The sequence below is a fragment of the Engystomops pustulosus genome, chromosome 4 (genome assembly GCF_040894005.1).
Source record: "Engystomops pustulosus chromosome 4, aEngPut4.maternal, whole genome shotgun sequence".
Classification (NCBI taxonomy): domain Eukaryota; kingdom Metazoa; phylum Chordata; class Amphibia; order Anura; family Leptodactylidae; genus Engystomops; species Engystomops pustulosus.
In genome coordinates, this window is record NC_092414.1 from 25,502,988 (window position 1) to 25,624,994 (window position 122,007).

Here is a 122,007-nt window from a genome sequence, read left to right on the forward strand (position 1 = left end):
TGTCATCTTGCTTTACAGGCTGTTACACTGTCTGTCTGCCCCTCATGCTTCCTCAGCACTTGTATAGTGACCACTTCCTGCAGGGGGGAGGGTGAAACCGTGTAACAGCATGCAAAGCTGGCTTGGGTATCCCCTCAGACTTAATTAGCTTAATTTTAAAAGTTGTATTAAGTCCCCTCACACATGAGCAAGTGTGATGCGTCTATCTATAATGTCCCACTGGTCTCCTGGTCAGCTGCATGAATTGTGTCCAGCTTCCCCATCTTTAGGCATCTTTAATTCTGGAGTTCCCTTGATAGCTATCCTTTGCTCCCACCTGCAATACCAAATTCCTATCACTGGAGGGTTAACATGTAATGTTTTTCATATGTTGAAACATTTTTAATCTTTTCTGCAGAATACATGCTGGTGATTCGTTGCTTCCCTAGAAATCCCCACAACAGTGAGTTTACAAATTCTCTCTGTGTCTGTTTTTCTTAGGTCTTTCTCTGGGCCCCTACCTGGAGACAGGACTGAGTCAGTTTGCCTCTCTGTCTGCTAATACCACAGAGACTGCCACCTTGGTGCCCAAGCAGCAGTGCCAATCTGGCTCCCAACCACTAGTCTAAGGATAATGACATCAACTAAATTCTGGATCCACCGTCAACCAATACACTGCCTTGTGTGTGCCTACAGAGAAGGACCATTACAGCCTGTTACCTGCTGCTTTGGACTGTGTGCCATTAAAGAGACTGTGAGCTATTGTTCAAAATTTCTGTCTTCAAGTGTGATCCCTGGCCTAACACCATGGGCCTCTCCTGCACCATCTGCCCAGGATCTATTATCACACACATGCCTTCACTATACTGTGGCCTCACCCTCTTCTTGCACCTCCCCGCTGGCCCAGATGGGCGTAGACGAGGGCTGTTTGCCTTGACCAAGCCGCTGTGACATATTGTTGCGCTTGGCTGCAACTACTAGCCAGCCACTCCGGTCCATAAGAATCCAGCTGCACCCACACTGTGGCCAGGTCCTGGTGGGGTAAATTGCAGCATTTGATTGCTGGAACGTCTGGCCCAAATGGTGACAAATGGATCTGAACTGACAAGCTAAGTTCAGTTCTGGTTGCTCAGAAAGGAAGGTGGGAAGTATACGGAAAAGAAGGCTGGATGTTGGTGGGCTACAGAAAGGGAGGCATAAGGTGGGGGGCTACTGAAAAGAAGGCTGGATGTTGGTGGGCTACAGAAAGGGAGGCACAAGGTGGGGGGCTACTGAAAAGAAGGCAGCATGTTGGTGGGCTACAGAAAGGGAGGCATAAGGTAGGAGGCTACAGAGAAGAAGGCAGCATGTTGGTGGGCTACAGAAAGGGAGGCATAAGGTGGGAGGCTACAGAGAAGAAGGCAGCATGTTGGTGGGCTACAGAAAGGGAGGCACAAGGTGGGAGGCTACAGAGAAGAAGGCAGCATGTTGGTGGGCTACAGAAAGGGAGGCATAAGGTGGGGGGCTACAGAGAAGAAGGCAGCATGTTGGTGGGCTACAGAAAGGGAGGCATAAGGTGGGAGGCTACAGAGAAGAAGGCAGCATGTTAATGGGCTACAGGAAGGGAGGCATAAGTTGGGGGGCTAATGAAAAGGCAGCATGTTGGTGGGCTACAGAAAGGGAGGCATAAGGTGGGGATCTATAGAAATGGAGGCATAAGGTGAGGGGCTACTGAAAAGGAGGCTACGAATAAAGGAGGACATTATTACAGCCAAAAGAATGGTGGTATTACACATGTGGGGGGGCACTATCAGATACATTGGGGGATATTTACTAAGGGCCTGAACCGCGTTTTCCGTTGTGTTTCCTGAACATTACCGTTTTGCGCAGAATTCCCCCGGGTTTTTGGCGCACGCGATTGGATTGTGGTACATCGGCGCCGGCATGCACGCAACGGACGTATTCGGAAAAACCGCCATATTTTAAAAAAAAAAAAGTGTGGCTTGACACGCACTTACCTGCACCCAGGCTAGCTTGGTGAACTTTAGTGAACTCTCACGGACTTCAGCACAGCAGCGACACCTGGTGGACATCGGGCGCATTACCTTAGTGAATCACCGGAAGACACAAATCAGCGTCGGAGAAACCTCCGCTGGATCGCGAATGGACCAGGTAAGTAAATGTGCCCCACTGTAATTTGTGGGCATACTATAGGGTGGGCATAGGGCACAAAATACATTTTGATAAAGGAGTCATTGCATGTACTGTTGGCCAGTTACTTCGCACACCCCAACGTACAGTTACTGGGAAGAGGAACCAAAAAGTTTGCTATCCTAAAATGTGTATGAACTTGCTAGGACACAGACACAATGTACAAGAGTATGTAGGAAGGATTATACTCTGATATGTGATACCTGAACCTTATCTACTGTCTCTTATCTACCACTGGGGCGATATATTTCCTCGTGCACTTAAAGCCACACAAAGAAATAAAGAAAAGTAAAAAAGAACAAAAACGCAGTGCACTTTACCTTGATGTAATATGGGTGATAAGACTGGCCGCAGCCCCCCATTACTGTGCCATTAATGACCCCTGAACACATTGTGTCATTAGCAAAGGTTGCAGCTAATCCCTGCGCTCCCTACAGGGCACTAGAAATCTGATAATGATGTATCTGCCGTGGTGCATTAAGGGTGCTATTTAAATGGGTTTTTACAGAGTCATTTTCTCTAAAATCTTGCTGAGGGGCACTAATGTGTAACAGTCTCCAGAGATACGTCTTGGCTTGTGCGAGTGGAGGCTTTGCCCGGTGTGGCTGCCTTTCCCATTTCATCGAGCTCTGCCTCTCCGCTGAAAAGATGCATTGTCCTCGCACTGATTTATATTGTAATTTGGGAGATGAGAAGAAGGGATCCCTGTGATAGGGCCTGAAGTAACAGACGGGGAGCGGGCAGACGCGGGAAGATGAGATGGGGGAGTGACACGAGGTCTGAAAACAAGTTAAACTTCACGCTGGCGCTTTCAAAGGTTACACGACGCATCCAATTAAAGTATCACAAAGACGCGGTAAACAATGAAAAGTTATACCCTCGGTTAAATAATCTGTCGTTATTGAATATTTTATAAATTCAATTAAATTGTTTTATAAGTAGTTACTGCTTTGGGGAAAGTTGTTTGACCCCGAATAATAATGGCCGCCAACTATCTTTCCACATGGTGGAACTGATTCCCAAATTATTTGTGATGGAGAAAGATGCTGATCTGAGCCCTAGCATAGCACCCACAACTTATAATACCCACCTTAGTGGCCCATCTACAGTAGTGGATCATAATATATAAAGTTTGGGCAGTAGTCTGGGGTCCAAGCCTGGGGTCCTAGGGGGCCATGGCCACCCAAACCACCCACCAAATTGTATACTGAGAAGGACCATCACCCATGAATTGCTCATACATCTGTTCCTGCTCTCATTACAGATGTACACAAGAGACATTTCAGGAAACTGCAGGACAAAAGGGACGTATCCTCCATTCCCCAAGAAGCTGATTTTACTCACATGCAACACCCCTGCCAACATATAGGTAAGTTGGTAGTTGCGAATAGCGCCCTCTCCATGTCAGGATCTATATGGTGAGCCTGCGCAACTCACCCAGAAGATAATGTTAGAAGATTTTAATGTAAATTGCAGCTGTAGATTCTGCCTGGAAAGACAACTGTTAAATTGGTGTAAGTAATTATCCAATGATGTGGCTTTATTGTTAGCTGGAGTGTGATTGGAGAGGTGCTACCACCTGGCCAGGGGGAGTGTAAAACCCCTGTGCAGGGGGAGCACATGGTCTGTCTCAGGGTTCAGTCTGAGTGAAGAGAGAGACCTTCAGTGCTTCCACAGACACCAATCCCAGGAACTGAGTCAAGAGACTCTAACCCAGAGCTGCAGCTTCCACAGTTTGGACACAGCTCCACCTCAATTATCCCAGCCTGCATCTACTACCAGGCTGGTGCCTTATCCTGTGGACCACTCTCCAGTACCAGAATCCAATGTTAATTGTGTTTGGCCGTTGCCTTCTGTTTGAGGTGCAATAAAGAACTGTAAGTTGATTTACACAATGTTGCCTCTCCCTCCATATTTCCATATTTCTTGCACACACCACCTGCCAGAGACCTGCCAGGCTGTAGCTCAACCCTCCGGTATTCTGGGCCCCAACTGCCTCCAGGCCACAAGAAAAGGCTTGGAGTGGCTCCCATCCTATGGCAAGCCCCCATATGTTGACCGCATATGTAACCCACAAACATATAATGCTCCTTCTTCTTATATGGGAGGCATAAGGTGGGGGGGGGGCTACACTTATATATAATGTCCCCCCACCCTTCATTTTAGCCACCTCTTATTGCACCCCCCATTCTATTGGATTCTCACTAGAATTGAGCGGACTTAAAGTTTCCGTTCAGGTTTGGGGTTCAGCTGCCAATTCACACCCCTAGGACATCCATGGTTAGTAGCTAGGAGAGTCAATTCACCAAATTGGCAATTTGGATTTGGTAATCACGCAATATGTGCTGGTCATGCAGGACAACCCCAATCCCAAACCCAGATCCCGAACAGAAACTTTGGGTCCACTCCTCTCCACCTCTCACATATCAATCCTCCTCCTATAGTGAGTCCTTTCATGCATCCCTGCATCCCTGAACTTGGGTGCATGGGCTTAGTGTATCATGGCAGACCCGAATCCACGTCGGACAACGCACCGCGGCATCGCGACAGGACCGGGTAAGTAAATGTGCCCCATCTGTATAGTATAGACTCTCACTCCATTGGCGTCAAAAATAGTCAAAAATATCTTCTTCTGGTGGGACTCTTACCCAATAAAGGGGCGCAGCAGATTTGTCTTATTTTAATTTGACTCTACATATATTGTATGTTATTATGTATCTCTTCTCTCGAAGACATTTCAGTACACGCCTTCCTGACTTATTCTTGGGAAAAGGTTCTGATATAATACGTATTTGATCCCCAGCAATTAAAGATCCCATTTGGTGGCATTCCTAGTACAGCTAATTTAATTTTCTGTTGTTTTGTCACTAATCCCTTAATGAGAGTATCAGAGTTTACAGTACAGTGATGAGTCTCTACAGAGAAAGTGATCGGATCATCTCAGGAATCATAACTCACAAAGTGGCCCTTCCTTCTCATGTGTAATTGGACAGCGCTACATTGTACACAATTATATAGCACTTAGAGGGGTGTAACAGGTAACCGGGAGGCCCCATAGCATAACTTGTAATGTACACCAATAATACACTGCATCCAGTCAGGGAATTCAGAGATAATACACACAGTGATGTCACAGTATAGGCATAATACACACAGTGATGTCACAGTACAGGGATAATACACACAGTGCTGTCACAGTACAGGGATAATACACACAGTGATGTCACAGTACAGAGATAATACACACAGTGATGTCACAGTACAGGGATAATACACACAGTGATGTCACAGTACAGGGATAATACACACAGTGATGTCACAGTACAGGGATAATACACACAGTGATGTCACAGTACAGGGATAATACACACAGTGATGTCACAGTACAGAGATAATACACACAGTGATGTCACAGTACAGAGATAATACACACAGTGATGTCACAGTACAGGGATAATACACACAGTGATGTCAAAGTACAGGGATAATACACACAGTGATGTCACAGTACAGGGATAAAACACACAGTGATGTCACAGTACAGGGATAATACACACAGTGATGTCACAGTACAGAGATAATACACCCAGTGGTGTCACAGTACAGGGATAATACACACAGTGATGTCACAGTACAGGGATAATACACACAGTGATGTCACAGTACAGGGATAATACACACAGTGATGTCACAGTACAGGGATAATACACACAGTGATGTCATAGTACAGGGATAATACACACAGTGATGTCACAGTACAGGGATAATACACACAGTGATGTCACAGTACAGGGATCACTTATATGTACTGTTTATATTATTATGAAAATAACTGTACACCCTCAGGTTTAGCTGATGCAAACTTAGCACATTATAAAATTATATATTAGTAGACTGAGTTTTTTAATATAAATGAGTGTTTAATATAAATCCCGGCACTAAGCTAATAAAAATGATGACCCTTATTTCCCTTATAGTGAGAAAGTAGTAGTCACCATAGTCACCCCATAACTATAGTAACCATAGGGTTACTATATATATATCTAAAAAGAAACAAGCAGCACACAATATCATCACCCAGGTGCCAACCCAGGACCAAGACACAAGTCCATGAATTGAAAGAGCACAAAAGAAGATGGCACTCCAGCATTTAAAGTGAAAACATTGAGCTTGCATTTTTCTCCATAAGTCGCAACGTTTCGGCCTCTAGTGGCCACAGCCTTCCTCAAGCTCCAGCCACTAGGGACCAAAATATTGCTACTTATGGTGAAGTACTATAGGTAAATGATATATAGATAACACAGGATCACACTTTTCACTATAGGTAATGATATATAGAAAACACATGATCATCCACTATAGGTAATGATATATAGATAACACAGGATCATCCACTATAGGTAATGATATATAGATAACACAGGATCACACTTTCCACTATAGGTAATGATGTATAGAAAACACAGGATCATCCACTATAGGTAATGATATAATGATATATAGATAATACAGGATCATCCACTATAGGTAATGGTATATAGATAACATAGGATCATCCACTACAGGTAATGATATATAGATAACACAGGATCATCCACTATAGGTAAGGATATATAGAAAACACATGATCATCCACTATAGGTAATGATATATAGATAACACAGGATCATCCACTATAGGTAATGATATATAGATAACACAGGATCACACTTTCCACTATAGGTAATGATGTATAGAAAACACAGGATCATCCACTATAGGTAATGATATAATGATATATAGATAATACAGGATCATCCACTATAGGTAATGGTATATAGATAACATAGGATCATCCACTACAGGTAATGATATATAGATAACACAGGATCATCCACTATAGGTAATGATATATAGATAACACATGATCATCCGCTATAGGTAATAATAGATAACACAGGATCACACTTTCCACTATAGGTAATGATGTATAGAAAATACAGGATCATCCACTATAGGTAATGGTATAATGATATATAGATAACACAGGATTATCCACCATAGGTAATGATGATAGATAGATAACACAGGATCATTCTTTCCACTATAGGTAATGATGTATAGATAACACAGGATCATCCACTATAGGTGATGGTCACAACTTATCTGCTCTCCCTCCCGGCACAGTGACCTCTCCCCCTCTCACTTTAGATGTCACTTGTAATTACTTTTGTATAAGTTCCGGAACTAAACATCCTCTGTTGGACCATCTCCATGCACCACTTGTTCTCTGGTATCATGCTGATGGGGAACATGTAGCTAAATACACAGGAGATCTTACACAACTCTGGCAGGCAAGCCGGATCTTATAAGAACAGTCTGGCTTCTATCCCAAGAGATTTGGTGAGAAAATCACTTGAAACAGGTACTCCATAAATGTATGGATATTCTGTTCTCATCTGTTAAGTTCTGATGGATGTAGGAATACAAGTGGCCTCTAAATCTGGAGCCTCCTTGTGTAATAAAGTGTCCTGCAACAAATGTATAATTCGTACACTACATTTTCCAGACTATGACAAAGATAGAGAAATAGATAGACATTGGGGGGTCCACTGCAAAAATTACATGGGAGCGGTGTCCATAAATACAGGATAAGTGCAGGAGTAGCAGAACTGTACTGTGCCCATTTATATGTGATGAGAGTAATAGTACTGTGCCCATTTATATGTGATGAGAGTAATAGTACTGTGCCCATTTATATGTGATGAGAGTAATAGTACTGTGCCCATTTATATGTGATGAGAGTAATAGTACTGTGCCCATTTATATGAGATAACAGTAGTGTTACTGCGCTGTGCCCATTTATACTAGATAAGAGTAGTAGTACTGAGCTGTGCCCATACATACAGGATAGGAGTAGTAGTACTGTGCTGTGCCCATATATACAGGCTAGGAGTAGTAGTACTGTGTTGTGCCCATATATACAGGATAGGAGTAGTAGTACTGTGCTGTGCCCATTTATAATAGATAAGAGTAATAGTACTGTGCTGTGCCCATATATACAGGATAGGAGTAGTAGTACTGTGCTGTGCCCATATATACAGGATAGGAGTAGTAGTACTGTGCTGTGCCCATATATACAGGATAGGAGTAGTAGTACAGTGCTGTGCCCATTTATACTAGATAAGAGTAGTAGTACTGTGCTGTGCCCATACATACAGGATAGGAGTAGTAGTAATGTGCTGTGCCCATATATACAGGATAGGAGTAGTAGTACTGTGATGTGCCCATTTATACTAGATAAGAGTCGTAGTACTGTGCTGTGCACATTTATACTAGATAAGAGTCGTAGTACTGTGCTGTGCCCATTTAGATCGATAGATATATAGCACCCATCCTCCTTACTACTGTGTATGGTAAGATCCAGTATGTTGATTATTGGTGAAGTGATTAGACACAAATATTTCAGGATTAGTGTGAGGCTTGTGTGCATACTTCAGTCTCTGCAAATAAAGAAATAACTCCACAAATATTCACCCCGGGGACAAGTGGCTCTAATTACATTTTATTTTTATTCATCCCCTTCCATGATCTTATACAAGTTCTGACAGCGGAGGAGCGCAGCTTGGAAGTGTGTTTCCTGCCTTAGGTAAATAACACTTTGTTGTATCATCTCAGCCAATTCTAAAAAATCCTGGTTCATTTACTGTCAGTGGATCCACACTTGATTCCCACTTAAAGGGATTGTCCAGGATTAGAAGTCGGGGCATAATGCACCTCCATGCCATATTATATAAACAGTACTGTACCAGTTGCACAGAGAGTCCACATGTAGGCACATAACTTGCCGATCCTGATCCACCATGCGCCATTCAGACGAGTGATCTATGGTTTACATGTAAGTGCTACTTCTGTACAGTGAAAGTGATTTCCGGAGGACGCCCATAAGTAACTTGGCCACACTATTTACATACAGTGCTGGGCCAGAAATACAAATTTGGTGAAGAAAAGCACTCCATCTTTTACCTAGGTTCAATATCGTAGACTTGCAGTTGTTATCTCTGGTTGGGTTCAATCCAGGACCCCATTACAATACTATCTGCATTGGAACCAGTAGTACCCTAAAATCTTATGTTGCTTCCAAGGTGGGAGGAATGCCACTTTGGACACATTTTGCCACCTGTTTGTTTTGATTTAGGGGTAGTCCCAAATGCATTGAATGGCCCTGTTGATTTTCACTCTGTAACAAAATAATCCTATTCCTAATACCTATACAGGCAGAAGCTAACCCGGCTGGAATATAATATGCAAGAGAGACAAACGAAGAGAAGTCAGAAACAGGCCAAGGTCAGAGCAGGTGGAAATCAAGCACAGTCTGTGTACAGGCATAGATCAAGGCAGGGCGAACCTCAGGCAGAGTCTGAATACAGGACAAGGGTCGGGGCAGGAAGCAAAGATTCAGAGTCAGATCAAGTTGGGGTTTAAAACCAAGAGTCAGCAGATCAGGCCAAGCTCAGGGCAGGTGGCAAAAAAGTAGATTCTGAGCACAGGCCAAGGTTAGGGAAAAAAGAAATCAACTAGAATCTAAGCACAGGCCATGGTTAGGGAAGGCTTAAATCATGCAGAGTCTGGGTACAGACCTAGATCAGGGATGGCGGATATCAAGTAGAGTCTCAATACAGGCCAAGGGTCAGGGCAGGCAAAAAAGATTCAGAGTCAGGTCAAGCTGGGGTTATTATTATTATTTATTATTATTTAAAACCAAAAGAGAGCAGATGAGGCAAAGGTCAGGGAAGGCCAACATGAAGCAGAGTCTTGGCACAAGCCAAGTTTAGGGTAGTTGGAAATCAAGCAGAGTCTGGGTACAGGCCTAGGTCAGGGATGGCAGATATCAAACAGAGCCTAAATACCAATCAAGGGTCAGGGCAGGCAGAAAGGATTCAAAGTCAGGTCAAGCTGTGGTCTTAAACCAAAAGTCAAGTCAAGCACAAGTCAAGGTTAGGTGTAAATCAAGCACAATCTGGGCACAGGTGATGGTCAGGGTAGGCGAACATCCAACAGAGCTTAGGTACAGGACGAGCAGCAAGGACTCAGAGTCAGGTCAAGCTGGCAATTAAAACCAAGAGTCATCAGATCAGTGGCGCGGATCAAAGTCCTTCAACAAGTCCATGGTCAAGAACATAGACCTCAGATCGTAGAGTAGATACGTTCTCTAATACCTAGAGGACTATTGGCTATAACACTCAAACACCTTCCTGCTTAGGACGGCTCCTTCCATCCGCAGTAATGTACTGGGATAGACCGGGAACAGATTAGGTAATTTCTTGGCTGGCTCGTGCCCAGGGATCAGTGGTGGGCGTACGATGGGGGTTAAATGTTATTGTTTGATTCATCTTTCAATACAATAAGTAGCCAACAAATTTGGGTTGCTATTGTATCATACGGATGCTTTCATACTGTGCTGTCAGTGCTACCGCTAGCAAAGCTGGTGTATGTATGGAGTAATTCATGGGATGTGAACCATCCCCTTCTTTGTGCGGCATTGTGCCTTTAGTCGGCAGCTCTTCAGTCATCATAGGCTGCGGCTCAGGACGTGACAGTGACATGTTATGCCAGGTCTGTATTAGCGAATCCTGATACCGTTTTCAGCACTCTTTATTCCCGCACACAGGAAAATTTTCCTTTCAAGCCTTCACTGAAAGCTTCTACAAAGAGACAATCAACACTATATATACAGAGATTTATAAACGATGGAACAAAAACCCACATGGCTCTTATTATATGTGACATTTCTGATATGCCAAATGTTACCTCAATAAAAATATAAATAACACATTATAATTTAATTTACTCCAATGAAATCTCCACAGTTGCCTCATAGTAGCAGACATTGTTATGATAGTGTATCAAAATGTTACTAGCCTGAGAGAAAGGGGCAACATTGATGTGTAATGCCGAGTGCAAGTGTTATGTTACCAGGGTCGGCTCTAGGTTTCAGTAGGCCACTGGGCGGCAGAGCCTCAGTGGGCCCCTTTGCAGTGAACTCACGTGGCGGCAGTAAGAATTCAGAGATTAAATAGTCTCCTGATCCCTAAAATATTCCCTAGTCCAAATGCTCAGGTGCATTTCTGGGGGGGAAGGTGCCCAAAATAAAGAGATTGTGATAATAATTAGATGTGGACAATGTTAGGAATATCCACTGACCTATTGGACAAAATATATAGGCCTCCTTGAACCGCTTACTCTTAATCTACCCAATTTCCCCACCATCTCCAATTACCCCCGAAGAAATGGCCACTTACAACTGCGTGACAATGGAAAAAGGCCACAGCAGCCTGTTTATTTAACAAACATATAAACATATAAAACATTATAAATTAACTTTATTAACAATTACAAATAAAGTGTAATTAACAGACCGAATTGACAAAGCCTAAGAGGGGTGATTAGCAATGCTACTACTAACTATTACCTACTTACCCCCACCGCACCGCGCCGGCTCGGGAGCTGACAGATATGTCACAGGTAACCATATCACCTGTACCCACCTCCGGGTGGGCCAGCTAGAAGAACCATCAACCTCCATTTCCCCTTTTGGTTATACGCACAGCGCCACCTTTTACGAAATTCCCAGCCAAAATCCCCCTCAAAGGCCTTATCCCGCGGCCGAGGTTCTCCTTAAACAAGGGCGGGCACCTTCTTCTTCAGCGCCGGGGTCAAAGAGGAAGTCCCCTGGTGAGCCCCAGCCTTTTTCTTTCCCCACGCACCACCCCCGCTTACCTCACTTCCTTTTGCCAACCCCCCCCCCCCCCATAGACACTATGGGGCATATTTATCAGGACCTCTGCGCACCGCCAGTGGCGCAGAGGCCCTGAAATAATCGCAAATGCTAGCTTATTGCTAGCTTTTGCGATTATTTTTCACTATCCGCCACCTTCACGCCAGTGGGGCGTGAAGGGGCGTGAAGGGGGGGCGCAGCTGGCCGAGCGGGGGGCGCGGTCGGACTGGAGTGGGCCGGCGCGGGGCGTTACTGTCCTCGCGCCTGCGCACTCGCTGCTGCCGGCGACTTTTCATACGTGAAAAGTCGCCGGATGCGTTTTTTTCTAGGAAAAACGCTGCGCAGCTGGCAGCCCGATATATGAAGAGGCAGAAGCCTCATCATGAATCAGGCTGCGAATTTGCAGCGGCGGGGCTATCATACGCTGGCGCATGAGCGCCAGCGTATGATAAATATCCCCCTATCTATCTATCTTGATCCGGCCCATTTTACCTCAGGTCAAGGCGGGCCTCCAGTTATTGGCTCCGCCTGAACCTTCCGGCCCTTTACTGTCTCTTCAAATATCAACAAATCCGAAAGAGGGAGAGAGAGTCATGCGATGGAGGCATTGAGTAATAAGAAGAGAGCACCCGATCCTTGGTAAGGTCCATCACACCATACGTAGGACTATAGTTTTATGTACATTCCCAAATCAAGCAAGGACTCACTTACGCAGAATTTGACTCTCTGGATTACTCTATACAAAGTGTGAAGTAAGGTTCTCACACCTTGTCTCCATATATAATACTCCTATATAATTCCTGAATAATTAAGTAGTGAATAGTAGGTAAGGTCTACTTGTCTCACTCTCAGGTGGCTTCTGAGAATAAAACCCTGGGTGGCAACCCCTATAGAGTAGGCTGAAGCTGTGGCAAACATTTTCATAAGATTCAATTCAGGTCCCAATGGTTGTTGATTTAATTTTCCTGGCAATGTATATATTTTTTTATAAATGAAAAGTAATTTCCCTTTTTGTTTGCAGACACTCAAAGTGCCAGACTTTTGCTTGCACCCAAAAAAGTTGCAAATTAGAGACAAATTTAATAAATGTGCAAAAAAATTGTGCAAAAAAACAACAAAAACAGTGAAAAAAACTATGATCAATGTCCCTCTTAGGGGAAATCCACATGCATGTCTGCAGGGATGTATATAGACGGCAATGGGGGCCCGGCAGCGGAACGGTGCTACACATGTATGGCACCATTGTACACCATACACGGGGAAAAGATGTAGTGTGCTCTGTTTTTCCCCATGTATGCGGCCGTGCTGTGCTGTTTTCTATGGAGAGGGGACGGGTCACCCCAGGGTCCTTCTCTCCAGCACGCCGCCGGGCCTGCATACATGCATGTGAATGCACCCTTAAGATGTGTGAAAAAAAAACAAAAATTCTTGCTCAAATGAGTCTTATAATGTACTGGAAATGGAGTCTAATAACATTTTCAGATCTGCACATAAAGATTGACAATAATACCACGTAGAGAGAAGATCCTAAAGAAAATGATGAAATTGAGAAATTTTACATTTTAAAACTGCGCTGAAGTATTTTTTCATGTTGCGTAGAGTTAATTTTTCATTTGGGAAGCGAAAACCTTTGTTTTCAGTAATGAAAAGGGAGCTTTTTTTCAAGTGCAGCTACTCAGAGCAAGTGCATTTTTTTAACTTTCTTGCCACTTTTTACTCGCAAAATAGTGATAGATGTGGTGCAAACATCTGCAGAACAAAAAAGTCACAAATTTGAGACAAATTTTATAACTGCACCAAAAAATTGCAAAAAACCCCCAGCAAAAACAGTCTAAGGCTACATTCACACGGCCGTATATACATCCCCCATAGACGGCAATGGGCGTATGGCACCGTACTGGAGCAGTACACGTGCGGCACCATACCGTTCAGTAGTCAGGAGAAAGATAGGACATGTCCTATCTTTCCCCGTAATACGGCATCGGCCGCCATACAACACTGTGGAGAGGTGGGGGGTGAGTCGTGCTGCCTATCCCGGGCGCTGACGTTTGCCCGTTGTGCTACGGTACGGCGGGCACACTGTCATGTGAATGTCGCCTAAAAAACTATGATCAATGTCCCCCATAGATTCATACATGTACATAGATTCATTAACAAAAAAGACACGTTGATGAAAGAGAACTGTTCTAGTTGCCCATGGCAACCAATCAGAGCTCAGCTTTCATTTTCCCACAGCAGTTTATAAAATGAAAGCTGATCTCTGATTGGTTTCCATGGGCAACAAGAATAATTTTACCTCAGAAACTTCGGATAAATCTCCCCCAATGAATTTATCTTTACAATTCATTAACAAGCTGTATTGTTTTTTGTAGCTCCTGGACCATACATGGTGGAACTAATGATCTGTCCTATAATGATGACCCCCTCCTCTGGTCGTATACTTGTATCTACTCTAAATAATAGGGCTTTTATGGCCTCCTGTAAACGCTCCGTCACGCTCCTTCGACCAAATTCCCCTGTAAACAAGAAAAAACAAGTAAATTGTGTATAATCCGCCAGGAGATTACAGAGGTTGTAATTAATCTAATTTCATACATTCTCGAGGTGGACAACAAGAGACCGAGTAATAATGTACCCATGGTGCATTGCGTCATCCATCACCGGGTCACACCAACTGTCACCGTCTACCGTGCCGTCCCCACAGGACATCAGCGCTCTGATTGGCTAGAGGTGATTTCACTCTACTGCCCTGCCAAAACTTCCCGTGTGGACTGCCAATACATGAGTTAACATCTTCCCTACCACAGAGCTCCACAAAGCCGTACACGATGATCCCTCATAGTCATAAAGTAGAATAATACCTCATACATTGGCGCTAGCAAATTAGAGCGTAAGCTCTTCTGATCAAGAGCTAAATGGTCCCATTGTGTACACTGTATGTAATTGCTACGTGTTTTGGCTTTTAGGTCGTGGTGGGGGATATAGGGAGCACAATGGAAGGAATGTCGGGTGTTTGGGGTTAGGGTGCTTACAGCTTAATTATAAATCGGTTACTATGTTGAAAGAGATGACAATGGAAGATGAAGCGCTGATTTGCTGACGCCATTAAAAGATTTCTCTTGTTCAACATACAAACGCCGGCTCATTTCAGGATTAAAGTTTTCTCTGCGTCTTAGGAACTGGAGGAAACCACATACGATTCTAAGAAACTCATGTAATTATGGAGTATTTCTATATAAATGTAAAAAAAATACAGTAAAAAATGAGTTTTTGATTTGTTGGAAGGAGAAATAGTGCCACACATCTCCATAGGCTGTGATTGGTATGGCAGCAATAAAGTAAATAGGGCTGAGTTGCAATACCAGACACAGCCTCTGGACAAGAGGGGCGCTGTTCCTTGGGAAAAACAAAAATACCACTTTTTTAAAGCGAACTTGTCATGGAATTGGGACACTAAACCAGCCGTTGGTCTTTGTGGACTGTAGCTTGGAGTATTAAATACAGTATTTTTCGGACTATAAGGCGCACCGGAGTATAAGGCGCACCATCAATAAATGCCTGCTAAAACGTCTAGTTTCATATATAAGGCGCACCGGATTATAAGGCGCACCTGATTATAAGGATGAATGACCAGCAGGTGGCAGACCTGTGCACAGTTCAAGGCACCTGTTGTCTGTAAGTCAGTTCATATATAAGGCGCACTGGACTATACTGGATTTTTTGTGCGCCTTATAATCTGAAAAATACGGTATACCTATTCTAATGGTCTCCATGGCCTCAATGAAAAAAATACCTTCATACTTACGTAGAGTCGTAGGCTCATAGGACTCATCTTAGGTGCTCCCAGAACCTGCGCAGTACCTCAATACAGCTGGGATAGTGCACATTTGCCTCACTGCGCATGCGCTAGACTTCAGGCGCATGCACAGTGGAGCTAAAGTGCACTGCTATGGCTTCAGTAAAGAACTGAGCAGATGCCAGTGCAACATAGCCAACCTAGGCCTAACAATATGTGGGGGCAGAGGTTACTCTCAGGAGACAAGTGTATGGCTGATGGTAATGGTAGCTCTCTCTTGGTCTTGGGCCTGGTCCACATCTGTCAGGGCCAATAGGAGCATGCAAGAAGACAAGGTTCCCCCTGGGGCAGTTCCAGTATGTATGGTGAATCCCAGCTGATGTTAGGAGCATAGGAGATCTCTTAAAGGTGTAGGCGATGGGAGACCCAGCTTTAAAGAAGCTAAGAGCTTAAAGGTGGAATAGGAGAGCTGGTCAAGCCTTATCTAGCTAACCACTAGCTAAATTTGGTGAGTAATTAAGTAAAAACCCCACCTGGGGGGTCATTACACAAGAAGTGTCAAAGATGAGTTCAAAAATATTGTGCAGTTCATCAATAAAGTTGGAGTAGCACACATTGACATACCTGCGCATGCGCTAGATCTCAGGCACATGCACATGAAGCTAAAGTGTACTTTTCTGTCTTCAGGAAAGAACTGAGAAGGTTCCAGGAGCACCAGAGATGAATCCTGTAAAGTTCTTCTCTGGAGCTGGAGTAGTATACCGTGGCTTCTTGCGCATGCGCTAGACCTCAAGCACATGGAGGGTTCTCTTGCCTTTGTGAAGAAGTCATTAGGTGCCAGGAGCACTAGAGATGTGTCCAATGAGCCAGTGCAGTTCTTCGCTACAGCTGGAGTAGGACACGTGGGTTTCACTGGACGTGCACTAGACCTGAGAGTGATATGTCCATTGAACAAGCTCTTAGGTAATAGCAATGGAAGACGCCCCTCAAGATCTGGCAAATGTTCATGTCACCATAGCAGTCTGCCAGCCACCTAGGTACAATGGTAGTTTTCTGTGATTGGAGACCAGATGCTGCCCCTGTGTCCAAACACACACATGTGGTGGAGCTAAGTATGGGGGGCGTGGCCTGCAAAAGGGTTGCAGTCAGCTATAAATGGGCGTGTTTATGTAAACAAAAAAATTGGTGCTACCTCTGCCAAAAAGGGTAAAAAGGGCTAAGAGTTCCAGTCATACAAATGTGCAACATACTCCCATACCTTATTTAAAGTATACTATCTAATGGGTGTCATGGCGGTAGCGGTGGGTAAGGGACCACCACTAGAGATGAGGGGACCTGGATCAGTATCTCCACCCAATCAGTTGCTTGATGGGCTACAGAGCAGCCAATCAGGCAGCTTTCCGCTCCTAGCAACTAGGCATGGCTGTGATTGGCCTGATTGGCTGTCGAACGGAGGGCGCCGAACCTAAAGTTTGGGTCCACTCATGTCTAATCATCCTTGACAAAGCATCTTACATGGAACATGTGTCGGGGATGAGTTTCTATGGTCTGTATACAGTTATTTATATGAATATTTTTTTGGATTTTGTATTGTTTTTTTGCTTTTTTCCCTCTGTATTTATGCCAGGTATATGTTCGCCGGTAAGTAGTTGGGATTTACTCTGTTCTAGGTGTCAGCATTGTGGCAGATGTTATTCTCCACATACGTTCATTTAGTATTCACCATGCGCTGTTAGTAGCCCTGCTCATTTGTGTGTTTTCCTCATTTTAGTGTCAGTTTTATATCCTAATTTTTATTGATTTTTTGATCACATGAGATATTAAAGGAAATCTACCACTCCAGAAAAGTAAAAAACATATACACTCACCTGTCCTCCTCTTCATCCCAATCCTGGTGCTTGTCTTCTCTAATGTTGACAAGTCACGATCATCTGAAAAAAAGACTTATGATTAGCAGGCCAGAGCTAGGGGACAAGATGGCCTGTGCTCCGGGCTGCTAATTATTCACACCTCTTGCACCTGGTGACGTGGTGACATCACGCAAGAGGCATAAATTCATGTCTTGTGCGTGATAGATACCTCGCTCTCCCTTGATGGAGAGGGAGGTGTGGTCGCGCAGTGGGTGTGAACAATTAGCAGCCCGGAGCATCGGATATCCCGTCCCTGTGCTCCGGGCTGCTTTTTATTCTTTTATCTTTTTTTTTTCAGATGATCCAGATTAGAGAAGGCAACCTCCGGGATCGGGATGAAGAGGAGGACAGGATGGAGGATGAACCAGATTAGATCCAGATTAGATCCAGATTAGATCCAGATTAGAGAATGCAACCTCCGGGATAGGGATGAAGAGGAGGACAGTAGGAGGATGTGTCGTTTTTTTTTTACTTTTCGGGAGTGGTAGATTTCCTTAAATATCTGATTGCGGCAAACGATTTCTGAGACAATTCTGTTCTTTGATCTTCTACACGACCACCTTCGCATTGTAAAACTTGTCCTTGATCCAATATGGCGTCTTTCAAAATGGCCGTCATGTTCTGAACATAGCCTAAACGATAGGTCCCTTACTCATTACTTGCTGGGGTATCAGATATGTTATTTTTCTTTTGTTTCTGAAACAATAAGGAGACCAGGAACTTTTGACTCACTCTGTATAGTAGTCACAGAGGTGCCTTATATAACATGCACCTATCATTGTATAACTGGGGTTCTGTTTTCACACCCTGGACTCAGGGATGTAACTTGAAGGTCTTCATTAGGACCCAGGAGCTGTATGGATTTCCAAGCAGATCTTATCTATCCCTTTAAGGTTGGAATAAATGAAGTATTACAGCAGAATACAGTGAAGGTTAGTCATGTAGATCCCAGCAGAGCGGCCATATGTGTGGTGAGATCACCTCTCCAGCCCGACTGCTATGAAAGAGGGCAAGTCCAAATGTGCTGGGCCTCCAGTACAGAGCCACATGTCGGCACAGTCATCCCGTCTGTCCATATGGCCTCGTCACATTGAGCTCCATTAGGATTCTCTGCCAGACGATGACGAAATGTAAATCAAGGGGAAAATGGTGAAGGATCTCCAGAGAGACGGCGGAAGTCGGATAATACCAGGATGAGGTAACCAGGAAGACCAAGAGCAAAGACCAAAGTACATAAAATAATTCTGTCCGAACTCACATACATATAATCATATCATTCTGGGGGGTCACCGAGACCCTACTGAGGACCATTACATAGGGGACATCATGGCATCAGCTGCAGATCAACTCCAATCCTAGGGTGATGGATCTGTTATAAGGGTCAGAATTTATGAGAATCCTAGTGTCTATATATATATATAAATGTTTATTTTCTGAATTTTATTATTGTTTTTTTATTCAAACTTACAGATAGAGAAGAGGAAACATTTATGAGACAGATCTGTGAAAGGAATTGAAAAGGAAAAAGTATCTCTTTACAATGTGTATTATCCCTTTACTGTGACATCACTGTGTGTATTATCCCTTTACTGTGACATCACTGTGTGTATTATCCCTTTACTGTGACATCACTGTGTGTTATCCCTGTACTGTGACATCACTGTGTGTATTATCCCTTTACTGTGACATCACTGTGTGTATTATCCCTTTACTGTGACATCACTGTGTGTTATCCCTGTACTGTGACATCACTGTGTGTATTATCCCTGTACTGTGACATCACTGTGTGTATTATCCCTGTACTGTGACATCACTGTGTGTAATATCCCCGTACTGTGACATCACTGTGTGTATTATCCCTGTACTGTGACATCACTGTGTGTAATATCCCCGTACTGTGACATCACTGTGTGTATTATCTATGTACTGTGACATCACTGTGTGTATTATCTCTGTACTGTGACATCACTGTGTGTATTATCCCTGTACTGTGACATCACTGTGTGTATTATCCCTGTACTGTGACATCGCTGTGTGTATTATCCCTGTACTGTGACATCACTGTGTGTATTATCCCTGTACTGTGACATCACTGTGTGTATTATCCCTATACTATGACATCGCTGTGTGTATTATCCCTGTACTGTGACATCACTGTGTGTATTATTCCTGTACTATGACATCACTGTGTGTATTACCCCTGTACTGTGACATCACTGTGTGTATTTTCCCTGTACTGTGACATCACTGTGAGTATTATCCCTGTACTGTGATATCACTATGTGTATTATCCCTGTACTGTGACATCACTGTGTGTATTATCTCTGTACTGTGACATCACTGTGTGTATTATCCCTGTACTGTGACATCACTGTGTGTATTATCTCTGTACTGTGACATCACTGTGTGTATTATCTCTGTACTGTGACATCACTGTGTGTATTATCCCCTGTACTGTGACATCACTGTGTGTATTATCCCTGTACTGTGACATCATTGTGTGTATTATCCCTGTACTGTGACATCACTATGTGTATTATCCCTGCACTGTGACATCACTGTGTGTATTATCCCTGTGCTGTGACATCACTGTGTGTATTATCCCTGTACTGTGACATCACTGTGTATTATCCCTGTGCTGTGACATCACTGTGGTTATTATCCCTGTACTGTGATATCACGGTGTGTATTTTCCCTGTACTGTGATATCACTGTGTGTATTATCCCTGTACTGTGACATCACTGTGTGTAATATCCCCGTACTGTGACATCACTGTGTGTATTATCCCTGTACTGTGACATCACTGTGTGTATTATCTCTGTACTGTGACATCACTGTGTGTATTATCTCTGTACTGTGACATCACTGTGTGTATTATCCCTGTACTGTGACATCACTGTGTGTATTATCCCTGTACTGTGACATCGCTGTGTGTATTATCCCTGTACTGTGACATCACTGTGTGTATTATCCCTGTACTGTGACATCACTGTGTGTATTATCCCTATACTATGACATCGCTGTGTGTATTATCCCTGTACTGTGACATCACTGTGTGTATTATTCCTGTACTATGACATCACTGTGTGTATTACCCCTGTACTGTGACATCACTGTGTGTATTTTCCCTGTACTGTGACATCACTGTGAGTATTATCCCTGTACTGTGATATCACTATGTGTATTATCCCTGTACTGTGACATCACTGTGTGTATTATCTCTGTACTGTGACATCACTGTGTATATTATCTCTGTACTGTGACATCACTGTGTGTATTATCCCTGTACTGTGACATCACTGTGTGTATTATCCCTGTACTGTGACATCACTGTGTGTATTATCCCTGTACTGTGACCTCGCTGTGTGTATTACCCCTGTACTGTGACATCACTGTGTGTATTATCCCTGTACTGTGACATCACTGTGTGTATTATCCCTATACTGTGACATCACTGTGTGAATTATCTCTGTACTGTGACATCACTGTGTGAATTATCTCTGTACTGTGACATCACTGTGTGTATTATCCCTGTACTGTGACATCACTGTGTGTATTATCTCTGTACTGTGACATCACTGTGTGTATTATCTCTGTACTGTGACATCACTGTGTGTATTATCCCCTGTACTGTGACATCACTGTGTGTATTATCCCTGTACTGTGACATCATTGTGTGTATTATCCCTGTACTGTGACATCACTATGTGTATTATCCCTGCACTGTGACATCACTGTGTGTATTATCCCTGTGCTGTGACATCACTGTGTGTATTATCCCTGTACTGTGACATCACTGTGTATTATCCCTGTGCTGTGACATCACTGTGTGTATTATCCCTGTACTGTGATATCACGGTGTGTATTTTCCCTGTACTGTGATATCACTGTGTGTATTATCCCTGTACTGTGACATTACTGTGTGTATTCTCTCTGTACTGTGACATCACTGTGTGTATTATCCCTGTACTGTGACATCACTGTGTATTATTCCTGTACTGTGACATCACTGTGTGTATTATCCCTGTACTGTGACATTACTGTGTGTATTCTCTCTGTACTGTGACATCACTGTGTGTATTATCTCTGTACTGTGACATCACTGTGTGTATTATCCCTGTACTGTGATATCACTGTGTGCATGATCCCTGTACTGTGACATCACTGTGTGTATTATCCCTGTACTGTGACATCACTGTGTGTATTATCCCTATACTGTGACATCACTGTGTGAATTATCTCTGTACTGTGACATCACTGTGTGAATTATCTCTGTACTGTGACATCACTGTGTGTATTATCCCTGTACTGTGACATCACTGTGTTTATTATCTCTGTACTGTGACATCACTGTGTGTATTATCTCTGTACTGTGACATCACTGTGTGTATTATCCCCTGTACTGTGACATCACTGTGTGTATTATCCCTGTACTGTGACATCATTGTGTGTATTATCCCTGTACTGTGACATCACTATGTGTATTATCCCTGCACTGTGACATCACTGTGTGTATTATCCCTGTGCTGTGACATCACTGTGTGTATTATCCCTGTACTGTGACATCACTGTGTATTATCCCTGTGCTGTGACATCACTGTGTGTATTATCCCTGTACTGTGATATCACGGTGTGTATTTTCCCTGTACTGTGATATCACTGTGTGTATTATCCCTGTACTGTGACATTACTGTGTGTATTCTCTCTGTACTGTGACATCACTGTGTGTATTATCCCTCTACTGTGACATCACTGTGTATTGTCCCTGTACTGTGATATCACTGTGTGTATTATCCCTGTACTGTGACATTACTGTGTGTATTCTCTCTGTACTGTGACATCACTGTGTGTATTATCTCTGTACTGTGACATCACTGTGTGTATTATCCCTGTACTGTGATATCACTGTGTGCATGATCCCTGTACTGTGACATCACTGTGTGTATTATCCCTGTACTGTGACATCACTGTGTGTATTATCCCTGTACTGTGACATCACTGTGTGTATTATCCCTGTACTGTGATATCACTGTGTGTATTATCCTTATACTGTGACATCACTGTGTGTATTATCCCTGTACTGTGACATCACTGTGTGCATTATCCCTGTACTGTGACATCACTGTGTGTATTATCTCTGTACTGTGACATCACTTAGTGCATTATCCCTGTACTGTGACATCACTGTGTGTATTATCCCTGTACTGTGATATCACTGTGTGTATTATCCCTGTGCTGTGACATCACTATGTGTATTATCCCCTGTACTGTGACATCACTGTGTGTATTATCCCCTGTACTGTGACATCACTGTGTGTATTATCCCTGTACTGTGACATCACTGTGTTTATTATCCCTGTACTGTGACATCACTGTGTGTATTATCCCTGTACTGTGACACCACTGTGTGTATTATCCCTGTACTGTGACATCTCTGTGTGTATTATCCCTGTGCTGTGACATCACTGTGTGTATTATCCCTGTATTGTGACATCACTGTGTGTATTATCCTTATACTGTGACATCACTGTGTGTATTATCCCTGTACTGTGACATCACTGTGTGTATTATCCATGTACTGTGGCATCACTGTGTGTATTATCTCTGTACTGTGACATCACTGTGTGTATTATCCTTATACTGTGACATCACTGTGTGTATTATCCCCTGTACTGTGACATCACTGTGTGTATTATCCCCTGTACTGTGACATCACTGTGTGTATTATTGTATATTATTATTAGAGGTGCTACATTTCCTTGGATACTGCATGTCACATTCTCTGTAGTATGACCTCTGGCTATAAGGTGAAAGGTATGTGGCTGTATAATTGCCTGAGCTTAAGACATCACCCCGGGGTCTGATTAAGGTCTGAGATGTCCTCCGGGCAAAAAAGTTTCTTCCCTTTTTGTGCATGTACAGAAAAAGAAAAAGTAATGTAAAAAATATTTGGAAAATATTCGGAAAAATGCCACTTTGTCTACTAATACATTTCAGTGCACATTGCTGGTTCTTTGGCTGAGATCTTTGGATGTGCAGATTGCGATCAGTTCCGCTGCAGGTCATGCAGGTCGGGGGTCACATACATCTCTTCTATAGATATTCCATGTTCCTTACATGTTTTCAGATCAGCTTCAAAGCGTCAGGATATTGCTGTATGGGGGCTAGTGAGGCCAAGGCTTTGAGTCACATACCATTGCAGCGGACACCTTTGGGGAAAGGTGTTTACGACCCCTGGAAAATCCTGCCTGGACAGGTCCATTGTCCTCCAGCCTTAGTGCATGCCACCAGCTCCCCGAGCCCTGTATATCCTCTCCTAAAGCTTCATTTCCCAAGCCCTGGAGCTCCGCTTCATGAACACAGACATTCAGACACCACTCGCCGCTATCTCCAGACCAATCAGCGATCTGTGAACGTTTTATTACCCATGTTCTAGTAAAGTTTTCATTTGTGTGGAGGCAAAGAAAGCAAAAAAAACTGAGAAGCACAATGGCTCCTGGACCATGTCCAACCTAAGCTTCAGCCGGCCAAAGATATAACAATTATAAAGACCATTGTGTATTTCATGCGCTTAGGATCATACAGACAGGATTTGGTTTGGGTCTCACCTCTAGGACTCTACTCCTCGGCACCTCTACTGACCACCTTCTCATGGCCAGGCCACGCACACGTGGCCACGCTACATTCAGGTCTTTGGGAGTGCTGGAAATAGCCAAGTCCATTCACTCGTCCATCTTTGTCACTCTTATAGTTTCTGCACAGGCCCGATAAACACTGCATTTGGTGGAACCGGTGGACCTCCATTCTCAAAAGTGGGAGCTACATCATGCTAGAGATGAGAATATCCCTTTAAACCTGCAAGGCCTCAATGCTAAATCAATGATGCACCTCCCCCCAACTACAATGAAGTGTCTATAACAAGGTTGCACAACATGCTGGTGCAGGTTGTGCTCCCGCTAATTCTTGCTTTGCCCTAGTTTTTGACACTGGGTATAAGTGCCGATGTTAGGACCCAGGCATAGTGAGAGGAGACCTAAGGAGAGAGGACATGTGTACTCACCACCTGGGTCCCCTCCTGCTCCACATGTTGCAATGCACTGGGTCCTAACGCTGGCACATGCAACCAGGGCAGAGCAGCAGGAAGGAGAAGAGGGGCTGCTTTTTTGGCTGATTTGGAGGTCTCCAGTATTAGTGCCTGCTCTAGGGGTCTCCAATAGTAGTCTGTTCTGGGGGTCTCCAGTATAAGTTCCTGCTCTGGGAAGGTCTTGTGTATTAGTGCCTGCTCTGGGGGTCTCCAGTAGTATAGGTCTGTTCTGGGGTGTCTCCATTATTATTATTATATGCTCTTGGAGGTCTCCAGTATAAGTGCTGGCTCTGGGGGGTTCTCGTGTATTACTGTCTGCTCTGGGGGTCTCCAGTAGTATAGGTCTGTTCTGCGGTGTCTCCATTATTATTATTATATGCTCTTGGAGGTCTGCAGTATAAGTGCCTGCTCTGGGGGTCTCCAGTAGTAGTCTGTTCTGGGGTCTCAAGTATAAATTTCTGCTCTTGGGGGGGGTCTCGTATATTACTGTCTGCTCCAGTAGTATAGGTCTGTTCTGCGGTGTCTCCAGTATTATAGATCTCTCCTGGTGGGTCTCCAGTATCTCCTCTGGGATGTCTCCAGAATTTTATGTCTGCTCTGGGGTCTAAAGCATTATATATCTTCTCCAGGTGTCTCCTGTATTATATATCTGCTGTAGGGAAGGGGAGGGGTCTTCAGTATTATAATCATCTAGTTTGAGACTGTATACGTAGTTTGTGGTCTTTATTAGTTATTGTATATAATAGATTGCTACCTGCTTTTTTTTGTCGCCTGACCTAGAAATATGCAATTGGATTAAAACCGGCTTGCATAGGCGCCTACATGTATATTAGGCAGTAAATTGTGAATCATATAAGTAAAAATTACATAGTATGAGGCACGTTTATGTGCTAAGTGCTCCAGATAAGGGCAGTAGGTTAGGCGTAGCATTAACCGTATGCCCGCTTTGACCTGCGGTAAAATCAAGCATAGGGTTAATGTGGGGTTGGGCTAGTAAAGGAGGAAGAGGAGGAGTACAGCTAGCCACTAAACTTTAAATTGCAGGTCACGTCGGATCTACTTCCTCTCTGAACCAGCGTGTCCAAAAGAAGTTGCCTGCCCGCCCTTTGGTTAGGGTGAAAGAGATTGTCACGCAGCCGCAGGATAAGGCCTTTGAGGGGAAGCTAAAGGGGAGTAATTTGGAAGAGTCAAAATGTATGTTATGGAGTATCGGAGGTTACAATTAATATGCCCACCCGGCGGTGGACATGGGATATTTGGTACATGCAACATATTTGTCAGCCTCCAGGACTGGCACGGTGCAGCGGGAGGAATGCACATACTTGGTTTTATAGTTACCCTCTGAGGCCTTGTCATTGCACTTGTTTTGCACTTTGTATTTAAATTTGTTATTTAAAATTGGGCTGCTGTGGTCTTACTATTTCCAACATCCCGCAGTGTCTTGTGTCAATTTCGGGGGAGGTATGGTTAGAGTACTTTGGCGCATGGAGCAGGAAGGTCTTTTATCCAGTGGGTCAGTGTATGATGATGCCCCTGACCCCCCACCAGATCTATCAGGAGGCTCCGGCAGAGCACTGCTACGCCAGGTCTGTCCAGAAGTAGAATTGTGCCGTAGCCTGCGCCCATTTAGGAAGGCCTCACACTGGCTCACTGGGGGAAATATAGACAGAAATGACGCCCATTTCCAGAGATTGAAACCCTGAAAAATTTACTGAAGACATAATAGTTCTGGAGTATCAGATGAAGACACTGATTTATAGTTGAACAAATGTTTAACATAGATGACATTAACCAGCTAATTCAGTCATTTCTATCCAGGAAAGATGTACTGACCAGCAGTAGGACCCAAATGGATGGATCCTACAAAAAAACCGAGTTTCTCCAGCACTTCAAAAATTAAAACCTTGGCTTTTATTGTGACATATTAAAAACTTTTATGCACATCAAACAAAGAAAAACAGACAGATCTACCTGGTCACATGACACGCAGCCACGCCCCCCTGACTCGCTCTATAGATCCCTAGATACCAGGCAAGTATAACTCATTTCATGGGGTTGTGAGGAAACCAATTTTTAGCTAAAAGAAGGTGTCAGATAGTTACTGGGGCTCTATAGGAACCTGCCACAAGCTGTATTTGTGGTGACAGGTTCCCTTTAAAGTTAAAAAAAATTCAACTATTTTTCTTGCAGATGAAAAAATATGCGTGCATACTAATAGGTCTCGCCTATTCACCTAATCTATAGTGCTGTGTGCAGTAAGCGAGGTGTTAATTGGTTCAGCTTTTTAGTGTGAATCATACAATGTATCACCATGAAAATAAGTTTGCATGTTTCCATCTCTGATGAACATATGATATAGATTTGGACAAGGGGAAAGAAGACACTGGCCTGAAACATACAAGCTGGTATAGTCCAACGTTTCATCTAGATGCTAAGACATAGGTTGGCCTTAACACTTCATTAATGTTGGCCAAACCCAACAAATATAGAAGGACAAGGCAAGGACAACCCTTGACAAGTCTGATCTTAGTATGGGAAGCTAAAGTTTCTGACAGTAGATAAGTTTCTTCTCCCAAGTCAGGACACAAGCATGCTTGGCAAGTCAATGAGGGCCCAAAAAATCTGAGAAGGTGTATAAGACACTTTCAAAGATGAAGACAAGTGTATGATGAGGAATTACTATTTCACTCTAAAACTCAACGTCTTTGGTAGAGGGACCAAACCAAAACTATATGACAATAACCATAGATGACTATGAATGAAGAAGCTTCTCCACGATGCATGATTAGGTAGAAGGAACAAACCAAAAAAATAAAACCAAACTTCACAAAAACTCCAAATAAAGACAAAATGGGAAACCAAAGATGAGAGAACTTGTGTATGCTCTTCAAAATCATGTACCGTAATGATGGGCTCGAAGAGCTGGCTCTTTCGTGTGAACGCGGGAGTTGGCTCCCTTCAGTAAACCGATAGCTCACTTAACCACACCCCCTTCAACCGATAAAATTGGGTTCAAAGAGGAGTGGAGTGTGGTGATTGGCTGGACTGAGGCTTTCTACCATATATTTTGTAAGAAGTCCTTCGGGAGCCAGAAGAGCCGACCCTTCTTAGTGAGTGGAGTCTAATGATCCAGCTCACAAAGAGCCAAACTTCCCATCACCAATGTACAGTATGGCCATCTCTACGCTTCCATTTGAAGACCCCAGCGACAAGACAAGATTAATCACGTAGGATCTTTTCCATCATCGGGCAGTTCTTTAGTAAGAACAACATGCAATATAAAGGCACGGATATGAACTCGCTGTGTCAGTGGTGGCGAACCTATGGCACGGGTGCCAGAGGCGGCACTCAGAGCATTTCTGTGGGCACCCGGGCCATCACCCCAGCACACCAGACAGGACTCAAAGAAGCTTCCTGCTGTTCAAGCAACTTAGAAAATGCTGCTTTCAGTCATATTTTCATACTTACTTCACTACTTGGGACTGTAGGAAGAGGGAGAATGAGTAGACAGGGCCGAATTATCTTTGGAGGACCTCCTGCTCGCCCCACGATTTTCTGTGTACAGAGGAACACTGGAAAGAAGCTAAAATTTTCCCTCCTTTCTACTGCGTTGCTGTCCTCAGGAGGCCAATATGATTGAAACTTGTTGAAGAACAGGGAGCAATAAGTTACTGCTTTAATTTTTGGTTGGCACCTCGCGATAAATTAGGGGGGGTTTGGGTTGCTTTTTGGGCACTCGGCCGCTAAAAGGTTCGCCATCACTGCTCTATGCTGTTGCTTATCAGAGGCGTATGAAGAAGCCCACAGGCTAGGACCATGAACATGCACATCCATATGCACATGCAAAGCCATAATTACTCCATGTTCAATTATACCCAATGGCATTGAGCCAAATTCAAAGTTGCCTCACATTTTGATAATATTGGGATTTAAGAGAAATTACAATGTGTCTCTATACAAGAATAACTGCATGGAAAGTGCCATACAAGCCTAAGACAGTATCGAAGAGACACTAGTATGGTGGTTCTGAGTGGATTTACCAATACCATTAATTGCCTGTTACAATATGTGGATACTTTTTTTTAGAAGCTGTCAACATGTAAGGAACTTAAAGTTCACAAGTGGTTAGCAAGTCCATGGTCCAACACAAATGTTCTTCTGTCACCTTAATTTTATTTACTACTGACATATAATTCAGAATTTAGGTGTGGTACCATAATCAGACATGATAATAATACCATGTCTTCAGATGTTTTGGACACAAACATAGTTGTGGATAACTGGATCTTACAGACTTGGTCATAGAGGAGGACTAAGGAATGTTTATCTTCTCCAATACGATTTCATGTGGTCAATGGGTCAAATCCGGTGACCACCTAATTTTTTGTTGAGTTTGTGGTGGGATATTGTTTCCACCTCCTGTGGCCAATGCTACATTGCTCTGTGCATATGATAAAATTAGCGCAATCTGATACCCATATACTGTACAGTCGTGTAATGTAACATCTGTAGTGTTGCATGATGTAGTCACCATCCAGGACAAGGTGATGTTCACACTGCACTGGCTGCTGCTTATAATAAGATTTTCATTAGAAAAGTTTTTTTTTTGTCTTTTTGCACGGTTTGTAACAATGCCTCACGCTTCCCCCCCAAACTGTAATTGCTGCAGTGAATATAACTATCTGCATACAGATCTAGGATTTGGCTCTGTCACAATCCCTCACCTTGGGGGAGAGCAGCTCTCCCTCCTCCTCCTCCTCTACCCTAGCCTGTCTGACAGGAGCTAGGCTCGCAGGACACACCTCTCCTGCTGCAAGCCTTGTGCTTCTACCTGTTCGGCTTCCACTGTAGGACATTCTTACTACTGTACTAGACGTAACTCCATTCACTAGGGACATGGAGCAGAGGACTTTCCTGCATCTAAGGGGAGTCGGACACCCCCAATCCGGGACTGCCAAGGCCTAAGCGACCCTCAAAAGAGTTCATCCCCTTCAAGGTAAGTGACAAAATATCTTTGTATTTGCAGAAAGTAACCTTGCTGATAGAAGGCGCTTGGCTAGGAAAGAGTTAGCTCTAGTGCACATGGAAAAAAAAGACACAAAAGCATTAAAACAGGAACTTAGGTAAAAAAAAAGTAAAAAGAGTATCCCAGAACAAAGAGATGACAAAAGAGAAACTTAAAACAATAGGACAGAGCCAGAAGGCATAAGTAAGAGAAGCCCAGAGATAAAGTGGTCATTATCAGTGCTGGTGGGAGTCCTACAGCGGTGGAGGATGCTTGTCCTTGAAATGCAAAAACATTCAAAAGAACTCGAGTAAAGACTTTAATGATGGCGTTACACATAACACTGGCATTGTTAAGGATTGTGGATAGTCTTAGCTTCAGGCTTGAGCCTCCTACAGAGATTTAGGAGCTCCTCATGGGCACTGGATGAAGTTTAAACCAGAAGCTTGAAGTGGTGGTTGAAGGAAACGTGTGGAGATAGCGTGGACATCTACCAGGGTGACTTTGACAGATATGCCAGAAGACCATCTGGCTTCTCACCATGGTTAAATCTCACTTCCAATTTTCCACGTGAACAAAGTTTGTCTTTCTATGAACCTTAGTAAATATTAATTCGGAATATAGGAACTGACCAAACCTGCTAGAGGCGTTTGTGATCCAGGTCATCGTTGTACGGCAACTGTGGCATGTGCTGAGGAGCATATCTCGGAACTGATGAACAAGGTAGGAATGTCTGTGAATATTCGAGGTAATTTGGCTAATGATTATGAGATGTAGCTGGGGCATGTGGAAAAAAAATTGCTGGGTGAGATGTCGTTGATATCATGTGGTTGCGTTGATGGATTAAGCATGGACTTCTTCAAGATTTTTAAAGTCAATATTTTAGATTGAGTTGATTGAGAATGCTAAAAAATATTACGTTGGATCGCTTGTTTTACAAGAATTGTTCTGATGTAGGGGTCTACACTCAGCAATAGCTCAACATTGGGTTGACTTGGGACATGATTGTTTCCAACAGCCAGGTGTTTCCAAAATAGTTTTGGTATATTAGTGACAGCTGGATTGATGTACAATTTGGGTTCTTCTGGTTTTATGCAAAATATGCTAGGTAGTTGAAGTTTTATTAGCGTCACCTGATCACTTGAGAAGTAGACATACCAGAACTTTTGATTTTTTGATTTGGAAATTATAAAATTTGTCTTCTAGAATTCAAATTATATATGGCTAACAGAAGACATTTTGGTGATAATTGTTGAACATCATATATGGGTTTTCTCCTTCTTCTGGATCAACATTGTAGAATGATCGGTTGGACTTATTTCATATCTACAAGCCATAGTTGACCTGGAATTCTATGGAATTCTTCTAATTATGCTTTCATGTTATAATAATTTGTTATATGGTACTTGTTCATATATTTCCATACAAAGATTGTTTTATGGACCATTACGTAGCATATGATATAGGTGTTCTTCATTCCTACACATGAAGTATCTATGAAGTATCTAAGGAGCTATAACGGGAACTCATGTGCCATCAAAACCTTATATTTGAGCCTAAAGTGTCCAATAAACAAATATAAAAGGAACTTTAACGACACAGGAGATGAAATGCAATGTGTAACTCTACGTCATCATACAATGGTGCACCAGGAATTATCGATGATGTACAAGATGACATTCGCTGTCCTCTTTCGTCTTCCCGCTCCGTGTTTTTGCACAGTACTACTTCTCCTGATTGATATGTGAGGTATTGTTCTCCGCTATGTCACACTGCAGAAGTTAATGCATTAAGGGGTCACTTTTGAATGCAGGCCATGTTTTCCGTGCCATATTTTAATGGACGCGTCAATCAACAAGTGCTCCATGTCTTTAACTCACTACACTTGCTTGGCATTGTTGCTGGAGGTCTTTTTGGCTATTGTGTCGTATATATGACCTGAGTGAGAGGAAAGTTGACTGTGAGCTTCTCTGGTAGTAGGGATTGATCGGCACTAAGTGTGTTTTCCATTCAATGATCTAGAATATGTCTCATAATGAACATGTCTTTATGTGGCCATATTCTATAGTGGCCAAATCTATAGTTCTGTATACATGGACGGTACATCGGTATCTACTGTACGCACTGCTATATGTCTAGATAACTACCTTGCTATGTGACTATAGAAGTGGGATCACCCTGTGGTTCTAATAAACTAAAAGACCTCAGAATTGATGGGTTCGACCGCCTTTGCTCCATTGTGCATGCAGAGCTCTCGATCACCCCCTCCATAGATGGACAGAAGAATTGGACATACCAAATTTCATTGACATGTCGTTTTCTTCTCTGGGAAGTTAAGGTCCCTATACTTTCTAGAGTGGGAAGCATACAACCGATCTAATATGTAAGAGGAATATGTGTAAGGAATATAAAGAGGATTATCTTTTGATGGTGTATAACTTATTTCACGTATTATATACAAAATTACGGCAATAGTTTGGTAAGCAGATAAATATACTGTGAATAAAATCCTCTATGATTCTGTTTTTGTACTCAATTTATTGTTATATTACAATATGTGATCTGAGGTTTTATATATAGGATGTTGGCAGGACATGTGGCCCGGAGAGGTGCCCATGGCGGTACCACTCAGTTTTAACTCTAGGGGCAGTGAAGTGAATGCTTGTCTGAGCGTTATGAACGACCTTACTCCAGAATGCTGCACACACACAAATCCAAATCATTAATTTAGGAGTTTCCCTCTGTTACATCTATTAATTAAACACCATTATACAAAGAGACACATACACAATAAATACAATTTCAATTAAACGGATTAAAGTATCATTAAAATCTCATTATTTTCCCCAGCATGCAAATAGTGTCTACCCACCCCAGCCCCCTCCAACACAAAAGGGTGTTGACAATAAGTAGTAGGGGGTGTGAATTTGTTCAATGGAAAACCAAAGTATACTCAAGGAGAGAGGGATAGAAAAAAAAAACCTTGAGCTGCGGAGCACGTGGGGGAGGGCAATGTATAGGACTCAATGCCAGGCTGCAAGGACTGAACTCCTACCCCTGACTTATGTCAATAAGACCCTACAGATAATCCCCTCATTATGGATTGTTTTGTCTCTCAGTTCGCTGGTGAACACGACTCTTATCAGATGGGGAGAACTCAGAATATTCGCTACGGGTGCAAGATATTGCTTTCTAGTCAATAAATAAGTAGTGCAAAGGCTGTGGAAATACAGACGGCATGGTTGTCCTTTGTTATTCCACTCCGGATGCTCGAGGCTCATGGTGCTGTAAGCACTTGTGTATTCTTCCATTAGGCTAACTAATAAGAGGTGTCGTATTGCACTTCCCTTTATGATTGTGTTTTCCCAGGTAATCTAGATGTGTCTGGCTTCATGTAAGGAAATATTTTACACATTTTTTAGAAATTTTAGCAGGGAGAGGTGGTAGAGACAGCCAAAAATTGATTTCAAAGGGATTGGCCACCTTTGCCTTGACTGTGGACGGTTGTACCGTCTGAAACACGTCGGACATTGGTGCACATCACCGTGATATTGTCTACATGATTTTATTTCAATAAAGAAGATCCATATTTGCAGTTCGACTGGAAGTTTGTTCCTTTCTACGATTGGCCACCTATGCCCTACAGTTACTACCCTATTCCCAATGCCAAGAAGTTCACAATCCCCTCTATTACTCTGTCCCTTAGTGAATAACAAGCAGATTGCCGTGGGTCCGACTAGTGGGACCCCCACTGATTTCAAAATGGGGGTCCGTTCTCATGAATTTCAAACACCTATATTCCCCTCTGCCCAACAGTTGCTCCCCTATTCCTAATGCCAGTAGGTATACACTTCCCTCTATTACTCTGTTCCTTAGTAGATAACAAGGCGAATGCTCTGGGTCCGACTAGTGGGACCCCCTCTAATCATGTGAATGAGGGTCCCGTTCCCAAAAATTTCAGCCTACCGCTCTATTCAATACCAAGGAAGCATCTGAAATTGTTGAGCGCTATGCTCTGCGACTTCCTACACTCCTGTAGTTTTGAATGGAGGAGCAGGACGCATGCTCAACCTGTCACTCTATCAATTAGTGAGCGCCAGACAGACATTTTTTTTGAAAAGTAGGGGTCCTACTAGTCAGTTACATTGTTATCCCCTATCTCGCGGATAGGGTATAACAACCAAACTTGGTACAACCCTTTGGAGGTTCCTAGGTTGCTAATGCCCTGCAAAGGTGTCCTGCCTTCTGACTAACTCCAGTGTTTAACTTTTGGCTTATTCTCTATGTTCTTGCATCTATTTTATTACCAGTTCGTCTCCTGTGATGATCCTGACTAATGCTGACCACTTAAATGTGCTGCCCCCCCTGACCTATGAACTGACCCTTGACCCCACTTGAACCTTTGCTCTGACCTCAGCTTGTTCCTCGCCATTTTCTTCTTACACCCTGGTGCTTCGCGAGACATCACTAGATTTAGACAATTCCAAGAGGCAGCTTACCCTTTCGTAGAAAGTCAATATTTCTATACAGGGGTTAAAGGGTAAAAATTGATGGGGTCACTTAGACAACAGACTTGGGGGTTGCCAAACCGGTTAGGTGGCACAGCAGTTTCACCACCTGCTACCCATTCTACAAATTGACATCTACCAAGGTAGACCCTTGACATCTAACAAGAAGACTGATTTGGTTGCACCAAGGCTATGTAATCTGAGGAATTTTCGTGCAAATAACTACTGAAATTAATTCCTCTTTAAACCCACTGTATGGGGTCAGGTGGATTTACAAAAAGATTTGCAACTCTTACTTCTGTCCTTTATGTGACGTGAACAGATGAGTCCCTCCAAGGTGTCATTGATTAATGTTTTTCTTTGTTATACTCTGGGGTCGGGTGTATGGGTTACAACAAGCAAACCCTGCCCCTATACTGAAATGGTGCATGCCATTGTGCCGCAGCACCAACCTAACAAGAATTAACCCCCGCTGAGATCTTTCATGACAACACAGACTCTGCAGGTAGCAACAAGGTTCACAATAGATAGCCCAAGAAAATGGATCACTTTAAAAAGCTCAAACAATAGGCTTTCTCCCTAAAATACCCAAAAAAAAGGTTTTCAGATACCTTAATTTCTGTATTACTGAAAACGAATATGTCCTTGATTATTTAAAATCCAAATGAAACGTCCTTTGGATTTTTCAGTAGCAAATTAAACAACTAAGGAATGAAGATGCAACTTTTTGAAACCACGGTGAGGATCCACATTGAGCAGAAAAGTCACAGAATTTTTTTCAGAACGGTATTTTCAGAATAAAATGTATGTATGACCAACTTACAAACCTTTTTGGAGATCAATTAGAAAAAAAAGTTGAGTAGGAGATGTCCATTTTCCAAGCTCAATTTCCCTGAAAGACAAATGTAGCAGGAGGACGTCTCATGATGGACATCTGTCACTCCTGGAACCCCTTGTGGCCCAGCGGTGGAGGCAATTCTGCCCTTTTGCATGAAAAAAGACAAGGATCATATAAATTGCTCTGAGACTTACAACCTGCCATAAATCTCTTTAAAGTACTCACAATACCTTCTGTTAGTAGTGCTCATTAGCAGCCCCCTACATGGCCCAATTATTGACTCTATAGTCCTGAGATAGAAGAGTCAGACAGCGTGTGGCCGGCTTATGGCTTAGTCTTTGTTTTCAGAATCTTTACATTAAAGGGGTTGTCCATTAATTTATATTGCTGTCCTGTCTTTAGGACAGATCTGATAATGGGGCTGTTTGTGCCTTGCAAAACACCGTACATGGATCCAGAAGCAGCTAGCTTCTTCAGGTCCAGAATGTGTGACTGTGAAGGAACCTGTTGTCAGCCTCCCTGATCGGATATTGACCATTGATCAGCTATTGAGGACCAATGCTAAGCATGGGTCATGAATAAAAAAATCTGAACAGCCCCTTTCAATAAATTATTCAATCACTTTATCCCAAGTAATGTTAATTCCTTGGGCCTACTGAAGCTTGTTTTCCTTAAAACCCTTCCTCCATCAATACAGAACATCTACACACCTGCATCGATCTGTAAAACATGGAAGTTCATTAGTAGATTTTAATAGGTAATTTCATAGGCTCCAAAGTTACCTGCAAATGAGGCTGTCTTCTTCTACTTGAGATCATCTGGTACTGTGCTGTCCATTCTGTGTTCTGATAACTTTTCATTCTAGGGCAAGTATCTCTGAGAGTAACAGGTGCAGAACACCACTCAAAGGTTGGAGCAGCAAAGGATCCTCCGGTGGGCATGGGCTATTTCCAATAATAGATCCAAAATGTTTAGCAAAAAATATTGAAGGCTAAAATATTGAAGGCTACTATTATCTATTTCTTAGGGACTTATGGAAGGTGGGCAAACCAAATCATTTGATCTGGTGGGTCCAAAGAACCTCAATCTGATACTGCACCACCATCTGTCTTTACAAAAAAATGAGGTATTTTTCCAGGGTCGGTTTGGTTTCATATTGTCTTCTGCTTTTGGGAGCTATTACTGTGGGTACAATGGAGATCATCAGGCACTGTGGTTCGTCAAGTCCATCCTTTTTCCTTACAACCTCAACTTAAGGCAAGTCGTACCAAACGTAACAAGTGCAGTCCAACATCTAGCATTGTGGTGGGCCAAGTCTATCTTATGTCCTAATAACCTCAACCTAAGGCAAGTGGTACCAAATGTAACGAGGTAGTTCAACAGCCTCTGTCTTTTTGAAAAAAGAAATTGTCTATTGCCAGGTTGGTTCCTGGTTGACTACTGCAAGTCTTTTGGAAGCTATTTCCGTGGGTTCACTGGTGATCATCTGGCACTGAGGTGGGCCAAGTCCATCCTTTGTCTTAATAACTCCCCCTAGGGAAGCTAGTGTTAAAAGCAACAGGTGTGGTGCACTACCTTCTGTATTCCTCAAAAAATTGGGTTAATTTTTTTACAGCTAGGTCATTTCCAGATTATTGGACTTAAGAATGTGTAAAAACCATAATTCTAGTTTTATAGTCTGAAGGAAAGGTATCCTCCCAAATAAAGTCTTGCACATTTCATCAGACAGATTCCTCTGCCCGCACCTGTATAGTAATGTGTCATTTCCATATCAGGTCCTAATAAGCCATAAACACCTTCTCCATGTAAACACATCATTAGTATAATTTGACTGTGATCACAACGTGCCAAGCGCTTGATCTCAAGAAAACTACATCTGATTATATTATGACTTTCCGAGATTTCAAAGCCGATTTAGGGTCCAATTTATTCTTCCCAAATGTGAGGCGACATGAGTCATGATCTCTGTAACTTTAAAATGACGGCGTAATTTGTGTTTTCTCTGTGATCTTTATCTTTTCTGTGGTTTTGTCATCTAATATGACAAAATGCTGGGTAATCACAGCAGTCTTCAGATTTACCACTTCAATGGAGAATATCTGACACTACAAAGTCTTCAGTCCTTCATCTATATCTAGATGTGAAGCCTAAATCCACACATGAGTTATACCCCAAAATACCAATGCAGGAATTTGACGGTACCTGTTGGGATCCTCAAGTTCTAGAGATGTTTTTCTACCTGCCTGCGAAGTAGGGATAAACCCATTTGCAAATATAACATGGGGTCCTCCAACATGTCTCAATGGTGGAAACAAGGATAACCCCCTCTCCCCACCTGAAAGTTAAAAAGTGCGGAGTAAGGGGTAACCAAGTGCCAAATACATAGAGGAGAAAGCTTTGGATTAACCAGCCAACTGTTTGTGGTTGGGTTTCCTGACTTTCCCCAATCTTTCAAAGCACAATCCAGATGGAAAGGGAAGGGGCTCGGCCCAATCTTATATGCGTTACAATAGAAATGTATGCAATCAGTCTGATCGCCTGCGTTTCTGTTGAAACACATACACATGAGATCAGGCTACGCCTCTTCCCGTTTCATCTGGATTACTCTTTGAAATGTATGCTACATCCTACCAGGGGCGTAACTTGAGGGGGTGCAGAGGTTGCGGTTGCACCAGGGCCCAAGAGGTTTTGGGGGGGCCATATGGTGTCACTTTCCCATAAGAGAAGACTATTACTATAAACCATACATTATAGTCGGGGGCCTGGCACAGACTTTGCACTGGGGCCCATCAGCTTCTAGTTACGCCACTGCATCCTACCATATAGTAGGAGGCACTTAAAGCCCCAGTAGAAGTTGTATCGGAGGAGTCTAGGAGTAACTTACCCCACTTTCCTGAATAAGAACACATGCACACTTGGCAAGGGTATAATACAGGTCTAAAGCTGATTATTGAAAGCATAAGATTATTTGACATACCTGGAATCTGCTACTACTACTTTATATGCCCCCTAACCCAAATGTCATGTGGTATGTCCTAAAGGAAATGAGCTAAATTCTGCACTCCTGGTCGAAATGACACAACCTAAATTAGGAAAACATTATCAAAGGGTAGGAGATCAAAGGGAAGAAGGGAACACCAAATCCCCTAGTAGGAGATAAGGTGGGGCTGGGCAAGAGCTCATTTAACAAATTCAGGTCCGGTCGAGTCTGTTTAATGACCTTTGCTTGATCATGAAGAAAGATTGCAATGCAACAGCGAAAAATTCAATCAATATCCCCACACAGAGCCGGCATACTGATGGCATTCTTGAGAAACACTTCTAGGGACCTGTAACATGACATAGGACTACTACTGCTGAGAAAACAAAAGCCCAAATTCAGAAAGAACTTACGATATTTGGATCTTTCCACCTCAATAAATCTATAGGATTTTAAGAACATCCTTTTGAAAATAGGGGGGGGGGGGTTGTCTATCATAGCTTTTATGCCTGAAGAAGGTGTTCAAGTCGTGATTTTGTCACAATTCCCAGCATTGTCGGGATTAGTGCCTATTCCATCCCCACTTGGGAGGGTGCAGTTCCGGTCCATGCAGTGGATCTGAGCTAGGATTGGGCACAGGCTAAAGTGCATTTCTACACCAGACAGATCCTGGCGTAGAACTGAGCCGGGGAGACGTTGCTCCTGGCTTCTGCGTCCACAACAACGAATATCCAACAGGAGGCCATAGCCTCCTGGTAGATCCAGAGAGTGACAAGGTTGGGGTTTGCATCATAATCTGGCGCATGGTACACCAGGGTATGATACATCCCCCCATTGTCTTCAGCCTCAATGAGATGTATGAGATGTTCATGATATAGTCATCTATTCATCTTACTGCTGATTCTCTTCCCTTTGCCCTAGTCCAAGTAAGTTGTTTTATATCATGGCTTGGGTTATATTTGAATAAAACTCTTGTTTTCATCTCTTGTCCTCAGAAATAGAAAGATATGCCCAAAATAGAATTCACATCTTTCACCTCAAGTTTTATAAAATTCCACTAAACGTCAGATGATTTCTGCAGGTTCTGAAGACCATATAATGCATATTGGGCCTCTCGACTCCTCTCCATTGGCAAGTTGGAATTCAGCTACCCGATTCTTTTGAGCTGGGGAAAAAGGTTTCTGACATTAGCATCTCTCCAAATTCACCTTGCTCCAAGCAGGTCAAACATGTGTATGAGAAGGTTTTTGGTGATAGTGGGAAACAACCATTCAACCGAATATTTACTGTGTATGTGGACCTTTAGTGTGTTTCCCAGATAAATCTAGTCTGTATTTAGAAAAACTTTTTTAGGAGATATCTTCTCTTCTCATTTTTGGGAAATTTAAAATACAAAAATTGCACCACATTTGCCCATAAGTTAAGTGTGCCATTTTTGGACAAAAGCATCTATGTTTTCCAAATTCTACACACCATCTTTAATGTGGCTGCTATCACAAAACATGTTGGCAACCAATTTTGGGACCTATTTAATGAAACAAAACTTTGAATTGAGTGTTAAAATGCCACATTTGCTACTTTCAAAATCATCAAGTTAAGGGGTATCAGGAGGTCTCCATACACTACTAATAGTTGATTGGTTCAGCCAGAATTGGAGGATTCCGTTGATGTTTCCTATTTATGGAGGCCTTAATCCCTTCCTTAAACTAACTTCATCTATTGTGGAAGCGTCAAGATGCAGTCATATACATTACATAGTTGGGTATTTGATGGGTGTGGTAGATGTTTCCAATGTACAAGCAAAAGTATGACAGCCACAAGACGAGTTGAGCCTCTTGCCTCAGGTAGCGCCACATCCAATAAGGTAGGGGGAAGCATCAGGTATGCAGTCACCTGCTTCCAAACAGTTCCTTACCCTTAAAATTGGTGCCCCTTCACACCCAAATGTCAATAGGGGTGTAAGACACTGCATGGATTATCCACCTGCTAAAACAAAAACTGCATGGGGTGGAGTGGGAAACCATTCTATAGCTCGCCTCAAGCAGTAGAGAGTTTAGGTTCACCAACATAATTTTTTTGAGAGAATAAAGGTGCCGCCAAATTACATTAGATGGTTGGCCAGATGGCTAGGACAGACAAAGTTTGATCATATAATAATCTAGGCCCCATATCAAACTTTCTTAGAAAACCTGCTTTGTGACCTATCTGGTGTTCCCCTGTATTGTCCCATGATGGAAATATTCTTGATGTTTGTAAAAGATTGGTCCCACATACAAGTCAGGTAAAACATACCACAACCATCCATACTGGCATGCCAACATCAGGCTTAGTCCCATCGTCGTATAAACTTGGCATAAACAACTTCTCGTTTGCCAATTCCTGTGGTGACAAGACTTTGGGAGAATTCACCTTTCCTAATTTGTGTGCTTGGGATTGATTACAGGTTTGTACCTGTCACTGATAAACTGCCAACAATACTCCTCAATAAAGAAAGGACACCACATATTGTGCCACTGGGTACATACTAACGCTACAGAGGCACGTGTATCTGCGCCGAAGAACATCCAATACAACGACATAACCGCTAAGGCGCCTAACAAGGAACACCGTAATAGCCATGAGGAAGATAGTTGCCCTTCATTGTTTCAAAAAGAGTCTATCAACATTCATATGCATAAATCTCCATACAATGGTAATAAGGGAACCTTTTCACCATGTCACTTAGAGTTCCTCATGTTGGATGGAGTGAGCTCCGTTCATTTTTGTAGGCGTTTTAGGTCATACTTTCAACACTGTTCTTAGGCCGGAAGTCACTGGATCCTCTTTACTGGCTTCTTCAGACCTGGAGATAATAAAGGAGGTGATCTCTTATGGTCAATGGACGTTATCCGAGGTGGCCACTCATTGGCCAAAGCCATTCCCATCATCCCCAGGAAGTTTTGCCAAAAAACAAAAGTAGGGGAAGTTTGCTTTCTTTCATTTCTTTTCCACGACTCTTCCACTAGGGATTTTCCAAATGAATGGAAAACCATGATATTTTGGCTATTTGGCCACATATATTACAGCTTGTAAACCTGAAAACAGGAGTACAAGCCGTGATATGAGTCTCAGTTCCCAGTGCAGAGTCGGAAATTGTAACTTCCCTACTCTCTACATCGGTTGGATGGGGCGGAGGCCCAACCGGTGTAGAGGCTACGGATCCAAATCCTGATCCTAGGGATTTTCCTAATTCATGGAAAACCATGATCTTTTGGATATAGGGCCACATTTATCTTGGCTTTATTTAGTTGCATATCTCAGTGCAGAGTCGGGAATTGTATCTTCCCTATCCTCCTCGTTGGGCGAAAAGGGCGGTGCCGGGCTGTGCAGTGGGCAGGCTAGGAGCATTCCTGCCCCTGTTAGGTACAGACTGGAAGGTCAAACCGAGCGTAGAGGTGCATGATCCGGCGCATGTCATAGAGCAGGGGGGCCATCATACGCTGGCAGTCTTAGCGCCAGGGTATGATAAATGTGGCCCAAAGTGTCTGATATGGCAATCAAAAGAATTATCTCATGCTCATGGCTAACTGACGTAGCAAAGATACTCATAGGGGTTGTTAGGAAACCCTGCCTGTGGACCTTTAAAGTTTTCAGTTCCTAGGCAGGGCATCCCTTGTAAACAATATTAGAGATTACCCAGGATAAGGAAAAAAAGCAACAGATAAGAAACAGCACCACTCTTCTCCATAGGCCATGATTGGTATTACAGCTCAGCTCCAGTCACCTGGATACAAATGAGGTACAATATCAAAAACAGCCCATGTTTTAAGGAAAAAACATATTTTTTCTAATCTCCGACAACACTTTTACATTGGGGGAATAGGTTTTTAGAAGTAATTCACTTTAGGAATGACAAATAAATCTTCAATCAATCAAGGTGTGTTAGATAATATGGCAAGCTATCTGCAAGGACTTATCTGGATTATAGTGGAAGGAATGAAGCCCCACTCCAGATTCCATGTTGTCACATTTTTGAAGGATAGAGGTTGCCCTCAATCCCACTGATCGATGATAGATTTTTGAAAGATGTTGAATATCTGCAAGTCATATCCAGAGAACATGAAGAGTGATTGTATGTGCTCCAGTCCATACCGAATATTTCCATCTCCTTTTTTTTGACAGAAGTTTAAGAAATGCATGTCTAGGAAAGTTACCAATAGGAGCAAGCTTAGGGTAGCAAGTCAAACAATTGTAACTATGGGAATTCTTTTGCAATGTTGACTAGACTCAGAAATACTATAATATGGTTGGAAGAAGTGTCGGACTGGCCCACAAAGGTACCAGAGGATTCTTCGGTGGTCTATGGCTCAAACCACAATGTGCCAGCAGAAGACAACCCAATTTGTCAGGTACCGGCATCTATTTCATAGAAGTTGATGGAGGGTGGGCTAATGTTATCTGGTGGACCTTAGCAACCCTAGTCCAACTCTGGCTGTAAGTGCTGGCTTATCAAACATGACTATACACATTGGAAATGCAGATGGGACTGGCCAACCATCTAATGTGCAGAGTTTTTTCTCAACCCTTTGCTTAATGCAATAGTCCAAGAATAGAACGACCAAGAACTTGGATTTCAATATGCCCTGATTTTTCTGTTCTCGAGAGAGAGATCTGACATCTCCTTCTCCTTATTGATATTGCATGAACCCTTGGACAAGTTGAGCATACATGTGTACATGTATGGTTGACTAAACTAAACAAGTTTGTTGGGTCTGGCCAACTTTTTCAGGTACATGGCACTTGACTCTTTGGTCTCGACTCTTTCCTAACAGTAGATATCTGAAAAAGGATTAATTGGGCAATTGGATTTCAACACTTTAGTGCACATCTTAATGTGCCGATTCAGCATTCAGCAATATCCTGTGCCAGGTTCCCCAACCTATTCTGCACCAGAAAACTGCTCTCATCCATTACGTGAACTTTAGTTGCTTACTTGGCTAACATTTCTGCTCTTGTCCTGTCATTCGCAATCTTTCTGCATCCTTCCCAGTAGCCTTGGCTTCAATGTCCTTCTACTTTCTGACATTTGCTGATGTACGTACTCATGGATCAGTCCAATACATAAGAAATCAGGCTTGACAGAATCACCTTGACAGAAACCGCTACTCAGAAGATTGTAGAAAATCAGATGTTTAAGACATTTTCACCACATATGAGGAGACCAAGAGCATCACTTCAGATGATCCATAAATCTTACCCCTGGCTTGAAACTTTCAATATTTGAATAACCTATTGGCCTCCCTTGTAGCCATCCCAAACCCTTCACATCACCGGCCATGCAGTTGGAGGGTCCTGATTCATGAGGTAACTCATTCTAACACGTGCCATCACTGAACCAGTTAATTCCGTCAAAAACATCAAAGTAACTAGTTTTTCCGTAAGTCATGGCCCCCCTCCCCCTATCCTTAAATTTGGCTATGCGTCCTATTTCTCAGTGACCCCAGGCAGAATGACTGCAATAAAAAGGCTGTGTAACCAGAGAGTTAGCTCCTAGCATGTCTCTCTAAAAGCAGAGGCGTGTGTGCACAGGTCTACCCGGGAGAGCTATGGGATGCTTGTTCTTTGGGCAGAGTGACACCTTCATAATGCTGGGTACAGGAGCAAGGAGACAGGGTCAAGCTGGCTCTATGTTCTAGAATAATTCTTCTGTAGAGAGAACATGGAGTGATCTTGTATTCTTCTATAGAGCACTCACCGGGTGAGATGAGAAGGTCACAATCACATGTCAAACACGTCAAGCACCCTGGGAAAAACAACATGGAGCTAAGTTGCCAAGACATTTGTTAAAGATATAGACCTTACCCCCTGTAAAGTGAACCAACATTGAATTCATAGGGATAGAGAAAGATCACCAAGACACGGCGTCCTATTGACTCAAATGTATTGAAGGCCTGGAGATTGTTGTGTGGGATATCAACCAAAAATTGGGATGATATCACAAATTGATTCTTCTCTAGATGATCTCTTCACAAGGCAATGATATTTTAGGGTGGTGATATAGCTTTAAGTATATTCACTTAGGGTCATAGTGTGGGACCTACTTCCTTGGCATTGTATGTAAAAGGGTATCACCATCTGATGATGGTCATCGGGTTTTCATGTATTTATAGATGTCATTGGTGGTCTTCAGCTTCTGTGATGTTACACAACGTCATGTCCTGTCTCCTTCATTCAAAATTGGATTAAGGTCCTCAGCTTTATTATGAATCAATTGTGACCAAGCCTGGTCCAAGAAAATGAGGGTACTGTCCCAGAAGGCTTGCAGTGAACTATCATGTTGGATTAGTCCATTAAGAGATCAAAGGAACCGCTCACCATTGGGTGTGAGGTATGAAATTCTGCATCACTGTATGATGTTAAGAGATGAACTGTCTCATCGTCTTCTTATTGACTATATTCTTATTGACCATACGTGTGGTAGGGACCACCGGTAGCTTTAGGCTGAAGATTCTGAGAAGAAGCCTATTAATTCTATGTAATACTGTATTAATGTTTCTAGAACTGACTGAGATATTGCCAAATGATGTTCTCTTGATACATGAAGATTAAGTTGAGGACATCTGAGGATGGTTACATGAAATATGTCCAAGTCTTGGTTGCCCAAAGCTATGATATGTAGCATAGTGTTTCGGTAACTATGTGTGGCTCTTGCATGCGGTTCTTGATCTGTTTCCACCTCTAAAAGCTACTGTAAGGCTGCATTCACACACATGTATGGGGGACGTATATACGGCCGACGTATGTACGGCCAATATACGTCCCCCATACACTTCTATGGGCTCACGGCATGGTACGGGAGCACACGTGCGGCACCGTACCGCTTCGTAGCCCGGGAAAAGATAGGACATGTCCTATCTTTTCCCGTATTATGGCGCCGTGGCCCATATGTTCTTATGGAGAGGGGCAGGGGTGAGCGGCGCTCACCTCCTCCTCTCCCCGCCCTGCCGTGTGCCCGCCGTGCTACGAGGCTGTATAATACAGGTAGTCCCTGGGTTATTTACAAGATAGGTTCTGTGGGTTTGTTCTTAAATTGAATTTGTATGTAAGTCGAGAACTGTATATTTTAGAATTGTAATCCCAGTCAAATTTTTTTGGGGTCTCTGTGACAATTGGATTTTAAAAATATTGGGTTGTCATAAGAGCCAGGATTAACAATAAATCTTAATTGCAGACACCTCTGATAAGTGTTATAGCTGATCATTGTATCCTGGGGCTAAAGTTAAGTAAATTACCAATATCCAGAGGTCTGTTTGTAACTAGGGGTCGTCTGTAAGTCGGGTGTTCTTAAGTAGGGGACCACCTGTACTTATTATTGATGGTGGTTCAACGTCATTTGTCCAACTTGAAGTGATTCTCGACCACCTTCAAGAAGTCTATCCAAGATAATTCTATGGCTAGAGCGTTGGTGGAGTAGATACCATAGGTGTGTAATGTCTGTCTTTCAGTTTTTTAAAATTTCCGGTGGTTAATTTCATTTTGTAAACTTACAGACAATTATTTTAAGCATAAAATTTCCTTTAACAACACCCGAACCCCTGGAGAAATAGATGAACTTTGATTTATGTCAGAATGTTGATTTAATCTATGTGTTCCCATGGAAGGCCACGTGTTGTGAGGTTGCGGATCGCTCAGGACCTCAGGCTCTATACCTGATTCTCCAGATTGTTCCGTAAGTGCAGAAAGTGTAGAAGCCAATGATGTTGCGGTGACAGTGCCGAAAAATGTCCCTTCGTGTTTACTGTTTTCTATAAATCCTTTGCTATGTGCAACATAGGGCACAGGGAACTATGCTCTGTAGCCAAAGTGAGTCAACCAGGGAGCAACCTGATGTAATGATATAGTCACCTCCCAGTTTTGAAACTTTAAGGGGTTGTCCAGTTTCAGCAAAAAATCTGTATTGTGTGTGTAATGAAAAGTTATACAATTTCCCAATATACGTTCTGTATCAATTCCTCATGGTTTTCCAGATCTCTGCTTGCTTTCATTCTGCAGGAAGCTTCATTGTTTACTTCCTGTGGATAATACAATACAATAAAACTTTATTGATCCCAGTCTGGAAATTGTTTTGTACACACTGTTGAGCCAGGGAATCGGGGGGAAAACAACGTAAACACATAATCCACCTTTAACCCCTTAACGCTCTGCGCCGTAGCTCTACGGCGCAGAGGTATAAGGGATGTATGAAGAGGGCTCACGGGCTGAGTCCTCTTCATACAAAGGTGGGGGTTTTTGCATTTTGCACAAAACCCCCACCGCTAATAACCGCGGTCGGTGCTTGCACCGATCGCGGCTATTAACCCCCTAAACGCCGCCGGCAAAGTCGCCGGCGGCGTTTAAAAGACGGCGGCGCGTGGGCGCCGCCATCTTTTTTTCGATCGCCACGCCCCCGAACGTCATCGGGGGGCGGCGATCAGTTGCCATGGTAGCCTCGTGTCTTCTTTTGACACGAGGCTATCTGGCAGCTGCATATTCGTTACAATGAGCCAGTGGCTCATTGTAATGAATGTGCTGCAAAAATGCCATATATTGCAATACAGAAGTATTGCAGTATATGGTAGCAGCGATCTGACCATCTAGGGTTAATGTACCCTAGATGGTCTAAAAGATAGTGAAAAAAAAAAGAAAAAAAAAAGTTTAAAAAATAAAAAAAATTAATAAAATATTAAAAGTTCAAATCACCCCCCTTTCCCTAGAACGGATATAAAACATAACAAACAGTAAAAATCACAGACATATTAGGTATCGCCGCGTCCCAAAATGCCCGATCTATCAAAATATAAAAACGGTTACGGCCGGCGGTGACCTCCGAGGCGGGAAATGGCGCCCAAATGTCCGAAATGCGACTTTTACACCTTTTTACATAACATAAAAAATGAAATAAAAAATGATCAAAATGTCGCACAGACCTCAAAATGGTAGCAATGAAAACGTCGCCTCATTTCGCAAAAAATGACCCCTCACACATCTCCGTGCGCCAAAGTATGAAAAAGTTATTAGCGTCAGAAGATGGCAAAAAAATTTTTTTCTTTTTTGTACACATTCGTTTAATTTTTGAAAATGTATTAAAACACAATAAAACCTGTATAAATTTGGTATCACCGCGATCGCACCGAACCAAAGAATAAAGTAGGCGTGTTATTTGGAGCGAAGAGTGAAAGTCGTAAAAACTGAGCCCACAAGAACGTGACGCACGTGCGGTTTTTTTTCAATTTTTCCACATTTGGAATTTTTTTTCAGCTTTGCAGTACATGGCATGTTAAAATAAATAACATTACGGGAAAGTAAAATTTGTTACGCACAAAATAAGCCCTCACACAGGTCTGTACACGGAAAAATGAAAAAGTTATGGATTTTTGAAGTTGGAGAGCGAGAAATGAGGCGAAAAACCCTCCGTCCTTAAGGGGTTAAACACAGTTGAACGATTAAAAGAAAAACAAATAAAAAGAAAACAAATAATACGACATATAACAAACAGTTAATGGTCAAGTAGTGTCACACAGGTGCACGAGCCGTTATATAACAGAGAGTATTTAGAGCTATGTGTTATGATGAGCTGTGCACCTGTGTAATATCACATGACCAGGGATATATAACAAGCCTTGCACCTGTGTGACGTTACATGATTATGGATATATAACGAGCCTTGCACCTGTGTGACATCACATGACTATAGATATAATTAGCCGTGCACCAATGTGACATCACATGACCAGGGATATAACGCCCCGTGCACCAGTGAGACATCACATGACCAGGAATATAACGAGCCGTGCACCTGTGTGACATCACATGACTAGGGATACAACAAGACATGCACCTGTGTGACATCACCTGACTAGGGATAAAACAAGCCGTGCACCTGTGAGACATCACATTACCAGAGACATACTGACCAGGGATATACTGAGCCATGCACGGGATAGGTCCTAACTTGCTGAGACCCCCAGAGATTGCGAAAACGATGGGTCCAATGGGGTCCCACGTACCTCCATCAGAACCCCTCTTCACTCCGTCAGACTGATGACGGAGACGGCCGCGCATGACCATTCTGCTCCATTAGTCCGACGGACCCCTTCGTTTTCGCAATCTGTGGGGCTCTCAGCACTGACACCGCCACTGATCAGCAAGTTAGGCCCTATTCATGGCATAACCTCTTTAAGGCTGCATCCGAACCTGGCGCAGGCTCTAGGTAGTGGGCGGGCACGAAGCATCCTCAGCCCACTGCCTGGCACCGCCCCCTCCCCATCCAACCAGCATAGGGGGGCTGAATAGGCGCTATTAGTGACCTTGCACCATGAATTGCAACTGAATCATGGCTTGTACGTCTGTTCTCAGGGATACAAGATGTGGTAAATACTCCCCTTTTTTAAGATAGATATGAGATAGATGACTAGAAATGAGTTAGATAATAAATAGAAGATGATAGACAGATAGGAGATAGATAGATAGATAGATAGATGATAGATTTATAGATGCAGAAATATAATGTAGATTATATATAGATAGCTTAATAGACGATAGATGATAAATAAAGATGATCGATTGATAGATGGATAGATAATAGAAAGGAGATAGAAGATATATAGATGAATGGTTAAATAGGAAATAATGAAATTATAGGAGATAGATAACTAGAAAAATATGCTAGATATATAGACTGGAGATAGATGATAAGCATCCTTAACCGGGCATTCAACAAAGGGGTATTAAGGTAGAAATAAATCCTCTGTCCCCAAAAATCCACATGCAGGGTGGTCCTTTAGTATAGGGGGCCCTGGGCAAATGCCCATTTTGCCGCCTTCTAACGCTGGCCCTCATAGTGTCTAGATAGATACATAGATAGATAGATATGGGATAGATAGATAGATAGATAGATAGATAGATAGGAGATAGATAGAGAGATAGATAGATAGATAGATAGATATGAGATAGATAGATAGATAGATAGATAGATAGATAGATATGAGATAGATAGATAGGAGATAGATAGAGAGATAGATAGATAGATAGATAGATAGATATGAGATAGATAGATAGATAGATAGATAGATAGATAGATATGAGATAGATAGATAGATAGATAGATAGATAGATAGATATGAGATAGATAGATAGGAGATAGATAGATAGATAGATAGTGAATAGATAGATAGATAGATAGATAGATAGATAGATAAATAGTGAATAGATAGATAGATAGATAGATAGATAAATAGTGAATAGATAGATAGATACTGTATATGATTATGGAGTGTTGTTTCTTGCCATTGTGAATAGTCAGAAAGCCGGAAAAGATAAATGGACGTTATGAATTCCCACTTGTACAAGATGTCAGGAAGATCGATGTGTCAGTAATTCATAGGCAGATCACTCTGAAGAGGGTGTTATATTGTAGGAACACACCTGGAAGAAATACTCGTCCAGTTCAGTCTGTAATGTTTGTTTAATAATATGAAGTATGTTTAATAGGTTTACAAACTTAATCCCAAATGGGACGGTGTGTGTACATTAATACATAACCCGATGACTAATCGCCCCACATTTCCACCATTTTCAGCAAATTTCTTCACAGGAAACCCTGTATCCTTACTATGCAAGTATACGTGACTAAGAAAGCTATACTTGACTTGTCGAATCCTGACTTTCTTGTGCAATACATGTATTAATACAGTTTTGTGACTGGATAGATGTTATATATCTGAGATTAGATTATAATGATAGATACGAGATAGAAAGGTAGAAGAGTATGAGATAGATCAGATAGATAGAGATTAGAGATGAGCGAACATGCTCGTCCGAGCTTGATGCTCGGTCGAGCATTAGGGTACTTGAAACTGCTCGTTGCTCGGACGAATACTTCGCCCGCTCGAGAAAATGGCAGCTCCCGCCGTTTTGCTTTTTGGCGGCCAGAAACAGAGCCAATCACAAGCCAGGAGACTCTGCACTCCACCCAGCATGACGTGGTACCCTTACACGTCGATAGCAGTGGTTGGCTGGCCAGATCAGGTGACCCTGGGATAGACTAGCCGCTGCCCGCGCTGCTCGGATCATTCTGTGTCTGGATGCCGCTAGGGAGAGAGCTGCTGCTGGTCAGGGAAAGCGTTAGGGTGTTCTATTAGCTTACTGTTAGGCAGGAGTGATTCTCAAAGAACCCAACAGCCCTTCTTAGGGCTACAATAACGTTCTACTTTTTTTATTTTAATTTGCATCTAGTACCATTTTGTGAGGAATTAGCAGGGGGACTTGCTACCGTTGTGTTTAGCTCTTAGTGGCACACATATCCATAGCAAAGACCGAAGTGGGAAAATTTAGTAGGGGTTGGATTTCAATTAGGCACTAACTCAGTGTCATCTCATCTGGCATAGTAGTGTGCTTTGATACTTGGCTAGAAAATAGCCATAGGAGAATACAAAGAGCTTACTTACGCATACAGTAGCGTTCTATATATTTGATTTCTGGTTGATCTGCTGGTGGCTGTACTTTCTGCAGTGCATGTACTAGCCAATTCTGAGCAATTTGTAGTGAGACTTGCGACCGCTGTGTTCTGCGCTTAGTGACGCACATATCCATCGCAAAGACCGAAGTGGGAAAATTTAGTAGGGGTTGGATTTCAATTAGGCACTAACTCAGTGTCATCTCATCTGGCATAGTAGTGTGCTTTGATACTTGGCTAGAAAATAGCCATAGCAATAGGATAGCATTGTTTGGTTTTAAAAACTTAAAAAAAAACAAAAAACACAAAAAAAAAAAAAAAACACAAAAAAAAACAAAAAAAAGTAAAAAAAAAAATAAAGTTATAACTCTCATTTTAAAAATGTTTAACCCGAGGGCTAGGGGTAGAGGACGAGGGCGGGGACGTGGGCGTCCAACTACTGCAGGGGTCAGAGGCCGTGGTCCTGGGCGGGGTGAGACACCACCTGCTGATGAGGGAGCAGGGGAACGCCGCAGAGCTACACTCCCTAGGTTCATGTCTGAAGTTACTGGGACTCGTGGTAGAGCACTGTTGAGGCCAGAACAGTGCGAACAGGTGATGTCGTGGATTGCTGACAATGCTTCGAGCAATCTGTCCACCACCAGTCAGTCTTCCACGCAGTCCACCCATGTCACCGAAATCGCCACTCCTCCAGCTCCTGCACCTCAGCCTCCTCCCCCCCAGTCTGCCCCCTCCCAGGAAAATTTGGCATTTGAACCGGCATACTCTGAGGAACTGTTTTCTGGACCCTTCCCACAGTCACAAACCACTTGTCCGGTTGCTGCTGAGCAATTTTCCGATGCCCAGGTTTTCCAACAGTCACAGTCTGTGGTGATGATGACCTTCTTGACGTAGTGGAAGTGTGTAAAGAGGTGTCCGACGATGAGGAGACACGGTTGTCAGACAGTGGGGAAGTTGTTGTCAGGGCAGGAAGTCCGAGGGGGGAGCAGACTGAGGGATCGGAGGATGATGAGGTGACAGACCCAAGCTGGGTTGAGAGGCCGGGTGAACACAGTGCTTCTGAGACGGAGGAGAGTCCTCGACCAGAACAGGTTGGAAGAGGCAGTGGTGGGGCCAGACGGAGAGGCAGGGCCAGAGCTGGTGCATCAGCGCCAAATGTGTCAACTAGTGAAGCTCCCGTGGCGAGGGCTCCTGCGGCGAGGGCTAGATCTTCAGAAGTCTGGAGGTTCTTTAAGGAAACACCGGATGACCGACGGACTGTGGTGTGCAACATTTGCCAAACCAGGCTCAGCAGGGGTTCCACCACTACTAGCTTAACTACCACCAGTATGCGCAGGCATATGAATGCTAAACACCCCACTCAGTGGCAACAAGCCCGTTCACCTCCGGCCGTGCACACCACTGCTCCTTCCCCTGTGTCAGCTGCTAGTCAGCCCCCTGCCCAGGACCCTGCCACAAAAACCCCATCGTCGCCTCCACGATCCTCCACAGCATCCACCAGCGTTCAGCTCTCCATACCCCAGACGCTGGAGCGGAAACGCAAATATAGTGCAACCCACCCGCACGCCCAAGCCCTTAATGTGCACATCTCCAGATTGCTTAGCCTGGAGATGCTGCCCTATAGGCTAGTAGAGACCGAGGCCTTTCGCAACCTCATGGCGGCGGCCGCCCCTCGGTATTCGGTCCCCAGCCGCCACTACTTTTCCCGATGTGCCGTCCCAGCCCTGCACCAGCACGTGTCAGACAACATCATCCGTGCCCTGACCAACGCCGTTTCTGACAAGGTCCACCTGACCACGGACACGTGGACGAGTGCTGCCGGGCAGGGCCACTATATATCGCTGACGGCACATTGGGTTAACTTGGTGGAGGCTGGGACCGAGTCTGACACTGGGGCTGCTCATATACTGCCGACGCCGAGGATTGCGGGGCCTACCTCGGTCCAGGTGTTTCAGGCCTACTATGCCTCCTCCTCCTCCCACCCCTCCTCCACCTCCTCCTCCGAACTACCATCCGTGGGCACGGCGCCATCAGTCGGTAGCTCTAGGCACAGCAGCAGTGCCGTCGCTAAGCGACAGCAGGCGGTGCTCAAACTGCTGAGCCTAGGCGACAAAAGGCACACCGCCCAAGAGCTATTACAGGGCATCACGGCGCAGACTGATCTGTGGCTGGCACCGCTGAACCTCAAGCCGGGAATGGTTGTGTGTGACAACGGCCGTAACCTGGTGGCGGCTCTGCAACTCGGCAGACTGACACATGTGCCATGCCTGGCCCATGTGTTAAATCTGATAGTTCAGCGTTTCCTCAAGACATACCCCAATCTGTCTGATTTGCTCACGAAGGTGCGCCGCATCTGTGCGCATTTCAGGAAGTCCAGCCCAGATGCTGCCACTCTCAGGGCAGCGCAGCGCCGCCTCCAACTGCCCGCTCACCGACTGTTGTGTGACGTGCCCACGAGGTGGAATTCAACACTGACCATGTTATCCAGAGTTTACCAGCAGCGCAGAGCGATTGTAGACTGCCAGATGTCAACTTCCACCAGAACTGGTAGTCAGGTCAGTCAGCTTCCTCAAGTCTACAATGAGGAGTGGACGTGGATGTCTGATATCTGTCAGGTGCTGAGTAACTTTGAGGAGTCAACACAGATGGTCAGTGGCGATGCCGCCATCATCAGCCTCACCATCCCGCTGCTTGGCCTGTTGAAAAACTCTCTGGTCAGCATGAAGTCGGAAGCTTTGCGCTCGTCACAAGAGACAGGGGAAGAATATTCCCTTGTTGATAGCCAAAGCACCCTGAGGTCTGTTTCTCAGCGCATATCGGAGGAGGTGGAGGTGGAGGAGGATGAGGAGGAAGAGGAGGAGAATGTTGGTGAGACACAAGAGGGGACCATTGTTGAGTCCTTTTCTGTTCAGCGTGTATGGGCAGAAGAAGAGGAGTTGGAGGAGTTGGAGGAGGAGGAAATGGACAGTCAGGCCAGTGAGGGGAGTGAATTCTTACGCGTTGGTACTCTGGCGCATATGGCAGATTTCATGCTAGGCTGCCTATCCCGTGACCCTCGCGTTCAAAGAATTTATTCCAGCACCGATTACTGGGTGTTCACTCTCCTGGACCCACGGTACAAGCAAAATCTTTCCACTCTCATCCCTGCAGAGGAAAGGAGTGTGAGAATGCATGAATACCAGCAGGCCCTGGTGCACAAGCTGAAACAGTATTTCCCTTCTGACAGCGCTAGCGGCAGAGTGCGTAGTTCTGCGGGACAAGTAGCGAGGGAGAGTAGGCGAGCAGGCAGCTTGTCCAGCACTGGCAAGGGTACGCTTTACAAGGCTTTTGCCAGCTTTATGTCACCCCAGCAAGACACTGTCACCTGTCCCCAGTCTCGGCAGAGTAGGGCTGATCTTTACAGAAAGATGGTGAGGGAGTACGTAGCTGACCATACCATCGTCCTAAATGATCACACAGCTCCCTACAACTACTGGGTTTCAAAGCTGGACATGTGGCACGAACTGGCGCTGTACGCCTTGGAGGTTCTTGCCTGCCCTGCCGCTAGCGTCTTGTCCGAGCGGGTTTTCAGTGCAGCTGGTGGCATCATCACCGATAAGCGTACACGCCTGTCGACTGACAGCGCTGACAGGCTGACGCTTATTAAAATGAATAAAGGCTGGATTTCTCAGAATTTCCAATCTCCAGCAGGTGAAGGAAGCTCAACCTGAATAATTGATCCACTCCTCCTCCTCCTCATTTTCCTCCTTCTCCTCCTCTTTGTACAGTAAAGCAGAGGAAAATGGCTATTTTTTGACAGGGCCCACTGGCTCTTGCTATAGTACTTCATGCATTTAATTTTTCTGGAGGGCCACCTACCCGGTCCTCTGTTTGAAACAATTTTTGTGAGTGCCACATACAGGCACTCAATCTATTCCATTTTACTGCAGGGCCACCTACCTGCTCCTCTGGTTTGAAACATTTTTGGGACTGCCACATACAGGCACTCAATCTATTCCATTTTACTGGAGGGCCACCTACCTGCTCCTCTGGTTTGAAAAATTTTTGGGACTGCCACATACAGGCACTCAATCTATTCCATTTTACTGCAGGGCCACCTACCTGCTCCTCTGGTTTGAAACATTTTTGGGACTGCCACATACAGGCACTCAATCTATTCCATTTTACTGCAGGGCCACCTACCTGCTCCTCTGGTTTGAAACATTTTTGGGACTGCCACATACAGGCACTCAATCTATTCCATTTTACTGGAGGGCCACCTACCTGCTCCTCTGGTTTGAAACATTTTTGGGACTGCCACATACAGGCACTCAATCTATTCCATTTTACTGCAGGGCCACCTACCTGCTCCTCTGGTTTGAAACATTTTTGGGACTGCCACATACAGGCACTCAATCTATTCCATTTTACTGGAGGGCCACCTACCTGCTCCTCTGGTTTGAAAAATGTTTGGGACTGCCACATACAGGCACTATCCAAATTAAATTGTCTCCATAGCAGCCTCCACACGTTGTCTCCATTGCTACCTCCAAAAGTCGTCCATATAGCTGCCTCCATACATCGTCCCTTTATCAAACGAGGTGTGTCAGGCAGAAATTTGGGTTGTTTTCATGGATTCCACATCAAAGTTGTTAACTTTGTCGCCACCCTGCTGTGTTATCCACAAAATATACTGGCAAACTTTTACCATTTAGGGATATTATTTCAGCGCTTCTTGCGCATCTGTTTACATTCCCCTCACCCGGCATATCCTAAACTTATAAGAACGCTACTACACTTGATCTTATACAAAAGGTTCTTAGAAGTGCTGTTTGGGGAGTAGCCTAGAGACAGGGGCTTGAATTGGCGAAAGCTCGCCTGGCAGCGGAGCGCCAGCTCCATGCGCATCATGCGCTTCTTGCGCATCTGTTTACATTCCCCTCACCCGCCATATCCCAAACTTATAAGAACGCTACTACACTTAACTTGGTGCAGGCTGGGACCGAGTCTGACCCTGGGGCTGGTCATATACTGCCGACGCAGAGAATTGCGGGGCCTACCTCGGTCCAGGTCTCAAAGGCCTACTATACCTCCTCCCACCCCTCCTCCACCTCCTCCTCCTCCGAATTACCATCCGTGGGCATGGCGCCATCAGTCGGTAGCTCTAGGCACAGCAGCAGTGCCGTCGCTAAGCGACAGCAGGCGGTGCTGAAACTGCTGAGCCTAGGCGATAAAAGGCACACCGCCCAAGAGCTATTACAGGGCATTCCACATCAAAGTTGTTAACTTTGTCGCCACCCTGCTGTGTAATCCACAAAATATACTTGCAAACTTTTACCATTTAGGGATATTATTTCAGCGCTTCTTGCGCATCTGTTTACATTCCCCTCACCCGCCATATCCTAAACTTATAAGAACGCTACTACACTTGATCTTATACAAAAGGTTCTTAGAAGTGCTGTTTGGGGAGTAGCCTAGAGACAGGGGCTTGGATTGGCAAAAGCTCGCCTGGCAGCGGAGCACCAGCTCCATGCCAAGATCCAACTAACATAGTTGCAGCACCTTTAATCTACTACTAGTTCACTGCCTCCATAATAATAATAATAATAATCTTTATTTATATAGCGCCATCATATTCCGTAGCGCTTTACAAATCATAGGAAACAAATACAAATGTATTGTAACAGAGCACAACATTTGTATGGAACAACAGGAGTGAGGTCCCTGCTCGCCAGAGCTTACGGTTTATGAAGATGATGGGGTAACACGAGGTAAAAGAATATTTAACGGTCAAGCCATTCTTCTTAGGGAATAGAACAAAATATAATAAATGGAATTGCTGTCGCTTGAACCACTCAGCCGTCATCTTATATACCAGGTCCAGGGTGAATGGGACTGCAGAGAAGTCTGGTGCCTGTTGGTTGCTGGATAACAGATGGGAGGACGACACAGGACGGGTTAGTAGAAGAGTTAAAACTTCATGCAGTTAATGAGTGTTATAGGCTTGCCTAAAGAAATGGGTTTTAAGAGCACGTTTGAAACTTTGGAGGTTAGGTATTAGTCTGATAGTCCAGGGCAGAGCATTCCATAGAATTGGTGCAGCTCTAGAGAAGTCTTGGAGACGCGAGTGGGAGGTCCGCACTAGGGTAGAGGTTAATCTAAGATCACTGGCGGATCTAAGAGCACGGGTTGGGCGATAGACTGAGATAAGAGAGGAGAGGTAGGGGGGTGCAGCATTATACAGAGCTTTATGGATGAGGGTTATTATTATTTTAAACTGTATTCGAAAGGAGACTGGCAGCCAGTGCAGCGACTGGCATGAACTGTAAGCATACATGGTCCCCTTATCAAACGAGCTGTGTCAGGCAGAATTTTGGGTTGTTTTCATGGCTTCCATGTTAACTTTGTCGCCACCCTGCTGTGTAATCCACAAAATATACTGGCAAACTTTTATCATGTACCGATATTATTTGAGCGCTTCTTGCTCACCTCCTTTGGTTCCTCTCTGACACCCATTGGTTTGAAGCCTGAGTCCAATTAGGGTATGTCGCCATGCCACTCTCTAGCCTGCTGCCGCTGCCTCTGCCTCTGCATGCCGTCCCCTATAGTGTCAGGGTCAATTATTGGATGTTTTACATGCTATCTAGCTTCATTCTGTCACTCTGTCATGGCCATGCTGTTGCCCATAATTTCGGCATAATGGTGCGATTAAGCAGCCTCAGAGGCATCCATGCATGCTGCCCCTGCTGTTTCCTGTCCATTTCCGTGGTGTTTCCATCCTTTTCTGAGGTTCCCAGGTGTTTGGCCAAGCTTCCCTGTGCAGAGCCTTGGTCCCCTTGAAAAATGCTCGAGTCTCCCATTGACTTCAATGGGGTTCGTTATTCGAGACGAGCACTCGAGCATCGGGAAAAGTTCGTCTCGAATAACGAGTACCCGAGCATTTTAGTGTTCGCTCATCTCTAATAGAGATCCTACCAGCATATAGCAGAGGCCTACTGGGTCTAAAATGTCTTGTAGGTCAGGTCCCAAGGAAGATGCTCCATGTGCCTTCTCTGTAATCCAGCCCTGTAGACCAGAACTGGTGAAACTGACCAAAAATCCATCTCCTCCAAGAATATGAAACATCCAGAGAATATTCTACTGTGTTCTTCTGTAAACCCTGACAAAGGGGTTTATCTTTTATCTCATGGACTGTGGTGGATTTTATTCCGTAAACTTGCATAATCACTTTCAGTAGTGCTTCATCTATGTCAGGAGATGTTATCTCCTCTGGATAGTGTGCATCTCATGGGAAGATAAATAGCACTTACTGTGAATTTATTGGGTCTGAAAGATGCAAAATCCTGTAATAGTTCTGGACTTTATGGAGTTGAACAAAACCACCTATAAAGTCTATGGTGAACCCAAGTTAATACAGTCTAAGGGTGGCACGGCGGGCACACGGCAGCGCGTGGGGGCAGCTGCTCACCCCCACCCCTCTCCATAGGGATACATGGCGCACGGTGCCGTATGCCCTGAAAAAATAGGACATGTCCTATTTTTTCACGGAGCAGTACGGTGCTGCACGTGTGCGGCACCGTACCGCTTCCGTAGGGCGACACGCGCCCATTGCCGTCTATGGGGGACGTATATCGGCCGTATATACGTCGGCCGTATATACGTCCCCTAACAAGGTAAAGTAACTGGATACGCAAGGTCAAGTCTAGTGGGACCACAAGAGGGTGTGAAGCTACTTCAGTCATGGGTGTAATAGTAGTCAAAAAAAGGAATATGGTCAAGTCTAGTGGGACCATAAGAGGGTGTGATGATACTTCAGTCATGGATGTAATAGTATTCTCAGATAAGGATATGGATATGGATGATGGGCCTGTGCAAAGAGGCAAATGACCCCTCTGATGATGTCATATATGTGCATGTTCAACCCAAATTGCCCATTGCCCAACATTTTTTTTGCCCAATATATATGCATTGACAGCTTTTCTTTGGTGGTTCATGGGTGCCCATTGTCCTGCTAAACTATACAGTCCTACTGGGATCTAGGCTTTCAAGACCATCTCATCTAGGACACTAGGCTTAGAATTAAAGAAGCCCAACAAGTTGCCAGGGGATCCTTTGGTGGTCCCAGACTTTGATACAATAATAGGATCCTGAGTAGTCCAGTAGAAGACTTCCAATTTGAAGGCTTATTAGTGGTTGATAGAGTTTTTTAATAATTTTATCTGCTAGGCCCAAGAAACCCAATAACACTAACCTGGTTATGTATGTATATTATGGTATACATCACAGGGCATTACTTAACACCTAGGATTTTAGACTGTGCGCTTTGGCTATGAGAGGTGGGTTTTGAATGGGAGACCTTCCTATGATCAGTATCGGACTGACCCACCAGGGGATCCTATAGTGGGCCCATGCTTTCAATAATACTAGATACAGCAGAAGACAACCTAAGTTGGAGACTAATCGGGTCATTTTCCTGGGGGATGATGAAGGTTGAACCCTAAAACGTCAGAGACTGCTTATGATGTCCATATGCTTTAAGACCTCTTAATCGGACAACCCTTTTCCCTATCTTTGAGTGATGGAAAGGCATAATTTGTAGAAGTCCATTAGATCACCACCTATGTTCTTGATGATGCCTCCACTGCCCACCATTAACAGAATACTGACTGTTGGTAAATATATGAAGCAGAGGTGGGAACCAGAATTATCCTAAATCCTGTGCTGAACAGATATTTGGCTACTTGCTCTCCATCTTCAGAGTTACACCTTATGGAGGTCCATTGGTCACCCACCATTGCTTCCATAGCAGGTATCTATCATCTACCTATTATGTCTGGTGGGCCATACATTCTTCTTCTGCAGTCATACGTGATATGTATCAGTGCAAAGGTCACAGAGTCAAAAATGAGGCACGGCAGCGGATGGCTGATACTTGTCCGGGCCTGCAGGATGCCATTTCACAGAACAGAGCCGGGCCCTTTCTAAGGTGACATGGCCGCGCTCATTACAGACTTACAAACTTCTCAGTCTGTATCGTAAAGGTAGTAAAATTTTTCGTTACATCAGATCACTTCTCTACGACCGTCAAAACTGGCATCGGCCTGGGGGGTGATATAGTTTTTACTTGAAAAATGTAAAGTTTTAACACATTTTTTGTGAAAACATATGCATTTTTGACCTCTGTCATTCAGTATAAGACATAACTCCAGACAATTATCTAATCACTTTAAATATTCTTTTTTTTCGAGTGAAGTGGTGCCCAAAGCCATAGCAAGTCACAACTTGAGATAGAATATCATCACAACGCCATGCGTGAAAAAATGTGCCAAATCTTGGCGCATTTGCTATCATAAAATGAATCCACATAGGATAAGAGGTGTAAAGTTAGACTACATAGTTGTGAATTACTATCCAGCAGCTGACACTTTTATAATGTCTAACTTTGCACTGTCTATCTTTAAGAAGCAGATAAACTTGACTACAATGGTGAAGCAAGGAGCCGACGGCTCCCTGCTCCAAATGTTGCGTGCAGCATAGGCCATGAGACACAAGTTGATGACATCATAGCTCACTCCTCCTTGTTGCAGAGCCACGCAGAGAAGCCATGCTGTGCAGGAATGTGGTGAGGTGAGTATCTGATTTTCATATGACTAAATAAAGCAAGAAATGTCAGGAAATTGAGCCCTAGAGGGGGTATAGAAAAAGGAGCATAAGGCGTGGGGGTCATAAGTTTTGGTATATAAAATAATAATTTCGGGTAACTTCAGAAAGTTTGTGCGAACATAGAGGAGGACATTATGGGTAGGGGTTAAAGGAAAGCTATTATACTATTATATATTATACTATTACCCCTATTACTACTTTTAGGGGTCGGGCATGGTCAGATCCAGGTTTCAGTAGGCCACTGGGCAACAGATCCTTAGTGGGCCGCTTTGCAGTGAACTCACTTGGAGGCATTAAAAATTCTGAAACTAAAACATTCCTGTTCCCTAAAATATTCCCTAGTTTATCATCCCAAACAGCCCCATCACGGTTATTTTATACTAAGCCCCCGTCACCCCCTGTGGATTCATTAGATACAAACCCCCTCAACCTTATGAATTCCCTATGTACAGCCTTAAGTGCCCCCCTCCAGCAGCTCTGGGCCCCGGCCCAGGTATGCCCAGTGAGTGTAAGTGCACTAAATTAATTCTAATAAGGCGGTAACTGTAGGTCATGGCGGCCTGTATAATCACACACCACAAAAGTTTTCTATAGGGAGCCTATAAATTCAAGTAACATAACCTAAAGGTACATAAAGGACAATTGTCTAGTCAACTTCTATTATCAGAATCATGAAGAGCAGAGCTTTTCCTATACTGTTATAATCCTGGAATAGAAATACATGGAGGATCACACGGCTATGAGGCAGCCGGGGACATGAGGTATTCAGGAAACCGGTGTAATCTGCACAGAACCGGTCTTACACAACGCCGGCCGCCCAGTCAGAACTACGACGAAGAGATGAAAACAACCTGCTCTGTGCAGGTCCTGAACCTCAATGGTTTCCCAACAAAATTCAGCAGAAATGACTCGGTGTCTGGGTCAGCCTTATCTCATCTGGTTTTATAGATATTATTACCTCATAAAAATAATACATCTGTCTCCTAAATCATTTTAGGCAGGTCGAACTGGAAACATGGACGGAGAGATTGTTTTCTTATTTTTGGCAACTTTAATCCAACTTCACCCAACAGATCTTCTTTCCATCCTACAATACACATATTCCCTTAGATATATGTTATTAGGGCACTGCCATATACATGTACCCCAGGAGATATATTATTAGGGCACTGCTATATACATGTATCCCAGGACATATGTTATTAGGGCACTGCTATATACATGTACCCCAGGACATATGTTATTAGGGCACTGCTATATACATGTACCCCAGGACATATGTTATTAGGGCACTGCTATATACATGTACCCCAGGACATATGTTATTAGGGCACTGCTATATACATGTACCCCAGGACATATGTTATTAGGGCACTGCTATATACATGTACCCCAGGACATATGTTATTAGGGCACTACCATATACATGTACCCCAGGACATATGTTATTAGGGCACTGCTATATACATGTACCCCAGGAGATATGTTATTAGGACACTGCTATATGCATGTACCACAGGACATATGTTATTAGGGCACTGCTATGTACATGTACCCCAGGACATATGTTATTAGGGCAGTGCTATATACTTGTACCCCAGGACATATGTTATTATGGCACTGCTATATACATGTACCCCTGGACATATGTTATTAGGGCACTGCTATATACATGTACCCCAGGACATATGTTATTAGAGCACTGCTATATACATGTACCCCTGGACATATGTTATTAGGGCACCGCTATGTACATGTACCCCAGGACATAGGTTGCTAGGGCACTGCTATATACTTGTATCCAGGACATAGGTTGTTAGGGTACTGCCATACACATGTACCCCAGGATATATGTTGTTAGGGCACTGCTATATACATTTACCCCAGGATGTATGTTGTTAGGGCACTGCTATATACATTTACCCCAGATATATGTTTTTAGGGCAGTGCTATGCACAATTCCCCCGGGATATATGTTGCTAGGACACTGCTATACACATGTACCCCAGGACATAGGTTGTTAGGGTACTGCCATACACATATACCCCAGGATATATGTTGTTAGGGCACTGCTATATACATTTACCCCAGGATATATGTTGTTAGGGCACTGCTATATACATTTACCCCAGGATATATGTTGTTAGGGCACTGCTATGCCCAATTACCTCAGGATATATGTTGTTAGGGCACTGCTATACACATGTACCCCAGGATATATGTTGTTAGGGCACTGCTATACACATTTACCCCAGGATATATGTTGTTAGGGCACAGCTATACACATTTACCCCAGGATATATGTTGTTAGGGCACTGCTATGCCCAATTACCCCAGGATATATGTTGTTAGGGCACTGCTATGCCCAATTACCCCAGGATATATGTTGTTAGGGCACTGCTATACACATGTACCCCAGGATATATGTTGTTAGGGCACTGCTAAACACATTTACCCCAGGATATATGTTGTTAGGGCACTGCTATACACATTTACCCCAGGATATATGTTTTAGGGAACTGCTATACACATTTACCCCAGGATATATGTTTTAGGGAACTGCTATACACATTTACCCCAGGATATATGTTTTAGGGAACTGCTATACACATGCATGCCAGGACATATATGCTAAGACATAAGATGTTACCAATCTTAGTCATGTCATAACTACCCTAACAAGGGGTTACCATGGTGTCTTATAGCAGTAAATGTTATCACACACAGAACTGCATAAGAGTTTGCTCATCTCCACTGAACCTTCAGGTTGTTTGCACTGAATACTTTATGTGCTATGATTTTCGTGAAATGCTTCCAATATAATAAGTAGGTAAATTCCTTTCTATTCCAGGAGGGAGGTGAGATCCCATATGTTATAACAGCTTCATCTCTGCATTTACATCATACAAAGAGACCTATATACCTGAAGATGTCTGATGTACATTGTAGACATTGTAGATGTTAAAGGCCAAAGTTGCCAAATTCGATGGGTTTGGCTGACTATCCACTAAGGGCAGATGTCACGGGATATAAGGAACAGCACATGTACGGGGAATCGTCAGATGAATGAGACACCGGTCCCACAATGTGTGGCCAGATTTACGGTATATCCAGTAGCTCTCACCGTCTTATGAACATACAGGTTTCAACGTGCCCTGCCAACTAGACCTGCTCATTCAGTCTTTGTGCCAGACTGAATAAATTAAAAAAATTCAGAAAGTGAAAACATGCAAGCTCATCGTATGTTAGATAAGATGTGAAGCCCATAGATATCAAGCCCGAATCTGTAATCACTATCCAAAACCTAAGGGGCTGAAGAGGAGCAGGACAGGGATTGGTGATGTTCCAGCAATATGGTGGAACCTTGTATTCACCAATTATTCCATAAGTGATTGCATTAAAGATTTAGGGTCTACTAGAGGAACCCCAGTGGCCAGACTAGGGGTAGAACATTATGGTAGGCCTACATGACGTGTATTGAAGCAGAGGGACTGTAATGTTAGGTAGAAGATAGGGTTTGTAGCTTAAAGAGAAAGCCAGGGGAATGGCCAACCATTTGTCCCTGAAGGCACTGGGTAAAGCTGTCCCCAACTATTAGCCATTTTATTGATAAGTCATGTGATGGAGGACCTACCAGTGGAATGATGGTGGGCCTTATGTATTGGGAAAATGGATCTATAGTGGGGCACATTTACTTACCCGTCCCGTCACGATCCCCGCTGTGCGTTCTCTGACGAGGATTCGGATCTTCCGCGATTCACATAGCTTGTGTGCCCGATTTCCTGCATCCGTCGCTTCCCCCGTTGAGGTCCGCCGGAGTTCACCTTCTTCTTTCCGGTGCATGCGAGTGCTAATCTTGCGACACAATTTCGTTTTAAAATTCCACGGTTTGTCAAAATCTGATCGCGTGCGCCAAAAACCTGGGGCAATTCGTGGCAAAACGGTAAAAAGTCGGGAAACCCGACGGGGTTGAATCTACAAGGGTGGAAGAGGTCTTCGGAGATGGACTAATGAGATCTTGGTTTAAGCTTGAGGAAGAGCCAGCTAGGCTGTGGACCCCCAAAAAACTGAGCTAAAGGAGCAGGTGGCACACTTGTCAGCATAAGTCCTGTTCTTGCTGATAGAGTGAGAGGATGTCTTTGCGCCAGGTAAAACGGGTGTAGGTAAATTTAGTTCGAAGAAAAAGTTAGGCCATATTTGAGGATTTGGGATCTTGCCAATGGCACAATAAATAGTTGTGACCTATAGCTGGTTGTTTTTGTATGGTATAACACATTTTTGGAGTCAACCATCCCATCTCAGCAAGGTCTTAGTGTGACAGTCTAGTATCTTTATAGCTTAGATCACTAGAGACATGCAAGATAAAAATATCACCGGTTCCCTACAGAAACCATGGATTAGGTGTCTATTAATAATCCAGTTTGCACAATGAAGGTCTTGTTAGTTTTCCCGGCTTTTTTTTCTTTGTTTCCCACCAGTTGTGTGAACAAACCACCCACGGGCAGACTCTTCTCTTGATGGCAGACAGGATGTTTTGGGGAACGTCACACCACCGGCTGCTGGTAGTCATTACTTAATGAAAAGACTTGTGATGTCTATGTTGTTGGGCAGTGTGAAAGAAAAGCACAACCACACTCCAGTGAGCGTCGAGGTGACATGTGTCACTGTAAATGACGGGCAGTGACAGACTTAACAAGTCAATTAATGTCATGACCAATTTGGTAAGTCTCCCACAACCCTGAGTGACATCCAAAGACATCAGTCTCATTATCAACCAAATCCTACTTCCAAAATTCATATATTTCAGATATGTCATATTTAAGTGGCATAAACCTGTATGATAGGAGTTATTAGAGGTTTGAGGCTAGTCCTAGCATTACTCAGTAGCAAATAAGCGCCTTTGTTTAGGCCTTCTCGTCTATTTCATATCTGGTTTGTGGGTAGTGATAGCAGAACCAGGACCCGTTCATGTCGTGATCCCCGAGGTACATTGTCTGACGAGGACGAAGTCTGCCGGTATTCAACAAGATCGAGCGCCCGATATCCTGCATGTGTCGCTTCCCCACTCAGGTCCGCCGGAGTTCACCTTCACCTGTGTGAGTGCTTGATCTTGTGACACAATTTGGATTTGAAATCCCGCGCTCAGTCCGAATCAGTTGAGTTGTCCAACGGCCACGCCCCCTGATTTATGTTGCATGAAAGTTGGCACAATTGCGCCAAAATCCGATCGCGTGCGCCAAAAGCCCCTGTTAAATGTGGAGCAAAACGGAAATAGTCGGGAAACCCGATGGAAATGCGGTCGGCGGACCCTTAGTAAATGTGCCCCATTGTGTAGAGATGTCCATATACGGGCAATCCCCTACTTAAGAACACCTGACTTACAGACGACCCTTAGTTTTAAACGGTCCTCTGGATGTTGGTAATTTACTACTATAGGCTACTATAAATAGTTATAACAGTTATCAAATGTGTCTGTAATGAAGCTTTATTGCTAATCTTGCTTCTTATTAAAACCCAACATTTTTAAAATACAATTGTCACAGAGACCAAAAAAAAAATTGATTGGGTTACAATTATGAAGTATTCAGTTCCGACCTACAGAACCTATCCTGTACGTAACCCAGGGACTGCCTGTACGTTGAAATACTGGTGGTTGAGCCCTCCAATTTCAGCCTTTCGACTCTTTCCCACTTTAAGGGGAAGTAGGGTTGGGCATGTTGGATTTCATGGAAGCCCAGGAGAGACAAGATGCTGCCTTAAAATGACTGAATAAGTAGACCATGTCCCTGTCTGCACCAGCGGCAAAAGGGGGTTTACCAAACGCTAGTATCTCTAAGTCTCGCTACACCAGTGTTTGGAATTGGCCAAAAGTGGATATGTTGTGATATCCCAATAGTAGAGTGGAGCTAAAGTGTGCTATTGTTGAAGGGATTGCCCATCTTAAACACAAAGGTGGTTATTTATCATATGCTGGTGCTTCGGCCTCTGGATGTATCCATTGGAGGCCTGTACAGCGTTTATGAAAAATATACGCAGCAAGTGCACAGGTATTACTCCCTGCCATTCCCTGCCGGCCGTGCCCAACCCCGGCAAGCCGATCCCCCTCCCCCCATCACGTCCCTCCATTCCCCCCTGCCATGAAGGTGTCGGATAGGGGAAATAATCGCAAGTTCTTAGCATTTGCGGTTATTTCAGAGTTTCTACGCCACTGACGTGCCAAAGAAGCCCTGATAAATATTCCCAAAGTCACTATTTAGGGGTCATGGTGTGATACGGCTTGTCAAATGATGTGCCATTAAAAGGTAGGCCATTGTTACCACCATTCATTGGACTCTTGAATGGCGATATGCAAATAAGATTTTGATATGTAGTAGGACAACCCCTTCAACCATGATTATTTTCCATCCAATAGCCAATTATTAAGGAAGTCCCCCTATGTCCACGCAAACTTATTTCATGTGCCACCACCGTAGGTACAAATAAGAATATTCAAGCAATATTCAGATACACAGGTGTCTAATAGTAGAAGGGAAAAGCAAATAGCGGGATGTTTGCTTAAGAAAGGGAAGTCCTAGTTTCTGCTTTGATGCGTTTTAGTCCCATGCATTAGATGAAAGCATACATCCGCTATTTGCCAGAGACATTTTGTTTAACTATTCAGTCTTTTCATATTTCGGCAAAGTGACACTGGTCTCACATAACCGCAGAACAATGTCAGTGTTTACGACCTACATCAAGTCCTATCATTTACTGCCCTAAGACATAACCAAATATTTAAAGGGCTTAACCCAGATTATAAAAAAAAAACTATAAAAAATGCTGAAGGTGGTATTAAAGCTCAGTTTTAGCTCAGGAAAATTTGGTAAAAGCGGCCATTTGGGGTATTTTTATGGTGTATGGGTCTGACATTTTTGCATACATAAATGGTGCAACCTGAGCTAGACTGCAGTACCAGACACAACCAATGGCCATGAGTGGCAGTGTCCTTGTATATAACAGCCATATTTTTGTATTAAATCTTTACAGCCTCTTTAAAGTGAACCTGTCATCAGCAACTGACTTAATAAACTGATACCAGAATACTGTCAAGCAGCATAACACCTTCTAGCTTTTGTTTCTTTCATGTCCCAGTGTGGTGGCATCATGCAGAAAATCAACTTTGAAGTGAGAGGTAAATTGGTTGTATAAAGTCAAGGAGGAGGAGAGTTGAACACTGAAGTCATGGTGGGGGGCTCTGAATGCCTCCTTCTCTGTGATTGACATCATGCACTGGACTTCAGGAGATCTGGTTAGTGATATCTCTGGATGCAAAACCATCAATTACTGTGAAGGGGCTTTCTGAGAAAGAGAGAGCTTGACTTCAGTGTTAGAATCTCCACCTCCTTGACTTTATACAACCAATTTACATCTCACTGCAAAGTAGATTTTCTGGATGATGCCACCACACTGGGCCATGAAAGAAACATGATCTGGAAGGTGTACAGCTGCTTGGCAACATACTGGTAGTGGTTTATTAGGTCTATTTCTGCTGACAGGTTCTCTTTAAGTGCGTCAGTCCTACAAAATAGTACAAAATTATGAATTGAATCATCTTACGGTATATTTGCCAATAAAACATTGCCCTGCTACCCTGTATAAATACAAATCCACCCAAAAATTTAGACATAGCACCTCTAAAAAGTAGTACATGAGAAGAACGGTTTGTGAAAACAAATTCCATTCTGAATAATTGTGTAACCACAATTGGGCGTTTCTTGGCTAAAATCCAGAGGAAAAACAAATCGACTGGTTTTCAATACTAAGTCAGCATTACAATTGTTTTTCTATTCTTCAATTTTTTAGCCTTTGGCTTTAAAGTTTGGTATGTGGCTTTCTTACTTAACCCACCAAGTTTGATCAATTTTTTGGTTGTATTTATACATTAAAAAAACTTTCTAGAATAAAATTATATCTTGATAAGTAGACTATCATGGGAATTAAGTTGTGCTTTATATTCATAACAATGAGAGATGAGTGAATCAACCTGAGATTTTCTTTGATGACTCTTCAGTGAATTTTCCATTGGATTCGGTTCAGGGCCCAATCAGTGGAATCTAAACGGATGTTCATCCAACTGCTGGGATCCCCACCAATCATGGAACAGAACCAATTGGAGAAGAGAGGTTCTGTCCCACTAAGGCATGTGCCCTGCTGATCTGTTCACTTGTAAGGGAGCGTTGAAAATTGTTGAATGGGAGTGCCGGATGTAGCCAATGGGCTACATGAATGGGAGTGCCGGATGTAGCCAATGGGCTACATGAATGGGAGTGCCGGATGTAGCCAATGGGCTACATGGGCCCATGGGCTACATGAATGGGCGTGCCGGATGTAGCCAAGTGCTGTGCTTAACAATTTCCAACACTCCCATATCTTTGAATGGACACATATTCATCCTACCACTCCACCCATTCTCCAGACTGCTCTTATGTTCTTATGATTGGTGGGGGTCCTAGCATTCAGCCCCTCAAACTATCTGGTACGACCCCTTTAAAGGAGATAAGCTGTTGTGTTCGGCACTAGATTGTTCCCTTCTATCTATGAAGACCACAAGCACACTTGTCTCCACAGAGCATGCCTGTGTTTAATGAGGTCGGAAGGTGGGATGTTCATCTAAGGATTTATTTATAAGACTTTTTCCCCAGTTTACATTTTTGCCTTCCTCTGGATCAACAGTGTAGGATTATAGGTTGGATTTGATGGATCTACACCATCAACCTTATCTATAATGATACTATGATAGACAAAGCTAATGTAGACAGGCCAACCCTAAGATGGGTCTAAGTTGGCCAAATAGTGAGATCCCGTTATCAGAAACAAATAAGGGGCACTTGACTACTTACCGTGCTTAGACCAGTTTTATTGATCAATGCACTAAGATATATATGTTGTTTTACATTTTCCATTATTATATTTTGTCTAATATAGTTTTTTCTCTTCTATTTCTAGGGAGACATTGCACAATGGTTGGCTTTACCACCACCCAACAAGTTCTGGTTATTGTACTGCTGCTTCATTACACATCAAGCGAACAAAAACCCAACAATGAAGATCCTTCTTCCCTAAGTTTCACCCAGAGTTTATATCACACTGCCATCCAGGAAAATTCTGCACCCAAGACCTATGTCTTGAGCCAAGTAAAGATGGGTGTTTACTTGAAGGATCCTCAATGGACGGTGAAATATCGCATTGTATCCGGAGATCCAACTGGACTTTTTAAGACAGAGGAGATGGTGGTTGGGGATTTCTGCTTTTTACGTATACGGATAAGGAGCGGCAATACAGCCCTATTAAATAGGGAAGTGCAAGACAATTATCAGCTCCTCGTTTATGCCTCTGAAAAATCATTGGATTATGAAGCGCGGACTAAAGTTTCCATCCAGATTTTAGATATGAATGATCTAAAGCCTCTCTTCTCAACAACATCCTACAAATTTACGATAAATGAAGATGCTCCTCTTAAAACTGTCCTTGGTAAGATAAGCGCTACCGATGCTGATTCGGGGCAGAATGCTATGTTCTACTACACCTTTAGGACCAGGTCCTCATTCTTTAGTGTCCATCCAACAAGTGGTATGGTCATGCTTATTGGACACTTGAACGCCACTGAAAGAAATCTTCACCGGCTGGAAATTTTGGCTGTTGATCGTATGAGAAAAATTGCAGAGGGTAATGGCATTGGGAATGTAGCTTCCCTGGAGATATTTGTGCAACAAGTTGTCAAGAAGCCACCTTTCATTTCATCTGTTACCACCGCCCTGGCTGATTCGTCTGAGAGGCTCCTTTATGCCACTGTAGTCATGGACTTCTCCGACCCAGGGTGCAGTATAGATTCTGTTGAGATTGTAGATGGAGATCCATCAGGTTACTTCAAAATTCTAAGGTCTTACGTGGGGAAAAATGAGTTTACTGTAGTATCAACCGCAGAGATAGACTGGCTGGAGCACTCACAAGGCTTTAATCTTAGCCTCAGAGCCAAGGACAAGAGCAAACCACCAGTTTATTCCCCCCTTAAAACAATTTACATCCCTCCATGGAGATATGCCATGGCAAGGTTTGAAGAGGAAGTCTATAATGTGCAGATTAGTGAATGCTCCCCACCTGGTACCTATGTTACTACTGTAAAAATTCACCCCGCAGATCCATCCGGTGAATATTACTTAAAGACATCTTCTGACAAGTTCCGGCTTATGAGCAAAAGTGGTTTGATTTTCACTAGTAAACATATGGATGTTAAAGATCAGTCTCAGTTCCATTTAGACGTTATGGCACTCGATGGTCAGGTCTCAACCATCGTTATTGTTGACCTCATAGACTGCAATAATCACTCGCCAGTGTTCACTCAGTCCAAATACGAGGGAACGTTCATAGAAAATTCTCCTGTTGGAACAAAGATATTAAAAGTTTCTGCAACTGATGCAGACAAGGGGGACAATGGCAAGGTCAACTACAAGCTGGTGAGTCCCAAATCTGCTCCGTTTGTAATTGATCCGATAACAGGAGTTATTTCGAACAGCAAGGTTCTTGACTATGAGTTAAATCAAAGGATATATCATCTGAAGGTGTGGGCATCAGATCTGGGCTCACCTTATCGTAGACAAACCGAAGTCTATGTTTCTCTTATTATGAACAACCTGAATGACAATGCTCCAGTTTTTGAGAAGGTCAACTGCAATATAAGTATCACAAGAGACATGGCTATTGGGGAGAAGGTGGCTGAACTCTCTGCAGTGGATGTAGACGAACTTCAGACTATACAATACCAGATTCTTGCAGGCAACGAGCTTCAGAAGTTCCGGTTAGACCCCACATCCGGAGAAATTACGATCCGAGGCGACTTATATGATCTACCACCTTTAAACCCTTCTTTTTCATTAGTTGTGACTGCCAGCGATGGCGAAAATGAAGCTGTGCCCACATTTATCAATATCACAATAGTAAATGAAGGTTCTCCCAAATATCTCCATTGTGAACCAACTGGAGTGGTTAACAAGATCATGGAAAACATGAAAAACTACTTCAGTTTCCAATCTGAAAAACAAACCTATGAGGAGGACACGTCATTTAACAATCATCTGATAAATAACCAAATTCCGCATTTTGACGAAAATTTTCCAGTGTCTATTGATGTCACAGAGGACACAGTTGTCAATTCAACCATAGCTTTGTTGACTGCCATTGACCTGGATACTGGCTTTAATGGAAAACTAGTCTATGTGATATCTGATGGAAGTGATGATGGGTGCTTTAACATCAACATGGAGACTGGGGAGCTGTTTGTCTCTTCACCTTTAGACCATGAATCCACAAGTTCCTATATTCTTAATATTACAGTTTACGACCTTGGGATTCCCCAAAAATCCTCCTGGAAAATTCTAGCGATTAACGTGTTGGATGTAAATGATAACGAACCCAAGTTTCCTTCTTCTGGATATTGTGTAAGGATACGAGAAGATGCTAAGATTGGTAGTGTTGTCGTTAAAGTAAAGGCAGATGACATTGACAAGGAAGACAATGGTCGGGTAAGGTATTCACTACTAACCCCGACTGATAAGTTTTCAATTGATAGTGTCACGGGTGACATAATGGTGAAGAGCATGTTGGACAGAGAGCAGTTGCCAAAATATAAACTCAAAGTAGAGGCCAGAGATCAATCGAAGAAAAACAGGCAACTTTTTTCAGTCACCGATGTGGTAATAACCTTGGAAGATGCCAATGACAATGCTCCATATTGCCGACCGGTAACTGCCAATGTAAAAATTGCAGAAGACATTCCTCTAGGAACTGTTTTATACTTTGTGGATGCTCAAGACTTTGACTCTGGACCCAATGGAGATGTATCTTATTCCCTCATCAACGAAGATCAAGGTTTGTTTAGTGTAGAAAAGTTGACCGGAGCATTAATCTTAGAGAAGGAACTTGATTTTGAGATGAAATCCTTCTACAATTTGACCGTCAGAGCTACGGATGCCGGTCACCCATTCCCACATTCTTCCGTATGCCACGTGGAAGTGGAAGTGTTAGATGTCAATGAAAATCTACAACCACCTTTGTTTAAAAATGTTGTCTTCTCTGGATCAGTATTGGAAAACTCTCCACCTGGTACACTTGTCCTTGCTATCAAGGCCCAGGATGAGGATAAAGGAAAGGACGGCGAAGTACGTTATTCTATAAAGGATGGAACAGACCTCTCAGCTTTCAGCATAGATGAGGAGACAGGTGAGTAACCGACTCTTCACAACATATATTATCTCACACTATGATATCATCGAATTCAAAGAGGTTTTATTTGCTGAATTTGCCTTTATGTAGGGTTCAAACAATGGTAATGGTGGCACCTTCATGGAAGAGATATGTAGGGAGTCTCAATAAAATATTATGTGTTGACTTTGGTCCTCTTCCTACCATATATGTTAAGCATGTACACTTGGAAAATCTCCCAATATATATACTTAACATATAAACAAGCCAAGTGTGCTTGTTTATAGAGGTTCACTAGGACTCTGTCGGTAGAAAGAGCATTTAGCTCATAGCTACAGCATCTAACTAGACTCTAGAGAATCTAGTTACCCTGCTTCGGCTTCACAATGGTCTTTTGGCCTACAGCACGGGCTGTTCAGCTGTGTTCCCATGGTCCCTGTAATTTCTAGCCGAGCCTTCAGTGCCAAAGACTGGAAGATGGTGGTGATGCTGGACTATGTCATCAATAGTAGACGGGTCAGGGTCCAACATCCATCACAGCTGATTGAAGGCCACTTCTGCTTCCCAAGCCTGTAAGGTCATGTCTATTGGTCACATGGCCCGGTTGCATTCAAGTTAATGGGTTTAAGCTGCACATCAAAAAGTAAAGAGGCCACATATTGACTCTTCAAACTGTATTGATGGCCTGCTATATGTTGGATCCCACCAATCTGATATTGATCACCTATCTTAAGATCAGCTCGGAAAAACCTCTTTAAATGATTCATTTGACTACTAGAAGACAAAATCCCCCAAATTCTTGATTGTTCTGATAATTGTTCTTAATTGTAAAAAAAAATTGTGCAATCCCATTGTAATTCACCATTCCTGGCCTGATGTATCTTTCAGGAGTTATCAGGACGGAGGCTGCTCTAGACCGGGAGTCTTCTTCACGTTACTGGTTGACCATCTGTGCTACAGACTTGGGTTCCATTCCTCAGTCTTCTGTAGCTGAAGTCTACATAGAAGTTTCAGATGTCAATGATAACATCCCTCAGCTATCCAAGGCTGTATACTACACTTCTGTGCCCGAAAACTCTCCTCCGAATGTGCCAATCCTCCAACTAGATGCTTCCGACGCAGACTCTGTTTCAGCTGGAAAACTCTCCTTCCATTTCTCCAGTGGAAATAACCAAGGGTTTTTCGCATTGAACCCAAGTAGTGGTAAGAGATTATATATTTTTTTTGAAGGGTCTTAGTGAAAATTAGCTATTTTATTAACACTGTAGGACTGGTGTCCAGGGCTAAATAAATGTTCCCCAGTGTGTGTAACCCATGAGGGTCATTTAATACTGGGAGGGAACCGTAGACCTACAAGAACATCTCATTGCTTTGATTCAAGTCTGCTGAGGCTGTTGTAGGGTTTAGGTATAGATACGTTGGGCAAGCATCTATCAAACATAGTCATAGTATTCATGGATCCCCACTAGTGGACTGGGGAACAGTGAAATCCTATGGGTCCAGGATGCCGCTATATTCCTGCCCATCTAAAGTTGTCCGCTTGGAGTTATGTCAAGAAATCCTACAATATATACCCTAAACTGACCCATTTTATAGGCTCTATGGCCCTGTTTTTGTCCTCAATAGCTGCAAAATTAACCCAAATTATAGGGTCCAGGGACTAATATCTGACCAAAGTGGCTATATGATTCCAGACCAGGTCTACTGCAATGTCCATATCTCCAGTACATGGTATAGGGCCTTCAAATGATTCATTAGAGGGATCAGGAGTCTCATCATTGGATGTTTGAGACCATGTCAGTATTGGCAAATGCCAACTCGAAACTCATGTGCAACTTCCCCAGGGTTGGCTCCAGGTTTCAGTAGGCCCCTGGGCGACAGAGCCTCAGTGGGCCCCTTTGTAGTGGACTCATGTGGAGGCATTAAAATTTCTAAAACTATTCCCTATTCCCTAATTTATCATCCCAAACAGCCCCCTCATGGGTATTTTATATACAGCCCTCTCATGGGTATTTTATATACAGTCCCCTCATGGGTATTTTATATACAGCCCCCTCATGGGTATTTTATATACAGCCCCCTCATGGGTATTTTATATACAGCCCCCCTCATGGGTATTTTATACACAGCCCCCTCATGGTTATTTTATATACAGCCCCTCGTGGTTATTTTATATACAGCCCCCTCATGGTTATTTTATATACAGCCCCCCTCATGGGTATTTTATACACAGCCCCCTCATGGTTATTTTATATACAGCCCCCCTCATGGGTATTTTATACACAGCCCCCTCATGGTTATTTTATATAAAGCCCCCCTTACTCCTATGGATTCATTAGATACAGTCCCCTCTCACCCAATGTATTCCTTATGTACATCCTTATGGAGGCCCCCCCAGCAGCTCTGGGCCCCGGCACTTGCCCAGGTACAACCAGTGCTGGGGCCGGCCTTGAACTTCCAGGTCATATAATTGAAAAAAAAAATGATTAAAATCCATAGCAATTTATTCAGTATCTGATACTATCGGACTCATCATGTAGTAAACCTGTCCTGCACCCTTGACTTCTCCTTGCTAATCTCACTCCTCCACATCACCACTCCCAAAACCGCACACTGATCCCCGCTCTGATCCGCTGTGTACTATGAAACAGATTAGGAGAGTGACGTTGCTGAACGTGTTTGTCCTACATGCTTACACTTTCGCTGTAAATTACAGTCAGATCACTTGCGACCCATCTATATTTCATGAGTGCATTAACGGAGAACAAAAGGCATCTTTAAAAATGCATTTCGGGCCTTGACGTTCCCACAATACAGCTACCTCTTTCTAGGAAGTATTACTGTGAGGCTTGTGGGTGCTTGTGCTTGCGGCATAGTAAGCCTCGGATGACATGTAGGATATATAGAATATATGTCAGCAGGGGTGAGGCTATAGGGGTGCAAGGTCCCTGGTGCTCAATGGGCTTGATGGCCCCTCTCTATAGAGTTGGGACATGGCAGATGTCCTACAGACCTGGGGATCAATTTTATTATCAGGTCATAATATTTTTACCCACCAGTAGTGGATTATAACATAGGCTGTTTGGGGCGGTAGCTCAAGGCCCAAGCCTTCTAGGGGGCCCATGGCCACCCAAACCACCCACCAAAATTTATACTAAAAAGAACCTTCACCTATCAAATCCTCATACATCTGTTTCTGCTCTCAATGTACACAACAGCCATTTCGGGACATTTGAAGGTCCTCCAAAGGTCCTGTAACCGCAGTTTGAAAGCTGCAGAAGGGACACATCCCTCAAGAAGATCACTCTAGTACCTATATGGCGTGAATCCCAGGCTTGTAGGGGCTATAATATTAGTAATATAATAGTATAAAAATATTTTCACTGTTAATTCTCTGTTGAATTGCCAGCAAGCTGGACTGACGCCCCTGATAGGGACATTCCCAATCAGCCTCTAAAAGTGGCTCATCTCAGGCAAAAAGTGCCTCTTCTCTGCTCATGTGCATATGACTTTGAAGGCAATTTTATATAGTTAAATAGGGGAGATTTAACAGAAAAGAGGGAATTCTAGAAAGGATATTTCATCCCCTACCTGAGAAGGTTCTCGATTAATGGGGTCCCTTTAATAAAATGCAGCATGTGATATAATTGTCATGAATAATAATAAGGCGGTCGTGATAGAGGAGCACTGGGATACGTTTTGGAACCAGTCTATCACTTTCTCACATCTAATCTACTCCGGAAAACATCTCCACCCAAGGCATAAGAAAGTGATATGGACGGAGATCAAAAGATTATAAAGTAAGTTAAGGTTTGGATGTTCTAAAGGATTCTAAAGATTTATCACCCGAGGTAACACTCAGGCGATGTTAAAGGGGGTATAAATATGTTAAAATGTTATGTTATGTTACAATATGCCATAACATAGTGATGATAAGGGCTCAGACTTCTTCACCACCATCACTGATGACGAGAACATAGAGAATTTGGTCTATACACACGTCAGGTACGCCGTCAGATTGGGGCAGTGTCGGACTGGGGTCCTTGGGCCCAGCAGATAAAAATATTCTGTTGGGCCCATCATCTATCAACTCCTGGTAAATTAACTTGAGTAGTCTCCAAACAAGGTTATCTTCTCATGGTTGTCCAGGTTCAAGTGGGTTGAAGCTGGGAACCACCTGGGGATCCTCTGATGCTCCGGTGGGCCAGTCCGATACTGGAACCTTCCTCCATTCAGTGTTGGACTCTCCCACCCGTGTACCAGAGGATCCTCCGTTGGGCTCAGGCTCTAACCGTGTACTAGACCCCAGAGATACAGCAAAAGACAACCCAATTTGGAGGATTCTAGAGTCTGTTTTCTAGAAGTTGATGGAGGGTGAGCCCCCAGCCTAATTTATCTGGTGGGCCCAAGGAACCCCATTCCGACACTGCCTCCATTAAAGGGGTTTTCCCACAAAGCAAACTAGGACCTATCCACAGAATAGGTGGGGGTCTCAGCGACGGGACCCCCACGGATCATGCGAACGGGGGTCCCCCGTTGCACCCATAGTCAGTTCCCCTAGATGACAAGAGCTGCAGTTTGATGTATTCTGTGCTGGTGGGAAGAGACCTAGCTGTTTGGACTCATTGCTCCCCATATCCCTCTCAATAGACTTCTATGTAAACTGACACCTTTTGTACTTGTTCTATGGATTCATGTTAAAGGGAGCCTGTGAACAGATTTTACCCCCTTAAACTACTAGCCCCCTCATGGAGGGGATGAAATGTCCTTTCTAGAATTTTTTCTTTTACGTAAAATGTTGCATGTTTATTTATAAAAAGAATCTCTTCCAAAACCACGTGAAATGAGCAGACAAGAGTCATATTTTGCCTGAGATGAGTCAAATTTAGAAGCTGCAGGGGTGGGGGCTGTCAATTCAAACTACCCCCATCTGTAGTGCCTACAAACATGGGTAGAGATTTATCAGAAGTGTTGGAGAGCAAAACTGTTCTAGTCATCTCCACCTGCACCATCAAGCATCTAAACTTGACTCATTTCGGGCAAAATATGACTCTACTCTACTAATTTTCACATGAGGTAAATGAGTGAGATTTCCCATAAAACAGGGAATTCTAGAAAGGATATTTCATCCCTTCAGGGGGCTGATAGATAGATGATAGATTCCAGATATTCTCTTCCTTTGTAGTACCTGACATGTGGCTTCTGTGAGGTGTCAGTAGAGTGGCAGCTACCATTGGAGACTACTATTTTCCTGACACAATGATGGTGGTGGTAGTTGGACAGTACTAATTGTCCCTATTCTGTAATAATCATAACTGATCCCTCAGCGGATTCCGGGGTCTATCCATCAGCGCACAAGACACAAGGACTATTGTCATGGATGAACCTGGATTTTCTATACTCTATTGTTCACCTTCCCGGGATTACAACATAGAACCTCAATTTTAGCAGAGAAAAAGCCTCCCCTGAGAGAAAATGACAAATGCTGCTGTGTTCACCTCTCACTTGTGGACTTGTGCGTAATAGAGGGAGGCGGCAGGTAAAAAGCCTGAAGGATTTGTACAAGATGCGAGGTCTAATGGCAGGTTGGATCTTGTCTGGTACAAGGGTTAGAGCCTGCGGAGCGCTGCACCGTGTACTGACACCCTACAAGGAGAGGAGATACGGGGAAGGACTGCAGCTCTGCACCCATCCAAAGGGGTACACTGCACCCGTCCTGCACCCATCCTGCGGAGCGCTGCACCGTGTACTGACACCCTACAAGGAGAGGAGATACAGGGAAATACTGCAGCTCTGCACCCATCCAAAGGGGTGTGCTGCACCCATACTGCACCCATCTCCTGTACCCATCCTGCGGAGCGCTGCACCGTGTACTGACACCCTACAAGGAGAGGAGATACAGGGAAGGACTGCAGCCCTGCACCCATCCAAAGGGTGTGCTGCACCCGTCCTGCACCCATCCTGTACCCATACTGACAACCCTTCTAGGAGAGGAGATACAGGGAAATACTGCAGCTCTGCACCCATCCAAAGGGGTACGCTGCACCCGTCCTGCACCCACCTATAAAAATCCTATTGATAACATCCTGAATGTATAGGGATTGCAATGCAAGTAGACATATGCAATGGCTTCTATAACATGGTATTACAATGGAGCCTGGCATACAGTGACATAACAAAGATATGCCACCATATTATGGCAAGACACATGGAAGGCAGCATGTTATAGAGCAGGAGGAGCTGAGCGAATTGTACATAGTGTCCTACCTGCAGGCAGCATGTTATAGAGCAGGAGGAGCTGAGCGAATTGTACATAGTGTCCTATCGGCAGGCAGCATGTTATAGAGCAGGAGGAGCTCAGCGAATTGTTCATAGTGTCCTATCTGCAGGTAGCATGTTATAGAGCAGGAGAAGATCTGCAGATAGAACACTATGTACAATCTGCTCAGCTCCCCTGCAATATAACATGCTGCCTGCAGATAGGACACTATATACAATCTGCTCAGCTCCTCCTGCTCTATTACATGCTACCTGCAGATAGGACACTATGTACAATCTGCTCAGTTCCTCCTGCTATATAACATGGTGCCTGCAGATAGGACACTATGTACAATCTGCTCAGCTCCTCCTGCTCTATAATATGCTGCCTGTAGATAGGACACTATGTACAAGGTGATCAGATCTTCCTGCTCTAACATGGTGCCTGCAGATAGGACGCTACGTACAATCTGCTCAGCTCCTCCTGCTCTATAACATGCTGCCTGCAGATAGGACACTATGTACAAGGTGATCAGATCTTCCTGCTCTATAACATGCTGCCTGTAGATAGGACGCTACGTACAATCTGCTCAGCTCCTCCTGCTCTATAACATGCTGCCTGCAGATAGGACACTATGTATAAGGTGATCAGATCTTCCTGCTCTATAACATGCTGCCTGTAGATAGGACGCTACGTACAATCTGCTCAGCTCCTCCTGCTCTATAACATGCTGCCTGCAGATAGGACACTATGTACAAGGTGATCAGATCTTCTTGCTCTATAACATGCTGCCTGTACATAGGACGCTACGTACAATCTGCTCAGCTCCTCCTGCTCTATAACATGCTGCCTGCAGATAGGACACTATGTACAATCTGCTCAGCTCCTCCTGCTCTATAACTTGCTGCCTGCAGATAGGACACTATGTACAAGGTGATCAGATCTTCCTGCTCTATAACATGCTGCCTGCAGATAGGACACTATGTACAAGGTGCTCAGCTCCTCCTGCTCTATAACATGCTGACTGCAGACATAAGTGCATTTCCAATGTACAAGATTCCCCTTCAATCTATTTTGTCAATTATCTTTAAAACTAGACTTTAACCCTTTTCGGTGCAAATTAGACACTTTGGTAAATATCATCATTTTATTTCATTTGTTGCCTTGTCGTTGCCTTTACAAAACTGAACTTTATATATTGACACTTGGGATTGCTGTGGGATTAGACGTGTGACCTGCTAAGCTTTCATCTGAAGGTCTGTCTCATAACTGGTGATAATGTTGTCATATAGTTGCATAATCTGAGGATCTCTCTGACAGCCATGGGCTCAGGTGACTGGTGAGGTCACAGTTTAAAGTGACAATGAGGCCAATAAATAGGCTCCTGTAGAGCAGAGTGACTCCTATAGACTCTATAATGAGCTTTCTATAGGAGGTGCTTGAAGATTGGAATCAAACAGCGCCACTCTTGTATGCAGGCTGTGTACGGTACTGCACCACAGCCCTAGTGAATAGCCAACAGATTAGGCCAAAACTGCTGTAACCTACCCCTCAGCCAAAGCGCACCCTTCTTGTTTCTAGTGTGTGCCCAATGTGCTGGTACGATGAGGTCACAGCACAGGAAAATGCACAGTAATATCACAGTACAGGGATAATAAACTCACTGATGTCACAGTACAGGAAAATGCACAGTAATATCACAGTACAGGGATAATACACACAGTGATGTCACAGTACAGAGATAATACACACAGTGATGTCACAGTACAGAGATAATACACACAGTGATGTCACAGTACAGAGATAATACACACAGTGATGTCACAGTACAGAGATAATACACACAGTGATCGCACAGTACAGGGATAATACACACAGTGATGTCACAGTACAGGGATAATACACACAGTGATGTCACAGTACAGGGATAATACACACAGTGATGTCACAGTACAGAGATAATACACACAGTGATGTCACAGTACAGGGATACTACACACAGTGATGTCACAGTACAGGGATAATACTCACAGTGATGTCACAGTACAGGGATAATACACACAGTGATGTCACAGTACAGGGATAATACACACAGTGATGTCACAGTACAGGGGTAATACAAACAGTGATGTCACAGTACAGGGATAATACACACAGTGATGTCACAGTACAGGGATAATACACACAGTGATGTCACAGTACAGAGATAATACACACAGTGATGTTACAGTACAGGGATAATACACACAGTGCTGTCACAGTACAGGGATAATACACACAGTGATGTCACAGTACATGGATAATACACACAGTAATGTCACAGTACAGGAATAATACACACAGTGATGTCACAGTACAAGGATTATACTCACATTGATGTCACAGTACAGGGATAATACACACAGTGATGTTACAGTACAGGGATAGTACACACAGTGATGTCACACTACAGGGATAATACACACAGTGATGTCACAGTACAGGGATAATACACAGTGATGTCACAGTACAGGGATAATACACAGTGATGTCACAGTACAGGGATAATACACAGTGATGTCACAGTACAGGGATAATACAGTGACCACAACACATGTATAATACAAGATACTGCACACGCCACATAAGTAGTTGGACCTTTTGCTCATCTCTTGGTTCTTGTACAAATTCTTTGTGGAGACATCCAACACACCTATGGCCACCTACAGAAGTCCTAAACCCATGTGCAGTATCACACACACACATATACTATATATACTCTATATACTGTAGTTTGCGAATGTTTACCCATGTCAGTGGAAACCTCCTAGTAGACGCGGGGGCAGGCGGGGGGCCGCGTGCTTTACATACCCAGCTGCGCTGAGCTAATGCTTTCATTCAGTATAGAAACTTTTGATTGTGCGGTGAACTGGTGCCAACATATTTGATGGTTGCATTGTGCAGGAGAATATTTGGGGTTAGGCGAAGCTATTTTCTGCTTGTCTGCACCCAGCACCTACAGACTCTTTATTTGTCATAGTAAACATTATACCATAGGGAACGGCTTTTTTTTCCCTCCGATTTGGCATTGATAGCCTCTCCTGTCTGAAGTAGGTTAAGCCCTAAAATTCCTGGCTTTCTTTCACACAGATAAACAACCCAACAACCACTGGTGAAAGGTTCTGCTTCACAAATAACAATACCCCAGCTGATCCTCCTTGTGCCTGTCCCAACACGAGCTGCGCTCTAACAATGCCGGGGAGCTATTCACCATCGCTGCAGGCACAATGCTCCCCTCCCACACAGCTGGGGCCTTTCAAGCCTCTCTAATGTACCTTTACATCAAGAGTGGCCTGCACGGACCTTCTCATAAATGGCAAACCCAACTTCCTAATCCAGAAGCAATGACATTGAGGTGGACAAACAATAGTAGGCGGTTTGGGAAGTAGCCCGGGGCCCATGCCTTCTAGGGGGCCCATGGCTTTCCAAATTAGTCACCAAATTTTATACTCGGAAGGACCTTCACCTATGAAATCCTCATACATCTGTTCCTACTCTCAATACACATCTACATAAGAGCCATTTCAGGACCTTTAAAGGTCCTCCAAAGGTGCTGAGACAGGCAGGCAGGAGGGACACATCCTCCATTCTCCAAGAATCTGATTCTAGTACCAGATGTAGGAGGTGATTCCAGACTTGTAGGGGCTATAATATTCATACAGCCCAGGGCCCATGGTAGTCTTAATTAACCCCTGTGGACAAGTACCGTCAACTTTTTAAAAATTGGGGTTTGTAGCTCCAGGAAGATTTATTTCCACCCACTAGACTTCTGAGAGTTGAAAGAACAGAAGTTTCTAGCAAGAAATTTTCCAACAAAGTTTTATATCCTTCTGATCATCTTCTAACTCTCTAGGCCAATTTGTAGACTGATAGCATTAAATAATATGCTATGATGGTTCATATAATTTAACCTCCTTCAAGGGGTTGTCCATGATCTCAAACAAAATCTATCCACAGGTTATGCGTGGTATTGCAGTTCTCTCTATTTCACTTTGATTGAGCTGGACCACGATACCAAACAAGCCATTGATAGGAAAAGTCTTGATTATTAAAGGAATCAGCCATATTTTTCTAATTATATACAATGGGGCAGATTTACCTACCCGGTTCCATCACAATCCCCTGGTGCTTTGTCCGACGAGGATTCGGGTCTGCCGCGATTCACTAAGATTGTGCGCCCGAGTTCCTGCATCTGTCGCTTCTGTGAGTGTTGATCTTGCAACACAATTCCGTTTTTAAATTCTGCGGTTTGTCCGAATCCGTCGTGTTGTCCAACGGCCACGCCCCCCGATTTCTGTTGCATGCAAGCCAGCGCCAATGCGCCACAATCCAATCGCGTGCGCCAAAAACCTGGGGCAATTCGTCGCAAAACGGAAATATTCAGGAAGCCCGACGAAAGTGCGGCGTTCGGACCCTTAGTAAATGTGCCCCAATGTCTTTGATGGTATCCTTGGCAACAGACTACAAAGTGCATTGTTGTAGTCCGTTTCTAAGAAGCCAGCAAAAATATCTGGTATCTAGTCATTGGCCCTCTAAGCGGTGACAAAACTTGCAATGCTGTAAAACTTTTCACAAGTTTGAGACCACTTTCAAAGTGAGACTGACTGTATGCTATATTTAATCATATTAATATGCATTTATATGCCTAATAATTTACTAATGACTGTATCTTTATGTTTAGGCTTGATCTATACAACGGAGAAACAGCTAGACCGAGAGAATCGTGAAGAACACATCTTGGAGGTAGGACATTACTGAGACTAAATCACCTATACAACCCCTATGTCTCAACAAGCATAGACCTCATGCTACTTGTTGACGTCAAATGCTTACATTTTAGGCCTGGATTGTAACCCAAATTGTCTTTCCCGTAGGTGACCGTGTCAGATAATGGGGGGCCTCCTCTTCAGTCGGCCTCTCGTGTTGTCATACAAGTCTTAGACATGAATGACAATACTCCAACATTCTCCCAGAAACTATTCACCGTACAACTTCCCGAACGTGTTGCATCTCCAGAACCTTCTCCCATCTACAGACTTATAGCAATGGACCGGGACAAAGGAATCAATGGCCAGGTGACATACGCCATTCTGGAACACAATGAAGAAAAATTTACTATTGATCTCAACACTGGAGTCATCTCCTCCGCTGCTGCGTTTCCATCTGGAGAGTACAACATACTGACGGTAAGATGAGAATCTGGAGACGTATCCACTTTTTATGGATATAAGTTACCATGAAATGTGTTTGGAATCATCTTCTGATTGGACCTTGAAATTATTCTTCGAAATAACAAATATAGCAACAAGTCTTCCATGTATCGGCCTGTGGAAATGGATGTCCAAGACTAGAAAGACATGGCCGCCTTCTTAAAAAAACAACCCATCTCGTTTTTTAGAGTTAGGTTGAACTTGGTAACACTAATAGGGACAATTTCTTAAGATTGTAATATTTTTCTTGAATGATGCAGGTTAAAGCTATGGATGGTGGTAATCCTCCTCGATCTTCCACCGTGAGATTACACGTGCAGTGGATCAAAAATCCAGGACCTTCAGATGAATTCCTGGCGTTTGATGAGCCACAATTTGAATTCGAAGTCTCGGAAACCGATCCCGTGAACCACTTGTTAGGGCTGATCAGTACAGAGACGGTGTGCAGTCTTTGTTGGTTTGATATAACAGGTAACGTCAAGCTATTCACTGTAGAATCTATGAAGATTAATTTTGGTGGTTTTGACAAATTTTGGTCGACTATATGTCGAAAATCTAAAAATTGGATTCTGTTGAAGAAAATTTGTACTGGATGAGATGGAGTTCAAACTGATCCTTTCTGTTCCGTTCCTGAATTTTATCTGTAGACTAAGCTGCAATTCCCTTATACACGTTACATGGTCAGCTGGTCCGACTGGTCCTAACAGTAATTTGTGAAAATTTGGTCCAACCAACTCAACTTTTTACTCTAATGAGAAATAGAAGATTAAAGGTTATAGAATATAACTAAGGATATGACTAGATTTAAGGATGTCCCAAGAATGTGTTTGTGAAGAAAGTGTAGAAGCCAAGTGCTACTTTTTGAGTTCAACTTGAAATTTTTCTTCCCAAGGTGGCAACGATGACCTTGATTTTGACATCGACAAGAGCACAAGTGGTTTGGTCATTGCTCAACCTTTGCAGTCAAGCAGGAAATCATTCTATAACCTGAGTGTACAGGTCACGGATGGCTCCCGCGCAATGAGCACCCAGGTAATCCTATAGGATGTTAATTTTGTATGGTTTGGAACACTTTTCCACCCATAGCTCCAAGCATGTTTTAGAAGACCTATAAAGGGCAAACAGTCTTGGTTGGAAATCCACACTCATCCACTTCCATCCAAAATAGCCATTGATCACCTCTATATTTCTTCCACGTCTTTAATGCCCTCATCATACTTTCCCCTTCAATGGTGCAAAGTCTTGGCCAAGCCGTACTGATCGCTTGCCAACCTGAATTATGGATGGCGTCCATCATCAACCTTGTAATTAATATAATTATTGCTCTTCATATCATTTCAGTTGACGTGAGTGAATCAGCAAATGCTTACATAGTTACATATATTATGTGTAGACACTGATTTCCAGGTACATAGTTGTTGACATAATGTATGATCTTCTGCCTCAAGACCTTCACAGTAGTCTAGATTATTCCCTATACTTCTTCCTTAGGTTCACATCAAGGTACTTCCCGTTAATCACCACCGCCCAGAGTTTGTTCAAGATCACTACACAGTTCAGGTTCCAGAGGACGTGCAGTTGGGAACCGAGGTGCTGAGAGTTAACGCAACGGATGAAGACAGTAGGATGACCTTAGTATATACTCTACAAGGAAGTGCTGACCCGAGGAGTTCCAAAATGTTCAGGATGGATTCCAAAACTGGGGCTTTGTACACGATGGAGACAATGGACCATGAGTCAATGCCTATCCATGTTCTGACTGTTATGGTATGTAGTACTATGTGGAAAAAACCACATGGGGGATGGGGGTCCTCAGGTCCACCAAAATTCAGCAGTGTATTTGAACAGGACTGGAAACAGCAGCTAGGACACACTCATCTTCTTCACTTCTCCATAGAGATGAGAAAAGTAAATAGAAAAATAAGCTTCATGCATTTATGTATTTAAGAGTAGGTCCCACAAACCTTCCACATGAGGTTGTCTCCTGTTGTATTTTGGAGTAATAAAATAATGAGGGTAACAATTAGAGTAGAAGCTTCTATGAGGCTCTTTAACCACAAAACAGTTCTAACCACAAAACTTTAACCACAAAACAGTTTTTAGAGGTCATGGGAAGTTGGTGACCACTACAGATCAGTTTGAGCGTATATGACAAAGAATTGAGTGACAGCAGATAATGAGGTGGAAGACGTTGAAAGGTGTTTGAGAAGGGTAGGGACAATAGCTGTTTATTTCTTGAAACAACTTGCCCATGGTGGTCATGGTCCACATTGGTCTACTAGGCCTCAACAATCACTTTTAACACCGATGAATGAGGCATAGATCTCCAACAGGTTTGACCACACTTGACCATGACAAATGTCAAACTCTGAAACCAATGGATGTGCATGACACATTTACTAAGTTTCATTCTTTTCTAGGTGCGAGATCAAGGAGCACAAACCAAACGAAATTTTGTGCGTGTCACCATCCAAGTAGAAGACGTCAATGACCATTCGCCTCACTTCATTAAATCCCTATATGAAGCAAATATTTCTGACTTGTCTAATGAGGGAGCTGAGGTCCTCCAAGTACGCGCCACAGATAAGGACCAAGGTCTTAACGCAATGATCCAGTACTCCATACAGTCAGGTGAGTACTGCATAGAAGCATTATATATCTATATATTTTGCCTGGACTTTATCGGGACATTATCAGGTTTCTTATAAATTAGCCAAAGAAGAGAACAGCTACTTAGAGCTTCTCTCATAATGGAGGACCTGGGATGTAATTCTTCATTTCACCTGTGGTGGCACTGTATGAGAATTAAACACTTCCTGTTTGACTATCTAGAACAGTGGTTCTCAACCCGTGGGTCGGGACCCCAGCGGGGGTCGAATGACCAAAACCGGGGGTCACCTAAAGCCATCGGAGCTGAAATTTTACTGTGTTTTTACAGCATGAGGAACTGTATTGCGGGGTCACAGCATTAGAAAGGTTGATAACCACTGATCTAGAAGATCTAGTGATCACTGGAGGTCCTAATAGTGAAACAACTTGTAAGCCATTAATTTTGGGGGAAATCTTCCAGGAAATTAAAAAAATATGCTAGAAATCACACTCTGCTGTATATAAACCACAACACAAGCCTCGATATTACTGTCAGGCAATTGTCATTACTCTTCGATAAAAGATATCATTGAATCTTCCCACAAAGGCTTTGAGTGGATTAAAACAATAGTTTGTCAAACTGGATAAACAACAGCCTTTCTTGATGGAGACATAAGATTTAATAGTCACAGGAATGTGCTGAGATCGGTACAGTAAGTAGCGATGCAGACTGCTGACTTGACATTCCTGCCTCGTAATCAGCCGCGTACTATTCCATTGTGCCATACCCATTCTATAAACATGATGCATGGGCAGGGTGTATTGTGTGTGGCAGAACTATTCGGTTGTGAACGGGATGTAGAAAATAATCTTGTATGCTAAGTTAAAAAGGGGTGTGAGAACTTTGAGCTTATTGGGGCACATTTACTAAGGGTCCACGGATTTCGATTCTTTCGGGTTTTCCCGAATATTTCCATTTTGCGCCGAATTGCCCCAGGTTTTTTATGCACATGCGATCGGATTGTGTCGCATCGGCGCCGGCTTGCACGTGACACAAATCGGGGGGCGTGGCCGTCGGACAACCCGACGGATTCGGACAAACCGTGGAATTTAAAAAACAAAATGTGTTGCAAGATCAAGCACTCATATGCATCAGGAAGAAGCAGGTGAACTCTAGCAGACCTCGGTGCAGCAGCGACACCTGCTGGAACTCGGACGCACGATGTTACTGAATCGCGTTGGACCCGAATCCTCGTCGGACAACGCACCGCGGGATCGCTACGAGAACGGGTAAGTAAATCTGCCCCATTATGTTTGGTGGTCAGACCTCTAGGGTCAAGAGAAAGAAGAAGCCATGGCGCTCTAGATGTACAGGTGACTGTGCCTGGAACTGCAGGTCACATGGACTCTATGTGCCACCACCAAGACCTGCCAATGAGACTTAGGTCGGCCATACATATTAGAAGTTGTTTAGCTGAACCCAATGAGTTCAGCCGTTCATCTAAAGTTTAGAAGGTCCTCCAAACTGTCAGTGGTAAAAGGAATCGGATGCATGGATTTTAGTCAACCAATCCTTTTGCTAGCCTCTCTACCAGTCCAGGACACATACCCACTAAGCCAAGGCACGGGTTCTTGTGAATAGTTTCATAGTAGATAATGCTGAAATAAGATGCAGGTCCATCAAGTCCAACCCATAAGCCTTTGAGTATTCATCCTAAGTATAATATAATGGTACAAGTACAAAAATAATGGAAATGATGATAAATGGGCATCCAGCCATTGGCCAACTTAAATTTAATGGGGTTGATATAAAAACATAGTCACAGACGATAGATCTAGTTGTGGACCTGTCTTAGATAACAGAAAATCCCATAAACCCGTACCATAAAAACCCATTATAATAAACCATGGACACTTACTCCAAACACCATAACTGTGGTCATCTTCTTATATTTGCTATCCAAATCTTAATAGTAAGGACACTTTTTTTTTTCTTGCAGGTAACAATGAAGGCTATTTCAACATAGATGCATCTTCAGGTGTGATCACCTTTGCAAAAGCATTGGAGCAAGCTACAAAGAACCAGTTTTCCTTGTCCATCCTTGCAGTAGATCAAGGCACACCACAACTTCAGGACATAGCCACAGTAAACCTGCAAGTCAAATCTTCTGATGCGTCACCACCCAAATTTATTTCCACAGAACACGTGGTGGAGATAAGTGAATCGGTGCCTATTGGATCTTTTGTCGCTATGGTGTCTGCGACCAGCTGTTCCTCTATCAATTACGACATCAAAGAAGGAAATAAGGAGGGAGTCTTCTACATCGATTGCTATTCAGGAATTATCACGACCCAAAAAAAATTGGATTTCGAAACAACCTCCTCATACCAGCTCAAGGTCCTCAGTTATAGCTCACTTGGATTTTCCAGCGACACTACTGTGTTTATATATGTCATCGATGAGAATGATAATGCCCCTATCTTCTCAAAAACCTCATACTTAGGTCAAGTCAACGAGGATGCTCCAGTTGGTAGCATGGTGACCAATTTGGATCTCACACCTCTGATCGTTCAAGCAACAGATAATGATACAGAGTCAAATGCTTTGTTGAGTTACCAAATCCTAGACCCTGAAATGAGGAATTACTTTAAGATCAATCCAAGTATGGGAACAATATTCACAGTGGCCGAAATCGATTACGAAGAAGCCGCACAGTTCTCTTTCAATGTACATGTGAGTGACTCAGGAAATCCAAGTCTGTATGCCTCTCAACCGGCCAAAATCACCATCCATGTCATTAACGTCAATGACTCGCCTCCTCAGTTCTTACAAGATGTGTATGAACTGAATCTTTACTTACCAGTTTATAACCATATGCAGCTACTTACCTTAGTAGCAGAAGATAAGGACTCCAAAGTGGAATACAGCATCTCAGAGGGCAACGTAGATGGTGCATTTTCAGTAGATTCTAAAACTGGTGTTCTCACTGTCAACAATTCTTCTCTCGTAAGATCTTACCGTGAGCTTGTAGTCAAAGCTTGGGAGGGGATGTCCCAAGATACTACAATAGTAAAGATTAATGTAACTGGGATGCGAACAACCAACCTAAAATTTGATCAGCCACTTTATACTGTCAATGTTACTGAAAACGATCCTCGCATCTTGGATCTAAAGGTGGTAGATGTGATCGGAACCCAACTAAATGAACCGATTTATTTCTCAATTCTTACTTGTACAGAACTTTTCCAGATTGGTGCATCTTCTGGTCTTCTCCAGACTAAAGGCTTAGGGTTTGACCGAGAATATCAAGACAAATATGATGTGGTAGTGGAAGTAAAAGACGGAAGAAGTCCTCCTAGAGTGTCACAAAGCAAGGTTGAGGTGTATGTAGAAGATGTCAATGACAATCCTCCAGAATTCATCAACACCCCGTATTACGTAGCTGTGGAGGATGACCTAGAAACTGGAGATGTTATTTTCCAGGTATCTGCTATAGATAAAGACATTGGGAGAAACAGTGAACTGAGATATGAGTTAAAAGAAGATTACAAATATTTTTGGATTGATCCATCACTTGGGGATATCATTCTGAAACAACCCTTTGACTATGAAGCATTAAATCAGTATGTTCTGAAGGTCATTGTCAGAGATCATGGTAAAATCGTATTGCAAGCTGAAGAAGAAGTGGTCGTCATTGTCAGAAACAAGTCCAACCCTATTTTCCAAAGTCTGTACTACAAGGTGACAGTGCCAGAAAATGTACCAGCTTACACTCCCATATTGCATATCCAGGCTCGGAGCCCGGAGGGGTTTCGTGTGATTTACAATATTGTTGAGAATGATGCCCTTAGTTTATTTAGTATAGATTTTAAGACAGGGTCCCTAAGTGTTTCAGGACACTTGGACTTTGAGACCAAACCAAGTCATCTGTTAACCGTAAGAGCTACTGATTCGGCTTTGGGCTACTTTTCAGAAGCAAAGGTCATAGTGAATGTGGAGGACATTAACGACCACCCACCCGTTTTTTCACAGTCAGTCTATTCTGGCCATGTCATGGAAAAATTACCCCCTTACAAAGCTGTGATTCAACTTTTAGCCTCAGATGAAGACTCAGGGAAGAACCAAGAGGTCTCATATCATATAATAGGAAATGACACAGAAGGATCTCATGAATTCTTCCATATAAACCATAAAACTGGGGAAATCTCCACCACCCAGGAGCTGGATTACGAAGCCACCCGTCAGTTTCAGCTCAAAGTAAGGGCTACAGATAACGGCGTGCCTCCTCTTCACTCAGACGCTCTGGTTGTTATAAATGTTACTGATGTGAACGACAACCCTCCAATTTTCAGAGAGAAGCAGTATGAAGCCAATCTAAGTGAAATGGCCAACTGTGGACATATTGTAGTAAAAGTCCAAGCTCTTGACATGGATAATATTGATGCTGGAAAGTTGGAGTATCTGATCCTTTCTGGTAATAACCATCGACATTTCATCATAAATAAGACATCTGGAGTTATATCCCTTTCCAACCTTTGTAGGAGCAGTTTAAACATGTCTTACCATCTCCAAGTCTCAGCCTCAGATGGTGTCTACAGAGATATTGTACCGGTATACATCAACATCACCCATGCCAATAAGCACACCCCATCTTTCCAGCAGGATTTGTACGAGGTAGAACTTGCTGAAAATGCAGAAATAGGGACAACAGTGGTGGAAGTGAAGGCATATGATCCTGATGATGGACCTTATGGGAATGTCAATTATACCATCATAAATAAACTGGCTTTGGAAATGTTTTCCATCGATAGTATTGGCCATATTGCAACTTTGAGAAAATTAGATCGAGAGAACGCCACGGAAAGATTCATCGCAATTAAAATCATGGCTACAGATGGAGGAGGGAGAGCTTCTTTCTGTACGGTCAAAATTATTCTGACGGACGAGAACGACAACGCCCCAGTGTTCATAGCTAATGAGTACATATTATCTGTCCAGTCTAACCTTAGCAAAGGATCCCCTATTATTCAGGTGGTTGCTCATGATGCAGATGAAGGCCAAAATGCTGATGTTACATATTCTATAGATAAATACGATGAAGATCTGGTTCAGATCAACCCTTACAATGGTACAATCATAGCAAAGAAAAGCCTTTATGGCTTAGAAAACAAAGATATTAGTTTTACGGTTACAGCTAAGGATGGAGCACCACCCAACTGGAGCTCGTTGGTACCTGTTCATCTTCATATTGTACCAACAGAGGTTGTTTTACCAAAATTTACAGAACCGCTATACAGTTTTTCAGCAGCTGAAGATCTGCCCACTGGTTCGGAAGTGGGATTGGTGAAAGCAACAGCTTCAGAACCAGTTGTCTACAGCCTTGTGGAAGGGACCACCCCAGAAAGTAACAAAGATGGCGTGTTCAGCTTAGATAAGCACACAGGAGCAGTCATTATGAAGAAGGGTGTAGACCATGAGACAACCAAATGGTACCATATAGATGTGCAGGCCAACTGTCCTCACTTGGGGAAGGAGTTGGTGAGCTTAGTTTCAGTGAGCATTCAAGTGAAGGACATCAATGACAACCAACCTGTCTTTGAAGCCGATCTTTACCGAGCTTCATTAATGGAAAATATGCCCGCGGGAACAACTGTTATACAAGTTACCGCCAATGACCAGGACACTGGCTATGATGGAGTAGTAGTATATAGTCTGAAGGGAGAGAACAACGAGATTCACACATTATTTACCATCAATACTGAGAATGGTTGGATCACAACACGTAAGGAGCTTGACTGCGAAACTCAAGAGGTCTACCGTTTCTATGTGGTGGCATCAGATCAAGGCAAAAAGATACAACTTTCTTCAGAAGCACTAGTGGAGGTCACAGTCACTGATGATAACGATAACCCTCCAAGGTTCACTTCTCAGGCCTACAGAGGGTCTGTGGTTGAAAACAGCGAATCAGGACAAGTCATAACAACCATTAAAACATGGGACAATGATATGGCGGAAACCAATCGGAAGGTCACATGTTACATTACAGGTGAGATAACAACATATACATTATATATACCATCTAAAGTAGATGCCAATAATACTTGGTCTAAAGTAGACATTGCAATGTTCTGTCAACAGATGGAGATCCCTTGGGGCTCTTCAGCATCAGTGGAGTTGGGAACCAGTGGGTGATTTCATCGAAAAAACCCTTGGACAGAGAAGAGACAGAAAGACATTATTTGAGTGTGACGGCTTCTGATGGAAAATTCCAGGCAACTACCAATGTGGACATCACCGTTCTGGACATCAATGACAATAGTCCTGACTGTCAGCAGGTAGGTGAATATGTAAAAATCTGTGGTACCTTGAAATAATATAACATTTATCTGAATTGGACCCAAGAGTGTAGTTTGACAATGAGTGGCTACGTTGGGTTATTTCAAGTTTTTAAAATCTGATATTTTGAATGAGTGATGCGTTAAAGCATAGTAATAGAGAGAACCTGAGCTCAGTGGCTCAGAATACAGGTTCATAGAGAGAGTTTAAGAGTCCTGATTACTCCACCCACATACAGTGATTGACAGTGAGAGTCCCGACTACCCCGCCCACACACAGTGAGAGTCCTGATTATCCCGCCCACATACAGTGATTGACAGTGAGAGTCCTGATTACCCCGCCCATTCACAGTGAGAGTCCTGATTACTTCATCCACACACAGTGAATGGCAGTGAGAGTCCTGATTATCCCGCCCACATACAGCGATTAACAGTGAGAGTCCTGATTACCCCGCCCACATACAGTGATTAACAGTGAGAGTCCTGATTACCCCGCCCATTCACAGTGAGAGTCCTGATCACTTTGTCCACACTTAGTGATTGGCAGTGAGAGTCCTGATTATTCCACCCAAATGAAGTGATTGCCAATGAGAGTCCTGATTACTCGACCCACACAGAGTGATTGCCAGTGAGAGTCCTGATTACTCCGGCCCCACATAGTTATTGACAGGGAGAGTCCTGATTACCCCGCCCACACACAGTGATTAGCAGTGAGAGTCCTGATTACTCCACCCACATACAGTGATTGACAGTGAGAATCCTGATTACTCAATCCACACACACAGTAATTGACAACAAGAGTCCTGATTACTCTGCCCACACACAGTGATTAGCAACTTTTCCTGTATTGGTGTACGTACACCCTCTATGTGGTTGGGTTTTTAGGACTCTAACTGTCTCTGCTAAGATTCTTGTCAGGATTTTCTGTGCTATTTAATAAAGGGGTTTTCCAATCTTCTGTATTTATGACATATCCACATGATTCATGAAAGCTACAGATGTCATGCATGGTTTCTCTCCATTCATGTCTATGGGAGTACGGAGTCTGTACATTCAAGCTATTTTTGGCTTATAAGGCCGAGTGATGAGGACAACTGACCCATGGTCCCATAATAGCGGTGGATTCCTGAAGTAGGACCCACAGCTCTCATATATTTATGACATATGTCATAAATGCAGGAGATGGGAATATCCCTTTAAGTAGATGAAACATATTGCAATGGAGGAAGACGCCTTAGAGATAACACGTTTCTGTTGTGCTCCGTTTTTCATTATTCACGCCACTGACATTTGAGAGATAAGAAGAACCAGTTATCCTTTTTGTTTTGGCGTCTTCCAAAAATTTCACATGAAAGGATTTGTCAAAGCGCGTTACTGCGACCCCCCTGATAATAAGCAGCAGACTCTGGATATGTGTCAGGTTTCCGTGCATGGAAGAACTGGTGCTATCCCTTTTCTTCCCTCCATAAGGAGGAGACACCTTGTCCCCCATCAGCCAGAAATAACACCAGAATTACAGAACAGTCGCTCTTATTCATCTCCGCTTAGGATTTCACATTCCTGAAACAGTTGACTTGCTTCCATGGAGAATTGAAAAAAAAAAACTAAGATTATACTCTTCTTATCAGATGCTTTACACAGCGAGGGTAGCCGAAGATGCCCCTCCGGGTGTATTCATCCTCAAGATCTCAGCCAGAGACTCTGATATCGGTAATAATGCTATGATCACATATGGACTTTTTGGGCTTGGAGATGATCAGTTCCGACTGGATCCATATTCTGGCAAGTATTAAAAACAGTTTTGTGTTTTGTTGCATTTTTTGCAAGCTGTTCTTTCTATCATGTCAAATGATTTCTGCTGCCCTGTGTGAGAACAGGATATGATGAATGAGAGTCCTGATTACTTCGCCCACACACAGACATTGACAGGGATATTATTGATTACTCAACCCACAGTGATTGACAGTGAGAGTCCTGATTATTCTGCCCACACACAGTGATTGACAGTGAGAGTCCTGATTACCCCTCCCACACACAGTAATTGACAGTGAGAGTCCTGATTACTCTGCCCACACACAGAGATTGACAAGGGGGAGCCACTATCCATCTTTTAGAAAGTCCGTAGTACTTGTGATCTGCCGCCCCCTCAGGAGTCCAAGATCTGCCACCTGAGGGGGAATTTTCATCCTGCCTCATGGCAGATGTTATCCTGCCTGCCCACACACAGTTATTGATAGTGAGAGTCCTGATTACTATACCCACACACTGATTGATAGTTAAAGTCCTGATTACCCCTCTACCGCACAGTGACAGACAGTGAGAGTCCTAATTACCCCTCCCACGCACAGTGACTGACAGTGAGAGTCCTAATTACCCCTCCCACACACAGTGATTGACAGTGAGAGTCCTGATTACCCCACCCACACACAGTGATTGACAGTGAGAGTCCTGATTACTCTGCCCACACGCCGGCATTGGGAGTTCTTGTTCTATCATTGTAGCTACAGTGATCAGCAATTCAAGTAATATACCATCACTTCTTTTACTGAAATACCCCAGTTTTTTTTTTTTTGGTAATTATATTTTTTTTTACCGTATCTAACAGGTGAGCTTACAACACTGGCCCCACTGGATAGAGAGAAGAAAGCCTCCTACCACATGATTGCAAAGGCCACAGACGGGGGAGGACTGTCATGTCAAGCAGACGTCATCTTATACCTGGAAGATGTTAATGACAATAGCCCCGTATTCTCCATGGATCATTACTCCGTCACTGTATTTGATAACACTACTTTGAAGACTCCTGTGGCCGTGGTTTTTGCTAAAGATCCTGATGAAGGTAATATGAAAGAATTATGACGTGGGAGAATAGATGGTGAAGCCAATGGACATTATCAAAATGGGATTAGAATCTGTTGGATGTAGCTACTATTTTGGAGGGTTCTTGTTGGATAATTCCAAACATTAAACAGTTCTGTTGTCTTTTTGCCTTAGGTGTTAATGCTGAAGTTCGATATCATCTCAAAAATTCTGCCGATGGACTATTCATAGTAGATGAAAACACTGGAGTAGTTTATCTAGAAAAGCCTCTGGAAAACATGGAAGACCAAATGATTACATTGACCATCTGTGCCACAGACCGTGGTTTGCCCCGCCCACTTTCAACATGTCTACCCATTTCAGTATCTATAGTGTCTCTGAGTTATTACCGATCAGTATTTGGGAACCCGGAAAAAATTATATCGGTGCCAGAAGACAAGGCCATAGGGTCGGAGCTTCTGAATCTTTCAGAGTTGGCTCAAGACTTGGAGGACAAAGCAAAGATCACATATGAAATATTGAGTGGGAATGAAAATGGGATATTCCTCCTGCATGACACAGGTAGAGTAGTTTCTATATAAGTGGTGGAAAAGCCGTGGGACAACCTTAATTCTCCTTTTTCATGTTGGTCATATTCAAAAATTGTCTGGTGATGTCTAATTCCGTTATATTTTAAGAATTTTTTTATTTTTCTTCCAGGGAAATTATACTTAAACAAGAAATTGGATTATGAATCTCAGAAGCAGTACTACCTGTCAATCGAAGGCACGAGGGCAAGTTCTCCACCTCTAAGTGATGTTACCGTTCTGGTGGTCAACATCACTGATGTCAATGACAACAAGCCCATCTTCAGTTTGGAGGAGTATGAGGCCGAAATCCAAGAGGATGCCGTTGTGGGTGACCTAATTGTGATGGTAAGAAGTGCGGCTCTTCAATATCTTGGTTTGTCATGATGTTGTTCTACTCTGGTTCCAAGCTTTGTTACTTTAAGAGGACATTTCCATGTTGACCTGTTAGCAGTATCTTAACAAAGTATTGTATCCAGTATGAAGATGTGAGGAGGTAGCAGTCACTCCTGGACCTTGGTACCTAAGAAGGTCATAAGTTTTAGATTTTTTAGGTTCGGCCTCTAATTTGAAAGTTTAGAGCAAGGGATGAGCGTATTGATCTTCTAGCAGCAACTGACCTTACACATTGGGGCAGATTTACTTACCCGGGCCATTCGCGATCCAGCGGCGCGTTCTCTGCGGTGGATTCGGGTCTTCCGACGATTCACTAAGGCAGTTCCTCTGACGTCCACACGGTGTCTCTGCTGCGCTGAAGTTCCCCGAGGTCCGCCGGAGTTCACGATCCTATTCCTGGTGAAGGTAAGTGCGTGTCCAGCGACACTTTTTTTTTTTTTTAAATGCGGCGGTTTCTCCGAATCCGTCGGGTTTTCGCTCGGCCACGCCCCCGATTTCCGTCGCGTGCACACCGGCGCCGATGCGCCACAAACCCTGGGCAATTCAGGGAAAATCGACGCAAATCGGAAATATTCGGGTAACATGTCGGGAAACCGCGAATCGGGCCCTTAGTAAATGACCCCCAATGTATGTCCCATATGTATTGGATATAACATCAGTTAATCTTTCAAACCACCTCTAGGTATCTGCTGCAGATCTGGATGGACCAGGCAACAACAAGGTCAATTTCCACATTGTGAGAGGTGACCCCCTCGGCCACTTTTCAATACATCCCGAAAGAGGAGACCTGAGGGTTTTAAGTAGACTGGACAGAGAGAAGGTAAGATCTTCCTCAAAAAGTGGTTGAACTTGTCTCAGGGACTTCAAAAAACCTTGTACAGCAAGTAAAAAGCTGTGAAACAATCAGGACATGTCTAGTTCGGCTCTACAAGTTATTTTTAGAGTTTGATTCAGTATGTTATGTAAGTGTTTAGCTTTGAAGTTCGTTCTTTTCTGCCTAATTTACTCTTAACATGCTATGCTGCCTGTATACAGAATGTCCTATCAGACTCAGGCATCTTGTTCCATGTATTAATCTTAGTCAGTATGTCGGCCCCTGGCACATGACTTTCACCTTACGTGTTTTACTCTGCAAGTGGAAGAGAGTTCTCTATAGTTTAATGATGGACGAACTATTATTTTATTACCATTACAAATGTAAAAACTTCAGGAACTCATGAAAAAGTTTGGAGAATCTGGAACCTCCGAAAACTAAAAAATTCCTTCAACTTTCTCTGAGCTGATGCGCCCTCCCACCCATTGGTTACTTTGACTAGACTTGAGCTAGATAATGCCTCAATCACATTGCCAGATTTAGCTATTTATGTCCCTTCGACTTTCCTGTGACAACCCAACATAAAATTTTTGGAGAATCTTGAACCTCTGGAAACTGAAAAAAATCCTTTATCCTACCATGAAGTGATGTGCCCTCCCATTGGTTACTTTGACAGTCTTTAACATTTCTTATGCCTCAATCATATTGCCACATTTATGCCCGACTTCGACTTTCCTGTGAGAACCTAACCCAACCTAAAAATTTTGACAATCTGGAATATGTGGAAACTAAAAAATTCCTCCAACCTTCCCTGAGCTGATGCGCCCTCCCACCCATTGCTCACTTTGACTTTTTTTTCAACATGATCTTATGCCTCAATCGCATTGCCAGATTTATGTCCCTTCGACTTTCCTGTGACAACCTAACCCAACCTAAAATTTTTGGAGAATCTGGGACCTCTAGAAACTCAAAAATTCCTTCAACCTTCCCTGAGCTGATGCGCCCTCCCACCCATTGTTTACTTTGACTTTTTTTCAACATGTTCTTGTACCTCAATCACATGACCAGATTTATGTCCCTTCAACTTTCCTGTGACAACTACACCTTCTATTTACCACCCATTACCCTGACGAAGACAAGCAGCCTCCAACCTCTTATCCTCACAAGCTGCTTAAAGGGAATCAGTTCAGCTTTTACACCACCAAACTACTAACCCCCCTCAAGTGGAGCACAAAATATACTTTCTAAAAATAAAAGTTCACCTGTTCACCTTAAAAAAAAATCACCTTCAAATTTATATGCAAATGACATGAGAAGAGTCACTTTTTGTCTGAAATGAGTCACTATCGAGACTGTAGGGGGATTGTCACATCATTCATATCCATATCACCTAGAAACATGCATTTGGTGTCATTTTAAAGATAAGAATCTCTTTAGAACTACATCGGAATCGCATCAGATACAGGAAGTTAAAGACATATTCATTGACGTATGTCATTAAACTATTATTAAATTAGGAAATATGTTATATTCTCCTTCTCCTTGAGAAAATGTAACATCTTAATTTGTTTCTTATCTTATATTTCTTTTTACTAGAAATCCAAGTATTCCCTCGTGGTACGAGCCACAGACAATGGTGATCCATCTCTGTACAGTGAAGGAACGGTTCATGTCCATTTACTGGATGTGAATGACAACCCCCCCATGTTCTTACAGTCCAACTATAGTCTCGTGCTTCAGGTACAGATAAATATTTGAGATATTTGAGCTACAATGTCATTGGTATCATGTTTTTGTAAATGTTCTTATCTGACATTTCCCTAGGATGGTTCTCCAGCCGGTACTAGCGTTATGACCCTCATTGCAACAGATAAGGATTCCCCCAAACATGGTCCCCCCTTCCATTTCCGAATCCTTCAAGGCAATGAGGAAAATGCATTTCATATCAGTCAAGACGGTCTCTTATATACAACATATATCCTCACCAGAAGTCTGAAGGAGAAGTATCTACTAAAGATCCAGGTAAAATGGGTTAAACAAAGCCGAGGTCATGATGGACAAACATAGTTACAACATATACAGGACAGTTATACAAATATGAAATACATATACAAATACACACATTACACACATAAACACCTACATAATGCACCCACAGACATTGTAAACATTTATATTTACCCTTATACATACATTACATATAGATAAATGTTACACACATATACATACAGCTTAAACACACACATACATATACAAACATTACACACATACTAACATATCACATGCATAAACTTACACATTACACACATGCATAAGGCTTAAACATACATATACATGTACACATTACACACATACTTACATATAAAATGCATATACATACATATTACACACATACTTTCAAAGCACATCCATATACATATACATACATATCACACACATACTTTCACAGCACATGCATATACATATACATACACATATCATATAGTTAGATATCACACATATAAATACACATTATATACATAAGCATAAGGCTTAAACACACATAAACATACATACTTGCATATCATATACATACACATTACACACATATTCATACATCTTAAACACACATATATCTATATATATAGAGCACACATACTTACACATCACATACAAATGCATACACATTACACACATGCTTAGATATCTTGTGCATATACATACACATTATGCACACCTTTACATATCAAACGCAAATACATATACATTACACACATATGCATAAGGCTTAAACACACAAATACATGTACACATTACACACACACACTTGCATATCACATGCATATAAATGCACATTACACACCTATACATGCACATTACACATTTTAACATATCACATACATATACATACACATTACACACATATCCATACTGCTTAAACACACACATATCTGTACAGACATTACATACATACTGGCACATCACATGCATATATATGCACACTACACACATACACATTGCATACAGCTTGCACACATATATCTATATACATCACGTGCATATACATATAAACTACACACATACTTAGATCTCACATGTTTATACATACACATTACACACATACTGGCACATCACATGCATATATATGCACACTACACACATACACATTGCATACAGCTTGCACACATATATCTATATACATCACGTGCATATACATATAAACTACACACATACTTAGATCTCACATGTTTATACATACACATTACACACATACTGGCACATCACATGCATATATATGCACACTACACACATACACATTGCATACAGCTTGCACACATATATCTATATACATCACGTGCATATACATATAAACTACACACATACTTAGATATCACATGTTTATACATACACATTACACACATACAAATCACCTCCATACATGTTACACACATATGCATTACAAATATTAGGGCAGGAGATGGAGCAGGCTGAATAAGCACAAGTAGAGGATCCAGTGTCTAAATATAAGTTCAATTAAAAAATATATAACATCTGGGTGCAAAAATTGAATTAACCCCCAACTTGATTATTATTTTGTAGGTTACTGACAGTGGCACCCCCCACCTTTCTTCCTCCACCTTTGTCAGCATTCAAGTCATCGACCAAAGCCGCCACTCTCCTACAGTGTTACCCCTAGAAATCTTCATCGCCAGCAGTGAGGCGTCTTTCCATGGCAGTGTTTTGGGCAAGCTTCATGCCACGGACCAGGATCCCCATGACACACTGATGTACAGATTGGCTGAAGAGGAAATGAGAAAAGGACTCTTCTCTGTCGGGATAACAGATGGCAAAGTGATAGCCCTGGAAAGTCTTCACCAAGGACATTACTTCTTCAATGTCACAGTCAGTGATGGGACCTTCTCCTCCACGGCTCCCGTACATATCTACGTATGGTGTTTTAGCGATGAGGCTCTTCAGCAAGCTTTGGTTTTACGTTTCAAGAACTTGTCTCCAGGAGACTTCATAGGGGACCATTGGCGAAGTTTTCAAAGGTTCCTTGGGAATCTTCTATCCATAGACCGCCAACAGCTTCAGATGGCCAGTCTACAGAAGGATGAGGGGTCTACATCCTTAGACCTTGTTTTGGTAACTGGCACCAGTTCCATCACCATTGGTCCTCAAACTATGGCGGAGAGAATCAACGCAGCGAGACGAGAGCTAGACCAGTCTGTAGGGTTACGGATTGACGACATATTTTATCTGCCATGTCATGGAACCCAATGCAAAAACCGCACCTGCCATGAAGTGATAAAGCTGGACCCGTCCGTATTATCTTCTCACAGCACTGCCCGGCTGAGTGTCATCACACCACAGTACAGTCTCCAACAAGTCTGCACGTGCAAGAGTAAGTCTATGATTATATTCTTATCCTTTCGGGAGGTTGAGTTTCCAATTTCCGTGAACTTATGGGGGGTTTCCCATCAAGAACAATTAGGAAAATGTCTTCTAAACTTCTATAAACAGGACAATATGTGCTAAATGGTGTGATACCTCTCAGCTTTTATCTCATGTACCCCTGTTATATCATTATTAGGTACAGCCTTGCGGTTTGATGGCCAAAGTTTTTTGCATTATCATCAAGACATGTCAAGAGGATGGAAAGTCAAGCTCCGTCTGAAGACCCACCAATCCCAAGCTGTTCTTCTGCATGTTAACGGTTCTGCCTCGTTTTTGCTGCAGGTAAGATTAAAGTAACACTAAAGATGCTTTAACTGAGCCTCACAATTCACTAGTTAAACACCCAGGGCTAGGACATAGTCCAAGTCATCAATTCCCCCTCATTGTATCCACTTTGGAATACAAGAGTGGACAATCTATGGGTCTTTTAAAGATACTGAGTACTTCTTCAGTACCATAGACTATGATTTGAGTTTCGGTGTGCAAGATCGGCCTCCACCCCATTAATTTCTGGGACCATGGAGGAAAACCAAGATTTTATGTCCTCCATGACTTTGAGCCTTGGCTTGAGATGGTTCACTAAGTGGAGGAAAGCATGTGTAGTCTACTCCAACACAATAACATTGTCATAATTTCATTTTGGCTTGTAAAAATCCTTTAAATTGGGTAGTCTTCTTCTGGACATGACTCCATTAGACCTTGAAGACTTAGGGTTTCTATAAAATCCTTTGATAACACTTCACCCATTGAGTTGCAACTCCTTCTTGCACCACAAATATTAACTTTTAGGGGGCAGAGTTCTTTACAATAGTGAAATGCATTCTTGCGTGGTAACATCTGAAATCTAAGGCCTACAGGTTTTTTTTAGATTGCTTCCACAATTAAGCTGGTTCAGATTCCATAATGAATTTATATTCGAAAATTATTCATTAGACTATTATATAATATATTCTACAGAGGTTAAAGTGAACCAACATTTGGTTTATAAAAGGGCACACATGGACAGAAACATGTAGCATTACATGGAAGCCATTCAAATGAGAGGCCATGTCCTCTAAGGTCTAGGTCAGTGATGGCGAACCTTTTGGAGATAGAGTGCCCAAACAACAACCAAAATCCACTTATTTACTGTGAAGTGCCAACATGGCATTTTAAGCAGTAACTTATTGCTACCTGTTCTTCAATAACTTTCAATTGTATTGGCCGCCTGAGGCCACCAATACAGTTGAAAGAAGGAGGGCAAATTCAGACCATCATTGTAGCTTCTCTCCAGGGTCTCTCTGTACAGGAAGAATGCTGGGTCCAGCAGGAGGACCTCCAAAGATAATGCACTTTTGTCAACACCTCACTTTTCCCGCAGTTCCAAAGAGCCAATGAAGTGTCGCTGTAAAATAGTGCTGAGAGCAGCATCTTTTAAGTTGCCTGGGACTGCAGTAAGATTCAGTGTTTGGTGAACTGGGGCGATGGGTTGAGTGCCCACAGAAAGGGCTCTGAGTGCCACCTCTGACACCCGTGCCATAGGTTTGCCACCACTGGTCTAGGTGGTCCAGCAGAGAAGAAGCATCTCCCAATTCATAGAGGAATCATTTCCTTTAAAGATGTCAAAATGGTTATATATGAACAAGTGTTGCATTCATGAGAATCCCCTTTAACTCACATGACTGTTGAAGGGTTTATAGCTCCCATAAAATTCATAAAGTGGCCAGGAAGGATGTACGGATGAGGAGACAGCTTTACCCAAAGGCATCCTGACGCGTCTCAACCTGTCCCAATATCTTCTAAACTAAGACTGAACATTTTGAACTTGGAAAGTGAAGATGTCACAATTTAATAGGAAACGAGCCTTATTAAAGGCATACTCTCACAGTGAGAACCTTAGAAAGACGTCAATCATTGCTCGATCTGCCACCAGTCTCTGACTGCCTGATCTTTCCCCAAAGCGGGAGGAAGAGTTTGGGTTCATGAATGACAGGCCAAGGCTGGCAATGTCTCCGGTAGCTACGTGAGAAAACAAGTTAAAGGTGTTTCTAACATTTTGTACCTTGTAAAATACATTTGTTTTAAAATTTGTTCCTCCGTGGATGCGCCGGTTCTGTCTCTGCTTGCTAAGTGCTCGTGGCGTCTGGTACAAGACGTGTATTTCCTGATCATGGCAGTCATTATTATGTTACACAATCCCTTTAATTTACACGTCCAAGCCCCGCAGGATGATGACTGCCCCTAATGACGACACTGCCCCTAGTGGTGGTTACTGGCAACCAAAATATTATTAGATAGTGGTTATGTTTGGTATTGCAGCTCAGCCACATTCATTTACATGAAACTAAGCTGGGAACAGAACATGAGACAAATGATAACTTCTAGAATAGTGGGAATTGACCATTTAACCCCCCCACTGATCATGAGAAAGGGGGTCTCGAGTATCACCATCTCAATAGTGATCCCAGAAATCGTGACAGGTGGATTCAATCTGGGTTCTTGGAACCATTGGGGTTATGATCAATGGGTTGAAACCCCTCCAGTCAAGAAGTTACCCTCATTCAATGGCTAATATTAGGATAAACCTTTAACTTTTTGTCTTTGGAGAAGACTAGTTCCATCATTTTGGTACATTTTAATCCAGGCGTATGTCTTGAAATTTCTTTTAATAAAACAGTATCTCTGTTTTCTATCATTTTACAGCTTGAGAATGGCAATGTACATTATAAGTATCTCTGCCAAGGATCAACCATTCAGGATCTGTTTTTGGAGCCTCCGGTCAATGATGGAGCTTTCCATACCATTATACTAGAGGTAACAAGCTCCACCGTCAATCTCCATGTGGATGGCGTAGAGACGGAGCAACCTCTACCAACGTGCAGTGGGAAGACATCTCACCTGATCCTTGGAGGACTCATACAAGTGGACAACCTCGTCTCTCAAGGGTTTCATGGCTGCATGGATGACATCAGTGTTAATGGGCAAACAGTGGGACCAGCTCTTCAACAGCAAGGTGTAACTCCATGCTGTGAACATACCCAGGCCTGTAGCTTGGAGCCCTGTCCTAGTGGCAGGATGTGTGTAGAACTGGCCAATGGAGGTAAGTACTTGTCTAAAAAGTAAAAACAAAATATCTGATCATTACATAACTTACAAATACTTACATTATCCTTACCCTTGCTAGGTTATTCGTGCCTCTGTCATTCCCCATTCGCGGGGCCTAAGTGTGATCTGGGTATAGATCCATGTGCATCGTCTTCCTGCAAACTAGGAAGAATGTGTTCAGCCATGTCCAATGGCTTCTCCTGTAGCTGCCCTCCAGGATTCCAGGGTGAGAGGTGAGTATTCATTCCTATATTTACTTTATATATACTATATATACTTTAGTAGCAAAGTAGTCCATACAGATGTCATAGGACCCTGGAGAAGGGTTCCAAGGCTTGGTAGGCCTTATATCCATGACATGGGGCCAGAAGAATGCTTACCAAGGCTTGGTAGGCCTCATATCTATGACACGGGGCCCAGAATAATGATTACCAAGGGTCGGTAGGCCTCATATCTATGACACAGGGCCCAGAATAATGATTACCAAGGCTTGGTAGGCCTCATATCTATGACACGGGGCCCACAATAATGATTACCAAGGGTTGGTAGGCCTCATATCTATGACACAGGGCCCAGAATAATGATTACCAAGGGTTGGTAGGCCTCATATCTATGACACAGGGCCCAGAATAATGATTACCAAGGCTTGGTAGGCCTTATATCCATGACATGGGACCAGAATAATGATTACCAAGGGTTGGTAGGCCTCATATCTATGACACAGGGCCCAGAATAATGATTACCAAGGCTTGGTAGGCCTTATATCCATGACATGGGACCAGAATAATGATTACCAAGGGTTGGTAGGCCTCATATCTATGACACAGGGCCCAGAATAATGATTACCAAGGCTTGGTAGGCCTCATATCTATGACACGGGGCCCAGAATAATGATTACCAAGGCTTGATGGGCATTATATGTATGACAGGGGGCCAAGAATAATGATTACCAAGGCTTGATGGGCCTTATATGTATGACAGGGGGCCAAGAATAATGATTACCAAGGCTTTATGGGCCTTATATCTATGACATGGGGCCCAGAATAATGATTGCCAAGGCTTGTTGGGCCTTATATACATGACATGGGGCCCAGGAATATGGTTACCAAGGTTTGGTTGGCCTTATATCCATGACATGGGGCCAGGGAGAATGGTTACCAAGTTTTGGTAGGCCTTATATCCATTTTGCTTGTCCTACATTGGATGTGGGGAAGCAATCAAACAATCCTGGTAGAGTGAATGGGAAAACATGTCCAAAAGTCCTTGGTTTCAGAAGGTGATGGTGTTCAAATGTGTTATGGAATCTCAAATATAGTATGGTTACAAGTTTTTGTCTTTGTGGAAGGAACTTTCTCTCCACCAATCAGCAGATTCCAGTAACTTGTAGCACCCAAATTGTCACTGAGACACCTTGAAGTACAATATTCTGCTGCAGTTATTAGGAGCTTTGCTGTATGTCCTGGGTCTGAACACTACATAAAGAAATAACCCAATAGTTCTTCATTAATGTGAACATGAAAACAAAAACCTTTAAGGGGTCGGCAAGCAGTAAAAAACTATGATCATACAAACAGTACCACAGATATCCAAAGTTTTGCTGTGCTGCTCAGTCCCATTCACTTCAGCGCAGCCGAGGTGCCATACTATGGGTCTTAGTGTCTGAGTACGTACAGCCCCTTGAATACTTGGTGACTCACTGGAGTAATTTCTGTCTTGCAGATGTGAGATTGCGGTGAGAAGCTGCCAGGATGCTTCCTGTTGGCACGATGCCCCCTGTACACCCAGCAGCACGTGTAATTGCAGTAACATTAACGGCGGGCAGTTGTGTGCGGAGGTGGACGAACCTGAAAACAATAAAAGTTTCCTAATTTCCGGAGCTCAGGAGATTGTCGAGATCCTAGGAGGGGTCCTCGCAGTCCTCTTCTTAGTAGGACTTTTTGTCATCTTCAGAAAACGTATTTGCAGACGAGCTAGGGCCCACAAACCTGCCCCTCAAGAAGACCCAGACCTAAAGCAATACATATCCAGAGACATAGGTGTCGGCACCCAAGTGCCACCAATGGAGCTGAACCTTCTCAGTTCTGTACCTCGGAACCAGCTGGATGCAGAAGGACAGTCAAGGAGAAACAATGTACCGGAGCTACTTACCTTTTGTAAACCACCAGTGACCCGGGGTCCTGCTATCTGTAGCGTGGCACCAAATCTACCCCCAGCCCCTCCCTCCAGTTCTGACAACGATTCCATCGCCAAGAACAACTGGGATTGTGAAGAGAGCGGTAAGTGTCTCTCAATCACTAACTTGTAATACTTGTAATACTGGGTAGTTTATCTTATCAGAGGAAAGTGCTACAACCTCTTTCCTTCCTAAACGGCTTTTCACTTTGCTGAATTTCATCTTGCTAGCATGACAGATTTGTCAGACTACTTAGAAGTCTATGGAGAGGGGAGTGAGTCACGGCAGCTTCAAGTCATCTTCTACAGAACTTTGTACCCAGTATGTTGATATCCAGAACTTCTTTGGTTCTGTATATCTTGATGTAATCGCCTATGTGTTGCCTCTGTATTACTTTTAGGGTATCATTTTTTATGAAATTGGGGGTACACTTAAGGATTTTGTAGGCACCATGCTACCCTGGTGGTTTGAGCCATAGATAAAGTTCTCATGCTAGACTTCTCTACTCATATGATTCACACCTGGCTTTGGTGTCAGATACTGAATCAAAAACCTGAACAAAAACTGCACATGTGAAAACACTCTAACTTTTGAGCAAACTTTCAGCCTTTGAAGACGTATCTGCCTGACAGTGGATAATAAACCAATTCATAATGGTTGTACCTCAAGGGAAAGATCTCCATTGAGTCATGATATAAAAACACGGTATAGAGTAAGGTTAGAGACACACCTGGCGTCTAGCTACTTCTATGGAGTATATGGAAAGTTAGGAATTCTGATGTTAAATAAGATCGTCCCCATCCTCCCAAACCCCTTAGCCTTGACATACTACAGAACTGTACAAGGATTAGCTGTAGAAACTTTGAGTGCGGAGTCCCGCCATAGACATGCAGGTAGCAATGAGTAGCTGCTACTGACACCTGCTGGCTGCTGGGAGTGACGGCAGCTAGGTTACTACCTGTCACCACTCGCTTCAGTCGGAGGCCTGGAATTCCCTGCAGTGTAGCTACATGTCTATGATTGACATCTCTGACTCTCTGTAAGCTCCAGGAATGCCGGGTGATTGTCTTACCTTTGTTCGTCGGCTCTGGGAGTGGGAGGCCATGACATTATCACACATTCGAGTTGTACCTTCATTGACAAATGTCTGATGAATACAATATTCTTCTCCCGGGGAAAGGAAAACTTGGCCCGTATTCATCTATTGTCACCGAGTCTTCAGAAGATACAATTACTACAGGTTGTCTATCTGCATAACTATGAAGAGCAGCTATTTAGAAAGCTTAGTTACAACCCCATATAAATCCTTAACACAAATTACAATCAATGTCGTACTAATATTTATTACTCATTTTTATCAAGTTTATATAAAGCAGTGGGTCTCATTCCTCGAAATGCTGTGACTCATGTTGTTGTGACCCCCAACCGTAAAATTATTTTCATTGTTATTTTGCTACTTCCTAACTTTTGCCACTGTAATGAATAGTAATCGTTGTCACAGCACCCGCCCCTAGTAGTCACAGTGATGCCCCCAGTAGTCACAGTGCTTGCCCCCAGTAGTCACAGTAAAACCCCCAATAATCACAGCGCCGGCCCCAAGTATCCAGTAGTCACAATGATGCCCCCAGTAGTCACACCACCTTCCCCCAGTAGCCAGTAGTCACAGCACCTGCCCCCAGTAGCCACAGTGATGCCCCCAGTAGTCACAGCGCCTGCCTCCAGTAGTCAGTAGTTACAGTAAAACCCCCAGCAATCACAGCACCAGTCCTGAGTATCCAGTAGTCACAGTGATGCCCCCAGTAGTCACAGCACCTTCCCCCAGTAGCCACAGCACTTGCCCCCAGTAGCCACAGTTATGCCCTCAGTAAACACAGCACCTGCGTCAAGTAGCCAGTAATCACAGTGATGCCCCCAGTAGTCACCAAGCCTGCCCCATTAGCCAGTAGTCACAGTGATGCCCCCAGTAGTCACAGACAATGACTCCAGTATAAATAAGTCACAGTGATGCCCTCAGTAGTCACTACACCTGCTCTAAGTAGCCAGAAGTCATAGTGATTCCCCCAGTAGTCTCAGTGTCTGCCCCCAGTTGCCAGAAGTCATTGTGATGGCCCCAGTAGCCACAGTGCTGCCCCCAGTAGTCACAGCACCTGCCGCAGTAGCCAGAAGTCCCGTGCTTGAAAGAACAGGCCATTTTCATCAGATCTGTAAGACACAAGTCCTGGCGCATGTGCGTTAAACTTGGGAATATGTCACCATCTCTCTCTCTTCAGTGTACATGTGCTGGAGTCATGTAATGTCTAACTTTCTGCTTGGTCTTACTCCTAAAAGAGAAAAAGCAGGTGCAGATTGATGCCACATGGCTCTGGCGCATGCGCACTGGAGAAATGCAGAGCTAGAGGTAGAGCAAGGCAGCGGAGTAGACTATCGGGCGCAATGAGATATTGGTTTTATCCAGAAGTTTTCTGCCTGCCTGATTTTATGGAATAAAAGTTACTTTTCAAAACTTGCAGCCCGCTTTCATAAGGGAAATCCTACTGACAGGTTCCCTTGTAGCATATCTCGTAACCATTATCTATCTTCTTGTATTCCAGTGTATGCAGGAGACTCATCGTATTGGCAATCTAGCTATAATCCTGCGGAAATACAGAGGTATCCACAATCAAAACCTTCAGTAGCACCTCCGATCCCACCGCTTCCGAGAGAACCGGAACAAGAGCCCTTATTTGGTGGGTTCCCATTTCCGATAGAACCCAACAAGCGAGCACCAATCCCTCCATGTTATAGCAACCGCAACCTGGATGATTTCCTCCCCCAACCATCTACCTGCCAGGACCAATACACTGCCATCAGCTATTACCCCACACAGCTAGTGCAGCAAAAAGGCATGTCTCACCCGAACCAAGATGGACTCCGACGTCTCAACGTAAGACTTAGCGTGGCACAGCCCTCCTATGCAGACTGCGGAGTGCCACCAATGACGCACTCAAATTACCAGGCTCCAGATCTAGCAGAGAGTGACTATGGCAGCTGTGAAGAAGTGATGTTTTAAAACTTTATTCTTACAAAGAGATGAATTCGGAGAAGGTCGTGGGAAGACCTATGGAAAGCAAAGAAGTTATACGTAAGACGACTGCAGAATGAACAGAGAATGTTGTAATCTGCAACTAAAGATTGGGAACCGCCATGGGGTCCTCATCTAGGCCATCATTATGAAAGCTTATGTTATAGCTTCTTTATACTGTGCAGAACTAGTCTGTGGATTAGAAGAACTATGGACAAAGGGTAATCTCTTAAAATAAGATAGTACAGAGGTCATATCTTCCTACAACATGCTGAGCATGACACATTTAATGTCCCGGTGACCCTAAATAGCTGCGTAGCACACAGTATTCATACCTCTGGCAGGGAGTTTTTGGTTGTGTGAGCCCATAGAAGGTGACCTCAATCTATATATATATTTTCCAAAAAGTAAATTTTTTCTTAGCACACAGTTACAAAGCAATATAAACTTCTTGAAACTATACAGGTCCACATTGCAGAAGTGGAGGCAAAAGTCTGCATTTTTTATAGGTTTGCTGTAGGTCGCTTGTATGATGAAAGCAGTGTTATATCCAAAAGTGCAAAATGCTGCCAAAATTCTAAGGAATGGAAAAGTTATTACGGTAACTTAAGTGGGGCAGCTAAAGCTCCATATGGTCATGTATTGTACTGACACACAGTGATATGGCAAATTATGTATATTGTGTATGCTGCCAGCGGGAGCCCCTGAGGGCAATGGGTGCATCCAGTCCCTCCATAAATGTATAATATTGTTCCATTGTATCTTTTTAGTGTATATAGCTGTATTTTTAAAACAATAAAATATAATTTTTTATAAATATTTCTGTTCATTTTAAATGTCAATATTTTGTCAAAAACACAGAAACAACAATGGTAGCATACGGCATCCTTTATTTCTTTAAAGTTAGTGATATCACAGTACAAGGATAATACACAGTGATGTCACAGTACAGGAATAATACACACAGTGATGTCACAGTACAGGGATAATACACACAGTGATGTCACAGTACAGGGATAATACACACAGTGATGTCACAGTACAGGGATAATACACACAGTGATGTCACAGTACAGAGATAATACACACAGTGATGTCACAGTACAGGGATAATACACACAGTGATGTCACAGTACAGGAATAATACACACAGTGATGTCACAGTACAGGGATAATACTCACAGTGATGTCACAGTACAGGGATAATCCACACAGTGATGTCACAGTACAGGGATAATACACACAGTGATGTCACAGTACAGGGATAATACACACAGTGATGTCACAGTACAGGGATAATACTCACAGTGATGTCACAGTACAGGGATAATCCACACAGTGATGTCACAGTACAGGGATAATACTCACAGTGATGTCACAGTACAGGGATAATACACACAGTGATGTCACAGTACAGGGATAATACACACAGTGATGTCACAGTACAGGAATAATACACACAGTGATGTCACAGTACAGGGATAATACACACAGTGATGTCACAGTACAGGGATAATCCACACAGTGATGTCACAGTACAGGGATAATACACACAGTGATGTCACAGTACAGGAATAATACACACAGTGATGTCACAGTACAGGGATAATACTCACAGTGATGTCACAGTACAGGGATAATCCACACAGTGATGTCACAGTACAGGGATAATACTCACAGTGATGTCACAGTACAGGGATAATACACACAGTGATGTCACAGTACAGGGATAATACACACAGTGATGTCAAAGTACAGGAATAATACACACAGTGATGTCACAGTACAGGGATAATACACACAGTGATGTCACAGTACAGGGATAATACACACAGTGATGTCACAGTACAGAGATAATACACACAGTGATGTCACAGTAGAGGGATATACACAGTGATGTCACAGTACAGGAATAATACACACAGTGATATCACAGTACAGGGATAATACATGCAGTGATGTCACAGTACAGGGATAATACACACAGTGATGTCACAGTACAGAGATAATACACACAGTGATGTCACAGTACAGGGATAATACACACAGTGATATCACAGTACAGGGATAATATACACAGTGATGTCACAGTACAGGGATAATACACACAGTGATGTCACAGTACAGAGATAATACACACAGTGATGTCACATTACAGATATAATACACACAGTGATGGCACAGTACATGTATAATACACACAGTGATGTCACAGTACAGTGTAATACACACAGTGATGTCACAGTACAGAGATAATACACAGTGATGTCACAATACAGAGATAATACACACAGTGATGTCACAGTACAGGGATAATACACACAGTGATGTCACATTACAGATATAATACACACAGTGATGTCACAGTACAGGGATAATACACACAGTGATGTCACAGTACAGGGATAATACACACAGTGATGTCACATTACAGATATAATACACACAGTGATGTCACAGTACAGGGATAATATACACAGTGATGTCACAGTACAGTGTAATACACACAGTGATGTCACAGTACAGGGATAATACACACAGTGATGTCACAGTACAGGGATAATACACACAGTGCTGTCACAGCACAGGGATAATACACACAGTGATGTCACAGTACAGGGATATACACAGTGATGTCACAGTACAGGAATAATACACACAGTGATATCACAGTACAGGGATAATACACAGTGATGTCACAGTACAGGGATAATACACACAGTGATGCCACAGTACAGGGATATACATAGTGATGTCACAGTACAGGAATAATACACACAGTGATATCACAGTACAGGGATAATACACAGTGATGTCACAGTACAGGGATAATACACACAGTGATGTCACAGTACAGGGATAACACACTCAGTGATGTCACAGTACAGGGATAATACACACAGTGATGTCACAGTACAGAGATAATACACAGAGTGATGTCACAGTACAGGGATAATGCACACAGTGATGTCACAGTACAGGGATAATACACACAGTGATGTCACAGTACAGGGATAATACACACAGTGATGTCACAGTACAGAGATAATACACAGAGTGATGTCACAGTACAGGGATAATGCACACAGTGATGTCACAGTACAGGGATAATACACATAGTGATGTCACAGTACAGGGGATAATACATGCAGTGATGTCACAGTACAGAGATAATACACACAGTGATGTCACAGTACAGGATAATACACACAGTGATGTCACAGTACAGGGATAATACACACAGTGATGTCACAGTACAGAGATAATACACGCAGTGATGTCACAGTACGGAGATAATACACGCAGTGATGTCACAGTACAGGATAATACACACAGTGATGTCACAGTACAGGGATAATACACATAGTGATGTCATAGTACAGGGATAATACACACAGTGATGTCACAGTACAGGGATAATACACACAGTGATGTCACAGTACAGGGATAATACACATAGTGATGTCACAGTACAGGGGATAATACACGCAGTGATGTCACAGTACAGAGATAATACACACAGTGATGTCACATTACAGGATAATACACACAGTGATGTCACAGTACAGGGATAATACACACAGTGATGTCACAGTACAGGGGATAATACACGCAGTGATGTCACAGTACAGAGATAATACACACAGTGATGTCACATTACAGGATAATACACACAGTGATGTCACAGTACAGAGATAATACACACAGTGATGTCATAGTACAGGGTTAATACACACAGTGATGTCACAGTACAGGGATAATACACACAGTGATGTCACAGTACAGGGATAATACACACAGTGATGTCACAGTACAGGAATAATACACACAGTGATGTCACAGTACAGAGATAATACACACAGTGATGTCACAGTACAGGGATAATACACACAGTGATGTCACAGTACAGGGATAATACACACAGTGATGTCACAGTACAGAGATAATACACACAGTGATGTCACAGTACAGGGACAATACACACAGTGATGTCACAGTACAGGGATAATACACACAGTGATGTCACAATACAAGAATAATACACACAGTGATGTCACAGTACAGGGATAATACACACAGTGATCTCATAGTACAGGGATAATACACACAGTGATCTCATAGTACAGGGATAATACACACAGTGATGTCACAGTAAAGAGATAATTCACAGTGTTGCCACCAACTTGGCCCTACGCAGAGATACTGGTGATCGTTAATCACGGCACCCGAGACCCCCACTAAGTACATTTCTAGTTCCCCCCAGTTGCTGGAACATATACAGTTGTGCACTTGGATGAAGAGGGCAGATCCTATCTACCTTACATGGACCTGCCCTTTAATTCTCCAACCTTACCACTATAGACTGTATAGAGCTCATGTAAAAGCCACAAAAACAAGTGAATGTGGACTTGTTATAAGAGGGACCACCCCAGAGCAGAAGCTTCAGTTCTGAGGATCCCTGATATCCACAAACTGCTTTAATTTCAGTGGTTGCTATGTAAATGCTTCATAAACACCCAGTATCTCCAGGTGGAAAATCCCTTAAAGGAGATGTCACCCTAAAAACGGACAACACCCAAATATATATCTGGTATAGCCGTCAGTATCAGTGTTGTTTAGCCCCCGGTTTCTGCTAGTTAGTCAGGCAGTGGATTGAAGACGTAGTCGTGGATTACCACTAATTAATTGGGACAGATTAGGGGATTATTACAGATCACTCCGTTGCGAAATCGTGACAATTTCCAGTCAAAGTTGTAATGTTCACACATCAGATGTTCAAAGAGGTCCCTGTGCTTTAAGGTGGCAGTCACCTGCCGTCATCTCAGCCCATCAATTATGTCACACGCTGCCTGTTTGATGTGAGGAATCCCACATGAAGGTCAGCAGGTGCAGCCTGTCATTTTAACGAGGAGCCACCTATAATTTCGGGTCATCTACGTTGGTTTCAAGTGGGGAAAAAATCCTGTTTGAATTAGTTACGGACTTATATGATCAAGACGTAGAATACCAGGAATTAGGGCGATCAATGAATGTTTCTTTGATGACATCATGGAAATAGACACAAGTTGGGACAGTGACACGATGACTTAATGACAGGACAAGTTTCGGCAATCGCCTTAGACTACAATAGATGAGATGGTTAACGCTCAGGTTCTATATGGAGATCCTACAGATCTTTGGTAAGATCCATAGAGCTGTAGGACTTCCATATAGAACCCGAGCGTGAACCATCTATTCTAGTGTAGTCTAAGGAGATTGCCGAAACGTCTTACCAAAGACGACCCTTCAAGAATCATTGAGGTCTACCCGTCAATGGCTCAAGACTTACAAAGGATAAGTCTTTCTAGGGGTTTGATTGATGAACCATAAAGAGTTACAGGAGTTGTTTCAAGTTTCTCTCCAGTCCCTCTGACCTGTTTCATACCAGCAGGACTTCCATCGGAAGACCCAAGTCAGTCAACAAAGAAAGTCCGTCCTAAGCTCCATTGACTTTCTTTGTTCACCGATTAGCCAAAGTCCTGCAGGTATGGAGCAGATTGAGGGACTCTTGGTCACCCCCTCCTCGTATCTCAGCTCTAAGACCCCCATCATGATCATACCAGCAGGACTTCCATCAGAAGACCTAAGTCAGTCAACAAAGAAACTCCGTCCTAAGCTCCATTGACTTTCATTGTTCACCGATTAGCCAAAGTCCTCCCGGTATGGAGCGGTTCGAGGAACTGGTGGTCACCCGTTCTGTGTATCACAAAAGATCTCAGCTCTTAGACCCCCACCATGGTCATACCTGTGGATAGGTAAGTTGATACATTCTAGGTCCCCATACACATTAGTACAAAGTCAAGACCAACTCAGCCGTTTCTGCAAGACTGTCCAACTATCGAGCGTGTAGACATCGTGCTTCAGGGTCCACAGAAATGAAGAACCAGGTATGTGATTTTCTACCTAAAGACTGCCAAGATTTGAGATGGATTTGGACAACGAGTACTGGGATGAGATCCACATGAGTATTGTTTACTGTTGTCTACTGATTGGGTCCAGTTGGTTGGGTAACACGACCCTCTGGAATGTAAGTAATCGCGTTATGAGAACTTATGGGGCGTTGATCCCATATTTGAAGGCAGTAAGGAATTGGTATCAGGCATGGTGTTTTTCTGATCTAATACATATTCACCCCCTGCTCCAGCACCCAGTTCTCGTTTCATACTGGTGGCTTCCAGTTTTGGGCCACACCCCTGGTACCCACTACATCCAATGAATAGCGTCCATAGTCCCCTAAAAATGTAATAATATCCGATGTCCGAGAGCCACTTAATGGATGAAACATCCATTAACCTCTGGTTGGGTGCAGGTCTCAAAACCAGATGTACTGAAGCGACAAAAGAACCAGTAGCCAGAGCACGTTATGGATTTCTCCTTTTTTCCCCCACCCCGCCCCCAGGGGTTTCCATATTCATGGAATACCCCTTTGACTTGGTCTCAAAAGTCTCATCCAAAAAGTGTTGCTTCAGAAATTTGGGAAACTGTTCAGGCCACCTGCTGTCATCACTAGAAGGAGAACTGCTCAATATTCAGTCTTAGCAGGGAGCTCCCTCTAATGGTGGCTTTTCAGAACACTGAATTTTATCACTGAGTTTTAAGGGGTATTCTCGTCTGGGCATTGACATTTTAATTAATCGATTTGATATATATATATATATTCATATATACACTTCTTTAATTGGATTATATTTAAAACATTTACCTGTATGAAGATAATTTACCATAAATGTGGTGATGTTGTCCTTGGATACGACCACCGCTGAAGTGATTGTACAAAGAAACAAATTGTTTTTGCATATGAAATGGCCTGAGGTTACAGCCGTCACTGGGGTAATGAATGCCGGATCCAGGTAGTAGGATGCCTTAATAGCACATGCGGGGTCACTGCCGGAAGACTGCGAAGGTGGTCGTATCCAAGAACAGTTATTTCATTTCTAAGGGACAATATGGCTACATTTATGGGAAATTATCTTCACACAGGTAATTTTTTTTAATAACATCCAGTTGAAGAAATGTTTGTATATGGCAGATGAATGTAATTACATGTGAAGTCCCATATGGGAAGATTCATTGATTATCTATGCAGGGGTTTTGATGCTTTGTGTAAAATCACACAACTGATCAAAATGTATTTTTGACTTTGATGAAAAAGATGAAGGTATTAGAAAAGGTTGTGGTCATGGTAGATATTTTCTGACATGGCGTGCCGCGGTATGTAGCAGGTTACACAATGTGCTGGTGACATTTAGTGATTTATAACTTTTTGCACAGTCAGGATTGTCAGCAGTGCACTCAGCAGAGCATGAAGAAAGTCAGCAGAGGGAGGCGCTGTCCATCACCGCCAGACACGTGCATGAGAAGAAGTCATTTGTCATCACTGCTCTCAGAGAACACAATGATATCACAGAGAACACGACAACACCGACTGAAAATCACTGTCCTCAAATATCTCTCCCAATCCTGAAAGTGTATGGACAGAGATCCGTAATGAAGATTCTATCTATCCACCTATTCATCTGTCTCTTATCTATCTATCTCATGTCTTTCTATCTCATATCTATCTGTCATTTATCTAATTATCTTTCCATATCTATCTCATATCTGTGTATCTCATATCTATCTATCCATCTATCTATTCATTATCTATCTATTTACCTACCTACCTATCTATTATTTATATATCTATCTATCTATCTATCTCATATCTATCTATTATCTATCTATCTATCTCATATATATCTCATATTTATCTATCTCATATCTATCTATTTATCTACCTATCTATTATCTATCTATCTCATATCTATCTATCTCATATTTATCTATCTCATATCTATCTATCTATCTCATATCTATCTATCATCTATCTATCTATCTCATATCTATCTATCTATCTATCTATCTATCTCATATCTATCTCATATTTATCTATCTCATATCTATCTATCTATCTATCTGTATATACATCTATCTATCCATCTATCTATCTCATATCTATCTATCTATCTGTATATACATCTATCTATCTATCTCATATCTATCTATCTATCTATTATCTATCTATCTATCTGTATATACATCTATCTATCTATCTACCTCATATCTATCTATCTATCTATCTGTATATACATCTATCTATCTATCTATCTATCTATCTATCTATCTATCTATCTCATATCTATCTATCTATTATCTATCTATCTATCTATCTATCCATCTATCTCATATCTATCTATCTATCTATCTATCTATTATCTATCCAATATCTATCTATCTATAAGAAAAATTTACAAAAATATCAGTACTCCAAGGATGTAAAGTGATCAGGTGGATTTATTCCATGTTAGCTTGAGAAAGGCTCAAGACTAGAGCCGAAACATTGCTGCTAAGTTACAGTGGTCACACACACATATATATACCAAAATGAAGCCATCAAATGATTTAGGGCTCCGCCCAATTGAAGGTATCACATGATTTAGGGCTTCGCCCAATGGAAGACATCACATGATTTAGGGCTCCGCCCAATGGAAAACATCACATGATTTAGGGCTCCGCCCAATGGAAAACATCACATGATTTAGGGATCTGTCTCATGGAAGATATCACATTATTTAGGGCTCCACCCAATGGAAGTCGTCACGTAATTTGTGGCTCCCCCCACCTAGTTCAAAGTTCAAAGAAAGTGCACAAGTGACAGCAAAATGGATAAGAACAAATCATATATTCATAATAAAGTGCATATAATAATATTAATTGATGATAGATTGTAAAATTCATGTATTAAAATGTTGATAAATGATTGGAATCTCTATTAATCAGTGCATGATAAAATTACACCCACAAGGGGTCAGGGATGTGCCCCCCGTCGTCTCATCTCCATAGAATAACTTAATCGCATGTAGAAAAACAACCAGGAACGCAAAGTGGAATGCGGAAGACCGGAAATACGTACTGCGCACGCGGCTCCCATGCAAGTCTATGGGCAGGTCGGGTATAGTAAAAAATAGATTATTAGATAAATAAAATGTTACTATTAAAATACAATAACTCATTAGAAAATTCATACAGCGCGATTTGGGACACTAAACCATAATGATGTGTGATGGGTTCCCTTTAAAGGATCCAATTATAAAAATAATTGGGGTATTTATGGACAACCCCTTTAAGACATAGCAGCATAGTGGCTCAGTGGTTAGCACTGGGACTTTCCAGTGTTGGTCCTGCTACAACTTACATTGTGATTCCCATTGGTAACGTGAGGATCCTTGTACAGCGCCGTGGTATATGTTGGTTCTATTATAAAGAAACCCAATACAGTATAGAGTTAACATAATGAAGGCAGATACAGCTGAGGACAAGACCAGGATGTCAAATACAGTCAGTGCGTAACTAGATAAAGTTATCTTCACGTTTCAGTGCGGAGAATCATCAATTCCGGCTCCTCATATTCTACATATTTGCTGTAATAATAGTGATTTATGTTTTGCACATCACAGATTACAGGGGTTACCCGCTTCACAGAGATGGGGCTGGAAACTGGGTGTTGGAAATTCAATGTAAATGTTAACTAACATGCTCTATGAGCAGGGCCGCCATCAGGGAGGTTTAGCGTGACTATCTTCAGGGGGCCCTGAGGAGGAGAAGGGGCCTGATGTCACAGAAAACCCTTCTGCCTTCCTAGGTGCAGGTAACTCACTGCACACACAGGGCTGTATTATCATACTGTGTGGGGGGGCACAACATTTCTATTGGTGGCCCTGGCTATAAGGAAATGATAAATGAGACCCTCAATCCACAACCCATTCTAGAAAACGAAGCCTTAGGCAACATACAAAGTAACCCCAGGTTAGTTTCCTCTTAATTTAACTATTTCCACTTGGAGGTGGATACTTCTTTGTCATTGTAGCTTGTTTTTTGCAGGGTAAGTTGTTGTTTATATTGGCATCATATTCATTTTTAAAAGAAACTGCTGTTCCACCATAACTGCTTATGATACAGCAGTCACCAACCCTGACATGGAATGTCACATGAAAATGGTAGGATAGAAGCTGTATCACCCCCATTCGGGTAGTGCTTCCTTCTCCACTTGCTTAGTTTTTTCACATCCTCCCTGATATCTCCGCTGTATTCCATCCTTCTAGCAAGACAGACAGTAACTGACTAAGGTGTCAGATTACACAGAAGCTCTATGCAGAGGGAGGAGTGAGTCACAGCAGCTAGGTCATCCGCTACTTCTAAGACAACTGCTAATTTACAGAGGGGGGGGGGTTATCCTGTGCTGGTGCTTGAAGGAACCAGAAAGGCTCCGGATGACATCACCGGAGCACCTCATGGCTCCGCCACATTATAATATATGCCTTCCCCCCGCTCTCACTGTTCTTCAGCTAGTGTCTGTAACTCTCGCAATCATACTATCCAGCTGGCTGAAGTCGCTTGGAGCTCCTGTGGCTTATTTACATATTTTATAAAGTTGCTTTATACCTCAAATAAAGGACTGCAAGGAAGAAACAAGATCATCCCATGGACAAGGTAATGAGCATTTTGTTGAGGGCATCTACCATCAGTTCGATTCCCACCCAGGTCAACATCTGCAAAGAGTTTGTATGTTCTCTCCGTGTTTGTGTGGGTTTCCTCCGGTTTCCTCCCACACTCCAAAACAGACTGGCCGTATCAATAAACCAACCAAAAATGTCCGACAGGTGATTGGTCCGACAGGTGATTTCAATACAAGCCGAGAGGGTCCAGATTCCACCACAGGCCAAGCTGTGACTACCAACAAAACAACAGTGAAAAGAAATAAAACAAGGAATATACAAACAAACCGTGCAAATAAATATACATAACAAAACATTACCTGACACAAATTATTTAATAAAAAACTTAACTGACTTACCTGAGGGCGGGCGGGAATCTCTTGAGCGCGGAGCAGTCCAAAAGAGGCTGGACTAGCTCCGCGCTCGGACTTCCTGGCCACTTGATGGCTTCCTGGGGCCCACCAGTGAAATTGATTTTGGGGGCCCACCTACTACTACGTAGAAATATTCAGGTATAAAGGAATTTCTAAGCACTAACAGGGGCAGTGAAGTAAATGATAAGCTAAGCCCTTTCTAACCCTACTCTGGTGTCCCCGCACCACATAGACAAGTCACACCTGGCTCACTGACCCTATAGATAGATATAGATAGCTGTCTCACACTAGAAGGTTAGTCAGTGACTACAATACTGATCTGACACAGGAAGAAGTAGCATCTATTACCTCACAGGTGACTTGTCTTCTCCTTCACATCCAGAATCGTTGTTAAATCTGGTTGCAGAATTTTCTGGCGGATGTGCTCAGCTCTGGGAAGCAGATCTCCTCACTGCGCCCCTAAAAATACCACAGTTACTTACAGTATAATGTCACCTGGATAAAACAATGGCCCACACTGCACTTCTAAAGAATCTACATAAGAAGCCCCTCTGTGCCCCCAGCATATCAAAAATTACATTGTTACCCCCAAATATATTACTACATTACAGTCCATGAATAAATAATACTGTACCATTAAAAAGTATGTGTGTATTATATAGCCTGCCAGCCTCCTGTAGTATATAGCCAGGCAATATACTACTGGGGGTTGACAGGCTATATACTACTGGGGGCTGGCAGGCTATATACTACAGGGGGCTGGCAGGCTATATACTACAGGGGCTATATACTACAGGGTGCTGGCAGGCTGTATACTACTGAAGGCTGGCAGGCTATATACTACTGGGGCTTGCAGGCTATATACTAAAGGAGGCT

The 122,007-nt window shown here is 43.0% G+C and overlaps 1 protein-coding gene across 1 annotated transcript; it reads left to right on the plus strand.

Moving 5' to 3' along the window:
• Positions 1 to 29,537: 29,537 nt before the first annotated feature.
• FAT2 (FAT atypical cadherin 2) lies at positions 29,538 to 111,002 on the plus strand. The gene is made up of 24 exons (XM_072145549.1): positions 29,538 to 29,713; positions 69,148 to 72,417; positions 73,288 to 73,602; positions 83,379 to 83,440; positions 83,572 to 83,883; positions 84,168 to 84,378; positions 84,800 to 84,939; positions 85,399 to 85,674; positions 86,328 to 86,538; positions 88,497 to 92,543; positions 92,636 to 92,832; positions 94,461 to 94,614; positions 95,438 to 95,671; positions 95,827 to 96,213; positions 96,352 to 96,566; positions 97,297 to 97,434; positions 99,025 to 99,168; positions 99,253 to 99,450; positions 101,008 to 101,812; positions 102,002 to 102,147; positions 104,548 to 104,944; positions 105,029 to 105,182; positions 106,669 to 107,225; positions 109,714 to 111,002. The coding sequence occupies exons 2-24, from the start codon at positions 69,162 to 69,164 to the stop codon at positions 110,169 to 110,171; spliced, it is 13,014 nt and encodes a 4,337-aa protein (XP_072001650.1). The 5' UTR covers positions 29,538 to 29,713; positions 69,148 to 69,161; the 3' UTR covers positions 110,172 to 111,002.
• Positions 111,003 to 122,007: the final 11,005 nt, after the last annotated feature.

What these genes read in the sequence shown, in the direction of transcription:
- FAT2 (XM_072145549.1), top strand. Translation starts at nt 69,162, where the DNA reads ATGGTTGGCTTTACCACCACCCAACAAGTTCTGGTTATTGTACTGCTG. An exon ending in CCGACTGGATCCATATTCTG is followed by an intron (nt 94,615 to 95,437) that starts GCAAGTATTAAA and finishes CGTATCTAACAG; the next exon opens with GTGAGCTTACAACACTGGCC. An exon ending in TGTAGAACTGGCCAATGGAG is followed by an intron (nt 104,945 to 105,028) that starts GTAAGTACTTGT and finishes TACCCTTGCTAG; the next exon opens with GTTATTCGTGCCTCTGTCAT.